Source organism: Carassius auratus, chromosome 1 (genome assembly GCF_003368295.1).
Source record: "Carassius auratus strain Wakin chromosome 1, ASM336829v1, whole genome shotgun sequence".
Taxonomy (NCBI): Eukaryota; Metazoa; Chordata; class Actinopteri; order Cypriniformes; family Cyprinidae; genus Carassius; species Carassius auratus.
The window spans coordinates 16,406,397-16,511,257 of record NC_039243.1 but is presented as its reverse complement, the minus strand read 5'-3'; the positions used below and the strand labels follow the sequence as shown (position 1 = coordinate 16,511,257).

At 38.6% G+C, this 104,861-nt stretch overlaps 8 protein-coding genes and 2 pseudogenes across 8 annotated transcripts; 8 read left to right on the top strand and 2 right to left on the bottom strand.

The window, feature by feature from the left end:
* Window positions 1-450: 450 nt before the first annotated feature.
* cd247 (CD247 molecule) lies at window positions 451-10,328 on the bottom strand. Its single transcript, XM_026255775.1, has 8 exons — window positions 10,150-10,328; window positions 2,933-3,027; window positions 2,190-2,234; window positions 2,038-2,112; window positions 1,918-1,950; window positions 869-922; window positions 755-781; window positions 451-658 (listed from the first exon to the last, which is right to left on the bottom strand). Exons 2-8 carry the CDS (start codon window positions 3,023-3,025, stop codon window positions 587-589), a joined length of 399 nt encoding a protein of 132 aa, XP_026111560.1. The 5' UTR covers window positions 3,026-3,027; window positions 10,150-10,328; the 3' UTR covers window positions 451-586.
* A 4,915-nt stretch (window positions 10,329-15,243) lies between these two features.
* On the bottom strand, window positions 15,244-20,228 carry LOC113088201 (protein CREG1-like). Its single transcript, XM_026255716.1, has 4 exons — window positions 19,841-20,228; window positions 18,779-18,898; window positions 18,499-18,697; window positions 15,244-15,889 (listed from the first exon to the last, which is right to left on the bottom strand). The coding sequence occupies exons 1-3, from the start codon at window positions 20,111-20,113 to the stop codon at window positions 18,512-18,514; spliced, it is 579 nt and encodes a 192-aa protein (XP_026111501.1). The 5' UTR covers window positions 20,114-20,228; the 3' UTR covers window positions 15,244-15,889; window positions 18,499-18,511.
* A 554-nt stretch (window positions 20,229-20,782) lies between these two features.
* LOC113088326 (histone H2A, sperm) lies at window positions 20,783-21,564 on the top strand. The gene is made up of 2 exons (XM_026255760.1): window positions 20,783-20,860; window positions 21,064-21,564. The coding sequence occupies exon 2, from the start codon at window positions 21,075-21,077 to the stop codon at window positions 21,495-21,497; it is 423 nt and encodes a 140-aa protein (XP_026111545.1). The 5' UTR covers window positions 20,783-20,860; window positions 21,064-21,074; the 3' UTR covers window positions 21,498-21,564.
* A 1,469-nt stretch (window positions 21,565-23,033) lies between these two features.
* On the top strand, window positions 23,034-23,923 carry LOC113088047 (histone H2A, sperm-like). Its single transcript, XM_026255689.1, has 2 exons — window positions 23,034-23,162; window positions 23,410-23,923. The coding sequence occupies exon 2, from the start codon at window positions 23,421-23,423 to the stop codon at window positions 23,841-23,843; it is 423 nt and encodes a 140-aa protein (XP_026111474.1). The 5' UTR covers window positions 23,034-23,162; window positions 23,410-23,420; the 3' UTR covers window positions 23,844-23,923.
* A 5,448-nt stretch (window positions 23,924-29,371) lies between these two features.
* Window positions 29,372-39,129, top strand: LOC113087903 (uncharacterized). Its single transcript, XM_026255675.1, has 9 exons — window positions 29,372-29,656; window positions 30,142-30,328; window positions 32,242-32,361; window positions 33,050-33,282; window positions 33,488-33,625; window positions 34,292-34,485; window positions 36,687-36,766; window positions 36,834-36,917; window positions 37,734-39,129. The coding sequence occupies exons 2-9, from the start codon at window positions 30,142-30,144 to the stop codon at window positions 37,892-37,894; spliced, it is 1,197 nt and encodes a 398-aa protein (XP_026111460.1). The 5' UTR covers window positions 29,372-29,656; the 3' UTR covers window positions 37,895-39,129.
* A 12,005-nt stretch (window positions 39,130-51,134) lies between these two features.
* On the top strand, window positions 51,135-53,131 carry LOC113087746 (coagulation factor X-like; annotated as a pseudogene).
* Window positions 53,132-55,593: 2,462 nt separating this feature from the next.
* LOC113087631 (coagulation factor X-like) lies at window positions 55,594-56,473 on the top strand (annotated as a pseudogene).
* Window positions 56,474-61,020: 4,547 nt separating this feature from the next.
* Window positions 61,021-64,023, top strand: f7i (coagulation factor VIIi). The gene is made up of 8 exons (XM_026255576.1): window positions 61,021-61,179; window positions 61,325-61,488; window positions 61,566-61,590; window positions 62,150-62,263; window positions 62,329-62,466; window positions 62,678-62,781; window positions 62,863-62,983; window positions 63,353-64,023. The coding sequence occupies exons 1-8, from the start codon at window positions 61,119-61,121 to the stop codon at window positions 63,967-63,969; spliced, it is 1,344 nt and encodes a 447-aa protein (XP_026111361.1). The 5' UTR covers window positions 61,021-61,118; the 3' UTR covers window positions 63,970-64,023.
* Window positions 64,024-65,068: 1,045 nt separating this feature from the next.
* Window positions 65,069-71,458, top strand: f10 (coagulation factor X). The gene is made up of 8 exons (XM_026255565.1): window positions 65,069-65,219; window positions 65,437-65,597; window positions 68,649-68,673; window positions 68,756-68,869; window positions 68,959-69,090; window positions 69,165-69,451; window positions 69,578-69,695; window positions 70,194-71,458. Exons 1-8 carry the CDS (start codon window positions 65,159-65,161, stop codon window positions 70,811-70,813), a joined length of 1,518 nt encoding a protein of 505 aa, XP_026111350.1. The 5' UTR covers window positions 65,069-65,158; the 3' UTR covers window positions 70,814-71,458.
* Window positions 71,459-72,014: 556 nt separating this feature from the next.
* Window positions 72,015-92,646, top strand: prozb (protein Z, vitamin K-dependent plasma glycoprotein b). Its single transcript, XM_026255593.1, has 8 exons — window positions 72,015-72,318; window positions 72,501-72,664; window positions 83,892-83,916; window positions 84,241-84,354; window positions 84,495-84,626; window positions 85,145-85,209; window positions 85,403-85,520; window positions 91,687-92,646. The coding sequence occupies exons 1-8, from the start codon at window positions 72,243-72,245 to the stop codon at window positions 92,205-92,207; spliced, it is 1,215 nt and encodes a 404-aa protein (XP_026111378.1). The 5' UTR covers window positions 72,015-72,242; the 3' UTR covers window positions 92,208-92,646.
* The last annotated feature ends 12,215 nt before the right edge of the window (window positions 92,647-104,861 follow it).

The window sequence follows — 104,861 nt, the reverse complement described above, 5'->3', positions numbered from 1 at the left end:
AGTTCTCATTTATCAACATTATTAATGCATTAACATTTACAATGTGTGAGATATAATTTACAACATTGACCTTTTGTTAATGATAACATTTTTCATGTTAGTTTACAGATCATTAACTACTGTTAACATACAACTTTTTATCTTAAAATGAATTGGTAAATCCTGAGATCAACAGTAAGATGAATAAATATTTTAGATTTATTCTTCATCGTTTGTTAACAAATGAACCCTTATTGTAAAGTGTTACCAAATGGCGTTATTGAAAATCGTTGAGACTTACAAATGTCTCTTTGCACTGTGAATTAGTTGAATCTTACAATGTGTAAAAGTTTGGTCTTCAATCAGGTTTGGTTTTATAATGATTTAAACTGTACATGTGGGACTTTTGGGTTCGTTATGAAATTCTATAATTCACAAAGTGGAGAAACAATAAACACAGTCACTGTAAAAACACTGAATAATCACTGGAGTATGTAGGGAAAAAAACTACTGGACTGAAATCAAAGACACGAGTGAATGAAGGAGTTAAGTGGCTGAATCTGCACTGGACTGTGATCCTGACGGCCGGTTTGTGGAGAATCAGCTTTTAACGAGGCGGCGGGTGAATCGGCTGCTTGTTCAGAGAATCATACGTGTCTTTAGTCATGGAGCTCAAACCCTGAAACACAAAACACGTTAAACACATCAAACCAAATGAAGAGACACTTATTTGACAGTGATCTGACGTTTCGTTTTGCTATTAAATATGTCTGACCTGATAAACCTGATCAGGACGGCGGCGCTGGAGGAAAATCGCAAGATCAGTTTGAGACTTGTCGAATCATTCAGATGAATTGATATGAAATAAGACTGAATCAGTCACACTTACGCCTGTCTTCGTCTCAATCTCACGGTACGTGTCGTCCGTCTTTTTCTGTAGAGGCTGAAATAAACCAGCACAATAACCATAATCATGTTGTGATCACAGTTTTGTGGAAGAAAGGTATTAAATCATTTGTTCGGTTATTTTAGTCAAACATTTATATATAATGTTGTGTGAGCCATATTCTACAGCATATTTACCAGACTCATTCATTCCACACTTACTAATATTAAGAGCAAATCTGCAACACTTTGAATCTTTCTCCCTGACTGTTCATTAAAAATAACTAGGCCTAATGGTTTAAATTGTTTCATTTAGAAATGTGTCAGATGTTGTTAACATCTGAAGGACTTTATACACTCTTAAAAATAAATCTTTTTAGTGATGCAACAGAATAACTTTTTGATTCCCCAAAGAACCTTTCAGTTATCAAGTATTAACAGAACCTTTTTAATAGTCTAAATAACACACACACACACAAACATATATATATATGGTTCCATTAAGAACCTTTTAACATCTGTGGAATCTTTGCAGCTAGATTATTCAAAGAAACTCACACTAAATAATAATAATAATAATTTAGTTGTATAAAGAACCGAAAGGTTCTTTGGGGAACCACAAATGGTTCTTCTACAGCATCTTGTGAAAACCTTCCTTTTTTTAAGAGTGCTTTGTTGCAGTTTGCTGATATGTTTAATAAGTTGCAGTCTCCGTTATTGGTAGCTAATAAATAACTGATAATGAATCATATTGATGATAATTTATCAAAACATATTGGGGTTGTTTTTGAAGCTGCAGTTACTTATTTGTCTCGCGAAAGTAGGCAACTATGCATGGAACAATTTATGTCAAAGGAGGCCCTTCATTTTTAAGCGTCTGAGCTAAAGCGCCTCCTGTAACGCTCAGTTTGAGTTTCTGCAGGTTGATCTGATGGGGTTTCTGATGGTGGTTTTGCATCTCATCATCAGTGGAAAGTGCCGCAGGTGCCTCTGTGGTCACTGACGCGCTTCAGCTACTAATAAACTTCCTTCCTGTGATGAAGAAGCTCTTACCGTGTAAGTGCTGTCGTCTCCTCGCCTGCGTCCCTGTGAAACACAGACATGTAGATCACATGCTGCTCCTGTCCGTCATGTGATATGATGTGATGGGAGTCAAATTATTTTAATACTTACCCCTACGGATCGACCTTCTTCAGTCGATCGCTGCGTCAGTACGTCGTAAGCCGACTGGCCGCTCTTATTAACTGGCTGGAAAACATCAGACGCTCCGTTAACATCTTTAATATTGTGATCACTGGCTCATTGATCACCTATCTAATTCTCACCTGATACAAAGAGTCTTGCTCCACGTTGCTTTTCTTCTTGAAACACTGACGAAAGAAGCTTCATAAATGAACTATTTTTTTTTTTAAATATACTTTTATATTTACATGTAATGCAGGGATTCACCGTTTTTGTCAATATTTTTATTTTACTTGCATATCTATGGTTGAATGGTCACATGACATGATGATTTTATTTTATTTTTATTTGTTTTTAAATCATTTTTAGCTATTCATCAACTTCTGAACCCCATTTTACTATTAGTATTGTAATAGCAATATGGTACACGATTATCCTATTCAGAACAATGTGATGCATTAGTTAGGATAAAAGTGATCAAAAAGTAGTGTGATTATTTTACCTAAAATGTTTAATGTAACAGATTACATTGCTAACATGTAATTTGCTATCAGAAATAGACTACAGATTGTAGGTCATCTACAATCACTATGAGTTTTAGGTTATTTTCACTCTGTAGTCAATCTGGTGGTCTCTCATCTACGTAATTAAAACTTTGACTGTGCCGAGTGCATGGTCCAACATCGTATTTCAGAATTACACACTAGTATAAAATTTACTCTATTTCTGGCATATAACAATAAAAGTAATAGTAGTAAGGACAAATTCATGGGGCGTGCATCATCTGTGTATTTGAAGTGCACTTTTTGGGATCTACATTAATCACGGTTCAAACTACAGATTAGCATATAATAGGTGTGTGTGTGTGTGTGTTATAGACTCTTACTCGCTCACGCACGAAGAAAGCAGTGATGGCGATGCAGTACAGAAGCAGTAATCCGTCCAGGATGTAACAGTAACTAGGATCATACGTCGACATTGCTGAAAACACAAGAAACAGCAGATTGTTGTATGAGTCCGAACAAGGCACCCAGCAGCCCTAATTCAGTCGAATATGAGCACGTTCAACAGGGTTATATTCAACAGAACAAACACACACCCATGTTGAGTTTCCATGTTTCATAGGGACATTCCATAGGCATAATGTTTTTTTATACTGTACAAACTGTATTTTCTATCCCCTACCCTAAACCTACCCATCACACAAAACTTTCTGAATTTTTAGATTTTCAAAAAAGATCATTCTGTATTATTTTGCAAGCTGTTTTGCTCATGGGGACCAAACAACGTCCTCACAAGGACAAGGATTTTGGATATATTGCCATCATTGCGAGGACATTATACCTGAGTTGGGTATACCTGAACCACACAGACTCACACACACACATACACACACACTTCACATACCACACATGCGCACACTCACACACATAAACTCGCGCTCTCTTATGAAGTGTTTGTGGTGTGTGCATCTCGAGTGTTTCTAGTTCAGCGGTTTGTTCAGCTGCTCTAACTGACTAAATGTGTGTGTATGTGTGAGAGAGATAAAGAGGGAGGAACACGAGAGTGATGCAGCACACACACACATAAATCGTTGTAAAGTGGCAATACAACACAAGCCAATGAAATGCATTGTGTGTGAAAATCAGAAATGTGTGGCACGTTTGAGTCACACAGAACATTAAATCATACTAAGCTGCAAAATCATGAATAGAGACATGTCAAAGAATGCAGCCTTTACAATGTTCATCAAAAATGATAGAGTCTTAAAAATAAAGTTTTTTAATGTCATCACTGGTTCCATGAAGAAAACTTTAACATCCATTGAACCTTACTATTCCTCAAAAGTTCCTTCATGAAACAAAAGGGTTCTTCTATGGCATCAGTGCAAAAAAAAAAAAAAAAAATCTTTTGGAAGCTTTATTTTCAAAAGTGTAACTATAATCATTACAATTAATATTTATCAAGTGTTAGCAAGCTCTAAATATAGATCAGATGTTTCTGAATCAGTTTCAGTTTTCTTTCTGGCACTGCTTTTATGTTCAGACTTGTTTTTTTTTTTTACAATTAAGGTTCAGCTTTTGGATCTAATTTTCTCGTGTAATATGTTTTATAAATTTTCAAACAAAAACATATATATATATATATTTCATGTTAACACTGAAAGTACTGAAATTGTTTATTATTTGATTGGTCAGGAATAGTGTGAGTTTAAAGAAGTTGTGATTCCTGCATGATAATTATTTGAAATAGTTGGATATTTGACTGACCAATGTTTGTTACATGTTTTAAATAAAAACATTTAAGTTCATACACTTTGTATTTATTCCATAACTAGAATGTGTATTCGTGAGTAGTTTTAGAGGTCAAAGGTCACATGTATAACAGTTTGATTAATTTGAGTGGTTTAACAGATCTAGTTCATTTGTTGGTTTAGTTCAGTTGATGAACATCTGCTTTAGTTTAATGGTCAGATGTTGATTTTCTCCTGATTCAGAAGAATATCTGAGTTTGCTGGTCTGAATGTGGGTGGATCTGAACTTCCTTTTCCACACCGCAGCTGTGCACTACTGTGGTTAACGTAACCTAAAGTGTCGGATGGCTCAAGCAGGTCATCGCCTTTAAACGGGTCAAACACAAACCTCACGCTTGACTTCAAAACACCTGCTGGTCATCTGATCATCAAAAGAGCTGACAGAACAGAGCTAAAAAATATTGCAGTCAAGTATTATTCTGGAGTGTACTTTGTCTGAGTGCAATTTACACTGAATACTTCAATTTCTGAAGAAAAAAAGCAGCATGTTTTAGTCATTACAGTTTTATTTCTACTTGAAATTTACATGGTGTACTTTTGCAGTGTTTTGAGGTTTGGTGGTCAGTTATTATTATCTAATAGTTTTTTTTAATTTAGGTTTGTTATTTATCCAATCAAAAGAGCCGTACGTCACAGTAACAGTAACTAAAATTCAAAGAATCAATGAATAAATAATTTTTAAAAATAGCACATCTAAACCTTTGAAGACAGCCCTTTCATGCTCTGAGGTTAAGAGATCCACTTCTGTGGAAGTCAATATGGCTTATGTTTTCACATCGAGACAAAACAATTGTCCACTACATTATACACTACACGACAATATAATCAGTTACATAATTTATATTATAATTCAATCATGTTTTCTTCAGTGAGAATTTATCATACAGCTGCATATTTTGATAACCACCATTAAATTTTTTATTAAATGTGATAAATCTTGAAAACTGTTTAGTTCACTACTACTATTACTAGTTTTACTACTTTTAAATGTAAAATTCAAATGTGAAAATGCTTCATGTTTATTGATGTTCTTGCCAGGCTGTGGATTATTGCTATTATTATTATTCTAATTACATTATAGTTAGTAAACATAATGTTCAATAATAATTAGTGCTGCCAATCAATTCATTTTTGATCAAATTAATCACACTGATTAATATAATTAATCGCAATTATTTTCATATCAATATTTGCATAGAAAAATTACCAGATGCCCCAAATAAACATTTGAAAGACATTCATCAAAAGCCCTGAACTGACATCACAAACAGTGACTTCAGAAGTTGAAATTGTGTGTATTAATTTTATATAGTTTTTTATTTTTATTCTATAAGTTCATCACTACTGAGTGACTGTCCATTTCAAAGGTGATTTAGGGTTTGTAGAAACTCATTCTTCTGGTTTCAGCGTTTGTGTTTCATCTAAGTGTTTAAGGGCCGTTCACTAGAATGTGTTCCACTGTTCTGCTTTGTTGTTCTACATAAACATGCACTAGACGGATGTTTTTGATCTGTTGTATTTCTTTTTTTTCCCCTTGACCAACCCTTTCTGATTATTTCTGTCTGACAAAAACTGTTACACAATTCATTCACTTTGCACTTCAGAAAATGTAAAAAAAATTTAATGATTCAATGGGAATCTCATGGCTCTTGTGTTCGTTCAGGTTAATTCTACTTTCTTAATACTTAAGTACAGTTTGATGCTGTATTATTATTATTAATATTTTACTTTTACTCAAGTATGTTTTTGGCCAGATACTTGGACTTTAAAATGTTTCTCTCAGTATCCAAACTTAATTGCTGTGAGTACAGATATAGCAGTAAAATACTAAAGGTATATGTGATATAATGCAAAACAAACTAAATATTGAATATGTGCTCTGTTATTTTACTTGTAATAGCAATGAGCTTCATGTGAGATTCAGCGAAATGGGTGAAAAACAGGTTAAATTCTGTTATTCTGTTACGTTATTACAATCATTTCTAATACATTTACATTACATTTAATCATTTAGCATACGCTTTTATCCAAAGCGACTTACAAATGAGAACAATAGAAGCAGTCAGGTCAACAAGAGAACAACAGCAGCATACAAGTGCCATGACAAGTCTCAGTTAGTCTAGTACCGAACGCATAGACAGGTTTTTTATTTTTTTATGAAAAGACAAGAAAAGGAAAAGTGCTAGTATTAGTTGGTTAAGTGCTGTTGAAAAAGATTAGTATTTAGATGTGTCTTGAAAATGAGTAAAGACTCAGCTGTACGAATTGAGATAGAGAATGAGATTGAAATAGACGCATTAAATGTAAGGTTAGATTAAGATTGAAAAGTAAAATAAATATGAGCAGATGGGTAACAGATTTAGTGTGAATGAAGCAATCTTTCAGTTCGTTGAATGTGAAACAAATGTTTTAATCAAAGAAAAATATTGTTTAATCATTTATATTAATATAATCAAACCAGTCAACAACTACTGAAACATTTATATATGCATAAAACTAAAAAATAGAATGTGACTATATATTTTAATATATTTACATATCCTAAATGTTAGTTTCTTCATCAAGTATGCAGAATGTACAGTATACACTACCGCTAAAAGGTTTGGGATATATATATATATATATATATATATATATATATATATATATATATATATATATAACAAAAATAATGTGTATATATATATATATATATATATATATATATATATATATATATATTTTTTTTTTTTTTTTTTTTTAGAAAAATACTTTTGAATTCTTTTATTCATCAAGGATCCATTGTTCTGATCAAAAGTAACAGTAAATACATTTATAACGTTACAAAAGTTTCTAACTCAAATAAATGCTGAACTGACTATTCATCAAACAATCCAGAAAAAATATAAATTTATCACAGTTTCCACAATATTTCACAACCCGAAATGTTTCTTGAACAACAAATCAGGATATTAGAATGATTTCTGAAATGTAATGATAATGAGTAATGATGCTAAAAATTCTGTTTTGATCACAGGAATAAATTAAATTTTACAATATATATACTTAGAAAACAGTATGAGAATAATATTTCACATTATTTTTGTTTTTCTCAGAAACATAAATAAAATCTTATAGGACTGTGTGTGTGTGTGTGTGTGTGTGTGTGTGTGTGTGTGTGTGTGTGTGTGTGTGTGTGTGTGTGTGAATAAATCCTTCATGGGTAATGTAAATGCACTAGTTCTGCCAGATGACCGAGTTATAATAAAGCATCTGTCAGGTGTGACATATTTGAGTTCACAGAATAAAAAAAACATTTGATGGATGCGTCACAACAGTGCTACATTTCAGCATTTCATGTGTAATTGATAGAATTTTACAGCGTGTTCCCTGAAATTCTGTTTTTCAAACTGTATTTTCCATTGTCTCGTAATTTCATTCACTGAACTATTTAAGGAGCGACTCTGACTGTAAACACAGCTCATTTCGCCCACTGAATGAAAACACTTTCCACAACATCAGCAGTCTAATGAAAAACAAACTTCAGTAGCAGAATCTGTTTCTTCAGCAGACATTTCTATTTAAAAAACTGATATAAAGTTTCATTGAGAATTGAAGATTCTTCAAGACGCTCAAAAAAGTCAAACTAGACAAGCTGAAGCTGACACTGAAAAAAAACATATCTGATGGTCCGCAATATTTACATTTAAATATGTTAATAATTATTCTAATAATATGTATGTTTGAATTTAAAATGATTCTCCAAAACTTTGACACTTGATATGAATAGAAAAAAAAACAATAATAATGATAAAAATAATTTAAAAAAATATATACCTGAAAGAATACGCTAGACTGTAGATGCATGCTATTTATAGAATAAAATACCATCAGCGTGTGTATGTGTGTTTCTTTCATCTGAGTTTGTGGAAAAACATCAGTAAAGCAAAATGGCTCAAGAAGTTCATATCAAAAAATAATATGACACAACTGGAGTGTGTTAGTGACAAACAGCAGTGAAACACACTAATTATCATGAGTGCCAGTGGAAACAGTGAATCCAGTAAGACACGAACACTGATCTGATGTGAGGTCAGCAGAATCCTCCAGTGTTTCCGCTGCTTTACTGGAGTTTCACACAGACAGAATCAACGACTGAATCAGTTCACTGTGACACGACACTCAGCTTCTGTCCTGAGAGAGTTATAAAAAACATCAAACGTCCAGTTTCACCTCGAAATAAACTTAGCACATTTAACACTTATTTAAACATTAAAACTTTCTTTATATGCTTTTGGCTGTAAAAGATGCTTTTTAAAACAGAAGCAGTTTTTTTTTTTTTTTTAAGGTTTTATTTTAGATTCAGCGCATAGAAACTCATGTTGTTTGGAGACGCAAAAGTTGGTTCTGATGTTTCAGCATTTCTAATAAATTTGATATTCAATAACAGTGAGACTTTTAGCATGTGGTCATTTAATTTAAGGTCATTGACATTGCTGGATAGTTTATATATTTGTCAAACTGTTTCTTTTTGTACAGCGCTTTTCGAAGCAGTTTTAAATTTAGTCTTGTAATCTTTGTAATATTATTAGTTGTTATGAAATGCATACAATCAATCAAACCAAATAAAACGAGTCTAAATTTGTGAGAGAATTTCATTTCTGTTCTGGATAAAATGTTGTTGCATTACAGAAATATGTACTTAATGTTTAAGAAGAATGCTATTTTTACACACACACACACACACACACACACACACACAGACACACACACACACACACACAAAAAAAAAAAAAAAAAAATATATATATATATGAAGAGTTCAGATGCAAAAGCCTCTAAATGCCATCTGAAATTTTCAGCTAAAATTAGGATTTTTATCAAGCTCCTATGCTTAGGTTAAGTCATTTTACTTTAAATACAATGTGCAGGTCCTTTTCCAGGTTATGAAAGTGAAATAACTGAACATAAATATAGGAGCCTGATAAAAATCCTAATTTTAGATGAAAATTTCAGATGGCATTTAGAGGCTTTTGCATCTGAACTCTTCATATATATATATATATATATATATATATATATATATATATATATATATATACATAATATTTTTGCACTGTTCATGTATTGTAAAATTTTCATCAGATAATAAAATGCGGGGAATAAATTAAACTTTTTTTCACTGCTATGTGAGCAGCAAAACTTTCTTCAAGGGGATGACAAAAGGAATAACAGGAGTCATACAATAACAAAAGCTGTATGAAATTTAAGATTAAAATGAGACAAAAATTCTCAAATACAATCAGGTGATTGAAAACAAAAACAACAGTTAACATTATTATTATTAAAAACAAAATGTGATGATTTGTCATTTTCATACTGATGATGTTGACTGTATTTCAATCTTTATAAGCTGTATTTGTTCTTTAATTCCATATAATCAAATTTAAAAATGATTCGTAATAATAATTACGTTCAAGTCACTTGACATATTCGATAGAGAGGTAAACGAAGACCGATGCCACACCGGCGTGGCCTGTGAGTGAGCCAAGGTCAGATCAGCAGTGAACAGTGTTTGAGTTCAGGAGGCCAAAGGTCAAACACTGAAGAAAGACGTAAATTTTTGAGTTCTGTGTTGATTTTCTGAGAGGATCTTGAATCTTTTGACAAAAGGAAACGCTCGACTCCACACAAAGCTTGATAAAGATGGCGGCCTTCCCTCAACTCCAGACTGACTGCAGCGGATGCGTCTGATCTCTAATCAGCTCAACACTCAAACTCAAACAAACAGAGCGATGTGTGAATCTTACCTGACACAGGTGTGATGGACAGCAGGACAATCACGGCAGATGCTGCTCTTGGTGCAATTATTATCCCTCTGTCTGTCTGACAGGCCGCAGCTTTGAGATGCGTGCCTGCGTGTGTGTGTGTGTGTTTGACTCAAAGACACTGTGATCTGCTCTCTTAACAGGAAGTGGCTCCTCAAGCTCCACCTGTACATAGAGACACAACCCATCTACTAAACACTGATGAAAACACATACACACAAATACACACACACCTACTCATGGCCTACTCACTCTCAGAAAAATATGAGCGATTACAGTTTTTACAATCGTTGGGACACATTTGTCAATACTTAGATCACTTTTTCAAAACTCTTCACACAGTGAGCATAACAACAGTCTATTTGTGTAAAAATCATGTATTACTTTGGAACATAATGCATTCACTGACTAAATTTTTCAAATTAAATTTGTGTCTTTTCACATGCAGACACAAACACCATCAAAAGTACATACCTACAGGCCAGTTCGCGCTTTACATACTCTTCAAAACTTTTAAACCAATTCAAAGTCTAACCTAATAAAAAAGAAGACAGCAATTTACATTTCTTCACTAGTGCCTTAGTGAAATATATTCTGTATCTAAAATCTTTCGATTACATTACCTTCAGTACGAAATGCAAATCAATATTTTTTTTTCTTTTTTATTATAACGTTACACTGCATTGAGTTCTAAAGAGTAGAGAGTGAAATTATATTTTATATTTTTAATTATATGTATAATTATATGTAATTATAATTATATTTTACAAGATAATAATGTTATAATAATTGTTACATCCTAAGACGTATGTCGTTGTTGCTGTTAATACTGTGTGTTAACTCCGTATGTAACTGTTCTTCATTGATGCCTGTCATCTTGTTGGGAGGTTTAGTTTTTGCTGGTTTTCCTCTTTTCCTCCCTATCCTCTCACAGAAGACCTAATTGATGTCACCTGTTCCTTGTCAGAGCTGTGGAGAGGAGCTTGTATTTAAACAGAGGGAACGGACGCTACACCAGAGAGAGTTTGGCTTGTCTGTTTTTCCAGTTGCTGGTTTAAGAAGTGGTGCTGCTTTAAGAAAGCCTGTTGTATTTGATTGCTATTGTGTGATCAGTAGTGGTGGGCAGAGCGAGGCTTCATGAAACACTGAAACAGTTGAAGCAAAGTGCCGTATTTGTTTCGAGGCTTCGAAACTTTACCGACACCCGTCTCCACGGTGACACCTAGTGGACAATTGCCCATGTTATCTGAAACAACTTTGACAACAAGCCATTTAAAAATAAATAAAAATATTTTGTTTTCGTTAATGTGGTGATATTTTAAAATCCTATAATAATATCCTATATAATCCTATATCATAATAATAACTAGGTTATTTTGGTCATGAAAAATGAATAAAACAAATAAATCCACAATGGTCTAATTTTTTTTAAAGATTTTTATTCAAAAATATTAATTGCTCTGCTGTGGAAGGGCTTAGCCTACTTCTTTTTTTACTGATAATTTCTCCAGCCTTAGAAAAAATCCTCTCACAAGGGACACTTGTTGCTGGCATGCATAGATATTTTTTAGCAAGGACATACAAATGAGGAAAAATCACAGCTCTCTCTTTCCAGTAACTTAGTGGATCATGGGTTCTTGGCAAAAATTCATCTTTTAGGTACTTTTTAACTTCTACTGTGGCATCTGCTGTGGCACTGTGTATCGCCTGGGTTTCATGGATACGACTATCAAAAAGTTCCCATAAACTGTCCTGGGTTTCTGTTGTTGATGTTGTTGTTGATGATGATGATGATGGGCCTGATGTTGACTGTGGCTCTGAATGAAAGTAAAAACAACAATTAGTTACTAAGTCTAAACTGACAGCATATATGAAGTATAAGTCACATAATTATTAAGATGACATAACTCCATAATGTCAGATGAAGAGTGAAACTGCTTACCAGGAGTTGCTGTGTTTGAACGCATCAGCGAAGCACACTCCAGTGTGATCTGCTTTTCAGCCTCCTGGGCTTTGGCAGGATTTCCAAAACCCACATTTTTGAACCTTGGGTCCAGCAGTGTAGCCAGAGCCAAGGCTCTGAATGACTCGTACCCACCACATCTTGAGTGCAGACCTTCTTGCAGGTGTGTGCCTGTTCAAAACACAAGCAAACCATATTGGTTATATTGATAAAAAATAATATGACAGTTGTGGCCAATACATTACATACAGTAGTATGGTCATTGTGGCCTACCTAATTGTGCAGTTGATTCCTGTGCTGATTGGCCTTTTTTCTGCGATAGCTTGTGCTGCAACATCCTGTAAAGTGGTATGAGCTTTGAAGCAGACACTCTCTGTTCCTCTGACAACTCTGTCGTTGCGAGTTTGAAAGGCTGCAGTAGTGACAATGATTCTTGTATAATGTTATACTCAAAACTTGTCAGCGGAGCAGTATCACTGTTTAAATTTGATAGCGCTGCACCCACTGGCTCTCGTTGCTCATACAAGCGCTGCAACATGTCGTAAGTGCTGTTCCATCTTGTGTCCACCTCCTGCATCAGTTTCAGAGCTGGTCTGCCCATCAAGCCCTGCATCTCCACAAGCTTGTCCTTTGCTTTGCAGCTGGATCTAAATAACCCCACTATCTTTCTGGCTTTCTGTCGTATTTCATTGATGAGTGGGGTTTGATCTAGGGCCTTTTTTACAATTAAATTTAAATTGTGGGCAAAACATGGGACATGCCGAAGGTTCAGTAGCTGGGCACTTAAGATCATGTTGGATGCATTATCAGTCACCATACACTGAACTTTGGTGGTTATTCCCCACTCGGCCATTAGCAAAGCTTTAGCCTCCATGAGATGCTGGGCTGTGTGTGTTTGGTAAAACCTCCTTACACCCAGTACAACAGTTGCCAGCTTTGCCTCTGGTGTTATGTAGTGGCAAGTAACACCAAGGTATCCGTCCATATTAATGGAGGACCACATGTCAGCTGTAAGGCTAACAAAATCTGCCTTTTTTAGGTCCTCCATTGTCTTCTCCTTAGAAATGTTGTACCTTTCAGTTACCATCGTTTTAAGTGCCTTACGGGATGGGAGGACATAGCTTGGATCAAGTTTGTTCACAAAAGCCATGAAACCCTCATCCTCCACGATAGTGAAGGGCTGCAAATCCTTTACCACCATGTCTACAAGAGCCTCATCCAATTCCCTCTGTCTGCCTTTTAAAAGAAAATAAAGATAAAAGATTAAAAGTACTTTCACAAAACTAAATTTAAAAAAAAATAAAAGCTTTTTCAAGTTTGGAAAAGTTTTATGCTCAGTGTGCAAAGACAGATCAAATACAATATAAAATTACAACAATTAGGAAAACCAAAATGTTGTCTTCAAGCCTATAAAAATATCTATGTAATACAGTGACTAAGTTTGTGAGATGTTACATTTACATATTCAGAGTGAAGCTGTTTTCAACATGATTGGGAGTTTTGGAAAAGATTGACGTTACGTTGTAAGGCTGGTGGACACAAGCCTAAGTCTATTTAAAACTATGGACTTTCTAAACAGTGTTACATGAAGTACATATTATATCAAACAATGTATACCTCGTTTAGATGGCCCAGCAGTTTCAGTAGCAGGCCTAGGTACAGGGGGAATGTTACCATCCTCTGCACACTGCAAAATGGCAGGATGAGTGCTCCTCAAATGGCGCATCATGGATGATGTATTGTTGAAGTAGGCTAGCTGCCTATCACAATACATACATCTCACTTTATTTGGGGTTTCCAAATGGAAATGCTCCCACACCACAGATTTACGGCATCTCTTCTGTGGAGCCTCCATTTCTCTCTATTCTATTAATGTCTCTATATATATATCTATCTATCTATGAATCTATATATTTATGAAAGTATATATATATATATATATATATATATGAATCTCTCTCTCTCTCTATATATATATATATATATTAATATATGAATCTATATATAAATTTATATATCTATGAATCTATCTATCTATATATATATGAATCTAAATTCTATATCTCTAACTACTGTGCTATCTGTCAATATCTAACTTAGCCTATATAAATGTGTCACTATATCTATCCTAACTATCTGTCACTGTCTTTAGTTTATCAGTAAATATATTTAACTTAAATGTAACCTAAATATAACTAACTAAATCGCACTATAAATGTCAATAAATCGTAAACGCTATCTCAAAATCTTTCTCCTCTCACAAAAACCCACGAGGTGAAGGTGCATTAACTCCTCTTTTAAACTTTGTGGCAGTTGAGTGAGATGTGCGATTGTGTGGTTTGTTCCCGCCCACGTCAATCAAACGCAGACTCGGCAAGCGTGCCACCTGTCGGTCGAGACACTTATGAAACGCGCAGAAGCTTCGTTTAGCCATAGTCACGTGACATGGGTGTTTTGAATCACAGTTCGGAGCAGTGTTTCGAAACATCTACGCTTCGGGATCTCGACACTGTGTCGAAACGTTAGTTTCGCGTCAGCCATCCCTAGTGATCAGGGCCTGTAGTGTATCTTCAAGACAGCCTTTTGTACTGGATGTAGTGTTTAGAAATTAGTTTCTTTTTTCTTCTGCCTGCAGACGCAGTTAGGAGGTGGGAGCCACTTTTATTTTATCAGCGTATGCTCTTCTCCTGGTTTTGTGGAACAGCGAGGACGTCAGGGAAGAGACAAGTTGTTAATTTTGATGTTTTGTTTGCTAGGTAAGTTTACTTTGTTTTCAGTTAGCATCCCCTTTTTGTTTATTATTTTGGCCTTAACCCCCTCCTGAAGCTACAAGTGTCTTATTCATTCTTTTTTTTAATTATCCATATTGTTAAACCTCTAATTTTCCATTATCCTTTAATGCTGTGCAAAGACTTCACATTGTAAATAAAGTCTTGAAGAGTTTCCATGAGGGTGAATGCTGGGATTACAGATAGTTAATTCTCTCTCTCTCACTATTTTGTTTGCAAGTTCACCGACACAATTGCTAATTTTTCTGAAGTAGCATATGTTACTCCTCTTGTCACCCCTAGACACAGAGGGGGGCGTAACAGAATAAGAGAAGTCACAAAGAATGAGATCTAAAATCTGATCTTTATTTCACCACACACACTGCAATATAACAACCAGATCCTTATAATGTACATCTAAAATATACATCGGCATTAGAAAAATAATTACTCTGGGTAAATAACGTTGGACCGACATCTCATTGATTTTTATAAAGCTGGAAGGTGTCAGCTGTGTTTTAAAAACCCAGATTGATTATAAAATATGGGCAAAATGAGCCTAGATGCAAAACATCACGTGACATTCATTTTTCCTGCAAAGGTTAGAGGTCAGAGCCAAATTAAACATCTATAAGTGATACATATGAATCTCACAAGACTTTGCTAAAATTTAAATCAACATGTAGCAATGCATTTGTATTTGTATTTGGTGAGAATCTGCAAACATTCAAATGAAAAAGCATGTGCAAACCTGCAAAAATGTTTAAGCATTTTACAAAATGCTTACAAAAAACACTGTAACTAAATTTCCATATCATGTTCCATGAAATATTTGAGAGATTAACAACGTGGTTTATATGTCATACACACACATCACAATTCTACAAGATTCAAACAGCATCAACCTGAGAAACATTCATCAATTTGAGTCTCTTCTGAATCGTTCCATCAGAGACTTTGATCCGGTTCATCAAGATTACCGTGTCACTTCCTGCAGACACACACACATACACACTTTGGTCACATGACATTCAGCATAGCGTCTGCTTCTGACTGATAACAGCTGCACTCATAGCTCACATGTATACATATATGTGACATACAATACCAACCAATATATTCAGTATTATTTTGCTGGTGATATAAATCTAAGAACATAATGATTGAATGTGTTTGCGGGAGCATTCCGAGGTTTACAGATGTTTAACAATTACTTTCATTCCAAATTCAGCAGAAACTTAATTTAAACTACTTTAGTGAATCAACTTTAAACTCTAATTCAGTAAATTGTTCCCTCAGAAATGTCTAATCTGCCCACTCAGAAAAAAAGGGGGAATTTTTACTTTTTGCCGTAAATATTTTTTTTGCCTACAGTGACTGTTTTCTTGAAATGAAGCTTGCTCTGAACATCTGGGTTATTTTGACCCAGACATTACTTTTTTTTATGATAGTTAAAGGGGTCATATGATGCACTTTCATGTTTTACTTTTTCTTTAGTGTGTTTTGAAGCCGTCTGTATATGTATAAGATCTGCAAAGTAACAAAGCTCAGAGTCTCCCACAAGAGACCTGCCAAAACCACAGATCGCAGTGAAAGCAAAAGCACTTTATTTGGCCTTCTGAAAGTGAACACAATTAGCAATGAGTGGTTAAGATTTATTTACAAAACTGTTTCCGAACAGTACAACCCAAGTGTTTGAGGAAAGTTTCCTGAACCTGGAAGATTTACAAGGCTGGCTGTGAAAAGGTTGTTTCTAAAATATGTGGCAATTCCAACTTTGCTAGGATAATCTGGTGCCATCAAAAATGATTGGCGCACAAAAATGACTCAAATCTCTCATTATACTACAGTTGCAATCAGAATTATTCAACATATTTGACCTGCAAGACATTTTGCTGCAGAGAACAAAATTTTATGAAAACATTTCAACAAAGGCATCAGTGAACTCTTATAGAAAGTTTACAAATTTGAGTGATTCTGAGAACGTAAAGTTGATGAAAATCTAATTTCGTGCAAAATCTTTTATTCTTTGTAACCTCCAATAAACACTGCCTGTGAGTGGTAAGAAGCTTCTCAACTGTAACCCTTTCCTTGCTTGAAAAAGGTTTAAGATCACCTGATAATCTTTTGTTTTTGTGTTGCCACTGCTTTCTTCATATTACACCAAATATTTTCAGTAAGACTTAAATCTGAAGACAGAACAGGCTACTCAAGAATGCTCTAGGAGCGATCCCTGAACCAAGTTTCAGTAAATTTGGATGTGTACTTTGGGATGGCTGGACTGCAAAAAAGCCCATTTATCATCAAGCTTCAGTCACTGCACTGAAGGCATCAACATCTTTGCCAAACTATCCTGGTACTTCAAAGAATCCCAGTCAAGATTTCCACTACCTGCAAAAGCAAAACATCCCCATAACTAGACTGGAGACATGTTCTTCTGCTTATAAGCTTTTCGCAAAAGACAAACCACTAATCCATGCGTCCAAAGAGTTCCAGTTAGGTCACATCACTCCATAAAGTATTATTTCAGAACTCCACAGATCTATATTTTTTTGCATATTCAAGTCGGCCTTTTAAGTTCTTCTTAGTAAAGAGTGGCATAAGGCTAGACGTCCCTGACATGAAGGCCATGCTTCTCTAGTGTTCTTCTACTCAGCATTGAAATGTTTTTTCCTCCTTTCATCAGATCATCTTGCCAGTCTTTGGCTGTACATTAAGGGCTTTTCTCAGTTGCTCTGATCAAACATTCTATACCCCTTGACTTGATATTTTGCTTTTTCTTCAACACCCTCAAAGGTTTTTCTGTTACAACACATTTTACATTTCTGAATTAGACTGCCAACTGTGTCTTAGGACCATGTACTTCCTTCTTGTAGCCACAGACCATCTAACTTAATAAAACAGTTTGTTCTCTATAACTTTTGTCAGAGCTTTTTTTACTTGGCCATATTTGCTACTCAGCTTTAGCAAATACATAGGCTAAATGTATGTATGTGTAACAGTTCAAGCTAATTCAGTTTTGTTATATAGTTTCTAAAGGCTTGATTTGCGTTTTAACACAATTCTGTACCATACCATATAAATAAGCAGCGTTGAATAGGGGTTGAATAAATGACAAAATATTTTTAATTACAAAAATTGCACTTCAAAAATAATACGTTGACATTACCATCATTAATAGACACTAAACTGTTAAATAAATAAAAAAAATATTTACAAATAGTAATAGGTCTTACAAATAGTAATAGGTCTTTGGGAGGCTGAATAATTTTGATTGCAAAAAGCTGTATAACAAAAGCTTGGATATTTCCAATCAGCACAGGTTTTGTATTTCTTTTCTTTTTGGAACTGATTGATCATTTGACATCATTAATCTGAGTTTATGCATTTCTGCTTTTATTATCCATAAATAGTATATATATATATATATATATATATATATATATATATATATATATATATATATATATATATATATATATATATAAATATACATTTTAAAATTAAAATATAAAAACATGTAAGTTTAATGCCATGTTCATGTTGACTGAATATAGCTGAATCATTTAACTGAAGCTCAATCACTTCTGACAGACTCACCAGAATGTTTCCATCATGGAGTGGCTCTGTAATACTCCTGAGGTGTCACAGTTTTTACTCCACCGAAGTAATCGAGCACCCAAACCTGTGTGATATTCATCTTTGCAAAGAACCAGTTGTGGTCGGTGGGCCAGTCGATCATCTCTGGATGTCTGCTGAACAGAGTGGCTTTAGCCACTGAAGCTTCACTGCCGTTCACCTGCAAAACAGATTCACTGACTGTCACACAATCACTGATTCAGATTAGACTCAACTGAAATGAGATGAAGAGGTGGGAGACCTCGACAACGGAGCCGGACAGGATGATGTGGGCACACAGCGGACTCTGAGGATCGAATCCATGATTCTTACAGTAGCTGGTCTGAGCCAGAGACACAGACAGAGATGCCTGCGGATTCACCTGTTATACACACACACACAAACACAGAGGTTGTCATTCAAAGTGATTTTCTTCAGCCACACACACAGTCCTGTTGAATGTTAGAGATGATAAAAGAGCTGCCTATCAGCTGTAGAGCAACTACCAGCTGTGTGCTGAATCATGCTTATGTCACACTTACATAAAACTGTATCAGCGTTACATAATCATGTGTTGTTTTAATTTGTATGTTGTGTGTCATATTACAGATCACAAGTCAAATTCAATTGAAACACAAATTACCATGATCTCATACAGTAATGAAAGTTTAAAGCAAGACACTACAGACAAAACATGTTTTCATGCATTTTGAGGTTTTGGTGTATTTTCCATTCATAACAGGTCTTCTTTCAAATTAGGAGAAAGAAAACATCCAAAACACACATTTAGGGGTTTCCTTTATTGCACGTTATCTATTTGCATCTGCATATTTCAATTGCAATAAATAGAGTTTTTTTCTCTCTCTTACATAGACCAAACTTTATAGTTTTATTCCTATCCATATTCTGAAGGCTGTTACTAATGGGTTTGTTCATATATCATTCATCAACAACATTTTATTCCTAAAAACATGGTGAAAAATGTATTTGTTTTCTATCGGTTAACAGTATTTTCTGATTTATAAAGTAATAAAAATATGTCAACAACTCTTAAGTGTCAGCAAACTCTAACATGTTAACTCTAATGTCAACAAAATCAAACAAGAACATGTTTAACCAGGTTTTATCCAATGTTTAAATGTATGTTTTGGAAATACACGCAAAGTAGTGTTACTATAGCAAAAAAAAAAAAAATAATAATAATAATAATAATAATAAAAATAAAAAAACCTGGTAAATATTCGTTAGGGTTCCGTAACTCTATTACAGCAGTGTCTGAGCTCGTGTCAGTTTCCATTGATCAGTCCTGATTATTGATTAGCACCTGCAGGTCCTGAACTGAAATCTCCATGTGTGTTAGGTACATGTAGGGTGTCCCGGTTCCGTTCCCCGCGGGCCCGTCGCTGATGGAGAAGGCGTTGGAGAACGGCTGTCCTCTGACAGGGTCGTGAGTAGAGATCGTCGCCATTGAAGCCCAGTCACACTTATTGACCACAAACCGAGCCATCCGGGCGACTTCCTCATGTGGCGGAACCGACAGCGGGACGCTGTGAGCGGCGATGAGCGCAAGGCACACCGTGAAGAGCGCGCGATTCATGACTGACTGCTGCGAATGACCAGATACTAATTAATCAGATGAGCACAGACTCACTGATCACTAACACTGACCACGAATCATTTGATTACACAAGTCATGAGCGTCCTCCAAAACAAATGATCACATGATCAAAACAGCTGTCATGTGACTTTAAGATAAAACGTGGTTGCAGAAAAATACAGACCACAAACAAGTTATTAAACCTGTGAAAGAAATCACCATGAACTTTCATCATTAAGGAACTCCATTTGATGAATCTTTAACTTTCTATTCATAGTTTAATAACTTTCTAAAACTACTCAGTATTTTAAAAAAATGCACTAACAGACATGTAAAGCTCTGCTGACTTTTGTAATTTATAATTTGTAACGTTTGACTGAACCCAGCCCTCTGAAAATAAACAAATAAATAACAAATAGATAAATAAGCATAACCTGATATTGCCCTTAACAAATTCAAGATAATGAAATTAACAAACATAGTCATAAACATTAAAAATATTAGTATAAACAAGTAAATATAGATTTCTAAAATTTTATTAAAATCTTTAAACATTTTTAAAGCACTTACAAGGCTCCGTCTAATTGATAATTTAAATTAAATTAAAAATTCAAAGAGCTGATTAGCCACCAACTCATTTGCACAGGTGAATTTTAATTAAATCAATTAAGCTTTATAGCTAAAACTTAAGGCTCTTAGATAAAAGTTAAACAACGTCACTGTTTGTTCAATTGGCGTGTTTGTCGGGTAAGTTTAAGTTGTTTTTGTTTATTGTCAAAACTTTTTTTTTTTAAGTTTAGTTCGCTTACTTTATTGCACACTACCTAAATCTATTTTGAATTTCTGTAACGTTAGGTAGGCTTATTTGATTCGACTGTTTTCAGTAAGTTAGAAGCGGATGTACTGATCCATTGTTTTTGCTTGTGTACAATGCATATTTTTATTTCTAGAGCTTTTCATCATGTCTGGTCGCGGTAAGAAGATCGTCGCTGCACCAAAGACCAAGTCGTCCGTGTCGCGCTCCTCCCGCGCGGGCCTTCAGTTCCCTGTTGGCCGCATCGCGCGTCTCCTGCGGAAGGGAAACTACGCGGCGCGCATCGGCTCCGGAGCAGCGGTGTATCTAACGGCGGTTATCGAGTATCTGTGCGCGGAGGTGCTGGAGCTGGCGGGAAACGCAAGCCGCGACAACAAGAAGCTGCGCATCGCGCCGCGTCACATCCAGTTGGCGGTGCGCAACGACGAAGAGCTGAACACCCTGCTGGGCGGCGTCACGATCTCAGAGGGCGGCGTGCTGCCCAATATCCAGGCGCAGCTGCTGCCCAAGAAGACCAAAGGTTCGCGGGACCCGAACACCAGTAAAGAAGTCCAATCACAGGACTTCTGAGGCTCCGACTCTTATTTTTATTTCTCTTAAACACTTGACTGGTTTTAATCTTAATAAAAAAAAAAAAGTCTACCTAGTTCTGTCTTTAGTTAAGTCGCTGTTTGACCTGCATCAGGCCTTCTATGGGCTTATGAAGTCTTAACTATACTCCTTGTGCTGTGTCCAAAGCCGCTCCCTATCCACTATATAGGGTGTCAGCCATTTTGGGGTGCTGTCCGAATTGAGTGAACTACTTCAATCACATTCGTCCACTTTTTTTTTTTTTTTTTTTTTTTTTTTTTACCCACAATTCATTCTGATTTTGTGTGTACAAGCACTATTTCCAACAATCCAATGCGGTCAAGCTGGAAGTGAGAGCGGAGGCCGGGAGCGCGTTTGAATGAGAGACCGCATTTCCACCGAAGTTACCTGGAACATTTGTATCAGGAACTTTTTTTTTTTTTTTTTTTTTTTTAGGAACTTATTCCTAAGACCGGTTACCTCCCAGGTTGCTTTCTGCGTTTCCACCATGGTGTAAAGTACTGGGAAGATTAGGCAAATATACTGGTGATTGTAGGTCTGCACGCGTTACTCAATACAAAGTGCTGATTTTGGATGTGCATCCTCTGTAGTGTGGACTTTGTGCATTCAACTCGGGAGTGTGATGTCTGCGACAACGTAAATCTGCAAACCGCAGTGTACTATAACTTAAGTCAGCTGACCATGGCTACCCCAATTTTCCTAAAGAAATTTACTTAATTCAGGGATATGTATACAGCCATTACAATGAAACCAAATATTATATAAATTTGCCATTTTTATTTTAACATATAGATAAATTGAATACTGACCGAATAAATTTTGGTTGAACTCAACCTATCAGGATGTTTAGCGTCCAAGTCCTGCCCACAAAAGTTCTGGAACTTTGAAAAAGTACCATCTTGCCAGCAGGGACTTTCTGAGGGGCATTTTTTTTTTTACCCTGAACTTTATTTAGTTCCTGGTTCCTGCGGTGGAAACACACCAAGTACCAGGCCAAAGTCCCTAGTTCCTGTGGTGGAAACGCGGCATAAGATAAAACGTGGTTGCAGAAAAATCCAGACCGCAGACAAGTTATTAAACCTGTGAAAGAAATCACCATGAACTTTCATCATTAAGGAACTCCATTTGATGAAACTATCTTTAACTTTCTATTCATATTTTAATAACTTTCTAAAATTACTCAGTATTTAAAAATATGCACTAACAGACATGTAAAGTTCTGCTAACTTTTGTAACTTATAATTTGTAAAATGTAACTAAACTCAGCCCTCTGAAAATAAACAAATAAATAACAAATAGATAAATAACATAACCTGATATTGCCTTCAACAAATTCAAGATAATGAAATTAACAAATATAGTCATAAACATTAAAAATATTAGTAATATAAACAAGTAAATAGATTTCTAAAATGACTTTATTCCACGATTTTATTCAACTCTTTAAACAATTTTTAAAGCACTTACAAGGCTCAGTCTAATTGATAATTTAAATCAAATTAAAAATTCAAAGAGCTGATTAGCCACCAACTCATTTGCACAGGTGAATTTTAATTAAATCAATTAAGCTTTATAGCTAAAACTTAAGGCATTTGGATAAAAGTTAAACAACGTCACTGCTTGTTCAATTGGAGTGCTTGTCAGGTAAGTTTAAGTTGTTTTTATGTTTATTTTTAAATCATTTTATTTATTTTTTTAAAAGTTTAGTTAACTTACTTTATTGCACTTTAACTACCTAAATCTATTTGGAATTTCTGTAAGGTTAGGTAGGCCTATTTGAGTAGACCTTTTTCAGTAACAAAGTTAGGAGCGGATGTAGCCTACTGATCCGTTTTTTTTTTTTTTTTTTTTTTTTTTTTTGCTTGTGTACAATGCATGTTTTTATTTCTAGAGCTTTTCATCATGTCTAGTCGCGGTAAGAAGATCGTCGCTGCACCAAAGACCAAGTCGTCCGTGTCGCGCTCCTCCCGCGCGGGCCTTCAGTTCCCTGTTGGCCGCATCGCGCGTCTCCTGCGGAAGGGAAACTACGCGGCGCGCATCGGCTCCGGAGCAGCGGTGTATCTAACGGCGGTTATCGAGTATCTGTGCGCGGAGGTGCTGGAGCTGGCGGGAAACGCAAGCCGCGACAACAAGAAGCTGCGCATCGCGCCGCGTCACATCCAGTTGGCGGTGCGCAACGACGAAGAGCTGAACACCCTGCTGGGCGGCGTCACGATCTCAGAGGGCGGCGTGCTGCCCAATATCCAGGCGCAGCTGCTGCCCAAGAAGACCAAAGGTTCGCGGGACCCGAACACCAGTAAAGAAGTCCAATCACAGGACTTCTGACGCTCCGACTCTTATTTTTATTTCTCTTAAACACTTGACTGGTTTTAATCTTAATAAAAAAAAAAATATTTGTCTACCTAGTTCTGTTCTTAGTTAAGTCACTGTTTGACCTGCATCATGTCTTCTACGGGCCCACATGAAGTTTTAACTAGCTATGCTCCTCTTGGTCTCGTCTGTGGGTTTTTAGGTCCAGATTAGCAGATACTGTGAAATGCTCAAAAGAACGAATTTGCAATTTTTTTTATCCGTTGTAAACCGGTTACTTTTTAACCTTCATATACCAAAAAGTTTCAACATCCCAGGAAGTATATTTCCAATTTTACAGTGCGTTTTGACTAATACAACTGGATAGTCTAGAGATGGAAAAACAAAATTTGTAATTGCTTGTTTTCATGACAGAAGCTTCCACAGTGCAACAGAGCAAAAACAGATTAAAAAAAAAAATAGAATAAGTAATAACGTACAATTGTATGTGCAGGTATATTCAAATAGACAGTTTTGTATGTACAGGTAAATTACGGAAAAAAATTGAAGCATAGACTAAGTGTGTGTGTGTGTGTTAGATAAATATGAGTGGATAAATAGTGTTGTGTGTGCTGGATGTGAGGGGTCCAGAGTGATTTTGCCAGCCCTTTTGCTCTCTCTGGATGGGTACAATTCTTGGAGCGGAAGGGACGGTTGTACCAATGATTCGCTCAGCAGTCCGGACTACCCTCTGAAGTCTTCTGAGGTCAGATTTGGTAGTTGAGCTGAACCAGACAGTTACTGAAGTGTAGAGGACAGATTCAGTGATCGAGTATAACTGTTTCAGCAGCTCCTGTGGCAGGTTGAACTTTCTCAGCTGGCAAAGGAAAGTACAACCTCTGATGCCAAATTCTTAGCAGATGGAAATCATAAGGTAAATATCACTGAACATTAAGCACTCAAAACTTTTGGAATTTTAATTATTTTAGTGATATATGAATCTAAGGACATTTCTATTCTTTGTAGATTAAATGTCAATTACAGTGGCTGAACCAAAGGAGGCAATGGGCCTGCAAAGACTGTTTAATAACGGTGTTTGATAATGGAGAAAATCTGTGCTGAATGAATCAAAGTAAATGTCTTTCATTAGAACACAAGGATATTCTCATGAGTCCTGGAGCAATTATGTCCAGTACACTAAACACACAGTGCAGCTTTATTTGACTGATTTTTATTATATTTTTTTAAGTCTCAGAGCTGCTGCATAAAAACACTTGACAGAAATACAAACCGCTGTCATTAGAAACAGTACAGAATGAACGCCTCAGAATGTCACATGATCATGCTCACATCCTGCTGCATATGAGTAGTTCCAGGTCAGGTCAGTTCCTGCTCAAACTGAACAGAGAGAGAGAAAAAAAAACACATTAATGGTGTTTATTCAGTCTCAAATTTCGTTCACATTAAAATCAAACTGCACATAAAAATATCCAAGCGGAAAACCATCCTCTCTAGTGTGCATTTCTGCTACGTGCATGGAAAACCACACTCACGAGTCTGATGAGATTAGGTTAGTGCCTGAGTGGTTTATAAACACATGACCTTGACAGTCTGGGTAAAATAAAAACAACCTTCATGCTTAAAGGGGGGGTCAGGGTTGAAAGGTCTCGCCGGGGGACTCAAGCCCATGTCTCTTTAATTGCTGATGCTTTAAATCGATCGCTTTCGGTCCGAAGTAGGTGGCCCCACTCCTTTTTTTGTAGATTCTGACCAAAAACTGTAGTTGTTATAACAAACACTGCAATGTGTAATTGATTACTGACACAATTTAAAGCCTAAAAGTAAAAAAAAACAACAACAACAACTGGTAAAAGTATAAGCCCTAGACTAATACCAGAGTTTAAAAATGTTGTCCTACCTATCTATCTATCTGAATGTATGTAATCAGTCAGGAAAAACAGCTCAGACAATTTATTGTATTACACAAATTATGTATGGTTTAAAAAAAAAAGGTGCTCTGTAGTTTAGGCTTAACATCCAAATTCAGTGAAATGTTCGTAATAATCCATTAAACAAACTTCGACCCAATGAAACCAAGTATCTATATATTGTAACACCCTAGCCTATATTTGACTTGTTGTTGAAAGTAACAAACCACAGGAAATGAGATATCAGCAACTGTCCCCACCTCCTAAGTTTTATAAGAGCGGCTTGTTTTTATGTGTGATAGATTTAAGAAAAAAAATAAATGGCATAACAGAGAGCTAAGTTTGTTTCTGTGAAATCACAGACACTTCCTTCAGTTCAGTTCACTGACTTACAATCCACTCTCATTTTACACTACTTTATTCTAAATATAATCAACAGGACTGAGTGACGGTCCTTTTGTGTCTGTGAAGAAGGTGATGAGTGGGCATTGTGGGTCATGTGTATCAGTGAAGAGGTTCTGGATGAAGAGGTTCGGCTCACAGCTTTGCTGCAGGGGATCGACACTGGGATTAATGTCAATCATTCAATCAAACATGAACGACTGATTATGTGGGTACTGATATATAATTAGAACTAGTTCTAATGCTTCATAACCATCAAGAAATGAAGGACTGATTCAAATAGAAATGTTGTTGTTTCTGTCATTTGATCTTTTTTTTTTTAAGTTTTAGCTTGTTTTTGCAGTTGTATAGATATACTTGAAGTCATTTTTTATTTAACTTTTTTTTGTTTTGTTTTTTGCTTCAATTCCTGCTGCATGCGGAGCTGCAGTTGTGTGGCTGGTAGATGAGCTGCACGGGATACTTGGGCTTTGCAGAACAGAAGCTTAGGGGAGACATCAGCAGCTCCTGACTGCTCACAGCCTCATTTCTGCCTGCTGATGACATCTGTGATTAGAGCTCAACTCCACATCCTTGTCTGATCCTTGATGATCTGTCAGACATCACATACATCAGGACAGTATCACTGAACTACACACAAGAATATTTCCTTCATCAGCATGCAGGGAAGAAAATAAAACTCAAACCTCGTCTACATATAGCCAAAACCCTGAAATTTCTAGTTAAAAATGTTAGTAACACAAGTATGATCAGATTTTATTCTAAATTCCACGGATTTCATTCTAAATCAAAATTGAGGAACAAATCAGGATTTATGAAAAGTAAAAACTGAAAACTGAAAAGCATACAAACAAACAGTTTGTATCGAGATGTCCATTTTTGGTGTCTGCATTAAATTAAATTAAAAAGTGATTTTATATACACAGAAAGCAAGTATAAGTGTAATGTTAAAACAAATAAGGGTGGAAATGTTCCATCAACATTCAGTATATACAGTATATAATATATTCTTGTGTAAAAATGAAATTACATACTTGTTCTGACCTAAACATATTATAATATATAAATGAAAAAGTGATCTTACTACATATTTAAAATAATTAAAAGATATCAGTCTACAAATTAAGAAATTGTTGTAAATTTTTTCGTTATATTGGTTAAAACATGAACATTTTGTAAAACTTTGTTCCAGTAAACTAGGATAAAATAAAAACTAGTAAAAAAAAAAAAAAACATGGCCACAATTTAGCTAAAACTAAAAAGAAGGGACAGATTAATAGAACATTCTCATGTTTAAACTCATGGGTTCTCTCTTTATAATCAACAAAGTGCACATAAGGTAATATAGTAATTTTGCAGTCAGCTTCATTGGTTATAGTTAAATAATTAATAACTTAGTGATTTAACTTTACTAGCTTTCTCGGTATTATTGACACGCGTGCCTGTATGTGTGTGTGTTTGTACATCTGTCACTAACAGTGTTATGTCTGTATTTCTTTGTGCGTTTATGCCTCTGTCAGTAGAAGTTTTGTGTCTGCATTTGTTTGCACCTCTGTTAGTAGCAGTGTTGTGTCTGTATTTGTGCATGGGTGTGTTTGCATCTCTGTCAAGTACAGTGGCGGGGATTGACTGGACTATAGCCCTTTGAGAAACTTGGTCCCAGCACAACCCCTTCCCCCATCCCTGTTATTATAACTCCCAGTGTCACTTTCATTTACACTGAAAAATAAACATTACAAAACTAAAAACAAATAGAATAGTGCTTAATATGTTGCCAACAAGTAAAAGACTGTACATTTCAGACACTTTGCAAAATAGCTCAGATGAGAATAACAAAAGTCCACAGTCTCAGTCTGAAGTTCAGGATGGAGAGGAAGAAATGTCATCACACAGAGTAGCTATACCCTTAAAAATAGCTTATGTGGAAATAGTTTTATGAATTTTCAGCACTTTATTGTAAAAAATGTTTAGTTCTGCCAGTTACCATTGAGAGTGACCAACACTTGATGGTCAAAAATTTGTAAATAGATATGTGTAAAAAAAAAAATATTGGTTTGTTTTTATCCCTAATTTCTCCTGTTTTTATGTACATTCATAAATTGTAATATTTGTAAGTGTCATATTAGACAGTTTGCATTAGAAGTTATATTTACTAATAACAGTGGCATATGAGAAGTTTAATACCACAGGAGAAAAACAACAACTAAAAAAACAAAAGTGGCTGAATTTGCATGCCATTTAGATAGCTGAAGCTTAGGCTTTCAATAAATTTTCGCAATTAAATTTGTTTTTTAGCACCCCTCTGAACTGTTAAGCCACCCCTTAGCACCCTCAACAAAAAAAAAAAAATCCTGTTTCCGTGTTTGTATATCTGTCAGTAACAGTGTTGTGTCTGTCTGAGCACGTGTGTTTGTATCTCTGTCAATCACAATGTTGTGGCAGTTTACTACATCTTACCGGTTTCACACATCATTTCGATCAGATCCTCTTATGTGCTCATATGAGTTGCACATCCACACACAAACACTGAACGGTCAATAACATATATAAAATTAACATTAAACAACAATATAAAGAACCAGCATCAATGTAAACAACTTTTCTAACGTTACTCACAAAGACGCTGATTAGAAATTAAGTTATGTGAAATTGTGTAAAATAATAAACATCACTGAAATACAAAAAATAAATAAATAAAAATAAAAACTACGCAAACTGAATGAAAATGTCACGTTTATTACTTAACTTCATAAAAGTGAATGGAAGAACGCGACATCAATAAAGAATCATACATGAGTCGGTCGGAATCGAGTGAATTGTTCTTTCAAACCAATTCAGACAAACGGAAGCGTCAAGAATCACTAAGGTTATTACAGAGAACCATAAACAACACATCATTTGATGCAAACGTTGCAACCTAACTGAAAATATAGTGATAAGCGTATTATCGCGGTCTTTTATTTTAATGATGTCCCAAAATACATAGTGATTGTTGTTGAATCAGAACATACTGTCCGAGCGAACCGATTCGATCAAACGAATGGTTTTATGTTTTGGTTCCAGTTAAAGTCCAAACCAATCGATTATCGATAATCTCACGCTTATCGCATCTGTGGTCTTTCCATTACTGTTTTCGACACACTCGTACTACGTACGCCATCGTTTAATCGATTATATTGCTGATAATGCGTGGTTTGTGTATAGCGTTTTAAATTAATTATCCAGCCATCCATCTGTGATTCGGTGTTCGTCTGTGTATGTCTCTTTATAACATCACATTTGAAAGTAGCCACTAGTTTATTTTATAACGTTGACACAGTAAACAGATGCCGATTTTACGTTAACGTGCATGAAGCGCACGTTCATGTGGCATCACGTGACGTAGTAGTTGTTATATGTTATGTATCATATACTTCCGGTGAGGTTTTGTAACAATGATTGTGGGCTTATGCAATTATTCACTGCTGCACAATAAAGACTGGGTTTGTTCGTGAACTGCAGCGGATCTCATTACTTACAGTAAGAAAAACATCCATCCATTCATTCATAAACATGATGTTTAGTGTGTGTTTCTGTTCAGATAGATGATTCATAACTTAGTTCACTGTTTTAAATCTGCAATGGTAAACAAAGTTTATGTCAACGTACTCTAGTTAGTTTTAGTCAGGGCCCGTATTTTTTATATATCTCGTATCATTTATATATTGTTTTGTGTATTTCACTTTATTTATATTTTTATCACAATTTTACGCATTTTATTTATATGCTATATTATTTTATTACAGTATTTTATTGAAAACCTTCAGATACATTGAAAACAGTATTGTCCATTGATTATGTATGTTTTAGAGCTGACACAAGTATCATCCGATGATCTCAGAACGTGTCATATGTTTAACGTGGTGTGTGTGTGTGTGTGTGTGTGTGTGTGTGTGTGTGTGTGTGTGTGTGTGTGTGTGTGTGTGTGTGTGTGTGTGTGTGTGTGTGTTTTGTGTCCCCCGCAGATGACTGAAGTAAGGCGGGCCATCTCTGAAGCGCTGTGGGGAATGTGTGCAGCGGATGCCATGTCGATGCCCGTCCACTGGTACTACAACACCCAGGACATCAGGAGGGACTTCAGGGGCTGGATCTCTGGATTCAGTGCACCGCGGGACAGACACCCGTCCAGCATCCTAAGCCTGTCCAGCACAGGTCGTGCAGCCTTTTTTTTTTTAACACATTTCCGATATTCCGATATACATTACAATACCAGTATTTCCCATACATTGATTTATTTGTGACTTCGTTGAATAAACATGAGTAAGCATGTTTTGTATGCATGTATATCTGAAGGGGACTGTCTTCAGAAAAGTTTCGATGGCATTTTCATTTTATCTTATAAAGAAGCGTTCATAAGCGGAGCTGCTGTGATTACAGTCGTTACTGGAGAAACCGCTGGTTCCACAGCTCTCACAGCGCCTCCTGCTGGCGGAGAATCAAGTTTGCATTTTTGCAAGTCCGGTTCTCTCTCTGTCTCTCTCTCTCTCTCTCTCTCTCTAGTCTACAGCAACTCAGAGCACTTTTCATACTCTTTATATTGCTATAGCACATTTTTCAATCTAGCTTACACTACCAGTCAAAAGTTTTTGAACAGTGATGTTTTTTTTCTTAAAAAGAAATGATTCTGCTCACCAAGCCTGCATTTATTTGATCCAAGGTACAGCAAAAACAGTTTAATTTTGAAATATTGAAAGAAAAAAAACTGCTTTTTTTTTTTTTAATGTAAAATGGATTTTATTCCTGAGATCAAAGCTAAATCTTCAGCATCATTACTCCAGTCTTCAGTGTCACATGATACGGAAATCATTCTAATATGCTGATTATCAATATTTAAAACAGTTGAGTAATTTTTCTTTTCAGGATTATTTGATGAATAGAAAGATCCAAAGATCAGCATTTATCTGAAATAAAAAGCTTTTGTAACATTATACACTATACCATTAAAAAGCTTTGAGTCATGATTTCTTTCTTTCTTTTTTGGAAATAAATTATATAATTTTTTATCTAGCAAGGATGCTTTAAATTGATCAAAAGTGAGGATAAAGAAATGTATAATGTTACAAAAGATTTCTATTTCAGATAAATGCTGTTCTTATGAACTTTCTATTCATTAAATAAACCTGAAATAATTCTACTCAGCTGTTTTCAACATAATAATAAATTATTTCTGAGAAAAAAAAATCAGAATATAAGAATGATTTCTGAAGGATCATGTGACTGAAGTAATGATGCTAAAGCTCAGCTTTGAAATCACAGGAATAAATTATATTTTTAAAATATTTTCAAATAGAGAACAGTTATTTTAAATGGTAAAAATATTTTAAAAATGTTACTGTTTTTGCTGTATTTTGGATCAAAAAAATGCATGCTTGGTGAGCAGAAGATGACTCTTTAAAAAAACATAAAAGATCTTACTGTTCAAACATTTTTGACTGGTAATGTACAGGTGCTGGTCTTATAATTAGGATATCATCAAAAATTTGATTTATTTCAATAATTCCATTCAAAAAGTGAAACTTTTCATTTATTATTCAAAGACTGATATATTTCAAATGTTTATTTCTTTTAATTTTGATGATTATAACCGACAACTAAGGAAAATCCCAAATTCAGGATCTCAGAAAATTAGAATATTGTGAAAAGGTTCAATATTGAAGACACCTGGTGCCACACTCTAATCAGTTAATTAACTCAAAACACCTGCAAAGCCTTTAGATGGTCTTTCAGTCTCGTTGTGTAGGCTACACAATCATGGGGATTGGTCTTACCATATCAAGGGAATGAAAAGATGTGGTAGAAAAAAAAGTGTACAAGCAATAGGAATAACCGCACCCTGGAGAGGATTGTGAAACAAAACACATTCAAAAATGTAGTGGAGATTCACAAAGAGTGGACTAGAGCTGGAGTCAGTGCAAGTGTTCATATCGATATCGGAATTATATCATATTGACCGAAATTAAGAAATATAAAATATACATTTTGGCCATATCGCCCAGCCCTAAATACTGCTTGTACTGCTTTACTGAAGCTTGTATGTAATCATGATGTGTGTGATTATTGTGTAGCCGGCAGTGGACGCAGAGCTGGATCAACAGGAACCGCAGCTCCTGTGGTGGGGAACGTGATTCTGCATGATAAGCTGAAGTTCTGGACAGATCCACGTGGATCAGTGCACTACCATCAGGGTAACAGACAAACATGTATGAGTGACTTTACACCTGATCACCTGGCCAGTCAGTCTACTGATGATCAGCACGAAACTAAAACAAGCGCTGTGGAAAATCACAAGAGGGAAACACAGGTTTAGTTTGAGTCATGCAGTAACTAGATCTCCAGCAACTGATTATATGGCATTTACTGCATGCATGTCAGATTAATAACTTTAAGTTCAAGTACTAAAGTTAATATAACTGAAATAAAACAAAAATGTAAACTAAATAGGAAATAAAAAACATGACAAAAGCACATAACAAAAGTCCTAAACTAAAACTGACATAAAATGTAGAAATATAAATTATTTTTGAAAACTGATAAAAATAATAAACACATGTAACGATATTACTAAAACCTAAACATATTAATTATAATTAAAAGTAATCAGATAAAGCTATTGAACTATCAAAACTTAAAATGAAAGCTGAAAAATAAAAATTCATTTAAAATATTAATATAAATGTAAAAGTATATAAATAATACTGAAAAAAGCATGTAACCCTATACTGAAGTCTCATAACTCTAATGCAGTTGAAAGTCGAATTGATGACTGACTAAAATGTATGAGTGTATGTGTGACCTGAAGCCTGCTATAATGTGAAGCATGTGAAATGTGTGATTTACTGTGTAACTGTAGTTCTGAATCTCTGACTCCTGCAGGTCTTCACGCGGGTGGAAACACGCTGAACACTCTCTGTGCTCTGAGAGTTGCACGCATTCTGTCCACCGGTACTTTTGTTAGTATGGCTGACCCTGGAGCACGAGCCACTGTTCTGTCAGATTACACCGAGTTTATGACGCGTCCCGGCTCACATAACGACACGTACGCTGAGTCCTTCCATAGAAGCTTCTTCTCTGACTGGCAGGAACTCAGACCTACGTCCTGTAGAGAGGTAAATTATTCTTAGACCACAGGATCACTGTCAGTCCAGTCAAGTCACTTTTATTTCTATAGCACTTTACACAATGCAGAGTTTCAAAACAACTTCACGGTGATAAATAGGAAAACAAATATTCAGTGACTTAAATAGAATTCAGCTCTAAAGAGAGTCATTGATTCAGTTCAGTTCATTTCCAATGATTCTGTCTTTCTTTCAGATTCTGGAGTTTGCGGAGCGGCGCTCCAAAAGCATTTTGAGCATGTCCCATGCTGATAGTCAACTGAATGCTATAGGATGTCTTCCCATGGCCATTCCCTTTCTCCTGCTGTCTGCCACAGCCAATGAGGAGGAAGCAGTGAGTCACATGACACCAACATCTCATCCAAGTCTCATCCAGCTGCTGCATGATGTTCATAAATTAACTCTCTTTAGCTGAAAGAAAAACCATTGTGGATTTTTTTTGTACTTCAGATGATTAGAAAAGATTAAGTGGTCCTGAATAAAATAAACACCTAATGACTATATTGGAAACAAGTGGGAAGCAAATTTTATCTAGTGGAAACTTTTGATTCTGCACCCAAACAAAACCTCCTGAAAGCTATTTGTAATACAACTTGTTAAAATTAATTTTCTCAGAGTTTTAGAGCAAAACATGTATTGGAAAATATTTTACATATAAAATTTGAAAAGTTTTGTTGTTTATTTTTTAACAATAAACAAACTTTTATTATTATTATTATTATTTTTTTTTTTCACTTCAGCAATGATCAGCAAGTGTCTTCTTCTGTTCAAAAAGTGGTTAACAAATAATAAATGGATTGTGATTTTGCATAAATATAAATTAGTACCTTAATATCCCCTAAAATACAAAATGTTAAATTAAACCATTTTCCAAATAAAATATAATACAATACATAAAAAAATTAAAATGTTTTTGACCGTAACGCCCACAGTACCAGAGGGATGAACATGTATTAACTGAGAATTTTAAATATTGTTCTGGTGGTGTGAATGTGTGCAGGTTTCTGCAGCAGTGGAGTTTGTGAAGCTCACTCATCCTCATCCAGCGCTGGAGCCGCTGGTGTCTCTGTACATGCGAGCACTTCACGCCACACTGAACGGAGCATGTCTGAAACAGCAGGCGGAGATGGCCCTCAAATCACCCGTGCTGGACACCTGGGATGTGTGTCAACGCTTTATACAGTGTGCTGAGAGGTCAGCAACTCGTATTACACCACAAAAACATTAGAGAAAAAATAAGAACCTATTTATTACAAACAGAAAACTTTAGGACCATTAAGACATTATGAATTATGAGATTATTTTCATGACAATTAAACCATTGTTGTTATTGTTAATTAAAACTATTGTTGGAAACTCAGAAGTGAAGACCAGGAAATGTTGGGTATCTTTAGCAGGACACTTTATTAAGAACTGGCTGTGTAGTGCTAAGGCAGGCATACATTGTATTTTTTAGGCATTCAGTGGGTAGCCATTAAATGTGCCAAATAGCACATAGCCTTAGAAGTGACTACTTAAAGATAATACAGGAAATCAACCCCCAACTGTGAGCTTTAGCAAACCTACTAACCAAAGATAGTTGTACGCTGCACCTGACCACGAGAACTCAAGACGTGTAAAACTGCACACGTAGTTAACTCTCAGCATGAAGATCAGAGACTTGCAGAACCCCCTCGCTGGAAAATAATATGGAATTTAATCAGTAAACAGATGCCTTTGTTCACCTTGAATGTCCAATACAATATAGATCGCCTTTGTTTTTCATTTGATGTAATGTCAGGATGTAGAATCAGCAGATCTTAAACAGATTCTTACCTTTGTAATCCCACACTGTTTAAGATGATTCGTGAAAATAAAAACAATTCAGATAATAAAAATATTAGATCAAAAACCTCATTAGAAATTCTGCCTTGGCAGCTACCTGAAATATATAGCTTTGAAGTTGAAGTTAAAAGTATAAGTACTTAAATTACTAAAACTAATATTGCCAAGAAGTTGACTGAGCAAAGCCAGAGAAGAGCAGAAGCAGGAGACGAAGTGATGATGTTAAAAACTGAGGAACATTTTTTGGATAATCTTAGTTGAGTATGTTTCAATGCTCACACTCCGTCTTACAAGCATAAATCCAATAAGTGTTATTATACCACAAGCAATAGGAATGGAGAATGACTGCTTCTCAGTAATGTCCCATGATGTTAAACACCTTGACATGAATATTACCTCTTACTCATGAAGACAAATATACATTGAAACCACACATCATGAGACTAAAGAACTATGGAAAAATTATATAAAACATAAAATGTGACCCTGGACCACAAAACCAGTCTTAAGTGTACATTTTTCAAAATTGAGATTTATACATTTTCTGAAAGCTGAATAAATAAACTTTCCATTGATGAATGGTTTATTAGGATCTGACAATATAATCTAAATACTGAGAAAATTACTTTTGAATTTGTCCAAATGAATTCTTATCAATGCATATTACTAATAAAAAAAATATGTTTTTACATATTTTAGGTAGGAAATTTACAAAATATCTTCATTAAACATGATTTTTACCTAATATCCTAATGATTTTGGCATAAAAAGAAAGATCTATAATTGTGACCCATTCAATATGTTTTTGGCTAAAAATATACCTGAGCGACTTTTGTGGTTTTGTGGTCCAGGGTCACATATGATATAAATGTCTAATCAATACATGAATTAATGAAATGAGTATATAAATTGCTTAAAAGATTATATGATTAAATGGAATAACAAAATGATTAATTGAATTATTGAATGAAGAATGAATGAATATAAAATAAAACCCAACACAAATGCTGTCTTGAAGCAAAACACACAGGTTGCTACAAAGAATCCTTAGACCCTTCATAATACCAAAATAACATTGAGTTAAACATATTTAACCATAAATTCTTATCACTATAATACATATCCTTTTCCATGATCAGCAGCTATTCAATTAATTTTACAAATGTACTTTACAATGCACAAAATATGTTTTTTATTACATTTAGCAAGTAAAATGTATTTATGTTTTTATAGCACATATAAAAACAGCGAAGCTAATCAAATGTGCTTAACAGAATAAAATTACAACACAGTAAAATACATGGCATAGATTATGTACAACATTATAATTAATACTCAAAACAAAAAGGAATAAATAAGAATATTAGATTTTTTTATTTTTACATTTTTGCATTACATTAATGACAATTTTCATGTTAAATGTGAGCAAAAAAATGCTCTTAAAAATAAGATTAACTGTTTTTTTTTTTACACTAAACATTTTGAGTTGAAATGTGAAATCTGAGATTCAATCCACAGTAACAATCTGATGAATGACTCTTAAATTGCTATGGTATGTGTGTCTTCTGCAGGCTTCCAGGTTCATCAGAAGAAAGTCTGAAGGTTCATCAGAGAGCTGTGGAGTCTCTCGGACTCGCCTGCTACACACAAGGTTAGAAAACCCCAGACGATTACACACAAAACTATGATGGATCCTCTGACTGTGTTTTTTTGTTCAGGAGCTCTCAGCAGTCTCTTCTACCTGGCCTACAACTTTCATAATGATGTGACTGGGGGAATCCTGACCAACACCAACTGTGGAGGTGCGTTTGTGAATGACTGTGTCGTGACTCACTTACTGAACGGCATGTTCAGCTGTGCTGATGATGATAATACGTGTGTGTTAAAAGAATAGTTCACCGGAAAATGAAAATGTGCTCACCCTCAGGCCATCCAAGATGTAGATGTGTTTGTGTCTTCATTATATTTGATCAAATGTAGCATTACATCCCTTGCTCACCAGTGGATCCTCTGCAGTGAATGGGTGCCATCAGAATGAGAGTCCAAACAGCTGATAAATGCATCATGTAATCCACAAGTAATCCACATGACTCCAGTCCATCAGTATCTTGTGTGTTTGTGAGAAACAAATCCATCAAAACATTTTAAACTTTAAATGGATTCTTCTGGCTAAAATACAAGTTCATAATCCATAACTCTTCCACCAGTAAAAAAATCATTTATCAGGAGAGAAATATGCGCAGATCAAGCACTGTTTCCTAATCAAATCAGTCCAAAATTGTTCTAAACAAACATGTAGGACAACAGGTGATGGACCTTTATACTGGAAGTAGCATTATATTGGACTCACATTTTAGCCAGAAGCAATAGTTTGAAGTTAAAAATGTCTTGATGAATGTTTAATATATACTGTACAGCCAGCTTTTGGCTTCACAAGACACTAAATGATGGACTCGAGTCATTTGGATCCATTGGTGAGCAGGTGATGCAATGCTAAATTTCTCCAAATCTTAGGAAGAAACAAACTCATCTACATCTTGGATGGATTGAGGGTGAGGATATTTTTCTTTTTAATTTCTGTGTGAACTCCTCCTTTAATCTGCTGTGCGTGTCCACAGGTGAGAACTGTAACCGCGGAGCAGCATTAGGGGCTCTTCTCGGGGCCCGGGCGGTGTATCTCGGCTCAGTCGTACCACAGGAGTGGAAGGAAGGGCTGGTTGAAGCTCATGGGCGAATCACTGACATCCTGCAGGAGCTGAACATATCCACATCAGTCTGATATTCCTCTGCTTGTGAACTTCCTCCTGCACTGCTGTGCTGTTTAGCTCTTCTCTTGACTCTTCAAATGTATTTCTCTCTGCTGTTTATACAGACACACACACTCAACCATATGCTGCTGGCACAGGAAATGGTGCCCACAGATGTGGTTTCCAGTCTGCACTGTGGAAGACTTTCCTCTCGTCTTTAAACCTTCAGTCACACTGTGACCTACTTGCATAATTGTCGCATTAGAACTGCATCTGCTATAGACTGGGTAAATAAAAATTTAGATGGTTGATGCTTTAAATATTCTCATTAGAATGTGTCTGAGACATAAACTTACAAGTTGATGATGGCAGAACATGTGACTGGAGAAGCGGCATACTAAACGCCCTTAAGGACACTATTTCAGAGTTTCAAACAAAAATATATAATATAAATCTATTTTTTTTTTCTTGTTTTTAACTATTTGATCCTAAATGCTTCCATTAAAACGGGCCATGATTTGAATTGGATAATTTGGTGATATAAATTTGGTGACTTGTGTCTGTAATTTTTTTGTTCCTTGTTTTATCTAAGGTAATTATGTAGCTTTTTAAACAATGCATCAGGATTAAACTTTATTTTACTAAAGTTAGTTTAATAAGGCACTTTAACAATTGACCTTTAATTGTGAGTATTATTTGAACATTATTATATAAATTATAAATTATCTTGTAATGATGCACTAATTCAGATTATTCACACATTTTGTGAAGACAGTAGTTTTTGTTGACGATCATCCATTTCTGTGTACAGATGTGTTGATAATCTGGTTTGAGTTTATCTGTCCCGTTCACGCACCTACATGAACATGCTGTTGTGTTTGTGTCATGTTTTAATTGTATTTATATTTTTAACTTTTTAAACATAAATCAGATGAATCAGTGAGTGTCATTCTCTGAGTCTTACTGTCATTGTATGTGTGTTTGCTGCCGCTCTATATCAGAGTACATGAGCTGAATCGTTGGTGTGAATCAGCGCTTGATTTCTGTTTAAACCATGCGTATTCCTCCGTGGTCTCAACAAACGAGAATAGACGCTAAAGTTCATTCGTTTCAGTAGCATGTGAAATTGCTCATCACACGCAGATCTGAAGTAGAGTTTACACAAGATTTCAAGATGGAAACCACAGGGCTTCTTATAGTTTTAGGTAAATGAAAAAGAGATGCTGTAAACCTGAATATGGTTATGTGCGATATAGATGATTCATCATTCAAACACTACTGTGCTGTCTGACGGTGAACACTGTTGAATGTCAAATAAAAAATCAAAGGAAAATGTACACTTAAAGGAATACTGTAGTTCACCAAGAATAGTTAATTCTCATGTTTTTCATGTATGGCTTTCTTTCTTCTGCAGAATAAGTTTATAATAATAATTTTTCACACAATAAATACTTTGAAAGTCATTGGGAACCAAACAACATTAGACCCCTTTGACATTCACTGTATCTCCCAAATCACATCCTAAACCCTTGCAGTCTACACTTTTGTGACATAATGCCACTTTGACTGTCGTGTAGAAGTCTGCTGTGGAGCTTGCCCCAGTGCGGGCTCGACAGAAAGGTGCATAGAGGCCGCAAAGAGGGCGCTCTTGTGCACGGGACATACTACAATCTTGTGAACTTAACAGACACGTGCACACGGCGTCTATTGTAAGTCCTTAAGACCACAAGTGCGCCGTTTGGGACAGGGGCAAACAACAAGCTATAGAACGGAAGTAACTCATTTTTAATGGAGAGTATTGTGAGAGCTGCAACTACGATTATATCGAGGTCTGGAATATTGTAAAGGGACTTTGATCATATATGTATATGGAAATTTTAGATCCAATTTGAGTTTCAAAATGAATTACATGAATATTCATTAGTTCCCATATTGTGGCCATTTCCTTGAGACAATGCACAAACGAATTGTGTTTGAGACTCCTGTTCTAAGACGTGGCAGTAATAACAACAGAGCTCCCAGTAATCCACGTTTGCTTGAATCTGTTGCTCTGATATTTGGTTTGTTGATAGGAACGTCTTCACTTGACAAATTATTTTAAATACCTTTCCCATTTATCGTAATACAAATTGAAGTCAAGTCACCTTTATTTTTATAGCGCTTTAAACAAAATACATTGCTTCAAAGTAACTGAACAACATTCATTAGGAAAACAGTGTGTCAATAATGCAAAATGACAGTTAAAGGCAGTTCTTCATTGAATTCAGTGATGTCATCTCTGTTCAGTAAAATAGTGTCTGTGCATTTATTTGCAATCAAGTCAATGATATCGCTGTAGATGAAGTGACCCCAACTAAGCAAGCCAGAGGCGACAGCGGCAAGGAACCAAAACTCCATCGGTGACAGAATGGAGAAAAAATCCTTGGGAGAAACCAGGCTCAGTTGGGGGGCCAGTTCTCCTCTGACCAGACGAAACCAGTAGTTCAATTCCAGGCTGCAGCAAACTCAGATTGTGCAGAAGAATCATCTGTTTCCTGTGGTCTTGTCCTGGTGGTCCTCTGAGACAAGGTCTTTAAAGGGGATCTGTATCTGGGGCTCTAATTGTCCTGGTCTCCGCTGTCTTTCAGGGCTGTAGAGGTTCTTTCTAGGTGCTGATCCACCATCTGGTCTGGATACGTACTTGATCCGGGCGACTGCAGTGACCCTGTTGGCTACGGTGACCTCGTAATAAGAGAGAAACAGACAAATATTAGCGTAGATGCCATTCTACTAATGATGTAGCAAGTACATTGGGTGTTATGGGAAGTGTTTCCGGTTCCGGTTTACCTAATTAATGCAGCCTAAAAAAACGTGGCTTTCTAAGGAAAGATTGCGATCAAATAGCACACCTAGGTTCCTAACTGATGACGAAGAATTGACAGAGCAACCATCAAGTCTTAGACCGTGTTCTAGGTTATTACAAGCAGTGTTTTTAACACCTCTGTTTTTTCAGAATTTAGCAGTAAGAAATTACTCGTCATTCCAGTTTTAAGATCCAATAAGACTAATAGAAAGATACAACCACGATCCGATGATAAGAGCAGGTCATTTGTAACTCTAAGGAGAGCAGTCTCAGTACTATGATACAGTCTAAATCCTGACTGGAAATCCTCACATATACCATTTTTCTCTAAGAAGGAATATAATTGTGAGGATACCACCTTTTCTAGTATCTTGGACAGACAAGGGAGATTCGAGATTGGTCTATAATTAACTAGTTCTTTGTGGTCAAGTTGTGGTTTTTTTGATGAGCAGCTTAATAACAGCCATTTTGAAGGTTTTGGGGACATATCCTAATTACAATGAGGAATTAATAATAGTCAGAAGAGGATCTATGACTTCTGGAAGCACCTCTTTTAGGAGCTTAGATGGTATAGGGTCTAACATACATGTTGTAAGTTTAGATGATTTAACAAGTTTATAAAATTCTTCCTCTCCTATAGTAGAGAATGAGTGGAACTGTTCCTCAGGGGGTCTATAGTGCACTGTCTGATATGATACGGTAGCTGACGGCTGAATGGTTGCAATTTTATCTCTAATAGTATCGATTTTAGAAGTAAAGTAGTTCATAAAGTCATTACTGTTGTGGTGTTGGGAAATGTCAACACTTGTTGAGGCTTTATTTTTTGTTAATTTAGCCACTGTATTGAATACATACCTGGGGTTATGTTTGTTTTCTTCTAAAAGAGAAGAAAAGTAATCGAATCTAGCAGTTTTTAATGCTTTTCTGTAGGATAGGTTACTTTCCCGCCAAGCAATACGAATTACCTCTAGTTTTGTTTGCGCACCATTTTTCGGCTGCTCTCTTTAGGGTGAGAGTATGCTCATTGTTCTATGGTGTCAAACTGTTTTCCTTAACCTTCCTTAAGTGTAAAGGAGCAACTTTATTTAAAGTGCTAGAAAAGAAAGAGTCCATAGTTTCTGTTACATCATCATGTTGTTATGGATATGCTAAGGAATTTCGATACATCAGGAATATAACTTAAAAGCAGTCTTTTATTGTAAAAGTGATGGTTCATAAATACTTGTAACAAGAAGTAGAATTTACAATTTTGGCTATATGAAGTTTGCACAGAACTAAATACTGATCTGAGATATCATCACTTGGCTGAATAATTTCAACACTATCAACATCAATTCCATGTGACAGTATTAAATCTAGAGTATGATTTTGACAATGAGTAGGTCCTGAAACATGTTGTCTAACACCAATAGAGTTCAGAATGTCTATAAATGCTGATCCCAATGCATCTTTTTCATTATCGACATGGATATTAAAATCACCAACTATTAAAACTTTATCTGCAGCCAGAACTAACTCGGATGTAAAATCACCAAACTCTTTTATAAAGTCTGTATGGTGCCCTGGTGGCCTGTATACAGTAGCCAGTACAAACATAACAGGGGATTTATCATTAACATCATTAACTTATAACAGTAATCTTGGGGGGTGGACTCATTTAAAATAATGTAATCATCAGGTTTTAGCCAGGTTTCTGTCAAACAGAGCACATCTATATTATGATCAGTGATCATATTATTTACAAAAAGTGTTTTCGTAGAAAGGGATCTGATATTCAATAAGCCAAGCTTTATCATTTGTTTATCCATATTGCATCTGTTTTTTATTTGTTCAACCTCAATTAAATTGTTAATCTTAACTTGGTTTGGATGTTTTTTGTATTTTCTAGTTCGGGGAACAGACACAGTCTCTATAGTGTGATATCTAGGTGAAAGAGTCTCTATGTGCTGAGAATTAACTGACCTCTGTGACGGGAGGCAGCTAGCAGACGGTCGGTTTAGCCAGTATGTCTGCTTCCTGACCTGGGCCCCAGTTAGTAAGGGATAAACACTAAGACTATTTGCCATATTTCTAGAGAGAAGAGTGGCGCCACCCCAGGAGGGATGAAGACCATCTCTTTTCAACAGGTCAGGTCTGCCCCAAAAGCTCATCCAATTGTCTATGAAATTGGTCTATGATTGTCTATAAAGCTGACAGTTCATTCTTATATTTTAAATTATATGAACTTATTATCTCTATCTTGTAACACAAACATGGTTAAGCTGTGCAGTAAAAAAGACTGATAGGGACATCCTTTGAAATATTACTTAACACTATTTACAATGTATTGGCATACTTGTAACACTATATTATATATGATCTTAATTCTTCATAATTTAATTTAAAATATATGTTTATTTACAAGAGTAACAATTTACTATGCAACAGAAAATAATTCAAAATGTATCTAAATTCTATTCAATATCTAACCCAATTTAATTATCTTCTCATATTGATTTAAAAGACTCCCAACCTGTTGTTCTTTTGTTTCTGGGACAGCATGGGCTACCAAATTTTTTTCTGCACTGTACAAGACAGCACACTATTCAGACCTGGGAATCAATGCAGTTCCTCCTGTAACTGCACTGAATGGTTTAGCACCTCAGTATTTGAATGCAGTACTGTAGTTTAGAGGCTTCTCACCTCTGCAGCTCTAGCAAAGCACTCTCCAAGGCTACCATCTTCCTGCTGCATCTGAATGAGGTTGTTAGGCATCTGAAAGTTCACGGGTAAATTAGAGGTCATATTTTCAGACACTGTATGAGCAGCATATTCTACTTTGTCTCTTTGCTCTTTTAATCTTTCTCTTCTTTGGCACCCCAGCTCCAATCTCTATATTGAAGAAAGGTAAAATACTTAGTGTGTATTCAATCTCCTCTGAATGGTTTTCATTGCTCTTGTCACCACCATGTGGCACTTTTTTGTTGGGTGAAACAACTCCAGCAGCACTGGTATATCCCAACCCAGAATCACAGGGAAAGACAAATTATCAGTCACGCCCACCTCTGTGGGTAAGTATGATCTTTAATCTTGACATAAACATTGGCGATAGGTAACAATCTTTCATCCCCATGTACAAAGCAAATAGGTAGTTTGTTCACTGTGCTGATCAGAGAGGGTGATCAACTTTTTTTTACCACTGTCTGGTCTTGTCTAGTCTTGTCACTGTCTGTGTCAATCAAAGCCGTCAATTTCTCTCCATTTATCTCTACATTTGTAGCTCTCAAAGAGCTTGGTGATTTAATTACATCCTTCCTTGATACAAATCATAGCTGTGTAAGCTGAGCTGATACCTTTGGACAGTTTGGTCTAGTGTGCGCTTCTTGACCACACAGGTAACATATGAGAGGCTGTTTAGGAGCAAAATGTAACTTCGCTGAAGTAGTCTTTCCCACATAGGGCTTGCCAGATCCCTCCACCTTTCTTTGCTGAAACTGAAGCATGTCAGGGAAACGGCGATCATTAACAGGTCTCCAAGCCCATGGCTTATTCTTTTCTCTGATTGCAACAAACACATCCGTCAAGGATGCTACCTCCTCTGCCGTTCTAGGATTTATTTCTCGAATCCACACCAGAAGTTTGGGAAACAGCATTTTAAGATATTTTAAGACATCATATTTCTCTAAAATGGCATACTTCACTTTATCATAGTCAGTAGACTGTCAGCAAAGGGATTAAATGCCAAACCCAATCAGTTTTAGTCCACCTACTAGCAACAGCAATCCTTTCAAAAGGAACAAGGAAGTGCTGATTTAAACTTGAGATGAAACCACGGAGTGTCCATCAGAACCAGGAGGATCCATATCAGGCCTTTCCCAGCCAACATCAGGTAACTGAGGATAAGGAGAGGTACGTGCTTGGTCCTCTATTTGTCGGATGTCGGAGGCAGGCCTGCGGTTAAAACAAGCCAAGTGTCTTCTGCAATCAGCCAGTGTGTTAGTCCATTTTGACCCAGAGAAAGAGCTGACAGTGTCTTGTGATGCCTCGCCATATGGCATTGGAGCCATACTGTCGCACAGGATGGGGGACGGCTCAGAGAAACCCATTGCATTTGCGTCAAGGACGCTTACTAAAGCAGAAAGGGGGTATGCTCAACTAGACAAAGAAGGCCTGGCTATTGTGTTCGCTGTGAGGCGTTTTCACCAATATCTTTACGGCCGTCCTTTCACAGTTTTCACAGATCATAAGCCGTTGATGAGCCTGTTCAGTGAACATAAGGGCATTCCTTCCATGGCGTCAGTTCGTATCCAGAGGTGGGCACTGATATTGTCTGCCTACCAATACCGCATAGTATACCGAGCAGGGAAAGAAAATGCCAATGCGGATGCATTAAGCAGGTTACCACTTCCAGACATCCCTGCATCCACTCCACTGCCACCTGAAACTGTTTTCTTGTTGGAGAAGTTGAGTGACTCACCAGTGAGCGTGAAGCAGATCAAAACCTGGACAGAGAGAGACAAAGTCTTGTCAAAAGTCAAAAGATTTATCCTCCAGGGCTGGCCAGGCAGGTTGGTAGACATAGAGATGAAACCTTTTGAGAAAAGGAAAAATGAGCTCTCAGTTCAGGATGGTTGCATCTTTTGGGGTTCAAGAGTGGTGGTACCGCCACCAGGAAGAGCCAGAGTACTGCAGGAGGTCCACATAGCCCATCCTGGGGTGTCACGCATGAAAAGCCTAGCAAGGGCATATGTCTGGTGGCCAAATATGGATCGGGATATCGAAGACAAGGTTCAGCACTGCAAGGAGTGCCAGGAAAACCAAAAAATGCCCCCACCAGTTCCTCTTCAGCCCTGGGAATGGCCTAGTAGGCCTTGGTCTAGGTTGCATGTGGATTTTCCGGGCCCATTCATGGGGCGAATGTTCTTAGTCATGGTGGATGCCTGCACCAAGTGGCTGGAAGCACACATCTTGAAAAACATCACATCTCCCGTGACAATTGACACACTGCGACAAGTGTTTTCTATTCATGGCTTGCCGGATGTTGTCGTCTCTGATAATGGGCCAACTTTTACGGGAGAGTGTTTCCAAGAATTTCTAAAGAAGAATGGAATTAGACATATTTGTACAGCCCCTTTTCACCCTGCTTCAAATGGGCTGGCCGAGAGAGCTGTGCAGACGCTAAAGGAGGGTTTAAAGAAAATGTCAGGTGCAAACATTGAAACTAATCTATCTCGTTTTCTGTTTTAGTACCGAATTACGCCACAGACTACTACAGGTCTAGCACCCGCAGAGATGTTGCTGGGGTGGAAATCAAAATCTCATCTGGATTTGCTGCATCCGGATGTGGGGGAGAAAGTGAGAGTCAGCGCTGGTTACCGGGATCAATAGTCAAAGAAAGTGGTCCTCGCTCGTGTGTGGTGAGACTGTCAGACGGGTGGGAGGTCCGACGTCATCATGATCATCTGAGAAACCGGCACGCGTCAGAGCAGTGGAGTTGTTTCGAGCAAGCTGCTGGATTGGAAAACAAAGAGAGTTCTGAGTTGAAAGAAATGCTGGGCCCTCAGCAACTGCCATTCACACAGAGTTTGGAGCGGACTGTTGTGCAGGTGCCAGTGGAGACACCTTTGTCCCAGGACAGTGTACCCACCCCACTTGGGGAAAGTGCAGAGACTGTTCGGAGATCAAAACGACAGAAGAAAGCACCTCAAATGCTTAATTTGTAGCTCATAGTGGGAATGAGAGTTAAATAGTCGGTACAGGGGTCTTAAAGAGGAAGTTTTGATTTAATTATGTTGAATGGTTAATGTTCATGCTTTGGAGGGAGAGATGTTATGAAAACAGGTTATGGTACCTTTAAGAAAGGTTCTGGTTAATGTTGTGTTTCCCCTTTAGCGTGTTTGCTGTAAGGGAAATTGGGACCAGTTGCTTTTTGCTGTTCTGAGTGTAATGTTAAGAGATTGCGATAGTAAAGTCCCTGATGTGCTAAACTCTGCCTGGACTCCATTTATTACACCACCCAACAAAACATCTTTACAAATTCACATCTTATCACACAAAAAAATTAAACCAAAACAAAAAGAAAATAAAGTTAAACATTCCAACAGAAACCAAACCAACAACAACAACAACAAAACTAATCTCAAATGAACGAAGGAACAGTTTATAAAGGAAAAGATCGGCCTGTTACAATTAAGAGAGAAACCTCACATTCAACATATAACATTAAATAAATCAAAATCAAATCAAATAAAAACATTAAATCAAGATATAAGAAAAACTAAATCTAAATTAAGTACCATAAATGTACAGTACAAACAACAAAATCAACTAATCAAAAGACATCAACTTTTCCTCATCCACCGGGCAACCACAGCAAATGGTATATCTGGGCATAACCATTATTGCTTAAATTCTCTGCTCTAGATTGGACTCTAATTATGTCACACCAGGATGCAGCTGCAGTGGACCATGCCGGAAGATCCTCACCACACGCATCACCGATAAACCTTAAATAAAGAAATGTTCTTCGTATAGATGTATACGTATACGAGAGCATGTGGATACGTACAGATGCATGTGGTGTGTAAGTAAGGGATGATACATCCACATTACAAACACTCGGGCTGTCACGGGGGAAAAGCATAAAGAAGGAGGCTGGACCAGCTGTGGGCCAGAGCATCTGTGTCTCCAGGTGGGACCTGGAGTTTCAGCCATAGAAGGCCAAGCTGCAAAACCAGGGCTGATGCATGCAACACTGACTGAGTGCCATGAAACAGCTTGAAAGATCAAAGACTATTTTTAATATGACTCCAACTGGATTCGTCTGAAAGAAGAAAGTCATATACACCTTGAGGTGACTTGAGGGTGAGTTATTTATGGACTAATTTTCATTTTTGGGTGAACTAACCATGTAATGAATGTATGACAACCAGATAAAGAATGTTTTTGTCTTCATTGTGATTGGGGTTAAATGCTTAGGGACACTTTTGCTCTGTTTATGTTGGATTTAGGAAATGGAATAAAATTAATTAAATTGCTTTCAGGATAACTGTATTTAGTGTTACAAGTAGTGATGGGACAATTGATACCGCAGCTCCGATGCTCAGACACAGTTTTCAAAGCACTATTGTATCACACACTGTGCTGATACTTGAATCATCTAAGATTTTAAAGGGAATTTGAACAGAATCACTGTTTTACGGCTGATCAATGAGACGGCCAGCGTTTCACTGAATGAGTCATTTAACATCAACTCTGCACTTGATAATAATATCCAAAGTAAAGTGAAAACACTATTAATTAGCACAGTAACAAGATCGGCAGTTTAAGACATTAACTTGTAAGCACAAAACACAAGATAATTAACTTTTCAATATGAATAAAGCTTTATTAGATAAATCTAAGACATATAAACTAATCTAACACATAAGCACATGCACTTACACATTCACAAGTTGCAGGAAGATAGAAAGTTAGGAAATTTTGTAACTTTTACTAAGGCTAGCAGACGAGCGGCAAACAGGGCAAATTAATCATCCATGAGCTCCACCACAGAAATTGCAGATGTAGAAGAAGCAGAATTGTTGTCTGATGCAGTCTGATGTATTAAAATTGTTAAACAATAGTCTGCCTGAAACTGAAGCAAGATCTGGTCACGATCACTTCTTGAGCGAGGGGTGTATGACGTGGATTTTGGAGCTTGACACGTCACTGTTATCAAGAAAAGAATTGAAAAGAGGTGAAGCAGAAGGACAGTACGGAAGAGTGAGTTGGGATAGATGGGTCTTGCTTGGGGAGTGGAGTATCCTGCATATGAGAATTTTTGAGCTCTGAAGGAACTAAAGAACTGTTTTTTGGTGCCACTGTGGTTGACTGGGCGAAAAGGCCAGCAGACTAGGAAGTGTGAGCGGCTGTAGTTTTTTTTCCCTCTGGTCTTTGCCGCAGCCTCTGGATTAGTGCACTGTAGATGATTAAATTTAGAACAGCAAGCTGGGGGAGAAAGAGAAATGGATGAGGACTGGGTCTTGTTGGGATGTTGAGGTGTTTGTTGGGATGCTGGAGTTGTTATTGTAGTTAAAAAGTAGATCATAGAGTCGAGCTTTTGATGATCTGCAGGATAAATTAAGTCTGGAGTTTGAGAGTGCTTGACGTAGGCTGTTGACAGACCATTTTTGAATGGGTGGAATAGGAGGAATGGCAGCAGCAGAATTAAGTGATGGATGTGGCGCAGTTACCACTGGTAATACTGAAGGTGGAGGGGAGAGAAAAGTTGATCTGAAGGAAATATGGAGGTCATCTGGAGGTCCGGTGTGCCTAATTCTTTATGACACAACCAAAAGATGCTGAAACTGCTAAGACTGGAGAGAGGTAAGCAACTACTTATATGCTCTGGCTTTTGTAAAGTAGTAAAGTGTCCACTGGATGCACTCGGCCAAATCTTAATGGGAGTGGTTGGTCATCTGGATACTTTTAACCTACTGCTTTATGAATACTGTGAATTCTGACATACTACTCTTGTCTTATATAGTTTGCCTATTATTAGTATAGTGATAAATACATTTAAATTTAAGTATTTGGCAGATGCTTTTATCTAAAGCAACACTTCATTCAGGTTTATCTCAGTTTATCTTGCCATTAATAATATAACAATCTACTGATTGAACTTTAGGTTTGCTATAATGTAGTATAACACAAATAAATAATTGTGTTTTGTGCTGTAAGGCCACTCTATTGTTCATGTAAAGTCATGTTGTATTTCACATCTTATGCTTAGATTTTAATACGGAAGGCTGGTAGAGAAGGGTGTGGGTCCAATGATAGTGAAGGGTGACGTGTGCCCTAAAGGACAGTGTCCATGGCAGTTGAGGGTTCATGAGGAAATCAGATTAACAGTATGTTGATTCCATGATCAGAATCATTTTTTTTTTTTTTTTGCATGTCACAGGAGAACAATATTGTTTCTTCTCCCAAAGAAACTTTCAGAGATCTCTGTTTGGTGGTTTCTCAGACATCTCTGTGTGTATCCTCCACAGGCTTTACAATAACTTTATGAATGATATAAATGCAGTGGTGTTATTCTAGATTCCCAATGGATTCTCACTGAAGCTGGTCACTGAGGAAATACTTCACATTGTGGATCGCTGGATCGGTTTTCACCATGGAAGAGCCCGGTGGAGTACAGCCCAGTGTCGTCACATGTGGTTGCCGCAAGCCCACCAGCCACTCCTTCTGTTCTTCAAATCTGCTGGCCATTCCTTGCTCAACCCGAACTGTGTGACACATTTTATGAAGGACAGTTTCCTGATCCTGCAGAGTAGCCTTTTAATGGGTAGGGGGTGGAGAATATTTAGACATTAGACCTTTGAACCTGCAGCAGAAGACATGGTCAGATAAACAAAACTGCTGGTCAACATGCATCTCCTTTCAGTATTTTTTATCTCCTTGGGTCATTACTGCTGTCATTCAGCTGTAGGTACTCTAACTAAACCAACTACTAATCCTCATTATACAGCCAAATCCAGTAATATGTATAATGGTGTTGTTGGTTATAATGCAGTCTAATGTGTGTGTGTTGTAGTAGTGTGTGATATGACGATTTTTTATCGTGGACGATAATATTATCTCCACGATCTGCTTTGAAGAAATATCATAGTATCGTGCTACAGCGCATCTATCAGCTGCAGTTCTGGCACCTCCGTTGTATACTTTCACAGCAGAGTTAACTCATATTAGATGTGTGTAGGTCTTAAAGTGACAGTAGGCCTATTAAACATGCAGCATACTGTCATTACTGTCAAGGGATTCACCCTAAACTTTAATTTCTGTCATTATTTACTCACTGTCACATTGTCCCAACCCTGTATTTCTTTCTTGTGCTAAACACAAAAGAAGATATTTTGAAGAATGTGGGTAACGAAACAGTTGCTGGTCCACATTGAATTTGATAGTAGCAAAAAATACTATGGAATCACTGTGGACCAGCAACTGTTTGGTTTTCCACATTCCTCAAAATAGCATTTATGAAGAAAGAATAAGAAAGAAACTCATTCAAGTTTAAAACCACTTTTGAGTGAGTAGATGGTGGTAAAAAAATAAAACACAACATAATTTTTTTAATTGAGTGAACTATTCCTTTAACTTTAATAAAACAAAAGAGACAAACAGAGAAAAATCACTCACTGCTCCTGACTGAAGAAATTTAATACAGTTGCTTTAGGAATCAGTTTATTTAGTGTTTTATTTTTATATTTGTTCATTCAATTTCTTGAATGCTCCTGTTAAATTTGACTATTTGTCAATCTTTTATCTTTGTTATTAAATGATTTTTATCATTCTCCTTTTTGGCCTAAATATCTGCCATTCCTTTTTTTTTTTTACATTGAAAGGCTTTGTCTTTATAATAGGGAAATAAGTTTGGCTGTAATGCCCCAAGTATGTTGTTATCAGTATTCATGGGGAAGGACAAGGCTCATGGGGTTTTTGTTTCTGCACCAAACGGGCAAACTCTGGCTGGTTTGAAGAGCTGAAGATGGGTAATCTGGAAAGGGAGTGTTTTGAGGAGGAATGTTCATATGAGGAGGTGCGGAAGGTGTTTGAACACACAGAAGCTACAGTACAGTCAGTATTACATGTGAAAAACACACATTCAGTGACTGACAGTATTGTACTAGGTCTGATATATAGTAAATGATGTCTAGAAAACTAGACATCATTCTCTGTTTGAATGCAGTGGTAAACTTGACCTTAAACTGCGCGCTAAATGAGAACCGTTTCGTATATCGACATGAAATCCATAACAAAAGTCTTTGTATTTTATTGTGCTGTCAAACCGATTAATCACAATTAATCACATCCAAAATAAAAGTTTGTATATATGTTAGTGTATATATATATATATATATATATGTGTGTGTGTGTGTGTGTATATATATATATATATATATATATATATACATATATATATTCATGAATGTGTGTGTGTGTGTATTTATTTATAGATATGCATAACACACACACATTATGTAAACAAACCTTTATTTTGGATGCAATTAATGGTGATCGATTTGACAGCACAAATATTTTATTAAGGTAATACAAGCAACTAGTTATGTCAGACGTCTAACTAATGTCTCCATACAGAATGAGTTCTGGAAGAGACTACGATGGTGAGATTTTGAAATTGTTTTTGAAAAAGCAACATCTTCATGACGTTGTCCTTCATTCTGCATTGTTTAAGATGAATCTTTGTGTTTGTACGCAGTTAAAGATCACTGCGAATCAAATCCATGTGAGAATAACGGGCTCTGCAGAACCTAGAACGCAGAATCCTATGTGTCTGTTGTGCCCGGCTTCAGCGGACGCAACTGTGAGCAGGGTAAGAGCATCAGTGCAAATGCAGCATTTCTGGAGCTTTACACAAAATAGTACTGCAATTTAGTAATTTCAGCTATATTTATTTTTTTATTAATTAAATTTTTCAAAGTAGTGTCTACCATGAACAAAGTTTAACATTCAGAAAGAGTATCATGATAACCAGGTCATTTAATTAAAGAACAAAGGATCAAGAACATTCTTGGCTTTTACTCCTCAACGATTAAAGACATTCCTGACTCCTGCTTGGATGATAACGGTCAGTGTGAGCACTTCTGCATGGAGGAGGATGGTCAGCATAACCTTTCCTGTGTTGATGGCTATTTCTTAGAGTCAAATGGTCAGAGCTGCCTGACAATTGGTGAAAGCTAGCTAGTCACAGTAATTCAACATTAATATAGGCAAAATTTCTGTTTACCATTCGTAATGTATTCAGATAATGTCTTCGGCTTTTATTCTGTATGCTAAGTGATTCCAGCTCTCTGTTATAGAGGCTTTTCCATGTCGGAAGGTTCCTCTTCTTCAGGGTGGAGGTGCTGCTACGAACCCTCAGGTTGATGTTAGATCTTATATCGTTGGTGGAGCCGAATGTCCTAAAGGACACTGTCCCTGGCAGGTATTAGCAGTCACCATCACAGAATCCATGTTCCCGGGTTATTCTGGACTTTACTGTCAATTATCTGTGTGTGTGTGTGGGTGTGTGTGTGGGTGTGTGTGTTGATGGACAGTTGTTGTTGAAGTATGGTCAGAAGGGTTTCTGTGGAGTTGTGATCTACAAACCCACCTGGTTTCTCACATATGCAAACAACATGAGATCACAACAACTGCAGCTTCAAGGTGTGCCAAATTTAATGTGAACAGAATTCATTGTAATACTTGTAATAATTTTGATAGTCTACTTTAGAAGTTCTACTAACTTTTTGTAACTCTGCAAGTGCATCAGCTTATTCTACTAGCATTAACCATAACCTAATGGTCTAATACTCTGATGAGAGTTAGTTGACAGTTAGTTAATTGTAATAAGTAGCATGTCTAAATTGGACTATCAAAATAAATTGTAACCAAATTAGGGCTTCATGACATTGGGAAAAAAAACTCAGACATTGTGATTTTTGTTGTTGTTCTGCAATATATATTGCAGTATATTTAATATCTACTGCAATATTAAAATGTAAAAAATAATAATAATGAAAATCACCATATTACTTAAATAGCTCTATTTGAAAAATAACAAATGATAAGGGGGATTTTGTAGGTGACTAAATCAGCATAGAAAATAACAAACAAATTAAAATCATGGACAAATATAATAAAACAAAAATACAAATGATTAAACAGTGCTTTATATTTTCCAGGTAAGTCTAAGAGTATTCAATTCAGGTACAGTACTGTAACAATTCATTTAAAATAACTCTGCATATTCAAGTTTATTGGCATACTGTACCAGGTGAGGAAAACAAGTTTCCTTGAGCAATAAGATTCTTATTTTGCTGTCCACAATATATGCCAAGTGCAAAAACTATACACACACATACACAAACTATACACACACACATACATACATACAATGTAAGAAACATAATAATAAAACTATGCTGCAGTAGTGGGAATATAGACTTATGAAAATAGAAAATATAGACTATGTATATCTATATATATAGATATAAATATAGATTATGTACATGATATCTATATGTGCAAATGTACGGTATTAACTTATGTTCAACAAATAGTGCAATAACGTGCAAATTGAATGCAACTACATGATAACAATAGCAGCAAAAACAGTTACAGATGTGCAAATTGAGAACCGATTCTGCACTGTATAAATTAAATCTAATAAATCTTGCATTCTGACATAATTTTGTTCGTAAGTGTCATCTCAGGCACAAACAGACGGAGTAAAGAATTTGTTGTTCATGTGCATCTGCTTGGCTCTGAGTGTGAGCACAGAAAACAGCACATGTTCATAACTGAGCTCCATTTTGCATCTTTTCTTGCTCAAGTGGATTAATATCACTTAAATGTTTAAACCGACAGGACCTAAAACACATGCAAAAGATGAACCTTCATTGTATGATGGTTAAACTTTGCAATTAATCTGAGAATCACCTGCCTGTTACCTGCAGTGGCGGCTCCAGACAATTTTGATTGGGGGGGCAATGGGGGGGTCCTGGTCTTTTCAAGGGGGGTCTCATGAAAACCAACAAAAAATACAGTGGACATGGCTAATAACTGCATATTTCTGCTACTAAACAACAAAAACACCTTTGCAATGTAAACAAATGACAGGCTACATTTGTTATTCATATCCTTCACACTGCACTTTCATGTCAGGTATATTATGCATTTTTATTGACATTGATATTTTTAAATTTATTTCCAGATAGATATTATTGAGTTTACAGGCTAAAGTGGTCTTGCTGTTGTAAACACTGTTGCTTTTGTAGAAAAAAAAATATTTGCATCACATTTAAAATATAATTATATTTTAATTCATTTCTGAATTGTTTTTATTTTTATAATGATAATTCAGAGAATGAGAAAATCTGAATAAGCCTTACCAGTGTTGTGATAATTATTTTTACGTGTTAAAAATAAATAAGTACTGTAATATAATAAAAGTTTATTCAAATAACATAAAAAAGACCAGACCCCTCGATGCCTGTGAAACTTTTCTCCCTCAAACAGCACGCCAGTGTTACTTCTACACTACAGGCTACACACAGCAATATAAACAACGTATCTGCACGTTCTCACATCACATCGTTCTTGTAAAATAATAATAAGTAAATAAACACCAAAATCACTTCGCTGAGAATGAAACACCACTTACCAGCTGCCACGATGTTGAAAATATCCTCTAGCAATTAAAAAATGCGCGTGCAGCATGAGGAATCTTCCCGGCTGGATGAGGTCGTAGTCAGGTGAACGGTCATCATGTTGGTCATTTTATTTACGGCTAAATTATTATTAATAAATTGTACTAGTATTATGATTGGAAGGTGGGCAGGCATTCACAAAAGTTTATGTTATTACAAAAAAAAAATTGAGGAAATTTTGCTTTGACAAAAGGGCACTTAAGGGGCAAAGGAGCAGGTGCTCAAGTGAACCGGTTCTTTCGGACAATTCGATCAAATAAACCAGCTGAAAAAAAAATGGTTCACCGGTTCTTTTGCGCTCGATGTAATGCCGTCATTGGCGATGATATCCCTTCATTCAAGCCTTTGGTTTACCCGCGCTTATAACATTAGCAAAGAATCAGTTCAGAATCAATCACCAAAAGAATCAGTTCGGTTCAGATGCGCTCTGTGTCAGTCTGCTTCGCGCTGAATCACGCATGCGCAGTTATCATCAGCTCATCGGTTCTCGAATCGGACGCGTCCGACAGAAACGGTTCTCGGTTCAGTGTATGAATAAATGTCGAAATAATTGTTATTTATTATTGTTCTGCGTAGTTTGAAGAGAAACATTTTTGGATCTTTATCCCGAATATATATATTTTTTAATCAGGAAGAGGCTGGGGGGTCAAATGGGGGGTCAAGGCATTTTTTGGCAGGGTCTTGAGACCCCCCAAGACCCCCCCTGGCGACGCCGGTGGTTACCTGGTCCATATGGATTAACGATATTGAGGTGCATGAAGGCACAGGTCATCCAGGTGGAACAGATACTCATGCACGCTGGCTACGTCTCTGAGACTTCAGACAATGACATTGCCCTACTGTATCTTCGCAAGCCCATCGTCTATAGTGCCTATGCTGTTCATGTTTGTTTGCCACTGCGAGACATGGCTGAGCACGAGCTGCGGGCCGTTAACAAGCACACGGTGAGTGGTTGGAGCAAACACATCGATGACAGGCCTACATCACGCTTACTGCAACAATGCCCCCCACCCGCATGCAGGAGGGCAACGTGACACTCACCAGCAACATGTTCTGTGCCGGTTACATCGAGGGTAAGCAGGACTCATTTAAAGGTGACAGCGGTGGGCCGGTGGTCACCCGTTACTGGGACACCACCTTCCTGCTATTGTGAACTGGGGGAAAGGCTGTGCCCGCCTGGGATCCTATGGCATCTACACACATGTCTCAAACTAACTGCAATCAATGGATCTATGAACTAACGGCCAATTCTACAGCTGCAACACAATGAAGTGTCAAAGCACATCAAATCCTCTATTTATGTCTGATATTTTTATCCATCATTTACTCATTAACAAATAAATAATTCCGTATTAATTGATATATGCTTATTTGGTTTATATTCTTGTGTTTAATGGTGCAACTGTATACTCCTGCTCTACAAATTTTTTTAGATGAAATTCAGATTCAAATAGGAATCTATGAAATAAGTTTTGCATTATGGCAGAAATGTTTCCCATGCATATTTCGCTCATGTTCATGTTGGTCATGCTAACCCCCCCCCCACCCCCACCCCCACCCCCACCCAATCATTATGCTTTACTGGAGAAATGTATTTAGTGCCGTACATGGTCCACACGCAAATAGTACGGTGTGGACTGGCATACACACAAACATTAAGACAGCCATTACTAAAGTGTTTCCTCATTCCCAGTGTCCCCACAGGATTTTGTGAGACTGGGATGGGTGTACATTGGTTCCTCTAGTCTAGGGGATTCTGTGGGTATAAGAACATTTTGTTCATTTTAAAATTAAATGCATAAATCTGTTGCATTATGAGAGCAGAATCAAGTGATTGATCAATGAAGAAATATGTACTCTTTCTTAATATTAGTAATTTTAATCTAGTATCTGGACATCCCTTTTCTGTCCAAGATACTAGAAAAGGTGGTATCCTCACAATTATATTCCTTCTTAGAGAAAAATGGTATATGTGAGGATTTCCAGTCAGGATTTAGACCGTATCATAGTACTGAAATTGCTCTCCTTAGAGTTACAAATGATCTGCTCTTATCATCTGATCGTGGGTGTATCTCTCTATTAGTTTTATTGGATCTTAGTGTTGCATTTGACACAACTGACCACAACATTCTTTTGCATAGACTTGAACACTTTGTTGGCATCAGTGGAAGTGCATTAGCATGGTTTAAATGGTACTTATATGACCGCCATCAGTTCGTAGCAGTGAATGAAGATGTATCATATCGATCACAAGTGCAGTATGGAGTACCTCAAGGCTCAGTACTAGGGCCGCTACTCTTCACGCTTTATATGTTACCCTTGGGAGATATCATCAGGAAACATGGTGTTAGCTTTCACTGTTATGCTGATGATACGCAGCTCTATATTTCCTCGCAGCCCGGTGAAACACACCAATTTGAAAAACTAATGGAATGCATAGTCGATATAAAAAACTGGATGACGAGTAATTTCTTACTGCTAAATTCAGAAAAAACAGAGGTGTTAATCATAGGGCCTAAAAACTCTGCTTGTAATAACCTAGAACACTGTCTAAGACTTGATGGTTGCTCTGTCAATTCTTCGTCATCAGTTAGGAACCTAGGTGTGCTACTTGATCGCAATCTTTCCTCAGAAAGCCACGTTTCTAGCATTTGTAAAACTGCATTTTTCCATCTCAAAAATATATCTAAATTAGGGCCTATGCTCTCAATGTCAAATGCAGAAATGTTAATCCATGCATTTATGACTTCAAGGTTAGACTATTGTAATGCTTTATTGGGTGGTTGTTCTGCACGCTTGGTAAACAAACTACAGCTAGTCCAAAATGCAGCAGCAAGAGTTCTTACTAGAACCAGGAAGTATGACCATATTAGCCCGGTCCTGTCCACACTGCACTGGCTCCCTATCAAACATCGTATAGATTTTAAAATATTGCTTATTACTTATAAAGCCCTGAATGGTTTAGCACCTCAGTATTTGAATGAGCTCCTTTTACATTATACTCCTCTACGTCCGCTACGTTCTCAAAACTCAGGCAATTTGATAATACCTAGAATATCAAAATCAACTGCGGGCGGCAGATCCTTTTCCTATTTGGCGCCTAAACTCTGGAATAACCTACCTAACATTGTTCGGGAGGCAGACACACTCTTGCAGTTTAAATCTAGATTAAAGACCCATCTCTTTAACCTGGCATACACATAACATACTAATATGCTTTTAATATCCAAATCCGTTAAAGGATTTTTAGGCTGCATTAATTAGGTAAACCAGAACCGGAAACACTACACATAACACCGTACTTTCTACATCATTAGAAGAATGGCATCTACGCTAATATTTGTCTGTTTCTCTCTTGTTCCGAGGTCACCGTGGCCACCAGATCCAGTCTGTGTCCAGATCAGAAGGTCACTGCAGTAACCCGGATCCAGTACGTATCCAGACCAGATGGTGGATCAGCACCTAGAAAGGACCTCTACTGCCCTGAAAGACAGCGGAGACCAGGACAACTAGAGCCCCAGATACAGATCCCCTGTAAAGACCTTGTCTCAGAGGAGCACCAGGACAAGACCACAGGAAACTAGGGGTGTCCATGGTTAACCGGTTAACCGATTAACCGTTAAAAATTGCGTAACCGAGTGAAACATTTTGCTCGGTTAAGTTACGTCAATGGCGTGCATTGAATTTAGTTGTAATACATTTTTGCACCACCAGAGACCGCCAGAGCGCTCCCAGACATTTGTAATGTCCACAAGAAGAAGTCATTTTTCTAATATGAACATTATGAAGCGGGCAAAAAAAAAGTACAGCGTTGGAGCACTTTAAAATTGAGAGTGACGGGGCAAAATGCAAGTATTGCAATACAGTGCTTAGATATACTTAAAGTAAAACCTTGTTGTTGTAATATCAACAGCCAACACCCGGGCATCATTAGGCCGGTCAGGACACACTGGATGCGTGGCGAAAGCATCTCAGCTGCGTTGCGTGTCTGTTTTTAATTCGGCTCTCATGTTAACAGGTTAGAGCTTGCAGACTGCCTGCGTGAGACGCGCGGGTCAGGCGCGGCTCGACGCGTGCATGCTAGAAATAGAACCGACGCCTTGTTGGAAGCGTTTCCAGGCAAAGTATAATAGGAAAATATGTTTATATGTCATTTTGTACACAAATACATATTAATTCATGACATTTTGATATTTGAAAGTCTATGGGTTGATATAAATTCAGATATAAATGTAATTAAAGTAAATAAATAAATAATTATCGATTTTCAAATATTGTACCTGTCAAACATACTCATAGTCATAGCCTTAGCGAGGCGGCCGCGGAGTCTCCTTGTTATACATTCTAGGCTTCTTCTCAAATTTAGATTGTGTTAATGGGCGGCATTATTAGGCAGTTTTAATAGGACAATTTGACCGGAGAGATTACATTTTGTCGGATTTTTTTTTTTCGGCCAATGTCCGGAAATTACTATGGTTATGGTTACTATGGCACACTATGGTTAACCGAGTATTAACCGCTAAGGGCCTCGGTTAACGGTTAATGAAAAACTTGAAAACGTGCAGCCCTACAGGAAACAGATGATTTTTCTGCACAATCTGAGTTTGCTGCAGCCTGGAATTGAACTACTGGTTTCGTCTGGTCAGAGGAGAACTGGCCCCCCGACTGAGCCTGGTTTCTCCCAAGGTTTTTTTCTCCATTCTGTCACCGATGGAGTTTCGGTTCCTTGCCGCTGTCGCCTCTGGCTTGCTTAGTTGGGGTCACTTCATCTACAGCGATACCATTGACTTGATTGCAAATAAAAACAGACACTATTTAACTGAACAGAGATGACATAACTGAATTCAATGATGAACTGCCTTTAACTATCATTTTGCATTATTGACACACACTGTTTTCCTAATGAATGTTGTTCAGTGCTTTGACGCAATGTATTTTGTTTAAAGCACTATATAAATAAAGGTGATTGATTGATTGATTGAATTTATTTATTATTTGCATAGATGTGAATGTGCACTGAAAAAAGTGTTTCATTCATCCAATAAAAAAAAAATTAGGGTAATGATTCTCTTTAACTTGAGCCAATGAAAAATAAATAACTTGCCCTAAGTGCAAGTTATTTATTTTCAATAGTTAAAAAATATATATGTGAATCGTTACCATTTAAAAAATTCAACAACAATTTGGAACAATTTACACTATAGAAATTCTAATAAAAATCTACAAATGCCGTTCTGTCAAGAGGGAGTGATTTTTCTCCTCATCTTTTGTTGTTTAATTATCATTATTGCTGACACTTAAAGGGATAGTTCACCCAAAAATGAAAATTATGTCATTTATGACTCCCCCTCTTGTCGTTCCAAACTCGTAAGACCTCTGTTCATCTTCAGAACACAGTTTAAGATATTTTAGATTTAGTCCGAGAGCTTTCTGTCCCTCCATTGAAAATGTATGTACGGTATACTGTCCATGGTTAGAAAGGTAATAAAAACATCATCAAAATAGTCCTTGTGACATCAAAATGTCAGAATTTTTTGAAGCATTGAAAATACATTTTGGTCCAAAAATAGCAAAAGTTATGACTCAGCATTGTCTTCTCTTCCAAACCAAATGTCTTCGGTTACATCGAATGATTCGTTCGCGAACCGGATATCACAAAACTGCAGTGAACTCCCTCACAACAGACCCGGAAGAGAAGACAATGCTGAATAAAGTCGTTTTTTTATTTTTGGACCAAAATGTATTTTCAATGCTTCAACTAACTCTAACTGACCCTCTAATGTCACATGCAAGATGCAGAGCTATAGACAGCTACAAAACCAATAACATCCTCTATATGTTAATTTGTGCGCCGCGCATCATGGAGTTGCTCTCAAAGCGTGGGATATTAAAATCGCTTTTGAATGCTCGTTTTACTATAGACTAGGTGCCAAGTGTGCATTATACAATACAAAACGTTAATTTTGTCACGCCTGGCAATAATAACGTTCATCAGTAACGGCAAAGGGGTGTGAATAACGTGATATCTAACGTTACCTTTGATCTCGTAGGGGTCTGTTCTACTTTGAGAGGTCAGGACCCGTCTTGACTGCGCTTATTTCACTCCTCCCCTCACTGCAAACGCCTATCCTTCTTTTAAATGTTTGAGAAAACTTTTTAACACTCGCGCGTCCACGGGTGAACATGAAGACTCGTGCTGTTGTGCTGGTGGTGTGTGTCCTGATATTTCACGGATCAAGCGGCGGTAAGAAGACAAAACAATATAAGAACTTAGAGCTACGCGACACAAACTTAAATGCTCCTGTTATAACCAACTCGCTTGAGAGCACTGCTGACAGCCTGCTAAATAATGTGCGTGTCAAACTATCTTTGGCTCTGGTTGTTTTCAGTATTTCTTGATAAAGATGACGCCAGCTCTATGCTGCAGCGCGCCAAGCGCGCAAACTCCGGCTTCTTTGAGGAGTTGAAGAGCGGGAATCTCGAGCGCGAGTGCCTCGAAGAAATCTGCGACTATGAGGAAGCGCGTGAGGTGTTCGAGGATGACACGAAGGCGGTACGACATTCTCAATCTTATTATTCATTTGATATTTTATTTTTAAACGTTGAATATGTTCCGTTTCTCTTTTGCAGAAACAGTTTTGGCTGAGTTACTCCGGTGAGTTTATGTGTCAAATTAAATGTTACCCCAATAGTCATATGTATTTATGACATTGTATTTTTCTTATTACTGTTTTAATGACAGTGGCGACGATATTAAATTAATATAGTATTAAAACCCTTTCACACTTAGAACAATATGTAATCAGTGCTGTGCTTGGATGCACATTCCAAGGGCAGGCGGGTCCCCCTCTGTAGAACGTGGAGCCACTGACTGTAGGCTAATGACACCAACACAGTTATATTCTGTTTATTAAAAGTGCTCTCGTCTGTCGACATGCTAAAGCTCTTTAAAGTCAGATTCTGATGTCAGTTTTTTTTACTGGCTTTTATTGTAACAGTGACTATGGCAAATATGGTACTGTAACAGTGACACTCTTAAATAAGAGTGTTTTGATTTCATTGCAGGTACAGGTACTACCTAACATGTATTGACATGAAAACATTTATTGACCTGGAGTCAAAGTTTCTGTATCTTCAAAACATTTTCAAAATGTAGTTGTTTCCATGTCAAAAGTGTTTGCTTGATTTTATGCTTGTCATTATGTTTAAATAAGCTAAGGAGCCCTGCTTGACCAATCCATGCAAGAACAATGGCACATGCATCTATCTAGCCAACACCTACTACTGCCTGTGTCTGGAGAGCTTTGAGGGCAAATACTGTGAAAAGGGTAAGTGAACATAATGAAACGTGTGAAATAAGCAGCAGTTCATATAACGTTGCTGTTTTGAATAGGATTTGAGGAAATGCTTAAGTGTCAGTATGTGAATGGAGGCTGTGAGCAGTTCTGTGATGCTTCCGGACCCAGACGTGCATGCAGATGCACCGCAGGATATGCTCTGGGAACTGATGAGATGTCTTGTGTTGCCGAAGGTGGGAAAAGTCCTGTGTTTATGAGGTGAAGAATAAAAATGACAAAAACTTTACAGACTTTCAGATCTCTCCAAACTTTCAAAGTATTCAAAATGTCGTATAGAAATGTCAGCAGGCACTCCAACAATCAATCATTTGTCCTGGGAACATTCAACGTTTCTCTTGCCAAACATTCTATTTCTATTTGAAATATGTTGTGTTACATCTGCAGTTGAATATCCATGTGGAAAGGTTCCACTTCAGAACAACAACAGTTATTCCCAAAAACAGTTTGTGGGTGGAATTCAGTGTCCCAGAGGTCATTGTCCTTGGCAGGTAAATGTAAACGTGCACAGCACATCACAGTGTCATGACAATGAATTACTGAATGATTGATGAGTGTATTATTTGTCTCAGGTGTTGATAGATTATAATGGTGAGAGTCTGTGTGGAGCGGCTCTTCTGGATGATAACTGGGTCATAACTGCTGCTCACTGTGTTCATCAGAAAGACACGGATCGTTTGAAGGTTATTACAGGTATATAAAGTGTTTCTGTCATTGTGGGTTGTAAAGTCAAGGCACATTTATTTTTGTTGTGTTTTATACCAGTGGTTCTCAATTCCGGTCCTGTGGACCTACTGCTCTACACATTTTTTATTTCTCTTATCTGATACACTAAGTTCAGTTCATGGATCTCTTTTCTAATTAGCTGATGTTCTTAATCAGATGTGTTTAACAAGGGAGACATGCAAAATGTGCATAGAAGGGGGTCCAGAGGATTGGAATTCAGAACCAGTTCTTAATACAATACCATTGTTTCAAAGCACTTTACAGAAATAAACAGGAAAATAACAGTGAAACAAATACATTTTCAGTTGTAAAAATGTAAAGCTGGTTTGTTCTCAGGTGATCATGACCTGGATGTTATGGATGGCTCGGAAGAGGTGTATAATGTCACTCGTGTGGTTGTCCATGAGAACTATGACCCTGTGTCAATGGATAGCGACTTGGCCCTTCTACAGCTCCATGAACAGCCCAAGCGTTCAGTGTACACTGTGCCTGTTTGCCTGCCCACACCACATCTGGCAGAGAGCGAGCTTGCAGCCATCCGCTTCCACATGCTTAGCGGATGGGGCAAGCGAACTCCAGGGGACAACATATATCCGACCAAAGGCCTAAAAACCCCATCATCTGCCACACTACAGCGGCTGGCTGTACCTCTGTTTCCCACAGCACAGTGTGAAGTGAAGAGTGGTGTTAACATCACTGCAAACATGTTCTGTGCGGGTTACACTGAGGGCAGCCAAGAGTCTTGTAGAGGACATGATGGCAGTCCGCTCGTCACACGCTACGAGGGAACGTACTTCCTGACGGGCATCATGTCATGGGGTAAAGGCTGCAGTCAGCCTGGGAACTATGGGATTTACACCAAAGTGGCCAACTTTTTGAAATGGCTTGAGATGGTTAAGAAAACAAACACTGAGCCACTGAATATCAGTGGATTTCCATCCACTCACAAATAATGTCTCTACCAGAGGTTAATGTGATGAGCTTTGAAATAAAATCATCACTCTGAGTTTGTTTACGTGTGGTTTTGTCATACATGCATCTGATCTTCATGTGTTTAGGTTTTAGGGATCATTCAGGCATGTTTGAAGGAGAGTTAGGCAGTCATTAACTAAAACCTTATTGATTTTCTTGTGCAGACGTTGCTCTGGTCTAATCATACATCAGACGTGACCCTGTGTAGGGTCAGATGTGAGATGTTCTGCACATTTTGTGTATTTTATATTAGTCTATATCCAACTTATTTAACTTGTAAGAGTGCACACAGCCATTGGTAAATGAAATGTGTCTGCCTACCAGTGTAATCTGCTTCCAGCTATTTTAAGCATTACAAAACATCCCATTTTGGTGCTTAATATTACAAACTGGTGTGTCTTACCATATCATTTAAATGTGTTGTCTTAATTATAAACACACTTTATTCTAGCACAAACAGGTAGACCATTTATTGCACTTTTTTATTTGTCTCGTTATTTCCCATGGCTAATGAAGCGGAAGTCTGACAGAAAACAGCTTAATTCTGCACTGACAAATAAGTTCAGATATTACAATAAAAGAAAATTAACAACTCATTTTAAATAGGAAAGAAAATCTTTAGATGATTAAACTGCCGACAAAGAGGCAGTTGTATTCTTAATTTGTAAGTTAGTTATTTTGCATAAAAGTATCTAGTGAATAAATAAATGTAAACCCATTACCATTAGACACTTTATGAATCACTGACATTACTGAAACGTTTTCATGAGGACTGCACTCACATCTTCTGTCTTCTGTACTGTAATAATATCTTCTGACGTCAAATGTTTTGTGTAAGAAAACTGAGTCAAATTTATTCCCTGATAAGCTTCTGCTTGGCTGTGCTTCTCAAATCTCTGTGTTTGTGTAGAGAACCTTCTTGATTTCATCAAAGAGGTTTCATGCAGTTTAATGAGCTCTAAACTGTAATATCACATGTGTCATGAGTGTAAACATTGTCACATATGCCTCTTTATTTGAGTAAATGTTGGTGCTTTTTACTTTGTCCTCTTGTCAGTTTCTCCTCCCCCTGTTCCTGTTTCTCTCTTTCCCAGCATTCAGTTCATTGACCTTCTGTTTGTTTTCTGAACGATTTTCTAATGTGAAAGAGCTGAACGCTGACAAACGACAATGTCTTGGGTCTTCTGGAATATTCTTTTCTTGTTTGTAATACAATGTGTGAACTCAGAAGGTGAGTGTTGTCTTAAATGTACAGACTGCAGATTCAGAATGACTCAGAGTTCTTTGTTTCTGACCCAAAGGTTTGTTATTTATGGTTTAATCGATGTCAGACTGAGTTCAACTGTATTAATGGGTTTGGTTTATTTTTCAACACTCGGCTCTTCTGCTGCTATCAGTCTCTGGTAGAGGAAATCTTTGATGATAATGATGATGTCGTTTTTCTCTAGTCTTCCTCCACACTCGAGATGCCAGTCAGGTCCTGAGCCGGCGCAGGCGTGCCAACACCATGTTCGAGGAGTTGAAAAAGGGAAACATGGAGCGTGAGTGTGTCGAGGAGCGCTGCAGTTATGAGGAAGCCAGAGAAATCTTTGAGGATGGTAAAAAGACGGTCAGTGGTTTGCTTATTCAGTATTATATTTTATAGAAAAAAATAAGGAAATTATATATATACTACTTTAGGACCCAAATACCAGTCAAAATGGTCACAGACATTAGCTGTTGCCATCCACCTATTTTAATTTTGAGATATATATAAAGTGGATTGAAATGCCGAAAAAAAAAAGTTATAGTAAAATAGTAATTAGTTTAAAAAAATGTATCCAGTAAGAAGTTGTGCATAAACTGATGGAAACAGATTTATCTAATAAATTCCTTGATGTGCATCAAAGAACTCATGTGACTTTGATGAAACAGATCATGTGATTGGATAATTGGACTAACCATAGCAAAGGTTGAGAGAGAGTTGGTCATCAAAATGATTTGGTATAATCAGCTCAAGAACTGTATTGCATGATCTAAATGCAAGATAACACTCTAGCCCACCAGAATGGGCAGAACAGACCCCTTTATAAGTCGTCTCGGAGCGACATATCAATAGAATCGCTCAACTGAAGCGACAGTCATCGTTTCTCATGCAGCATGACAAGTTATGCAATGATCATTCCCTTATCTCAAGGAACTGAACTTAGTAGATGAAGCATTCCCTTTTGAATGTTCACATCATGTTGCGATGCCTTCGTGCTGAACACCAGTCATAGACTGACCATCAGAGGGCGTATGGACATCTTGTAGATGGAGCCCGAGCCTCTAAAACGGTATTGGTAACTCTCGCAGGGAGCTGGCTAGACTTGGAAGCTCCACAGTTCTGGCTGGGGATGCTAAATTTTGCCCTGCGCTTTCGAGAGAAGGTATCTTCTTGGCTTGGTTCCTCTTTAGTGAGAGGAGTTTGCTATGTGCCCAAAAGTCATCCTGTAAAGGGGAAGTGACCTGAGGGTGCCTTGGCAATTGATATAGGCTACCACTTTCGTGTTGTCCGAACAACCAGGATGTGGTGCCCCTTTAAGGCTGGCCGGAAGGTGTTTAGGGCCAGACAAACAACCATCATTTTGAGGCAGCTGATGCGTAGGCATTGCTTGTGGATCGACCAGGAGCCAAAACCAGATTGCCCTCATAAACCCCTTTCACACTGCCTTTCCAGCAAATACATGGGTAAAGTGTTCCGGCAATTGTTCCCTGGTCACTAGATTTTGCACTTTTTACACTGTCAGTGATTACCCTGGATATGTGCGTGCTTTCACACACAACCCGTAAAGGTCCCGCAACGACACATGACATCAGGGTGTGAGGTGTAATGTACGATTCGAAAACGTTAGGCACGTTATACTTTCACTGAAGCTGGTGAACGATCTCAGCGTCAGCGTGGAAAGTGAGGAACTAACTTATCTCTGCTTCATTACAGTTTGCACATATTTTTTCGTCGCGAACCTTGATCTTGCTTCAAAACAGCCGGTAAAAGAGTCGTGCGATAACGTGAGTCATCACTATGACAAGGCATTAGATCTGGCTTTGTTCACACAGTGCTCATTCTGGGACTGAACCCGGCAATGTTACTAGGTCTCTGACCCGGGTTCAATGCTGGAATCAATCCCAGGACGTGTTTGCTTTCGTCCCTCAACCCCGGCAATGTTCTGGTAATTTGCCGATTCCGATGTGCAGTGTGAAATGGGCAATACAAAACTCCCCATCCCCACACTGGAGGCATCTGTCATGAATAGTTGTGTGGGAGTCAGAAAAGCCTCTGAAGTGAGGTGGCCTGCCAGTGAACTGAAGTGAGTACCCTCATTCTACGACTTTTAGAATCCTACTTGACATTCCGGGAATGGCTTTCTAAGCCATAAGCTGGGTGGCAGGCGGTTCTATTTTTACTACTGGCTGATTGCTCTGTGTGGACATGGAGATTATTGCGAGAGGAGAAATGCTCTTTTAAGTATGTGGGTCTGTAATCACAGCGGTAGTTTTTTTGCGACACATACTGAGCATGCAAGGAGCATCCTGTATGAAGCACAACTGCGAGACGAGGTGTTTTAGGGAGAGCCAAGCACATGGGCACCGAGTTGATGTGAGTTCACTCGAGCCCAATGGATGAGATCTGCCGGGTTCTGTGGTTTCTTTCTCTTCAGGAAGATAGGAAATCGGAGAGCAGAGCGGGGAGGACCACCTTTGTCAAAGAAGGTGATCCATGAGCAAAGCCTGCAAGCACAGCCTCTACATGGGTGCTGCCCACGTGACTGGCGCAAGAGGTCCTTACAAAAACTGCACTCATGACATGACATTAGAATATACTCTTTTGGAAATTAGCTCTTGCTCCGGGGGTTGCCGGATGGCTGCAGGGGAAGATAGCAGGCCTCTTCAGGTGAGCGCTTTCCTTCTTCATTGGCATAACGTCAGTGAAGAGATGGTCTCATCGCTGAAGGAAAAGATTCTGATGAAATGACGCTCTGAGTAGACTTAAATAGAGGTCGACTCCCCCATTGGTTTTTGCAGCTACACATACTTGAATAAATCAGGCTTCAGTACTAGGGTAAACAGGAGTTGCCCCCCATACACAACGTGAAGTGAACTTTCAAAAGGGAACATGACAGAGTTTATTAATGTGTTTTGTCTGGAGAACGTAATTTATATAGGAAATAAAAAACATGTGCTTCACCAGTTACAGCAACTTTAATTTTTGTTATTGATACTTTGTGCTAGTTTCCTAGGAAGTGACTATTTTGTTACCTTGAACACATGGGAAGGAAACAGTGCTTTATTCGCAAATGTTTTATACAGTATTTTAATTTTGCACATATAAGTTAATTTGCAACTTTGGATGGAAACATAGCTAGTGATGTGGGTAATTTTCCGAAAAACACTCTTGAAAACAGTTTTGAAAGTCACATGATCTATGACCTTTATACAGCGTGTACCATTATAAGTACTGCAAATCTATCCCTAACAGCCTCATTTTCATCTGTAAAATTCAAAATGTTATCTAAGCTTACTAAGGTCTACTCCAATGTAAAAATTAATAAATAAATGCAATTCAAATAAATTAAAGTGCATAAGTATGTTTTAGTGTGCTTATTTTATCTGATGGATGTGTTCTTCCGTTTTATCACAGGATGAGTTCTGGCATGTGTATGTTGGTGAGTCTGTAACAAACCTTCGGTTCAGTTCTGTTTTAATGGTAAAGCCAGTCTTGATATGAGTGCTTGTGTGTTTTTTCAGATGGAGATGCGTGTTTGTCCCACCCATGTCACAATGGTGGCGAGTGTAAAGATACGATCGGGGGATACACTTGTTTCTGTCAACAAGGGTTTAAGGGCTACAATTGTGAAACTGGTAAAGACCCTAATGTTGTTCAGTAATCACACAACAGACCATCAAACCATTAATGCTGTTGAGTTTATCTCCGGTGTTTCTTGTTGCAGCTATTCTTGCACTCTGTGAGAATAAAAATGGAGGCTGTGATCATTTCTGCAAGGTGAAGCAGAATAACGTCGCCTGTTCATGTGCTGAAGGCTACCAGTTGGACTCTAACGCGAAGTCTTGTCTTTCTAATGGTAAATGATGTTATGATGTAGGACAGATGTTTATCCACTAATTATCCTCAGTTCAAAAAAAAATTATGTTTTAGATCCTTTCAAATGTGGCACCGTCCATCTTCAGAAGACCAGAAGCATCTTATACAACGTACACATAAACAACACTGAGAATGAAAAGCAGATGCATATAGAGACCACCGTTGAGCCTGTCGTAGATTTCACAAACCCTCCCAGCAACGAGACAAACAGCATGTTCGGCCTCTTTGACCAGGAGATTGTGAATCAAGTAGAGGAGGAACCAATTCTACCTGTATCATCTGGGGGGGACACGCGAATCGTGAATGGTGTGGACTGTCTTCCTGGAGAATGTCCATGGCAGGTAGATACTTATAATTGGGTTCGTCTTGGGTTTATTCTTCTTTTGCTTGAAAGTTTACTTGATTTTTCAGAAATATGAAATATGCCAGTTCGTGTATGTTATCCTTGACATCTAACTTTCTCTTAGGCACTTCTTATTAATGAAGACAACATTGGCTTCTGTGGTGGCACCATCTTAAATGAGTACTTTGTCTTGTCAGCCGCTCATTGCATGAATCAGTCACTCTCCACCCGCGTGGTTGTAGGTACGACTTTTATGAACATGTCCTTAAAACTTCAAAATTTTTGACAAATTCCAAAATTAATTGTTTTTCCATCTTGGTTTCGATAAAGCTGTGAAACTAACTAGAAAGTCTTGAGTTCTGAAACTTACAGGATGTTTTTATGGTATATTGACCTGTTATGTGTCAAAAGATCAAAGGAAATTTGATTTCTCAGTTCATGACTCCTTTAAATACTACTATTAGCATCTCAATGATATGAAATCAAAGTTGTTGTTTTTTATTTATCTATGTATAAAGAAAAAGAAAGAAAGAAAGAAAGACCCAAATGAGTCACAAAACATTATCCAGTAAAAGTGTAGAGCCATAAATTAATCTCTCCTCAAACTCTAGAGGTATTATTGATATTTCTGGGTTCTTTTTTTCTCAGGAGAAACATAATGCAGAATGCAGTGAAAGTCTACCCTTACATCTATCTAGGATAAACAAATGAGATATTCCTCTTTGTGTGTTTCCTATCAGGTGAGTTTGACACGCTGGTAAACGAGGGTCGAGAGGTCACACACGATGTAGACGAGATTCTGATTCACAAGAACTACATGGCTGACACCTACCACAATGACATCGCTCTCATCAAGCTCAGCAAGCCCATCAAATTCACCAAATTCATCATCCCTGCCTGCCTGCCAGAGCGCGAATTTGCTGAGCGCATACTGATGAATCAGGAGGATGGCATGGTGAGTGGTTTTGGTCGTGTGCGTGAGGGTGGCCTTCAGTCCACTGTGCTCCAGAAGTTAACGGTGCCATACGTCGACCGCAGCAAGTGTATTGAGTCCAGTAAATTTAAAATCTCCGTCCGCATGTTTTGTGCCGGATACGACCAAGAAGAGAAAGATGCATGTCAGGGTGATAGCGGTGGGCCGCATGTGACACGCTACCAAAACACATGGTTCGTCACAGGTGTGGTGAGCTGGGGTGAAGGATGTGCACGGAAGGGCAAGTATGGCGTCTACACGCAAGTCTCCAAGTACATCACATGGATCCATAACGCCATGTCCAAAGTGATGCCACAGATGGAAGCTTCTCTAAAACCCAAAGCAAAGCGAGAGCTGCTTCAGAAGACACCAATACGAAGAGTCTGAAGTAAAAATCAACACTGTTTACTATCCTAATTCATTTTGATTAATCAATGTCATTATTCTGTTTGTCTTAATCTTTTATATGCATGTATTGATGGTGCATTCAAGTCATGTTGAAGAGTTTGTATTTATTAGTTGATTGCACTCAAAAATTATAATTATGAGTGGAAAACTCAAAACTTTCTTTGATCTGAGTTGGGTCGTCAGTGAGAAAATTTGTAGGATGCATTGGATGCAGCATCTTTATTAATGGAAATTTTGTTAAAATTAATTAAATTTTATATATGTTTTCAATTAAACTAAGTTAAAATACCATTGTCTTGTAAAACGACAATAGAAAATATATTACTATTTTAATTTAAAGAGCCTTCATAAATCAGATAACAGCTTACAAAAGAAAAACATTCATAATGTTTTAGAAGCTAAACAAATATGAATTTTATATGATACATCACCATTTTTCTTTGACCAAAGTGAAATTAATGCAGCTGATGACATAATTACGACTTTCCAAATCTTTTATACAAATTTTCCAGGACTTGAACGCACCATAACTCGAACACACTAAAATCCTCATTGATGAAGAAATGTTATCACCTGATGAGATTTCAGTTTTAATAAAGATGACACTTGATTTTATAAACTGTTTTTAGCTTATTGTATTTGTATCATATAAAGTCAAATGTACAAGACATAAGTGTCTATAAAACTCAGAAAAAGGCTAAAGCTAGTTCAGAAGAGTCTGACATCAGTGTAAACCAACACTATTTTATGTCGTAATTCTTGTTAATTATTCATCTTTCAAATTGCTTTATACACCAGTCTAACCAAACTTGTTTGTCAATGCTGTTTCATGAAGACTATAATACAATTTATATGTTTCACAGTTTTAAATAATACAACGCTTGCTTTGATAAGCTGTTTCTATCATATTCGTATCATATAAAGTAAAATGTGTTTCCTGATGAGAAATTGAGCTCAATAAGCTGACAGCTGTATGTGGTTTTCACAAACACGGATGGAGAGTTCAGAGGTCGTGTTGACATACCAGATACAAGAGTCCAGACACACAGTGCTAAGCACACGGAGTCTCTCAAACACAGAAAATTTCACAATTTACCATTTAGGCATCAAATAGAAACACGATTAAATATTAATTATTAAATTGGACTCGCTTATTTAACAGTGTTTAATCACAGCATGTTAATGGGCTGAAAGCATCAATGTGCCGACATCATATTCTGAAACATCCGGCGTGTGTTAAATGTTGTAGTTATGTACAGGAGAGAGAGACATGTATCCTGAGGGAGATGCTCTTTTAATAGGAGTTTATCTTATTTACCATGTTGATTGTGGGTGGGGCTAGAGACAAGCAGCTGATCATTGTGATCAGAGACTGACTAGCATTGGGATCTTCTGCTGATTGATCGCGATGGAATCACTCATTTGTCGGCTGCTGTTCTCCACGCTGATCGCTCATCATGTATTATCTGCAGATCAACACACAGGTGAGTGATCGATTGTCAACTGAATGTCACACTGGACTTATTGTTCCTGTCCTAGTTTTGCTCTGTTATACTAGTTTTATTTGGACATTCACTGCTAGTGTTCCTCAAACCACAGAGATAAGTGTAAATATTTTTCCAGTGTGCACAATGTGATGTTTGTTGAAGTCCATGGTGTGTTTCAGTGTTTCAGTCCCGACAGCTGGCCAATGTGCTACTGCTGCGCTCTAGACGGGCAAATGCATTTCTGCTGGAGGAAATTCTGCAGGGGAATCTGGAGCGCGAGTGCTTTGAGGAGAGATGCAATAAAGAAGAGGCCAGAGAATACTTTGAGAATGACCAGAAGACAGTATGGCATCTGATGATCATCACACACACATCACTGATCAGTGTATATATAATCAGGGCATGGGGGATTGGCCATCTGGCAATTTTTATTATTAATATCATTAAATTTTTGTATTTATTATTATTATTTTCTTTTGATAAATTGTTTTTTTAGGCCAACAGCACATCATACGGGTTTTTATCACTTGCACGATTTGGCAGACTGAGCATTTGGAGCAACAGGAATTTTCCCATGGGCCACTGTACAATGTGGGCCGACTCATTGTGTAAATAAATATAAAGATAGTAAATTTATGTACCCTACATGGCCAAAAGTTTTAGCAGTGACATAAATTTTATTTTTTAGAAAGTTTGCTGCTTCAGTATTTGTATTTCAGTATTTGTATTTCTCCTTTCTATGGTATACTGAAAAAAAATGAAAAGCATATCATATATATGTTACGGATCACTCGGAGACAGAGGAGTAACAGATGAGTAAGATGTTTATTTAAAGACACAAGCAGAGGAGCAGGTAGTGAGGAGTGGATGAGGGATTGGGATCCGTGCTAGGATGGAGGTGAACGCACACACACACTCACCGTGAGGTCCCAGAAGGAATCCTCGGAAGCAATCCTTAGAGAGGAGAAGGAGTAGACTTAGGAGAATATCTCTGGAGAGAGGGTAAAGAGGAGTTAGTCATTATGGTTAGCGCATATGAGTAATCTTGTCGCGAACGTGACCGGACAATGACTGTGTGACTGTCCTTCCCAGTCCACTAAATATTCCAGCTGACCACCACGCCGCCGGGAGTCCAGGATGTCCTTGACCGAGTAGGCTGCACCGTCATCTAGGAGGAGAGGAGGGGGGGCTTCTGTCTCGCCAGGTTCTTTGGAGGGAAGAACAGGAGGATGGTGAGGTTTAAGGAGTGATACATGGAAGGTTGGGTGAATCCGGTACTCAGGGGGGAGTTGAAGTTTGTAGGTGACCGGATTGATCTGCTGGGTGATGGTGAATGGGCCAATGAATCTGGGACTGAGCTTGCGGCAGGGCAGATGCAGGTGGATGTCCCGGGTAGACAGCCATACCTTCTGACCGAGTTGGTACTGGGGAGCCTCGGAACGGCGAAGGTCGGCCGTCATCCTGCATCTACGGAGTGCCCGTTGCAGTTGGTGATGGGCCGCGTCCCAGACCCTCTTGCTCTCCTGGAACCAATAGTCGACCACGGGAACATCAGAGGGCTCTCCAGACCAGGGGAATAGAGGTGGTTGGTAGCCGAGTACGCACTGGAAGGGTGTGAGACCGGTGGTGGGTTGACGGAGGGAGTTCTGTGCGTACTCGGCCCACCCCAGGAATTGGTTCCAGGAGTTCTGGTGGCCATGACAGAAGGTACGGAGGAAGCGTCCGATCTCCTGGACCTTTCTTTCTGTCTGCCCATTGGACTGCGGGTGGTAGCCGGAGGACAGGCTGATGGCCACACCTAGGAGGGAGTGAAACACTCTCCATACCCGGGAGATGAACTGGGGGCCCCGATCTGACACTATGTCCTCTGGAATGCCGAAGTACCTGAAGACATGGTTAAACATCAGTTCTGCCATTTCCATGGCAGTGGGGAGACCCTTCAGAGGAAGAAGACGACAAGCTTTAGAAAATCTATCCACAATTATCAGAATACAGGTATAGTTGTCAGAAGGTGGAAGGTCCGTTATGAAATCCACCCCTAGGTGTGACCACGGGCAGTTGGGAACGGGCAGAGGATGAAGTTTGCCAGATGGTAGATGGCGAGGACTTTTAGACATGGCGCAGCTGGTACATCCACTCACGTACCTTTTGACATCCGAGGCCATGTTGGGCCACCAGAAGCGTTCCCGTAGCAACGAGAGGGTTCCATTGACCCCCGGGTGACCAGTGCCAGGTGACGTATGGGTAGAGTGAATGAGAGGAGTGCGCTTTGTCCTGGGGAAATATATCGGAGACCTGGTGGGCAACCCGGCGGAGTGTTGTTGCGGGTTTCTGCAGACCAGGAGATAGGAGCGACTATAACCTTGTCCGGAAGGACGGATTCGGGGTCTTCCGACTTTTCTTTGGGTGCATAACATCTGGACAGAGCATCGGCCTTGACATTCTTAGCTCCAGGGCGGTAGGTGATAGTAAACTGGAAGCGGGTGAAGAATAGCGCCCAGCGGGCTTGTCTTGGGTTGAGTCTCTTGGCTGCTCTGAGGTATTCCAGATTCTTGTGGTCTGTGAGTACTTGAAAAGGGTGTTTGGCTCCCTCCAGCCAATGTCTCCACTCCTCCAGGGCGAGCTTGATGGCTACTAGCTCCCTATTGCCAATGTCATAATTGACCTCCGCCGGGTTGAGTTTCCGGGAGAAGAAGGCGCATGGATGGAGGCAGCTGGGTGTCCCCTGCTGCTGGAATAAGACTGCTCCCACTCCGGTGGTAGAGGCATCCACTTCCACGACGAATGGTAATTCTGGATCCGGATGCACAAGGAGTGGGGCGGTCGTGAAAGCCTGCTTCAGTGTTTGGAAGGTTTCGGTGGCGGCAGGAGTCCATGACAGGGACTTGGGCTTCTGGCGAAGGAGGTTGGTAAGTGGCCTGGTGATGGTACTAAAGTTTTTAATGAATCGTCTGTAGAAGTTGGCGAAGCCAAGGAATCGCTGCAGCTCCTTTATGGTGTTAGGAATGGGCCAGTCCCTGACGGCGCTTACCTTCCCCTCGTCCATCCGGATGCCACTGCGGTCGATGGTGTATCCAAGGAACTGCACTGAGGGTTGATGGAATGTACATTTCTCTGCTTTGAGGTAGAGTTGGTAGTCCTTCAGGCGTTGCAGGACCTCCGCAACGTGGCGTTGATGTTCAGCCTGGCTCCGGGAGTAAATCAAGATGTCATCGATGAAGACTAGGACGAACTGATGGAGGAACTCCCGGAGCACCTCATGTATGAAGTCCTGGAATACGGAGGGGGCGTTAACAAGTCCATACGGCATGACTAAATTTTCATAATGGCCAGTAGGGGTGATGAAGGCGGTCTTCCACTCGTCCCCCTCACGTATCCGGATGAGGTTATACGCGCTGCGGAGGTCCAACTTGGTGAACACAGTGGCACCACGGAGATGTTCCAGGGCCGCTGGGACGAGGGTAAGAGGATAACAAAACTTCCGAGTGATTTTGTTGAGAGCTCTGTAATCAATACATGGCCGTAACCCTCCATCCTTCTTGGCCACAAAGAAGAAGATGGAAGCAGCAGGGGAGGTAGATGGGCGGATGTAAACTTGAGCCAGCGCCTCCCTGATGTATTCCTCCATGGCCTTCTCCTCGGGGACGGATAAGGGATAGATCCGTCCCTTTGGCACTGGTTCAACCGGCAGCAGATCTATGGCACAGTCCCATGGCCGGTGTGGAGGCAGCTTGGAGGCCCGCTTTGGGCAGAAAACATCGCTGAAGGGGGCGTAGCACTTGGGAATGGAGATGGATTGATTCTCAACAGGGCTTTCAATGGATGTGGAGTAGACTGGTAGTGGTTCAGGGGGACGTTCCACTGGAACAGGACAGCCGGAGATACATGATTGAAAGCAAGCTTCGCCCCACTTCAGGATTTCTCCGGTCCTCCAGGAGATGATGGGGTTGTGCTGCTCCAACCATGGGCGCCCTAGGATGACGTCAGCGGTGGAATCCTCCAGAACCAGCAGATGGATATCCTCGTGGTGAAGGAGTCCAGTTTGAAGAGAGATAGGGCCCACGCAGTGGCGTACATATTTCTTACTTAGCGGCCTGCCGGTGATGGTGTGGATTTGGTAAGCGGCCGGCGTGCCCGTGGTTGGGAGCTCGAGCTGACGGCAGAGGGCGCCGTAGATGAAGTTGCCAGCTGACCCAGAATCAAGGAGGGCGGAAACTGGAAGAGAGACATCAGCCGCAGTAAGTGTCACAACAGTGGTGAGTGGTTTCATCTGATATCGTGAGGGAAGGATGGCACTCACCATGGGATGAGGAGGACGAACGGGGCACCCAGCTATGGTATGCCCCGAAGCTGCACAGTACAGACAGAGATTCTGGGCCAGCCGTCTATGACGCTCTGCCGGAGTGAGGCTGTAGGAGTCCACGAACATGGGCTCGCTGGCTGGTTCTGGGGAGCTGACGTTCTCTGGTCGGCAGAGCGGTGTGGAGGAATGCGCCTGGCCCTGGTGCTCTTCTAAGCACGACTGCATACGAGTGGCGAAGCGGATGGACAGTTGGATGAATCGCTCAAGGCAGATGAAGGTCCTCGTATGCAGCGAGATGCAACCGCACTCTGGGATCCAGTCCTTGACGATAGGTAGTGAGCAGGGCCTGTTCGTTCCACCCACTGGAGGCCTGAACTGCAAGGCATAATCATTGACAGACATAGTTCCTTGTTTCAAGTTATAGAGTCTCTCACCGATCGATGAGTCCCAGGCTGGTTTGCCGAATACTTCCCGGAAGTGTTCGATGAAGCTAGAATATGACTGGGTTACGGGGTTATTCTGGGTCCAGAGAGAGTCTGCCCACTGCAATGCCTTGCCTTGTAACTGTGAAATGATAAATGCTATCTTCGATCGATCCATGGGGTAAGAGAGCGGTTACATCTCCAGGACCAGTGAACACTGAAGAAGGAAACCTATGCATTCCTCCGCCTAACCAGAGTAGGGCGCTGGCCGGGCCATGGGACTGGCGTGCACGGCAGATGAAGAAGAGATGACGGGGTTTGCAGAAGTGCTCGCTGGTGGCATCACGCGGGTGCTGACATGAGTATTCGGCGGAGTGCATCAACCAGTTCCTGGAAGGGGTCCGTGAGGCTCATGCTTGTGTCTCTCGGTGCTGGTCCGGTCATCTGTTACGGATCACTCGGAGACAGAGGAGTAACAGATGAGTAAGATGTTTATTTAAAGACACAAGCAGAGGAGCAAGTAGTGAGGAGTGGATGAGGGATTGGGATCCGTGCTGGGATGGAGGTGAACGCACACACACACGCACCGTGAGGTCCCGGAGGAGTCCTCGGGAGCAATCCTTAGAGAGGAGAAGGAGGAGTAGACTTCGGAGAATATCCTTGGAGAGAAGGTAAAGAGGAGTTAGTCCTTATGGTTAGCGCAGATGAGTAATCTTGTCGCGAACGTGACCGGACAATGAATGTGTGCGTGTGTGTGGCTTTTATGGTGCTGTGGTGGATGACTGGTGATGAGGATCAGGTGGTGATGGTTCAGTACTCAGGTGAGGGTGTGCGCTGTGATTGTGTGGAGGTGGAACCTGGCGTGTTTGTAACAATATATATATATATATAATGAGTCACTATTTACAGTGTTGGCCCTTGTTCTTCATAACCTCTGCTATTCACTCTGGGATGCTGGACATTAGCTTCTGGGCCAAATTGGGCCAAGTTGATCATGTGGGCTTCTGCTTGTCCACTCACCTTTTGAAAACTGACCACAGGTTCTTTATGGGATTGAGATGGATCCAAAAATTTAATGTAATGATCTTCGAGCCATTTCTTTATCACTCTTGCTTTGTGACATGGTGCTCCATCATTCTGGAAAATGCACGGATCACCACCAATCGGCTCAAGAAATCGCTCTTAAAGGACATTTTGATAACACTTTATTTATGGCAGTGTTTTTGGGGAGAGTTATGATAGAGCCCACTCCCTTGGTTGAAAAGGAACCCCACAGATGTATGGTCTCAGGATGCTTAACCGTTGGCATGTCACTGGACTCATGGTAGATTTCACCTTTTCTTCTCTGAACAATCCATTTTCCAGATGTCCCAAACAGTCGGAAGGGAACTTCATCAGAGAAATAACTTTGCACCAGTTTTCTGCAGTCCATTCCTTGTACTTCCTGTAAAATTTCAGTCTGTCCTTGATGTTTTTCTTGGAGATTAGTGGCTTCTTTGCTGCTCTTCTTGACACCAGGCCATAGTCCAAAAATCTTGGCCTCACAGTGCATGCAGATGCTCCCAAACCAATCTGCTGCAATTCCTGAGCAAGCTCTACACTGGTGGTGACATGATTCCATTGCTGACTCCTCTGGAGGAGACTGTCCTGGCACTTGCTGGACACTCTGGGACGTCCTGAAGACGTAGAATCTTTGAAGTTTTTTGATGAGCCGGTAAATGGTTCTTTTAATTGCAAATAAATTTTGTAGCAATTTCCTTTCATGTGAGGCCATTTTGATGCAAAGCGTTGATGGCTTCATGTGTCTCTTTGGATAGATGTATCTCTATCCAGGCTTTCTTCTTCAATTTCATGACTATCACTTAATAATAAAGTTCAGTTGTAAGTAATTTATAAGTGATTAGTTAATGATGAACTAATAATTTACTAAACATAGCTGTGTTCATGGATGATTAAAAAGTGATATGTTCATATTTGTATGTTATTTACAAGTGATTAGATAATGTTGAACTAATCATTTGAAAAAACATGACTTTATGTTCAAAAATTATTAAGGAATATGCCAATGATTTACAAATCTGTCATAAGTAATCTTAAAAAATAGCAAATCAAGAAATAATCAAACAGATAATTAGTAGATGGTTAATAAGTTACTAGTTAATATATTATTAATTACTTATAAATCATGAAAATGTAAAAATTATACTATTATTTCACAGCATTAAAATATTCCATTTGTGTCAGAGAAGACATCTGTCTACACCCTCACCAGTCAGCCCTTACACTGGTGTACACTACAAAGTATTCAAAACATGTTGTGTAAACATATAAATAATTACAAAGCTTTCTGTATTCTGCAAGTGTAAACTGCTCATCTGCTGTAAATGTTTTACTCATTATTCATAGATCTTTCACCCCAGTGTGTACGCACACAACCTGTAACCAGCAGGTTTGTAAAACATTTATTCATGCATTTACACAACATGTTTTGAATACTTTGTAGAGTGTACTGCAATATAAAAGCCGACTGGTGAGGGTGTAGACAGATGTATTCTCTGATAATAAATAATAATGTATTATTCTTTTAAAAGCAAAAAATAGTTTTAGCATAACTGCATTTTTGCACTTTTTATCAGACCACCTTACAACTTTAACGAAACATAAATTATATACAGATCATTTACAAATAGTTAAATCATAATTTGTTTATGATTAATAAATATTAATTGAGAAACAGTGTTGTAGTACAATGTTGACATTCAATGATTTATAAGTGATTAATAATATATTAACTAGTAACTTAACTAGTAGCTAACTGAAAAAGAAAAATGATTAACTGAATTGACTACTTTTTTAAGTGGCTGCAATCAATGTATTTTATTTATGCTCAGTTCTACTGAACACTGTCTGTCCAAGCATCTTCTCATTTGCTCTGGCAGACATGCTACCACTTTACTCCTTGGCCTGCATAAAGCTCATACAGGGATGCAAATTTTTATGACAACCACTTTCCAGCATGTTGGTCTTGAATGTGTTGACCGTTGGCCTATGTACATTACTTAGGCACACCTCTCCATCTACTATAGCCCAGGTCTAGCAAAGGGGGCATTGTTTGGTCCATTGACCTGCTGCCTGACATTGTGTGCCCTAAAAGCATCTCTTCCGAGTAGAAAAATTGTTTATGCTACTGGTTCTAGTTCTGGAATGTGCTTGACAATGTGATGGAGATGTGGCTGGTGAAGAACTGTACTAGGCGTTAGAATCTCAGATTGATTGTTCATGATTTCATGACACTCAATGAGTGGTGGAAGGGAGATGATAACTCTTTCGCCCAGGGACTTGATCTGGAATCCTTCTGCTTTCTTGCCAGATGTTTCTGTGTTTCCAGAGTAAGTTCTGAGATGGTATGAGAAGTGTTCACTCTCCACATTGAACAGCTCAAAGAATTCTGTTCTGGCTAATGAACGATTGCTCTGGTCATCCAAAATTATGTAGGCTTTAAATATAAATAAATACTGTGATAAAGGCTCTGGCTGAGGTGGCAAACAAGCTGGATGAATGAATTGAATAGCGTAAGGCTTAGCAGATGCATTCATGATGGGACTGGTCCTCCAAGCTTCAGACCTAATCACATCTGCAGACAGATCAGATAGATTTGTTGCAGGAAAGTGCATACTATCAGCTTTCTCAGACTTTGGCTTGTTTATAAATGTGTATGTGAAGTGTTTTTCGCAGCTGGACTCCATGATACGAAGCTGTTATGGAAGTCATTATGAATTGGAGAAGTGATTGGTAAGGCTGATAAGTGTGGAGAGGAAGAGTGACTCTGAAGGTTAATTTGAGAATTGATACAGTATTGTTCAAAATAATAGCAGTACAATGTGACTAACCAGAATAATCAAGGTTTTTCGTATATTTTTTTTATTGCTACGTGGCAAACAAGTTACCAGTAGGTTCAGTAGATTCTCAGAAAACAAATGAGACCCAGCATTCATGATATGCACGCTCTTAAGGCTGTGCAATTGGGCAATTAGTTGAATTAGTTGAAAGGGGTGTGTTCAAAAAAATAGCAGTGTGGCATTCAATCACTGAGGTCATCAATTTTGTGAAGAAACAGGTGTGAATCAGGTGGCCCCTATTTAAGGATGAAGCCAACACTTGTTGAACATGCATTTGAAAGCTGAGGAAAATGGGTCGTTCAAGACATTGTTCAGAAGAACAGCGTACTTTGATTAAAAAGTTGATTAGAGAGGGGAAAACCTATAAAGAGGTGCAAAAAATGATAGGCTGTTCAGCTAAAATGATCTCCAATGCCTTAAAATGGAGAGCAAAACCAGAGAGACGTGGAAGAAAACGGAAGACAACCATCAAAATGGATAGAAGAATAACCAGAATGGCAAAGGCTCAGCCAATGATCACCTCCAGGATGATCAAAGACAGTCTGGAGTTACCTGTAAGTACTGTGACAGTTAGAAGACGTCTGTGTGAAGCTAATCTATTTTCAAGAATCCCCCGCAAAGTCCCTCTGTTAAAAAAAAGGCATGTGCAGAAGAGGTTACAATTTGCCAAAGAACACATCAACTGGCCTAAAGAGAAATGGAGGAACATTTTGTGGACTGATGAGAGTAAAATTGTTCTTTTTGGGTCCAAGGGCCACAGGCAGTTTGTGAGACGACCCCCAAACTCTGAATTCAAGCCACAGTACACAGTGAAGACAGTGAAGCATGGAGGTGCAAGCATCATGATATGGGCATGTTTCTCCTACTATGGTGTTGGGCCTATTTATCGCATACCAGGGATCATGGATCAGTTTGCATATGTTAAAATACTTGAAGAGGTCATGTTGCCCTATGCTGAAGAGGACATGCCCTTGAAATGTTTGTTTCAACAAGACAATGACCCAAAACACACTAGTAAACGGGCAAAGTCTTGGTTCCAAACCAACAAAATTAATGTTATGGAGTGGCCAGTCCAATCTCCAGACCTTAATCCAATTGAGAACTTGTGGGGTGATATCAAAAATGCTGTTTCTGAAGCAAAACCAAGAAATGTGAATGAATTGTGGAATGTTGTTAAAGAATCATGGAGTGGAATAACAGCTGAGAGGTGCCACAAGTTGGTTGACTCCATGCCACACAGATGTCAAGCAGTTTTAAAAAACTGTGGTCATACAACTAAATATTAGTTTAGTGATTCACAGGATTGCTAAATCCCAGAAAAAAAAAATGTTTGTACAAAATAGTTTTGAGTTTGTACAGTCAAAGGTAGACACTGCTATTTTTTTGAACACACCCCTTTCAACTAATTGCCCAATTGCACAGCCTTAAGAGCGTGCATATCATGAATGCTGGGTCTTGTTTGTTTTCTGACAATCTACTGAACCTACTGGTAACTTGTTTGCCACGTAGCAATAAAAAATATACTAAAAACCTTTATTCTGGTTAGTCACATTGTACTGCTATTATTTTGAACAATATTGTATATTCAGTGGTACATTCAATTTTAACTTTCACTGATTCAGATCCTCCTCTTTCTAATGCAGCATGCATTGCTCATTCCACATCATCCAGCACTTGTGCCTTTTATAGAAATGCAAACATTATAATTCTTCTAATCAGCATTAAGTAAATATGCATTTATCATTCAAACAAATCTTTGAATTACTAATGAACATTTAATTTCACAAACCTTGCAAACTTAGTTGAATCCAGATGTGAGATCTTTTGAAGTTCTCTGTGTGATGGTCGGCCCCTGTGAATTGAATGCTTGTAAACTTTAAACTTGTGATTTAAAATTATGCTGTGCTTTATGCATTTGTCCACTGTCATATTCATGTCATTTTCTCTGTGTGCTGTATGTACAATGAATGTTAACCTGGCTTTATATGAAAAATATGATTCCGAAATTCCCAAATTTTCCCAGAATACCAAGTGCCCTGTTGGTTACAGTATTACTCCCTTTTTAATTATATATTTTTTAAATATTTATTTATTTGTGAAAAATACTTTGTCATTTAAAGTATAAGTATGTTTATTTTAGTTATTTTATTTTACAGTTATTTTTTAAGCCATTGTCAAATGATTTCAAATTTCTTAAATATTAATTAAAATAAAAAGAAAAAATTTATCGGCCTTCGGCCCGCCTCTTTCCAAGATATCGGCATTGCATTGGCTGTCAAAAAACCAATATCAGTCGACCACTAGTAAGAAGTGCTACAGATTTGTTTGTCTGAATACTTTAGTGCTCACACAGATATGATAAATCTCATAACCACAGATTGTCAAAAGTAGTCTTCAGACATTAATTGTGGCTTACAAATGCGGAAATGGGGCATGAATGGGCAACATGCCAGGTTCACAATGCGATACAGATGTAGCAATGTGGTTTTGAAATAAACAGAATTAAATATACTACTTGCTTACTTGCTAGGCAAACAAATAAATAACACTTGTAGCAGCTTTATACAAAGACTAGCATGGCAAACATACACAAATCAAATCATTAAAATGATTACAGACAAATTAAAACATATTTTTTAAAGTTTTTAATTATTTTTTATTTGTAATGAAAGCAACATTTAGATTAAAAAACAAATAAAAAATAATTAGGACATATTTGGGAGCAATGCCATGGAAAATATGATGCCAAAGAAAGCCCCTCTGTCTCATCAATAATGAATGAGTATTTATGAACACTGTTAGATCTTCTAAATGAATAAATCTTTAATAAATGAATCACATGCGTTTCTTCTGTGAATATTTGACCTTTTCAGCATTTAAATATATTTAACTAAATGCGACTGATCTCACTCATTAATTTTATTTTATTTATTTTTTTCTTTAAAGAATGAGTTCTGGACCAAATACTATGGTAAGTGACCTTCAGAAAGACTGATTATACTTTGACTGAATTTAATGAAATTATCATTTTATAAATCAAATGATAAATAATTACAAATCTTTTCATATTATTTATTATTATAAGCTCATATATCACTTTTTTTTTTCTTTTTTTGTGCACTATTCTGAATGTTTAATCTAACTTGTACATGTAGGCTATATCATTGCATTTTTTTCTTTTACTGCTCTTAATTTACTCATTTGTACATGTATTTTGTCATTCTCTTTTCTATGTTTCTGGAGCTGCTGTATTATTGTAGTTGTAATAAATATTAATATTTATTTTTGTTGTCAGATGGAGATCAGTGCCAATCAAACCCATGTAAACACGGCGGCACATGCAAGGATGGGATCGGTGGTTACACATGCACATGTGCTGAGATGTACAGTGGCACCAACTGTCAAACTGGTGAATGTGATATATATATATTTTTTTTACAAGTGATAGTGATGAACATGAGATGTGATGTGAGATGTGCTGTGTTTGACACATTCACTGTGTTTGAGGGGCATCACGTTTATCAGATGCTTTGTGATGATGTTTTGCAGATAAATCCCAGTGTCCATCAGCTGGGCCTTTAGCATGTGAGCACTTCTGCAAAACGATGACTGATTCATACCGCTGCTTCTGTGCACGGGGATATAAACTTAACAGTGACAGCAGGAGCTGCTCACCTCACGGTACCTGACAATCATTGCACAGACATTCACTGCTCCTGCTCAATCAATGACAGCTGCTAAATCACTGGAGCTCAAAGACTCACTGCACTCTTGACTGATGCAAAATCACTGAAGCTCACACACTCATTGCACCCAAGACAGCTGCTAAATCACTGAAACTCACTCACTGTACTCATGATGGTTGCTAAATCATTGAAGCTCAAACACTCATGACGGTTGCTAAATCATTGAACCTCACACACTCATGAAGGCTGCAAAATCACTGAAGCTCACACACTCACTGCTCTCATTATGGCTATTTAATCACTCACTGGACTCTTCACTGCATAGTTCTTTTATGCATTTCTCCTCTTCTCTAGCTTGTTTCATAATAGTTCAAAAATAAATCTGTATTTGTATATTACAAATATTGTTGGTTCTTTGATGAATTGCTTATATTCCCCTCTCTTTAATGTCACGTTGATAAAATTGTTTGTTAAATGCATAAATGTACATGTAAACATCATCCACACTCTCAGTTCAGAATCCATGTGGGACAACAGAGATGTCCAGCTTCTGTCCTGATGAACACTGCTCATGGGAGGTGAGCAACAACCTGATTACCATCATATCTACAGCAGGAGTTTCACTGAAATGGTTCTGCAGATCATTAATCAGTTCATGCACATTGATCAATAAACTGAAACTGCAATTAGACGAGCCGCTGATGAATATTCCACTCTGCTGAGCAGTATTTCAGCAACCGATGACAATGATCATGTTATTGTGTGCTGTAGGTGAAGTTTGTGAACACCAGCGGTGATGTCGTCTGTCACGGTGTGGTTCTAGGCAGCAAGTCTGTGCTGACATCAGCCACGTGCATGTCTGTGCTGAAGGACCTCCATGTCACTCTCGGTGAGCATGTGAATGTAGCTTTACATCACAGACTCTAGACCATATGACCTACAATTATACTTTATAGTTCAGATTGTTTTAGTAGTCACAGTCCAGTAGAATTCACTCTTGTTAGCATCAGATGGTATTTCTACACTGCCCAGAAAACATTGTATTTGAAATATTTTTGGTAATTTTGGTATAAAACTGAAATGAGAAACCAGTCCAACTTTTAGGACGAGACAGTTGTTTTTAAAATATACTATTTTTTATATTTCTTTTTTGAATTTATCAGTTTTAATTTTTCAGTTTTAGTTTTAGTAATTCTTCAACACAAACCTATTTGATTCCAGTTACATGTGAGGTTTCAAAAAGTCAAAGTTATTTTATTTATTGCAATATTTCAACTGTTGAAATAGTTTTTTAATAGTCTTACATTTAGTTAACAATTACAACATTGCTTCTGGTTTTGAAATGAAAATACAATTTTAATGCATACAACTAGCTTCAAGCAAAGTGACAAATAAACTTGAATTAAAGTATTTTAGAGTTTGACAGAAGTGCTATTTTATCATAATTGATACACTGTTTTTAATTAGATTTTATTTTATATTCAGATTTATTTTGATTTATATTATATTGTGTTTTGTCCACTCAATTAAACTGCTAAAAAATTATATCATAATTATTTTTTATTTTTTTTTATTTTTTTGCATAAATCTGTTAATCATCCTCAGTCCTGATCAAAACTACCAAATGTTTTAAAAAAAATTCAAGATTTTAACTCTTTAATTGCCAAGTTCATAAATTATGTCACTGATTTTGGGGGGGAAAAAACATACAAAATGACTTATTTTAAATATAAAAGTAATTGTGGCTGGATTTTTTTTACTTTTTATAACAGTCTTGGGCATGTCAAAGATTACTATCAACATTGGCTTTGATGCATTTTTAGTTTTTGTGCAGCATTAGATTTAATTTTGTTGTTGGTGGCTGTTTTTGCCCCATTGACTTCCATTATAATGACATTTTTTGATTGCAAAGCCATGTAATCATGCATTCTTGATTGTTTGTGGTTTTCCCTTTTGGGAAGAGGTAACATTTGTTAATTTTACAGTTGATCACTAGGTGGGACCATTAACCATTTAGATAGGCCTGTGCAAAAAAAGCTTAGTTTCTGACTTGTATATGAAGCTATTTGGAGTATAACAGCATATTATATTGAGTGTGTATGTGTGTGTGTGTGAGAAAGAGAGAGAGAGAGAGTGTGTGTGAGAGAGACCTTTGCACACTTACCTTAATGTATTTCAGAAAATCACAATGTACACCTCAGCTCTTAGAACTACATGGAGTAAACAAAAGTGTATTTATGCACCTGCTGCCTTTTAATGGTGGTGAAAGTATTCGATTGTTAAGTGATGATGTAAGAAGCGCTGTTTCCGGGTCAAGGCCTCAACTCGCTTCACTTGAGAATATGACCTCAGCAGCCGTTTATGAGCACTGTTTATTCATATTGATAATTTAAGTTAAACACTTTCAAACTTACGATATACACTACAGTCTCCGTGCTCACAGCGTCCCAAACACAAATAATTTTTATATATATATTTTTTTATATTAATATTTTCATTGTCTGGCTATCTGGTACTTCAGTATGGAGTTAAAGGTTAATATTATAACTTTTTTGATAGTATTCTATAACATTTTGAGTTTATAATAGCACCTTTTGTTGTTTTCTTGTGGTAACTGATAGGGCATTTGGACACGGAAGAGCTGCTAGGTGACGTCAGACTTAACAAGCGAATAGACTAAACAAAAGCAAAGTACATGGATTTAAACACTTGCATGCTATCGTGCTGCATATTTAATGGTGAGAAGAGCAGCAAGCAACACGAGAAAGGGCTTGACTTGTACCAAAGTTTTAGAAATGATTATGTAGCGTGACCCCTCCAGCGAGCTGCAGCTTATTTGAAGTTGGTATTGCATTTTGGTTCATAATACATTATGTTCATAAATTTGATCTGAAGTAAATTTTTTTACAGGATTTTAAGGTTTTAAACTGGCTTTACCATCAAGAAAAGAGGATCATTTCACATATAGGCCATCTGTATTTTTCACCATCAAAAGGCAGCAGGTGCATAAACACACTTCAGAAACACACTTCTTCACACATACTATAATTTGCTATTATACTCCATGTAACTCCATACAAGCCAGAAACTAAGCCTTTTTTTGCACAGGCCTATCTAAAGGGTTAATGGTCCCACCTAGTGATCAACTGTAAAAAATAACAAATGTTACCTCTTCCCCACAGGGAAAACCACCAACAATCAAGAATCTCACACACACACAAACACTATAATTTGCTGTTATACTCCATATAACTCCATATACAAGCCAGAAACCAAGCCTTTTTTCAGACCTATTTAAAGGGTTAATGGTCCCACCTAGTGATCAACTGTAAAAATATTTTTTTTACCTCTTCCCAAAAGGGAAAACCACAAACAATCAAGAATGCATGATTATATGGTGTCATGGCTTTGCAATCAAAAAATGTCTTTATAATGGAAGTCAATGGGGCAAAAACAGCCACCAACAACAAATTAGAGAGAAAAAATTTAAATCTAAAGCTGCACAAAAACTAACAATGCATCAAAGCCAATCTTGTTACTAATCTTTGACATGCCCAAGACTGTGATAAAAGGTAAAAAATTATCCAGTCCACAATCACTTTTTATATTGAAAATATGTAAATTTGTGTGTTTTTTTCCCAAATCAGTGACATCATTTATGAACTTGGTAATTAAAAAGTTAAAATCTTGGAATTTTTAAATATTTTTTTGTAGTTTTGATCAGGACTGAGGTTGATTAATAGATTTATGCAAAAATAATTGAAAAAAAAAAAATGTATCTGATACATTTTTACAGCAGTTTAATTTAGTGGATGTTTTCATCCACGAACATCCTGAAAGGGTAATGAATATGCCCACAATGTACCGTTGAGTTTTTGAAAAATTTCATGGACGAAAACGTCCCCAACAACCCACAAGGGTTAAATAAAATGACTAAGTTTTATTCATAGTTTGTTTAAAGTTCTTGTTTATTTTCTTTTAAGTATTGAAAATTTTAAGGTAACTTTTATGTTTTTAGTTTTAATTAACAATAACCCTGCAAATGAACACAAAACCATTGACATCAGTGAAAAATGGAAAGTGCTTCTGCTTTTAATTACACTGTCCGTAATATGAATGATTACATATTTAAAGTTTTTCTCAGTTGCTTTGGTGCATTTCTTAGAACAAAGCTACTTGTTCAACCTCGACATCTAGTCAATTGTGCACATCATAAAAACAGTTTCTCATCCTTTCGAACAAGTTTAAGATTGCTTTGGTACATTCATGCAATTGATTATGTACATTTGTCTGCAGTTTCCTACATTTTGTCATGTTGCTAAAAATCTGGAGGGATGTTGTGATTTAAACTATGGCTACATTTTTGATGACAATTATTGTAAGTTGTGGGTTAAACAGTGTATGTGGGAGTTTGATTGCAAGAGACTGGACAAGATTCACATTTACATTTTTACTGTTTGGACTGTAATTTGTTGACAGACCATGCCATTGCAATACAGAAAGGAAAAAACAGCACTGCACAGCAGAAGGAAAAAAAAGTAGAAAGGTGAACATAGGACAATCTCCTCATGGAAAACTGTACATGCAGTGCTGTAGGAATTACACTGCAGTTTTCCTACACCTCTTGACGTTCCGGTCTGTTGGGCCACAAATTCTCATCCACATCACAATGAATATCTTCTCTTGCAATGCAGAATGGAAATCTTATCCAGCCTCTGCAGGCATCTGCTGTGATGTCATCACACGCTACATCCATGGCACCTAGAAGGGCCATCTGTGTATGTGGCTGGCGATCATATATTTTCCATCTCTATGCTGAGAAGAATTCCTCAATGGGGTTAAGGAATGGAGAGTAGGGTTAAAGGAACTCCATCAGCCTCTTGTTGTGGGCTCCAAACATTGCCTGATGATGTTGGAGTGATGGAAACCAACATTGTTCCAAACTATCACGTATTTTGGCAGGTCATCTCCAATCTGACCCCTTGTTCAGGGGTGAGATCCCCGTAAAGAGTGTCTAAAAAGGTGACAAGACACTCTGTATTCTATGGCCCGATAATGGGAATATGCGTTAGCACACCATTCTCAGAGAAAGCAGCACCCATTTTTTGTAAAGCCATGGCCAATGTGTACTGGTCACACTTATTGTGCTGTATATCACTATACAATGTTGTACTGTTTACTGTGAGATACAGTTGCTGCATACTCATACATGTTTTACCTGTACATACTGGTAGTGCAGCTTCTTCACTCTTTCACAATTTCTTTCAAATGGAACAGTGTACAGCTGCTTCATATTCATTTGGTGTCTTTTCAGCACCCTGTCAATGGTTGAGATGATAAATGTTTTCAAAGATGTTGTTGTACTCTATAATGGCACACTTTATCTCCCTTAGTCTTTACAGAAAGTATACACTATTACAGTACAGTTCCTATTGTTAGATTACATACCTGTCTGAATGATTAAGGACACAGTTGCACTCCCAACATTTGGCAGCACCCTTTGACCAGCCTCGGCCATTGTGATCTACAAGTGTGGCTAGTGTAGCAAGTTGTCTCATCAGGAACATGCATATGTCCTCTGCCTCTTCTGTTTTGCCTCCCAACTCCTCCACCATGCAGCCTCACTCCTCTTTCTATGATGTGGAAGTTTCACATTTTAATATTTAATTCAGAATACAACATAGATGACATATCAAAAGTTTTGATTGAAAAAATGTATTATTTTAAGGGGAAAATACTGTTGATACTGTTAAATAAGTTGATTTTAAATTTCATGGCATCAACAAGTTGGGAGTTGGGACAAGGCCATGTTTACCACTGTGTGGCATCCCCTCTTCTTTAACAGTCTGCAAACGTCTGGGGACTGAGGAGACAAGTTGCTCCAATTTAGGAATAGGAATGTTGTCCCATTCTTGTCTAATTCAGGCTTTTAGTTGCTCAACTGTCTTAGGTCTTCTTTGTCAAGTCAAGTCACCTTTATTTATATAACGCTTTAAACAAAAAAACATTGCGTCAAAGCAACTGAACAACATTAATTAGGAAAACAGTGTGTCAATAATGCAAAATGACAGTTAAAGGCAGTTCACCATTGAATTCAGTGAAGTTATCATCTCAGTTCAGTTTAAATAGTATCTGCGCAATCATTTGCAATCAAGTCAACGATATTTAATCTAGATTTAAACTGTGAGTGTGTCTGCCTCCCGAACAATATTATGTAGGCTATTCCAGAGTAAGGGCGCCAAATAGGAAAAGGATCGCAGTTGATTTTGATATTCTTGGCAAAAAGAACTTTACATTTTGATTCGTCCGACCACAGAACAGTTTTCCACTTTGCCACAGTCCATTTTAAATTAGCCTTGGCCCAGAGAAAATGCCTGCGCTTATGTATAATCTTTAGATATGGCTCTTATTGCTACCAGTCCCAACTTTTTTGGAATGTGTAGCTCTCATGAAATCCAAAATGAGCCAATATTTGGCATGACATTTCAAAATGTCTCACTTTCAACATTTGATATGTTGTCTATATTCTATTGTGAATAAAATATAAGTTTATGAGATAATTGTAAATTATTCCATTCATTTTTTTACTCAAAATTTGTAGTGTCCCAACTTTTTTGGAATCGGGTTTGTGTGTGTGTGTGTGTGTATATATATATATATATATATATATATATATATATATATATATATATATATATATATACATTTTGATCAACATGACATACAGTAAGCAATTGATAATACAGTATATAGGAAACAGCAGATTTGTACATAATCATTTGCATGAATGTACCAAAGCATTTGCAACTTGTTCAAAGAAATGAGAAACTGCTTTTTTGATGTGCAAAAGTAATATAATGATGTGAAGATTGAAGTAGTTTTGAGAAATTAAATTCTGATTCGAGAAATGCACCAAAGCAACGGAGAAAAACGGTAAGCCTGCTGTCAGTGGCCCATCAAAACTGAACTGAGAGTCTTGTTTGTTTTCTGATCAGTTGAGAATCAGTGATATGCATGTGTTCAAACATGAAGTGGACTCTTCTTCTTGCCTCCAGTGGGACATCACTCAACTGTGGTGGTGCGTGTCTCCAGCTGGACACCGCATAAGCGGTACGTATCCGGTCTGGAGGATGACCTGGCCTTCTTGGAACTGATGGAGCCCTTCCCACAGAACATGTCCATCATCCCTCTCTGTCTGCCAGAGAGAGACTACAGCGAGAACATTCTAATGAGAGCTGGACGAAAGGGTGTGGTCATGGGTGGAGCCAGGCACTCTTACCTCTCACTGGATGATTGTCACAGCTCTCTCAACCTCACATTCCTAATGACCAATAAGATGTTTTGCATGCAGAAGCAGGAGTCTGACATCGCTGTCAGGGCCAAGCCGATGCCGTGTAACTTGAAGTTTGGAAGTCCCGTCGCAACAGTGGAGGGAAAGACTGCATTCCTGACAGGCATTTCTCTGTCCACTGGAGACTGTCATCATGGACTAGTGTTCACCAAACTGTCCCGATACCTGCACTGGCTGCGACCGCTGCTGCATGCATCTGAGAAAGAACAACAACAACAGCTATGATGAAACAACAACAAAAAAACAAAGAACACTGGCTGTATGAAGAAACAAATGAGTAATTACCATAATGTAAAATAAAATGAATGTACAATGAATTTACAGTTGAAAATATTAACAGCAGCTACAAGTTCTGAGTCACTGTAAATCTGTTTCATTCCTGAAGAGTTAAACACTGATGCTTTTTCAACATTGATCTCTTTGAGTGACATGCCAGCTTAACTTAATTTAATTAACTTAATTGGTTAACTGACTTAACCAATCACCTGTGTTTGTGACAGGGCTTTCTGACTCACTGACCAATGGAGGAAACATTTGGAAACATAATAATTTTTGCAATTTATATTGTTAATGCAAAGATTAATTATGCCACTTTTAACTATATATATTAATGAGAAACACAGCTGACAAGCATAAGAAATACAAAAGAAAACATTACACTCATGATTATGTGTCTTGTCTTTGTTTTCTCTGGACTCCATTTCCCATGATCCCTCATCAAGGAACCAGTCACACATTCACACCTGTTTCCCATCAAGTCAAGTAACCTTTATTTATATAGCGCTTTAAACAAAAAGGATTGCGTCAAAGCAACTGAACAACATTATTTAGGAAAACCGTGTGTCAATAATGCAAAATGAGAGGAAGTTCATCATTTAACTCATGTATAATGTCATGATCTCATCTCAGTTCAGTTTAAATAGTATCTGTGCAATTGTTTGCAATAAATTCAGCGATATTGCTGTAAATGAACTGTCCCCAACTAAGCAAGCCAGAGGCAACAGTAGCAAGGAACCCATACTCCATTGGTGACAGAATGGAGAAAAACCCTTGAATGGAGAAACCTAACTCAGTCGGGGGGCCAGTTCTCCTCTGACCAGATGAAACCAGCAGTTCAATTCCAGGCTGCAGCAAAGTCAGATTGTGCAGAAGAATAATCTGTTCCTGTGGTCTTGTCCTGGTGGTCGTCTGAGACAAGGTCTTTACAGGGGATCTGTATCTGGGGCTCTAGTTGTCCTGGTCTCTTCTGTCTTTCAGGGATGTAGAGGTCCTTTCTAGGTGCTGATCCACCATCTGGGCTGGACACGTACTGGATCCGGGTGACTGCAGTGACCCTCTGATCTGGATACAGATTGGAACTGGTGGCAACGGTGACCTCGGAATAAGAGAGAAACAAACTAATATTAGCATAGATGCCATTCTTCTACTGATGTAGCAAGTACATCAGGTGTTATGGGAAGTGTTCCCAGTTCGGGTTTACCTAATTAATGCAGCCTAAAAATCCTTTAACAGATTTGGATATTAGAAGCGTATTAGTGTGTTATGTGTAAGCCAGGTTAAAGAGATGGGTCTTTAATCTAGATTTAGAAAGAGTGTTTCTGCCTCTCGAACAATGTTAGGTAGGTTATTCCAGAGTTTAGGCACCAAATAGGAAAAGGATCTGCCGCCTGAAGTTGATTTCGATATTCTAGGTATTATCAAGTTTTGAGAACACAGCGGACTCTACTGCTGCATTTTGGACTAACTGGACTTTGTTTATTAAGCATGCAGAACAGCCACCCAATAAAGCATTACAATAATCTAACCTTGAGGTCATAAAGGCACGGATTAACATTTCTGCAATTGACACTGAGAGCATAGGCCATAATTTAGATATATTTTTGAGATGGAGAAATTAAATTTGACAAATTTTAGAAACATGGCTTTCTAAGGAAAGATTGCAATCAAATAGCACACCTAGGTTTCTAACTGATGACGATAAATTGACAGAGCAGCCATCAAGTCTTAGACAGCATTCTAGGTTATTAGATGCAGAGTTTTTAGGTCCTATAATTAACACGTTTTTTCCAGAATTTTAGCAGTAAGAAATTACTCGTCATCCATTTTTTTATATCGACTATGCATTCCGTTCATTTTTCAAATTGGTATGTCTCACAGAGCCGTGAAGAAATATAGAGATTTAAGATTCAACATTTTTATTTGTCACATGCTCAATTATATAGAGCATATATAACCAGCAGTGAAATGTAAGTCAGGTTCGCTCCATGGACAGTGCAATTATTAGAGAATACAACACAGATGAAAATATACATAAATATAGCTATGAAAGAATGAAATAAAAGTAAAAAATAAAAACAAAAGAATAAAATAGATGTATACTGTAGAATTAAATATAGAATGGAATATAATGTGCATGAAAGTACACTGTAGTCTTAAATATTAAGATACACAGGAATGTACAAGAGGCAAATGAGTAAACAGTTTGACACTTTCAGTATGTCAATGTGAAAAGGAGTAGGAGGATGTTTAGGTAGCTAGCTTGAAGCCAATGGGGCTGTCAATAAGAACAGATCCAGTCTAGTCACTCTGATGTTAAGGTCTTTATTTTCCTTCTTCAGCAGGTATTAGGTATGGGTGTGTATGCAGGGGTGTATGTGGGCACAGGTGCAATTTATAGTGTCCTAATTGTCTTGAGATCAGGGGGGGTGGAGCTAGAAGTTAATCGTAAATTAACAAGCCAAGAGGGGTGTGGCACATGCTTGGCACCTTGAAGCTTAAGGACACATAGCTTTTTAACAATGTGATGTAGTGTATGATGAATATCTTACTGATAAAGTCAATATTAAGTGGAGACCTGAAGATGTTAAGAGACTCGTTTTGAGTTTAGTACCCTGATGGCCTGGGGGAAGAAACTCCTCCTGAGACTTTCAGTTTTTGCCACCAGACTACGGAAGCATTTACCAGATGGCAGCAAAGTGAAAATATGGTTACTGGGGTGGATGGAGTCTTTGGTGTTTTTAACAGCTCTGCTTTTGCAGCGTTTGATGTAGATGTTCTGCAGAGAGGGGAGAGCAAACAGTGAGACTCTCTGCAGGGCTTTACAGTCTTGACTGGAGCTGTTCACATACCACACTGAGATACACTGAGTCAATACACTTTCTATGGCCCCTGAATAGAAAGTTTTCAGGAACAGAACAGAATAGGACAAAACACCAGGCAAAGGTTGGTTTGGCAGTGTATAGGCTGGGTGCATGGGATAATAGGAGGCTGGTGCTTGATATGTGGCAGGAAACTGACCACAGCCAGGAGGATGTGTGCTCTGCAACGACTGTGGCATAGATTGGGTAGGAGGGGCACGACTTATGCCGCGTTTCCACCGACATTACCTGGAACTTTTCTCCCAGGAACTTTTCTACCAGGAACTTTTTTGTCCCCCCAGACCCGTTGCCTTCTGCATTTCCACCGCGGTCTAAAGTACCGGGAAGATTATGATAATTTGTCCGGTGACGTAGTATTGCGTGCGACTGCTTCTTCTTGTCAGGTACAGACCGTAATCATTCTTGTGCGACAGAAAAGGTAGAATGGATGAGATCCAAGGAGTTCTGCTTCTGCTCATGTTGTATTGGTTTACTCAAGAAATGATGAACCAAACGGCAGAAAAAAGATGAGCACTGATTGTAAAGCGTATCCAGAAAGCTCGTAATGCTCGATACAAAACGAGACAAACTGTCTTATCAGCAATTGCCAACATCGACCGTGAGATGGCTGGGACGAACACGCGACATCGAGCAGAGAGAACAAGATTGGTGAGAAATAATTCAATTGAATTTATCCAGAGTTGTGACTAATGTTATTATAGATTACGTGAACTTATTTTTGCCACTTTTGTGTGTTCTAGATTTGCGAGTACTATCGAATGCGTCGCATGGCGCCATCAGTTTGGGTACACAATAGAACAACTGCGTGGTGGGACAGCGTGGTTTCGACTTTCACAGAGGCCCAGTGGATAAAGAATTTCCGGATGTCTAAAGATACTTTTATGTACCTCTGTCGTCGATTGCAACCTCAACTGGAGAGACAAGACACAAACTACAGACTTTGTATAACCATCGAAAAAAGAATCGCCATTGCACTGTGGAAACTAGCAACCAACTCCGAGTACAGAAGCATCTGTCATTTATTTGGAATTGGAGTTGCTACTGTGTGTCGATGTGTTCATGATTTTTGCTCCGCTGTTGAGAAGGTACTCATGCCAGAAGTTATTAAATTACCAAACAGTGAAAAGTTAAAAGAAATGGCTACATATTTTGAACGCAGATGGGGGTTGCCACAGTGTGTAGGTGCAATTGATGGGTCACATATCCCCATTCTTGGACCTGAGCACTACCACACAGAGTACTTCAACCGATAGGGCTGGCATTCGATCATCCTGCAGGCTGTTGTGGATGGAAGGGGACTTTTTTGGAATGTTTTTGTTGGAGCACCAGGCAGCCTGTATGATGCCAGAGTGCTGCGTTTGTCAGGTTTGTGGGGACTAGTGGATAGGGGTTTGTTACTACCTGATGTAACAAAAAACATTTGTGGACATGACGTGGGGTACTTTGTCCTTGGTGATGCAGCTTATCCTTTGAAGAGCTGGCTGATGAAACCTTTTACTGACAATGGACAACTGACACCCCAAAAAATTGTGTACAATCAAAAAACAAGCAGAGCCAGGGTGGTGGTGGAGAATGCTTTTGGCAGACTAAAAGGAAGATGGAGGTGTTTGCTAAAAAGAAATGACTGCAATACGCACAAGGTCAAATCCCTGGTGATAGCATGTTGTGTTCTGCATAACCTTTGTGAAATGAATGGTGATGAGTTTAGGGAAGAATGGGTGACAAGTGCATTAAAGCAGCCTGATGGTGCTCAGTCGGCCACTGTAGAGGCTGAGGGACTAGATGCACGCACAGCTCTAATGCAGTTTTTGACGACAACATAGTAAGCTGCAGTATCACTGCAATGTAATGTGAACAGCTGTAATGTGCCTTGTGTTCATGCTGATAAACCTGTTATACAACATTGCAACAAAAGCAGTGTACAACTTTCTTGAAATAAATAAAATTTACTAAAAGTGTAAACTGCATTATCATTGTAATATGAGTCTGTAATGTGTGTTTGATTGTAACTATAAATACACAGCTTATTAGTGTTTAATGGATTAATTTAATGGATAAACTGCAAGTCAGTACTTACTCACAGCATTATGGGTATTACTAGTATTTGGGAATTCAATTAGTATCTCCTTTTACATATTGTATGTGTAATGTATTATGTGTTACATGTTTTAACTTCTAACCAAAACATTTAAAAAGTATTAATAATGAATGAATTGAATGAAAAAAAAAAATAATTGAAAACAAAAGACACAGGAAGTCACACTTCAAACTTTATTTTACATTAGTTATTGGGACAAAATTAAAATATAAAATTTACAAATAGAAATAAAACTTTGGAAAAATTAAATAATAATGTGCAAATGTATTTTAGAACCTGACCAATAACAGGCAGCAGCCCAGCCAAAAAAGAAAAACTTATCCGCAGTAATTCCAATGGTATATAAAGTACAGTAGTCATCATTTGACGTGGATCAAAAGTGCAGAGTTGACTTTATAAGAAGATTCTAGGACCACTTACATTACAGATTTTGATACACTACAAATGTTGACTACTATATATAAACTCCCAACAGTGCAAAGAAACATTTATACACACACACACATAAATCTAATATATTTTTTTATATATGTGTGTGCAGGCGTGCAAAGACAAAGGTTTAAAGTGCAAACGAGAATCTGTTCAGTCAAGTGGCTACTTTTTGAAAGACTGCACAAACTCTCCAAGAACAGACAGAAACCCAGCCTGAAAGTCTCTCTGTTGGTGCCTGCTTTCTCGAGCTTCTGACTGGAGGAATGCCAACTCTTGCCTCCTCATCTCTCTCTCCTCAGCCTGGCTCTCGAGTAACAGCTTCATGTACTCGTCTCGCTGTTCTTGTCCACGCTGCAGGGCGGCTCGATTAGCATCTTCCATCTCTCTCAATGCATCGAGGAAGTCACTATCCCTTTTCCTCTTGCCTAAAGTGAAAGGAAAATAGTCAACATGTGGTAATAAACACACAGTCCACCCTGACATAAAAGGAATCATCAAAAATTATTCAATGGATTTTTTTTCTGAAAAATCTTCCTTTTAAACCATTTGTGTGGCCCATCATGTTCCATATTTTAATGTTTGATAATCGGCAATGTTAGTTTTAAATATCAAATAAACACAATGTCACAAAACCATTAACATTTCCATGAGGTCAGTTTTGAAGAAAAGTTATGTTTTTGGACAAAGGACAAACGTGGGTAATACCTTGGCGTGTGTGTGATTCAGCGGGAAAATTGAGACGAGGGCTACTGGTGATAGCAGGGGAAAACACGCTGGCCTCTGTTGCCTGCAATTCACTTGGCCCACTCGATTCGTCTGGAAAAACATGGTGTAAAAAAAGTTAGATTGGTTTATCACTACAACGAGTTTAAGACGATATCATTTAGATGTGATATATACATATATTTATTAACCTTCAACCCACTGTTCGTCAGATTCCGGCATGGCTTCCAACAATGCAGTAGCGGAGTCTTTAGTCACCGCTGCACCAGAAAATGATGGTCTGTGTCCTAGTAACGCGTCTAGGTGGTCAAACCACTTGTTGGTTCGCCGATCGGATCCACTTCTGTTGTTGTGATCCTTTATTTTCTTATAATCTTGCTTAAGTTTTTTCAACTTTTCTCGGCATTGTTTTCCTGTGTGCACTATCCCGAGCTCTCATAGCCGACTCGACATTCTCAAGTACACCTTTTCATTGCAGGTCGCCGTTTCCAGTTCCCGCTGGATGTCCTCTTCTGAAAATATGCTTAATAAAGCCTGCACCTCCTCGTCGGTCCAACGATCGTATTTTTTATTACATTCCATTGTTGAATGTTCGCACCGCAACAAATGTTTGAAAATGGCGGATGGAACTTACTGCTGCCTGGACTCGACCAATCAAATGCAGCGTGATTTCGACCAATCAGCGTGTTCAGCGCCTAGTCCCACCCCCGAAAGTTCCTGAACTTTGAAAAAGTACCACCTCGCCAGCAGGGACTATTTTGGGGTGAAATTTTTACCCGGAACTTTATTTAGTTCCTAGTTCCTGCGGTGGAAACACACCAAGTACCAGCCCAAAGTCCCTAGTTCCGGGGTAAAGTTCCTGCGGTGGAAACGCGGCTTTACAGGAGGCAAAGGAGATGGAAGCTGTGGCTGAAGTAGGAGAGGAGGGGGCCTAGGGTCCTCTGTATGGGCTTGTGGAGATGCTGCTGATTGAAGGTTAAGATTATCAGGGCAAGGGAATGGCGAGCGAGACCGTGAGGAGTGAGTGCTGCTTCTCAGCATACAATGCTGGATTAGTCTACCCTGATTTCTTAATTCTTCTACCAATTGTTGTAGGAGTGCAGTTTGAGCATCAGGAATGGGAGCTATTGGAGAGGTTTGTGTGTGCTCAACATCAGGGGTTTGCACTCTCTCAGATCTGACAGGCGAGTGAGGGTGTGGAATGTCCTCCTGAATGTCTGCCTCCGAGGGCAATTCCAACTCCTCTGGCTCTTCCTCAGACTCATCCTCTTTCCAGGGTTGATAATGAGGACCAGTACCAGGAATATATGCAGGATGGAGTGGTTGTTGTTCTGGTGCTTCTGCTGTAGGTTGCGACCGCTGATGATGTTGTAGGATGAAATCATCATAATGTGCGGGGAGCTGAGCCTGGCGACGTGGCCGCTCATGCTGAGACAATGAGGGCAAAGAGTGACTAGACATATCCACTGATCATCAATGAGCTCCGGCTCGAAGGACCATGAAAAGGAGTAGGAGGATGTTTAGGTAGCTAGCTTGAAGCCAATGGGGCTGTCAATAAGAACAGATCCAGTCTAGTCACTCTGATGTTAAGGTCTTTATTTTCCTTCTTCAGCAGGTATTAGGTATGGGTGTGTATGCAGGGGTGAATGTGTGTAAGCGTGTGGTTTCTACAAAAGGACAGAATTACAGTGATTTAGTTAACAATAACAACATAACATTGAATTCACAGGAGAAAACGTAATTTAAACAATGCATAAGGCCATCTACTCATACTATAAAGCTCAAATACATATCTAAAGAACATGCTTAAGCAGGGAATACAACAAAATAAACACACTTAGGACAAACTTAAGAAATACAGAATAATAAAGTGTCAAACAAAAGCACTTATATGGTCAAATACACACACGCAGGGAAAAACAAAAGGAAAAAGAACTCAGTCCTCTGCACAGTGCATCCATGTGCACCAGAATGAAGGTGCTGTGGGCACAGGTGCAATTTATAGTGTCCTAATTGTCTTGAGATCAGGGGGGGTGGAGCTAGAAGTTAATCGTAAATTAACAAGCCAAGAGGGGTGTGGCACATGCTTGGCACCTTGAAGCTTAAGGACACATAGCTTTTTAACACAATGTGATGTAGTGAATGATGAATATCTTACTGATAAAGTGAATATTAAGTGGAGACCTGAAGATGTTAAGAGACTCGTTTTGAGTTTAGTACCCTGATGGCCTGGGGGAAGAAACTCCTCCTGAGACTTTCAGTTTTTGCCACCAGACTACGGAAGCATTTACCAGATGGCAGCAAAGTGAAAAGATCGTTACTGGGGTGGATGGAGTCTTTGGTGTTTTTAACAGCTCTGCTTTTGCAGCGTTTGATGTAGATGTTCTGCAGAGAGGGGAGAGCAAACAGTGAGACTCTCTGCAGGGCTTTACAGTCTTGACTGGAGCTGTTCACATACCACACTGAGATACACTGAGTCAATACACTTTCTATGGCCCCTGAATAGAAAGTTTTCAGGATTGCTTGTGAGACCCTGAATTTCTTCAGCTGTCGCAGATGGTACAGTCTTTGCCTTGCTTTATTAACCTGAGTTTTAATGTTTGTAGTCCAAGTCAGGTCCTCGGAGATGTTTACACCGAGGTACTTGAAGCTGCTCACCCTCTCCACAGGGGTCTCTCTGATCATAAGAGGAGTATGGGCTGCTGCTGCCTTTTCCTGAAGTCCACAATCAGTTCTTTAGTTTTGCTCACATTCAGAGAGAGACAGTTGTCCTGGCACCATGATGTTAGTTTCTCTACCTCATCCAAGTATGCAGTCTCATTATTGTTGTGAATGAGGCCCAGAACCACAGTATCATGAGCGAATTTGATTATAGATGTGGAGCTGTGGGAAGACATGCAGTTATGTGTGTAGAAAGAGCAGGGGTAGAAAGAGTAGAGCAGGGGTATCATCTGATATGATGATTCTCATCAGCATAACAGTGAAAGCTAACACCATGTTTCCTGATGATATCTCCCAAGGGTAACAGGTAAAGCGTGAAGAGTAACGGCCCTAGTACTGAGCCTTGATGTACTCCATACTGCACTTGTGATCGATATGATACCTCTTCATTCACTGCGATGAATTGATGGTGGTCAGGGGCGGATCTAGAAAATTATTGATGGGGTGGCAAGAAGGGGGCAGAAATTTTTGAGGGGTGGCAACATATGGCAGACGTATATATACTGAATTTAGTCACAGTTATCACAGTTTGATGATAAATAGTATATGTGCACACTACAAAAGGGCACAGGCTATCATTTACAAACTTAATCTCATGCAATCAATGTCTTGCATTTGAAACAGTTCATATAAGGAATAAGTGACCATACCCCATAAGCACCACCACACTCACTAATGCATACAGTATGCATCGACATGTAATTAAGAGCATTATAAAAGGTTCAGTGTTATCAATATGTCAATTTATTATAAGAAACCCAAGACTTTAATAGCCAATGACATTTACAGATGGGGAGACTCAACTGATTTTTTTACTGTGTTAATCACCATCTAACTCAACCAGTCAAGAGCTACATTTAGCCTTAGATGTAATATGAGTATGGTCCCGGAAGCAAAGGTTTTATAAGCTGAAAATAATAATGTGGCGAGGGGGGCGTGGTTTAGCGGAATCCGCAATGGGAGAGAGACGGAGGGAGCAGAGCGAGGCGTAAGTAGGTCAAATGCAATTAACGAACACGTGTGCTTGATTGCAGTAATTGGCGTGGAGAGACCGGATATAAGCCGAGTCACCACAGAGAGAAGGAGAGAGAGACACGCTGGGACCTCGTTCTGCACTAGGGAAGCTACAACAGTGCTTTAAAGTTATTGAAGTTATTGACCGTGTTTAAGCAATCGTTTGCTGTCTACGCCCAGAGGGCATCGTGTTTTTCTTATTTTGTATTACTGAATAAACGAGTGTCCCAGCAACAAGCCGACCCCTGCCTTCTTCCTTCCTATTGAGACTGTGTTGAACCTTGTTACAGTGGTGCCGAAAACCCGGAAGGAAGAAGAGCATCGCCGCCATGCAATCTCCGTCAGGTACGCCATTTGCGGACATCATCCAGTCGCTCGCCGGTCTTCATCAGGAACAACATCAACACATGCTGGCGATCAAGGAGGAGCAGGACAAACGCTTTGAGGCGCTCCTCCGGGCCCAGCATGAAGACCGCGAGCTATTCCGGAGCTGGGTAGACCAGGAGGCCCGGGCCACCCCTTCGTTTAAAGACCAGACATCTCCTCTGCCGCTCAACAAGATGGGGCCTCAGGATGACCCGGAGGCCTTCCTGGACCTGTTTGAAAAATCGGCAGAGGCTCGAGGGTGGCCCCCTGCGGACTGGCCCCTGCGGCTCATTCCCCTGCTGTCCGGGGAAGCGCAGGTGGCCGCTCACCAACTGCCAGTCCAAAACCTCCTGGCCTACCAGGACCTCAAGCGTGCCATCCTCCAGCGGGTCGGTCGGACTCCGGAGCAACATCGCCAGAGGTTCAGGACTCTAACCCTGGAAGAGTCTGGCCGGCCCTTCGTGATGGCACAGCAGCTCCGGGATTCCTGCCGCAAGTGGTTGATGGCCGACAGTAGCGACGTCGAGGACGTGATCGATCGTGTGGTACTGGAGCAGTTCGTGGCCAAGCTGCCAAGGAAGACAGCGCAGTGGGTCCAGTGCCACCGCCCGACGTCGCTGAACCAGGCCATCCAGCTGGCGGAAGACCAAATGGTGGCGTGTCCAGGGGTCGGCGACCCCTTACCATCTGCTTCTCTCTCTCCTTCTCTCTCCTCCCCTCCCCTCTCTCTCCCTAAATCTGTCCCTCTCCCCAGGTCCCGTGGGGGGCTTCCGTCGAAGCTAGCCCCGAGGTGGAGGACGAATTACGGGGCTGAGTCACCAGCAGGTCCCAGGGCTCCTCCCAGGGGTGGGACCTCGCCCATGGGATCCGTTCCCCAGGCCCCGGCCTCTCCGCTCTCTCCTCGCCAATCGCTTGACCTACTTCCTGCCGCCAGGGTGGCGGTAAAGTCTGGGCCGGCCTGTTGGCGTTGCGGGGACCCAGGGCATTTTATCGATAGGTGTCCGGTGATGGAAGTGGGGACATTGATCCGGGTCCCCGACGCGCCAAAGGCTGCCCTCGATCAGGCTGGCTTATACCAAATACCAGTGAGTATCGGGGGGGTACATATCAGGCTTTGGTGGATTCGGGATGTAACCAATCCTCCATCCATCAAAGCCTGATTCATCCGAAGGCATTGGATAATAGCCGCATGGTTAGGGTTCGGTGTGTACACGGGGAAGTGGTGAATTACCCTATTTTGCCTGTGGATATTAAATTTAGGGGAGGAAAACATAGAGTAGAGGTGGCCGTTAATCCGCACCTCAGGCATCCGATAATTTTGGGTACGAATTGGCCCGCGTTTAATGAATTATTGGGGTATTTATGTTCGGATGGCTCTTGGGGGAAACAAGGGAGGGATGGAGTAGCGGTTGCGCAGGTGGGAGAGGCTGAACCGGAACCACCGGAACCTGTTGCAGGGGAACCGAGTGCTCCCGAGCGGAACATCCTCCCGGAGCGCGATGATTTTCCCCTGGAACAGTCCCGCGATGAGACGCTAAAAAATGCTTTTGACCAGGTTCGCTCGATCGACGGACAGCTTCTCCTCCCTGACCAACCGCTCTCTTATCCTTACTTTTCAATTTTAAAAGATAGGTTGTATCGGGTGACCCAAGACGCCCAGACAAAGCAAGATACAACCCAGTTGTTGATACCTAAAAGCCGCCGGGAAATGCTTTTCCAGGCGGCTCATTGTAATCCAATGGCCGGGCATTTAGGGCAAGCAGCTACACTAAACCGTCTCATGGCCCACTTCTTCTGGCCGGGCATTCACGAGAATGTGCGCAGATGGTGCGCGGCTTGTCGTGAATGTCAGCTGGTGAATCCACCGGCCACCCCAAAAGCACCATTGTGCCCCCTTCCATTAATGCAGGTCCCCTTCGAACGAATTGGCATGGACCTCATCGGGCCATTAGAGCGGTCAGCACGAGGACACCGCTTTGCATTAGTTCTGGTGGACTATGCAACGCGATATCCTGAGGCAGTGCCTCTCCGCTCTATTTCCGTGAAGAGTGTGGCGAGTGCACTGTTTCAATTAATCTCCCGGGTGGGGATCCCAAAGGAGATCCTCACCGATCAGGGCACGGCGTTTATGTCACGTACTATTCGCGAGCTTTATGAATTATTGGGCATTAGATCGATTCGAACAAGCGTCTATCACCCACAAACAGACGGGCTGGTCGAGCGATTTAATCGCACATTAAAATCCATGATTCGTAAGTTCGTTCAGGAAGACGCCAAAAATTGTGATAGGTGGCTAGAACCCCTCTTGTTCGCTGTACGGGAGGTCCCGCAAGCCTCCACGGGGTTTTCCCCCTTCGAGCTTCTTTA

Bases quoted from the DNA above. Each gene is read 5' to 3' on its own strand.
- LOC113087903 (XM_026255675.1), top strand. From the start codon at position 30,142: ATGACTGAAGTAAGGCGGGCCATCTCTGAAGCGCTGTGGGGAATGTGT. The intron at 30,329-32,241 runs GTCGTGCAGCCT...ATTATTGTGTAG, and splicing joins CCTAAGCCTGTCCAGCACAG to CCGGCAGTGGACGCAGAGCT. The intron at 34,486-36,686 runs GTCAGCAACTCG...TGTCTTCTGCAG, and splicing joins TTTATACAGTGTGCTGAGAG to GCTTCCAGGTTCATCAGAAG.
- prozb (XM_026255593.1), top strand. From the start codon at position 72,243: ATGGAATCACTCATTTGTCGGCTGCTGTTCTCCACGCTGATCGCTCAT. The intron at 72,319-72,500 runs GTGAGTGATCGA...GGTGTGTTTCAG, and splicing joins ATCTGCAGATCAACACACAG to TGTTTCAGTCCCGACAGCTG. The intron at 85,210-85,402 runs GTGAGCAACAAC...TGTGTGCTGTAG, and splicing joins ATGAACACTGCTCATGGGAG to GTGAAGTTTGTGAACACCAG.
- LOC113088047 (XM_026255689.1), top strand. From the start codon at position 23,421: ATGTCTAGTCGCGGTAAGAAGATCGTCGCTGCACCAAAGACCAAGTCG.
- f10 (XM_026255565.1), top strand. From the start codon at position 65,159: ATGTCTTGGGTCTTCTGGAATATTCTTTTCTTGTTTGTAATACAATGT. The intron at 65,598-68,648 runs GTCAGTGGTTTG...GTTTTATCACAG, and splicing joins TTGAGGATGGTAAAAAGACG to GATGAGTTCTGGCATGTGTA. The intron at 68,870-68,958 runs GTAAAGACCCTA...TTCTTGTTGCAG, and splicing joins GGGCTACAATTGTGAAACTG to CTATTCTTGCACTCTGTGAG.
- LOC113088326 (XM_026255760.1), top strand. From the start codon at position 21,075: ATGTCTGGTCGCGGTAAGAAGATCGTCGCTGCACCAAAGACCAAGTCG.
- f7i (XM_026255576.1), top strand. From the start codon at position 61,119: ATGAAGACTCGTGCTGTTGTGCTGGTGGTGTGTGTCCTGATATTTCAC. The intron at 62,782-62,862 runs GTAAATGTAAAC...TATTTGTCTCAG, and splicing joins GAGGTCATTGTCCTTGGCAG to GTGTTGATAGATTATAATGG. The intron at 62,984-63,352 runs GTATATAAAGTG...GTTTGTTCTCAG, and splicing joins TCGTTTGAAGGTTATTACAG to GTGATCATGACCTGGATGTT.
- LOC113088201 (XM_026255716.1), bottom strand. From the start codon at position 20,113: ATGAATCGCGCGCTCTTCACGGTGTGCCTTGCGCTCATCGCCGCTCAC. The intron at 18,899-19,840 runs GTGCTAATCAAT...TGTGTATAACAG, and splicing joins TTTCAGTTCAGGACCTGCAG to GTGAATCCGCAGGCATCTCT. The intron at 18,698-18,778 runs GTCTCCCACCTC...TCTGTTTTGCAG, and splicing joins TGTCCGGCTCCGTTGTCGAG to GTGAACGGCAGTGAAGCTTC.
- cd247 (XM_026255775.1), bottom strand. From the start codon at position 3,025: ATGTCGACGTATGATCCTAGTTACTGTTACATCCTGGACGGATTACTG. The intron at 2,235-2,932 runs GTAAGAGTCTAT...TTCTTTCGTCAG, and splicing joins CTTTCTTCGTGCGTGAGCGA to TGTTTCAAGAAGAAAAGCAA. The intron at 2,113-2,189 runs GTGAGAATTAGA...GATGTTTTCCAG, and splicing joins AGCAAGACTCTTTGTATCAG to CCAGTTAATAAGAGCGGCCA.